Genomic DNA, 144,179 nt, shown 5'->3' with positions numbered 1-144,179 from the left:
ACCACTCTATCCAGCACTCTGTTCAATTCAGTTCAATTTTTATTGTACCAAAAGGGAAATCTGGTTTGTTAGAAGGTTTTAAAAAGAGACATCAATGTGTTATTAAAAACCAGTGGCGTAGCTAGGTGCGGAGGGGGCACATTTTTGGGGGCGGCATTACTGGCCACAAGGCTTAGTTCAATTTGTGTGTAAGCAGTAGGGTTTGGAAAAATGTCACTCATGTATGAAAAAAGTCAAATTCTCTGATTTTCTAACCACAAATGCTTGAAAAATAATGTTCAGACTGTCCTTCTGCATCAGACACAGCGGTTGAAATGTATGAGGCAATGACAAAAATAAACATTAAAATTACACAGATAATAATTTATAGGAAGATAAACAACTAATTTACAATTTATAATTTCGTTATTAATCCAAATGTGTTCTTGCTCTGCGCAGAAAACATCTCCACCTATCACTTGTACCCTACTTTGGTTGTGGTTTTCGTAGCGTAATTATATTAAACTAATAATTAGAACATGGCTTATCAGTGCGTCTATACTATATTCTTGTCTAGTTGATGCTTATAAATGTATATAAAAAATATTGCTGTTTCTTTATATATGAATTAATCTATGCAAAATGTATCTTAATTTTTCTCTATACGTCATTTTATTTTCTATTTAAATAGTTTAACATATTCAGATATGTTGGAGGGCAGCAAATTTAAGCACCGCCCCTCCCCAAGCTGCACGAACTTGAGCTGCGCCACTGTTAAAAACACATCAACAAAGAACACATCCATCAAAACATAAACATAGTGCAAATAAATAAAATACAGCAGTGAGCATAATACTTATACATTAGATCAGACATATTAGACATAACAATTAAACCAACATTGAGACATGACTGATGATTGATGTAAATGCTAACTGTTCAATCATGATTTAAGCTTGTGGAGGTTTATTAAAATTGAACTTATTTAGAAGATTAATAGCAGTTGGAATGAAGGAACAGGTGGCTTTTTATCCTTGGAACCTTGAACCTCTGATCTGTTTGTAACAACTGGAATTGGAATTGTAGTGGGTGAGTGGTGTCAGGCAGAATACACTTTGCTTTCCATAATGCTCCATTTTACATTTTGGTTTATTCTGTTTTTGTTGCTGATGTTAAGATTTCAAACCAGGTCAGCAGAACATAAGCAAAGACAGATTCATGTTTATGGCAGTTGTTCGGAATTAAAACAAAATACTGGGATAACCTTTCCAGAATGTAAAAAAGAACAAAAATGTGGCTTTATACATGATATAATTTGTAACCTTGAAGGAGTCTCATAGACTGAGATTGCAGTGTATCAACCACTGTGATCGACAAGAATTTAACCTTATTACTGTGAGGATCCTCTATCTCTGGCTAAGATTTGAATTCTTTTAATACATTTAATCTATAAGAAATGAATGACATGCATGTATATCTTGGACAGTTATGTCACATAAAATAGACCTGTTCACTACTAAACACTTATGTACAGAAGTATACAAGAAGTTAAGAGCTGGTGTTCCAAAGCATGCTAAATCTAAGTGCTGTTCCTAATACTTCCACTAGATGACAACCAAGATCAGTCCACTTTAAGCTTATTTCATTTATTAATGTAGTACTAGGGTGTTGTACTGTGTTAGCCATTATGAATGTAGTGAGAAGTCAAGCAAAATGACCCATTTTATTGGCTAACTAAAAAGATTGCAATATGCAAGCTTCTGAGGCAACTCAGGCCCCTTCTTCAGACAAGATGAAAATCATTTACATCTTGCCTGAAGAAGGGGCCTTAGTTGCCTCAAAAGCTTGCATATTGTAATATTTTTAGTTAGCCAATAAAAGGTGTCATTTATCAAGAAAACAAGCTCTAAAATTAGCATTTGTGTCCCATTAAAGATTTAAAGATGAGCCAATCCTACATATCGTCACTTGTGTATTTCTTCTTGTACACCTGGCAAGTATTTGTAACGGAAGAATTATCTTGAGCATTGCATTCACATTCTACTATTACAGAGTAATTCACTCTAGTTATCATAAAAGGGTGAAAGAAGACTTGGGTAATCCCCCTATCTTTTTACTGAACCCACTTAACATATTTTAGAGTCTGAACCAATCCCTGAAATGTCTGGCTCAAGAAAGTCCATTTCTGAATTGTATACACACTTGATCTGTTGGTGAGTCTGTGGCTTGGTAGAACAGGTGGATATTATAAAATATACAGGCATTGTGTGTGTGTATATATATATTTTGTATTATATACAGTATACTGGATATATTCTGGGTCATGAGATGCCAGAGCTTATCTAAGCAACACTGGGCACAAGATAGCACACACACATGCACACATTCCAGGCCCATCTGGAGTTGTCTACTAACCTAACACATCTTTGGGGATGTGAAGGGAAAACCATTAGCTAACTGCTTTTATATTTGGATTTGGAGCTAACATCTTTGTAAATACTTAGTTTGGTTTATATATATATTTTTATGAAGGAAAAATTGATGGAAAAAAAGCATTATTTATCGATTTATTTAACATAAACACATCTGTAATTAATATAAAAATACTGTTAAGTTGTAAGTGCCATGGAGGACAGACAAGAATTCTGGCTGGATGAAAGACTTGTTGCCTGGCCGGAAGAATATAAGGGATGGATCAACAGAAACTTAGGATGGCAGTGGTCCTCTTGAGGTATCCCAGTTTGAACACCCACTGGGGTGCATGGGAGTTGAAGTCAAGAAGTGTATATCTGTTGCAGTTCCTGGTGCCATTAGAGGATGCTATCAGTGTAGGACCCCCTGGTTATATGCTTGCAGTAGGACACACCATGGTATCAGAAGCATTCCCTGGGACCTGCTTAAAAGGGGCCCAAAACCTCACCTCGGGGAGTCGGAGTTGTGAGGAAGTGAACGAAAACTCACCAGGAGGGTGGAAGGAGAGAAAAGAGTCTTCCTATCATGTGGCTGTGTGCACTTTGGCACCCCCTACTAGTTACACTGTATAAAACAATTATCAGCAAATGGGGACAGCCCAGGAGAAGAGCAAACTTAGTGGTGCTCCACAGAGAGAGTGGTAGTAGAATTCAGGGATGTTGTCAGGAATTTTCGGTAGCAGAATACTGAAAAAGAGAAACCAGACAAAATGATTGCTCCCCATGAGCACAGCAGTAAGGGGCAAACCAAAATATGAGAGAACATCTAAAACTTTCAGTGGTGTTGCTATCCAATGTGTACTTCAGCTGAATTGGCACACCACAAGTATTATAAATAAATAAATAAAATAAAGGCAGTATTTACATTTGAGGAGTACATTAGCCGATCATAATGAGAATATTATAAGTGCTGCCACTGAATATACTGTATAACACTGATCCTTCTGCGCTCACTCATTTGCCGCCACGTCTTATGACTAATTCTGTATCCCAGCCACATATGCATGCATAAATAGCCACACAGCTTACATGTGAAAACACACCTTAAAGGAGCCCTCCACGTCACCATCCCTGAGTGAGAAAACACAGGAGACCCTGTAAAATAATGATAATAACGAAAGATTAATTACTATTTACAAGGTATTTCTGTCTTAGTGATAGAAGAAAGAAGGTGTGAAAAAAAGTACCAGCTGCACCTGGAGTCTCAGCTTTCAGCAACTGAACAAGTCAGTCCCATACTGTCGCATCATGGTACAACCAATCAGTGCCCTAAAGATTGGAACTCTGTGGGCACAATGATATACAGTATATATTTTTTAATTATTGCTAGTTTATAGTGTGACCTCCAGGGGGCATAGCCGCCCCCCAAAACCCACGATACAACTGACACAACAGTCACAGATCCAAATACAATAATTTGTATTCTTTCCAGTACTTTTACAGGCCTAACTAGAATATCCTGCACAGCACCCCATAACAGAGTAAAACTCCTCCTCCTTTTCTGCCATACTCCTTTTACTCCAAGCAAGTGTAGCCCTCTGTCTCCCAACTTCAACTGCCTGAGATGACTCCTTTTATCTAGGACTTCTGGTGTTTGGGTATGGTCCATTAGGAGCACTTCTGGGTCATGCAGAAGTCCCACAAGGTAGGTTTGCAGATCTTTGTGGCACCCCATGGAACCCAACAAAGCCACCCTGCCAGACTATAGATCCCATTATGCAGTGCAGGTGTCTGCACATGTGCCATAGAATGTATCTCCCCTTGTCCTTCTGGTATAATGGACTCCTGGCTGGGTAAGGGTCCTTGACTGAGCCCTTCTGGGACATCAGCATCTCCTCTTCTGCACTGGCACCTTCTTCCCATCTCCTGGTCTTCGTTCCTATCCCAGTATTGGTTTGGCTCATGCTTGCCATCCTTTACAGTTGACATGTTTTTTGTATTTTATTTGCAGTTATTGTTTCCTCAGTGTCACAGTGGTGAGTTTCCAGCTCAGGTAACGCTTTTGGCCACATAGCTGCCAGACACTTCCCTAGCCCAGGAAGTATAGACCACTTCACCATTGTAAACTACTTGAAATTAGTCAAGTTCCTCCTTCTCTACTGACTTCAACACATTTCTCTGAGTTTGGCAAAGTTCCCAAACATTTCTGCGATTTCCTGAACTCATAGCAAAAGCAAACTCTGCGGGGTTCACTCATCACTAATCACTAGTTTTCATGTGGATGAATCCAGAAAGAAGCAAACAAAGTAGCCCTTCAATTTTTAAATGACACTCTCATCTGTAACAAAACTCCCATAACACCTGCTCAGTTTAGCTTCTTCTTGTGGTGTTCTAGTATTAACAGTCATTGCTAGAGTATTATAATGAAAGTCACCATTTTCAAGCAGAATAATTCCAGATTTCTGATGATGCCAATGAAATGTGCTGGACTGTGATATTCAGTTCAGGCCACGGAGGGCCGCCTAGGTAACAAGTTTAAACCAATACTAGGGTGTTCCCCACTGCTAGTTTTGCTCGCCAACTTCCAAAACATCCCCCAACCCCTAAGGCCTGCACTATGCGCCAGCCACTTAATGTCTCTACCCCAAGTGTTGTGAAGAGGGAGGCTGAACACACCCCAAGCAGATGTTGTCACCCCTCTGAAACCCCCTCTTAAACGGTGATACAATGGGAAACAAATACATGTACAACTTTTTTACTTCCTCTTTGCTCGATCAGTGGCTGACTTGCTGCTGCCGTGCCGTGTGATCTGCATCTCACACGGTGCTTCAAACATTTAAAAGCCTGTACAGCAACTGTCCTACTGTTTGTCTTTTGTCATGCCCGGGCATGGTTAAATCTTTTGACACAAACTCTTGTCTTGCGGAATATGAGTTCTTGATATTTTTTAGTTTATAAATTGAAAATGGAATAAGAATCTGAAAATCTAACAACATCACATTAACATTCGATAAATTCTGAAAAGAATGATGCCAAACATATATATGTAGGTTTTAAAATAAGCCTGATTTAAAGTGTGACAAAAAATGTGACATAAAAAGTCACATAAAATCGTTGCACAAAAACGTTGCACTTTTAGGCTTAGGATTTTATATATAGATTGAGATATGACAGATGATTGATGTAAATGCTAACTGTTCATCCTATGATTTAGTCTTTGGCGTGTCTTGATTCTTGTTTTAATGTTTCTGAATGAACATTAATTTAAAATTAATCATTGGCATGAGACTTGGCAAAAATAGACCTCAATATTATGACAAGTTGATCCACAAAGGAGTATTTACTATCTACTGAACAAATTTCTTTTTCCAAATTTTATAAGGTTTCAAAAAAACAGGTTGTATTAGAATGATAATAAATACGTGGCTCTTCTGCTGGGCTCATTACAAGCCATCATATCATTTATTGAAATTGAATTTCCTTGTTTAGACTGATTGTATAGGAAAAACACAAGATAGACAGAACACAGTCCTATGAACTTCAAAATGTCACAGAAGATCAAACACACGGACTAGGAGCTCTTTTGGATTCCTGCGTCATAATTCCTAATAAGAAGGCTAATTAAGTAAATGGTTCAAAAAGACCTACAAAGTAGCAACGGATTAAGATGCAGGATACAGGAAAACCAGCCTCTACTGTCACCCTTCCATGAATGGAGTCAAGGAGCCAGGATGTCCAGTGAATATTTTAATTATTTATTAGCATGGCCTCTTTGAAGCATTGTGTAGAATGTGATGCCTGTTTCTAACAATTGATCTCAATCATGACTTCTTCAAACTTGCTTATCCAGTACAGGAAGATGAAGGAGAAATGTTTTACATTAACAGAGTTCTACATTAGATTAAAATGTTGACTCTTCAGTACAATTCAGCAAGATTAAGAGAATTATTTACCCAGCACAGACTGATATAACAAAAGAAGTGCCCTTATCTAACAGTTACATACCGATTAACCCGAGTGCCATATGATATCTAAGAGTTATAAGTTCTCATGTGTTCAGCCTGAAACCTGCTTATGGAACTGTGGTGGCCTCCCTTGGCATGCTGGTTGTGACCTGTGGGAGTGTTGCAGACCCTTAAACCCCAGACACAATTACACCCCATAAGTCCCAGGTTTACATAAAAGTAATTGATTTACTCAAAATCCCCCGTTTTTATTATTTTCTTTCTTCATTAATTCTTTGACTTTTTCTTTGTTTCTAGGTGAGCTTTTTCCGACTCCACTCCCAAATAAGACTCACCTAAAGGAGTCGGAGCAGCTCCTTATCATCCCAGACCCAGGAGTACCTCTGGTGCAACAGTACTGTCACCAAGAAACACTTCTGAGTCAGGCAGGATACCCCTAGGATAGAGGAGTGTGTCATTTTGGCAGCTCTCCCTGGCAGTACCCCATTTGGGCTGCCCATTGGGAATTAAGATGGTGCACAAACGGGAAGTCCACCAGAGGGAATTCATGTCTCTGGGAGGACATCTCCCAGTGTATTTTATAAAGGCCTCCCAGCAGGGAAAGGTACCAACAACCAGCCCAGCCAGGATGGCCATCCATCCAGTTCCTCCATTCTAAAGGCTTACCAGCTGAATAAGGATCCTTCTATCTCTGCTGGGATGCCAGCCAACCATGTTGTGAATGACATGGTACAAGTTAAAAAAACCATTGAATCATCCAGAGCTTCAACTGATTATTTAATAAAAAGAAAATCCCTCACAAGGTAACACTAGTAGAATTGGGCACAAGTAATAAGCTGTGAAAAGGCCACCAGTCCATCACAGGGCCTACTCACACATACACACACACACGCACTCTCCAATGAACTACATCTCTGGGGATGTGGGAGAAAATCCCCCAAAAAATGGTGGGCTCCACATAGACAAAGCAGGATTTGAATCCAGGACACTGGATCTGTAAGGAAACAGCACTACCCACTACATTGCCATGCAGTTCTGAAGTCCCAGTCATGAGGACCAAATTATTTTAAGGTTTTTCCCTCCTTTAGTCTTTATATTGTATATGGCTTTGATAGTTGTTATCATTACTAACACTGCAATGTTTAAAATATATTCTTAGTAGGTAATGTCAGGTAGCTCAAATAAACTCCTCTGAGTTAGAGAGCCTTCTGGACTGCAGTTCACATTTTAGCCACCAGGCTGTGCTATGGTCACTTTATTTACTTTCACAAGGGTACGGAGGATTTGAGGGGGAGGCCCTGTGGCTGCTTTAAATAAATTCACTTTTGCCACAGGGCCTATCTTGTGTAGCAATGGTAGAGATAAATGCTAGAAAAAACAAAGCTGCTTAGCTGTAAATGCAGTTAAACTGAAACTGAATTCAGGGATGCAGTTCTTTATAAACATAATATTAAAAATGTACCTTTGACGCAGTTAAGCCAGCCAGGCTCTAATCAAACAGCAGAGCTGTGAAGGGCGTGCTCAAGATGTGGTTTCCTCTGAAGTGGTAGTGGCAGATCAACCCAGAGTGGAACTAGAGGTAAGGGGGTGGCGCCTTTGCAGCTTGGCTTGTGGTCTACAGCTTCTGTTGGTGTGATACAGCATGAAACAGGATTTTTTTTCTGCTTTTTTTGGAGGTTTAATATGGGGGTTCAGAAATTCAAAAAGGTTATGACCTATAATTAACACACAAACAAAAAAAGAAATTGAGCACTTCTGGGTTACAGGTTGACACTTACATATCTAAAATTAACTTAAATTTGATGTGAAATGAGCAAAGCACAGGAAGTCAGCTAGGTGGCAAACAGGGTATGTAGATATCTCACTGACAGTAATAAAATAGACTGATGGAACGCCTTAAGCATTCCTCTTGGTCATCAGGGGGTGGTGGGCATATGGGTGATATCTTCAAGAAGCACGACCCAGACTATTCTTTTTTCTACATGTTATATTACTTTTTGCTTTCTTCTTCTTCTTCCTTTGCGCTGCTCCCATTAGGGGTTGCCACAATGGATCATATTTTTCCATATCTTCCTTTCCTCTGCATCTTGCGCTGTCACACCCATTACCTTCATGTCCTCTCTCACCACATCTATGAACCTCCTCCTATATCTTCCTTTTTTCATTTTACATGGCAGCCCCATCCTTAACATCCATCCATCCATTATCCAACCTGCTATATCCTAACTACAGGGTCATGGGGGTCTGCTGGAGCCAATCCCACCCAACACAGGGTGCAAAGCAGGAAACAAACCCCGGGCAGGCCACCGCAGTCCTTAACATCTTCTTTGTTAAAATAATAAATAGCTAATCACACACACAAGAAAATGTAGCAACGCAGATTGAGATTTGCAGTGGTTTACTTTGAAAGCCACAGCCATCTCTTGAAAACAAACACGGCAGTTAGGGCAAAGACACCAAGCCCAAACTGCTCTGTTTCAGTTTCAGCTGTTTCAGATAACACATTTAGGAGGAGTAGTAGTAGTAATACTGTCATGTATATAAAGTTACTTTATAGAAAGGCTTGAATATGTATAATCCTCTGGGTTTAAGGTGATATTAAATTAAAGAAATCCAAAGGCATTCACGTCTATTTTTTAAATAAGTGATTGGTGTCTCAGCTTGCTTTAGGAGAAATAATTTGTTTACAAGGACATCAGGTGTGGAAGCAATGTAGACAGAAGTGTGTAACAAAAAGGGGCCCAGTAATTAACCCTACAGAAAGAAAGAATGAAATTTTATTTTATATAATGGTGAATAAAGGAAATATCTACTTCTTCTCTGGTCTCTTGTCTTCTCGATTTCACTGCTTGACCCTCTCATGAACTATAGGGTTCCTTAGCACAGAGTCCCAGAAACTATAACAAAAGCCCCACAAGTGGAAGGATTTGTCAAGCTTTGGCTTGTAAAACATACAGGGAAGACAAAGAATCTTTGTAAAATGGGAGACTTACTGAAAAAAGAATGCTCCGCTGCACAAGAAGCTCTGAGGAGCACAACGTGCCTAAAAACAGTTGCCTTAAACAACAAAGGCAATCCAAGGCAAGCAAGTCCTAAAAACAAACATCAACATCAAAAACAGAGCAAATAGGTCAATAATTCCACACAGTACTGTAATAATTATAAGAGAAACTTCCAAAACTAGCATATTCAATGGACTGTAAGGGACTGTGTGTTTCTTCAGCTTTTATAGGGCTAAGGGCAGTCCCTTGATGGAGATGGATAGGTGGCCCTGCCTCATTGGGAACCACCCAAAAAATACATGGAATATAACAGAACAAGAATAGACACATAGAAATTAAATAATACAAAAAATTAAAAATAAAAGCCACAGAATAATGCAAATAAATAATCAAAATAACAAAATTAACATTAACAAATTAATCCAAAATAAATTAAAAAGTCATAAATTGGAATTTGAACACATTGAAGGGGAGGAATCCTGGATGAAACATAACAGTCCTATTCTGACCCCTACTCGCTCTTCTGTTTCTTTTTCCGGTTTCTTTGTGGTGGTGGCCTGCGCCACCTCCACCTACTCAAAGCATCATGATGCTCCAACAATGATGGATTAATTAAAAGGCAGGTCTACGTGACCATCATTTTCAAGTTCTTCCGTGAGAATCCAAAGAGGACTGTTTCATTTATGTTAGGTAGAATGCCCAGAGGGGACTGGGCAGTCTAATGGTCTGGAATCCATACAGATTTTATTTTTTCTCCAGCCGTCTGGAGTTTTTTTTTGTTTTTTCTGTCCACCCTGGCCATTGGACCTTACTCTTATTCTATGTTAATTAATGTTGACTTAAGATTTTATTTTCTTATTATGTCTTTTATTTTTCTATTCTTTATTATGTAAAGCACTTTGAGCTATTGTTTGTATGAAAATGTGCTATATAAATAAATGTTGTTGTTGTTGTATTCTATCTATACTCCTCAAGTTCTGAATTACAGGTGACTTTGTATTACTTCCAGTCCTGTCCTGCACCGTTTCCTGGACAAGAACAGCTCTGTACTGTACATACATCAGGGAAACCAGGTTATAGCTCCAACTATTGGCCACTGGTGTCACTGCAATCCAGAGTGCTCAAAAGGGCAAACCAGAGGTCTTATTTACAAAGTATAATGCTGTGTGTAGAATTCAAACTAAAACATGGAAACTGGAAATGTGCAAATGCATATAATAATTAAGATGCATAAAACTGTGCATAAGCAAAGTTACATATGCTTTCCCTTTATAAATCCCATTCAACATAAACTTTAATGCACATGCATGTGCTTAGAGCCCCACCTCAAATCCTTCATGAATTTTGCTTTCTTCAATATGCAAATTTGCAGGAGGATCTCCAAGTCCAGCTCAAGGTGGTGAAGGAGCAGTACAGGAGAAAGCTAGAGCAGAAGCTGCAGAATAACAGCATGAAGGTGGAATGGGATGAAGATCCTCACTGGCTGCAGCTCAAAGCAGGATGCCACCATCGAGAGACGTGGAGAGCAAACCAGATGAACAACTTCTTTAACAGTTTTGACCACCCTAACCCACTTTTACCTCGGAGTATTGCACCCTCCACCCATCCTTGTGCTGATACCAGCATAGGAGAGACATCCCCACCCACAATTGCAGCAGCCCAGGCAAGCAGAGAGCTGAGGAGACTTCATGCCAGCAAAGCAGCGGGTCCAGATTGAGTATCGCCACGACAGCTGAAGGCCTATGCGTTGGAGCTGGGGAGTCCTCTACAGCATATCTTCAACCTGAGCCTGGAACAGGGGAGAGTCCCGAGGCTTTGGAAAACATCTTGCATCACCCCAATCCCAAAGGTATTATGTCCTAGTGAGCTGAACGACTTCCGGCCTGTCACTCTGACGTCACATGTGATGAAGACCATGGAGCGGCTGCTGCTTCACCACTTGAGGCAACAGGTCCACCGCGCCCTCAACCCTCTGCAGTTCTCATACCAGGAGAAGATGTGAGCGGAGGGTGCCATCATCTATATGCAACACCGATCCCTCTCCCACTTGGACAGAGGCAGTGGTGCTGTAAGAATTATGTTTTTGGACTTCTCTAGTGCCTTCAACACCATCCAACCTCTGTTACTTAAGAACAAGCTGACAGAGATGGGAGTAGATTCATACCTGGTGGCATGGATCGTGGACTGTCTTACAGACAGACCTCAGTATGTGCGTCTCGGGAACTGCAGGTCTGACATTGTGGCCAGCAAAACAGGAGCGCCGCAGGGGACTGTACTTTTTCTGGTCCTCTTCAGCCTATATACATCGGACTTCCAATACAACTCGGAGTCCTGCCACGTGCAAACGTTCGCTGATGACACTGCTATCGTAGGCTGCATCAGAAGTCGGCAGGAGGAGGAGTATAGGAACCTAATCAAATACTTAGTTAAATGGTGTGACTCAAACCACCTACAACTGAACACTAGCAAAACCAAGGAGCTGGTGGTGGATTTTAGGAGGACCAGGCCCCTTCCGGACCCTGTGATCATCAGAGGTGACTGTGTGCAGAGAGTGCAGACCTATAAATACCTGGGAGTACAGCTGGATGATAAATTGGACTGGACTGCCAATACTGATGCTCTGTGCAAGAGAGGACAGAGCCGACTATACTTCCTTAAAAGGCTGGCATCCTTCAACATCTGCAATAAGATGCTGCAGATGTTCTATCAGACGGTTGTGGCGAGCGCCCTCTTCTACGCGTTGGTGTACTGTCAAGGCAACATAAAGAAAAGGGACACCTTACACCTGGACAAACTGGTGAGGAAGGCAGGCTCTATTGTATGCATGGAGCTGGACAGTCTAACATCCGTGGCATAGCGATTGGCGCTGAGAAGGCTCCTGTCAATCATGGAGAATCCACTGCATCCACTGAACAGGATCATCTCCAGACAGAGGAGCAGCTTCAGCGACAGACTGTTGTCAATGTACTTCTCCGCTGACAGACTGAGATGGTTCCTCCCCCACACTATGCAACTCTTCAATTCCACCTGGGGGGGTAAACTTTAACATTATACAAAGTTATATTTCTGTTATACCTGCATTTTTATCACTCTTTAATTTAATATTTTTTTTATCAGTATGCTGCTGCTGGAGTATGTGAATTTCCCCTTGGGATTAATAAAGTATCTATCTATCTATCTATCTATCTATCTATCTATCTATCTATCTATCTATCTATCTATCTATCTATCTAAATAGCCCTTTCCATTTAGTGCTTTGTTAAAAGACAATGGGAAAAGCAGACGGAAAAAAGAATCATTTCAGCGAATGTGAAGTGGAGGCAAGGTAAAATGTACTATTTGTTGGTCTAAGCAATGATATATGCAAGACAAGGAAACTGATGGAGTAATAGTGTGGCAGAGACACTCAAAAGTTCAAGTTCAGAAAGACACACAATGCCCAAAATAAAAAAAAGAAGTGATCAGATATAAAAGTTGATGTGAAAAGGTGAGTTGCAACCCACCATGTCTTTATTCTGTTTCAGGCAAAATTACAAAAGCTGACCCCCATGCCAAGGACGCCACTCCCAGCGGTGATGAAGCTGCTGTGCCCAGCACATCTTATGGCACTTGTTGCAGACACACCTCTACCTCAGAAACTGCTGGACAGCCATCTGGCTGACCAATGAGCTAAGGAATTTAAGGGCTGTACTACGTAATACTGACCACAAATTAAATGAATTGGTTGGAAAATAAATGCTGCATCTGATTATCTGTTTTTACATTTGCTAATTACATTCAAACGAAATTGTAACGCTGTCCAATCTGGCTGATCATTTGGTAGGTCAGGGTCAGGTGTATTTAATAAATCCAGTGTCATGGATGCTAACCTAAAAAAGAAAGAGAATTATAGTCATGGGTCCAAAATGTAGTGCTTCTAGTGGTTCTGAAAGTGCTCCCAAGCAACAGAAAACAGTTATGATCCTACAAGAAAAGGTTGTATTATTGGGTATGCTTTGTTTGGTGAAGTCAGCTGCTGCGGTTACCAATACGGCATTAACATGTCAACACTAAGGTATAACAAGAAAAAGAGCAGAAAATCTGTGATGCCATTGTAGCAGCTACTCCAGCGGGTGTGAAGACTTAGTATATTGTGCAAGATCCTTATATCTCTTGTGTAGAAAATGATACTTTTGTCTGGGTGCAAGATTTCTGTTAGTAAGAAGATATGAAATTAGGTTTTAGGACATTTAGTTAACATGCTATTGAATTTAGCTAAAAGTAGCTTTACTGACAGGTGACCAGGCAATTGGAAATTATCAGTTGTCCAGATTCAACTGATGCAAGTTTTGCTACTTCTTGTATACAGTCACTGTATAAAGAAGAGCATCTGCAAGCACTTCTTCAACATCTTTGTCAGGCTGTCCACCTACAATATCATCTCAATTTTTGTAAGCATTACAACTGACCTAAAAGGAAGAAGATGATGCAATGGTACGCATTTTAAAAAAGCATCTTAGCTGGATTAGGAAGATAAAATAAAGGCTGTAATAGTAAAAAAAGTCAAAGAAATATCAGATGTGAATTTTGCTGTATGGACCATTCTGGTCATATGTTTTCTTCTGTTTTAACTTTTAGTATTTCATATGTCCAGTTTCTCTGCAAATAAAATTAATTTTGTTGTTATCTCTCTGAAACTGCCTTGTTGTTACTGAAATTAGCAATCATGAGGGCTTGAGGGTTCTATTAAATGAGGAACTGTTATACTTATCCAGATGCTGTAGGATCTAAACTCCCAGGTCAAAGAGGTCAAGTAGGTTCTGTAGGATTAGGGACTGAGATAGTAATCCACATCCTTCAGGGCCAATTATATAACAGGGAGATACTCCTTCAGGTTGAATCCTTGCAGTAGTACAAAACTGGGAGCAGGTTGTGACCTGTGGCCTCAGCAGCATGCAGCCTGCCCTTGTTTAGGATTAAAGGGGTTATTATTGTGGGATGTACAGGTTAAGGAAGGTTAGTAAACTAAGGAACAGTATAAGGGTGTTTCTTCTTCTCCTTTGGAGGCTAAAGTGTCTTTTGTGGGCAATTTCAAAATAAAACAGACAGCTTAAGGCAAGGCCTATTTCTGGGCAGACCAGGGAAGGCAGCCTGGTTTATGGTCCTTTTTCAAGACCTCACACCCTTTCACTAATTCAGTGCACTGAATGAAACCAATAATGAGAAAAAAGCAGAACAAAATACTAAATATAAAATACCAAAATCCAAAAGGATAACAAAAGATTACATTCAAAATATTTCCAAGGAAATAACAGACCTCTAACGTGCCTCTATTGTTGAGGCGGCTGACTGGAGTTGTGGCCATAAGTTGGTCGGTGTCTATCGTGACGGCAATCCCCAAACCCGTTGGTGGACACCGGCGGTGAGGGATGCCGTCAAGCTGAAGGAGTCCTACCGGACCCTTTTGTCCTAATCGACTCTGGAGGCAGCTAATAGGTATTGATAGGCCAAGCGGAATGTTGCTTCAGTGGTTCCTGAGGCAAAAACTCGGGCATGGGAGGAGTTTGGGGAGACCATGGAGAACAACTTTCGGACAGCTTTGAGGAGATTCTGGTCCACCGTCCGGCATTTCAGGAGGGGCAAGCAGTGAAGTGTCAACACCGTATATGGTGGGGATGGTGCGCTGCTGACCTCGACTCGGGACGTTGTGGGTCGGTGGGGGGAGTACTTCAAAGACCTCCTCAATCCCACCAACATGCCTTCCAATGAGGAAGCAGAGCCTGGGGACTCGGAGGTGGGCTCCCCCATCTCTGGGACTAAGGTCACAGAGGTGGTCAAAAAACTCCTTGGTGGCAGGGCCCCGGGGGTGGATGAGATACTCCCTGAGCTCCTCAAGGCTCTGGATGTTGTAGGACTGTCTTGGTTGACACATCTCTGCAACATCGCATGGACATTGGGGACAGTGCCTCTGGATTGACAGACCGGGGTGGTGGTCCCCCTCTTTAAGAAGGGGGACCGGAGGGTGTGTTCCAACTACAGAGGGATCACACTCCTCAGCCTCCCTGGAAAAGTCTAATCAGGGATTCTGGAGAGGAGGGTCCGTCAGAGAGTCGAACCTCAGATTCAGGAGGAACAGTGTGGTTTTTGTCCTGGTCGCGGAACAGTGGACCAGCTCTACACCCTTAGCAGAGTCCTGGAGAGTGCATGGGAGTTTGCCCAACCAGTCTACATGTGTTTTGTGGACTTGGCAAAGGCGTTTGACCGTGTCCCTTGGGGAATCCTGTGGGGGTTGCTCCAGGAGTATCGGGTACTGGACTCAATGATAAGGACTGTTCAGGTCCCTGTACAACCGGTGTCAGAGCTTGGTCCACAATGCTGGCAGTAAGTTGAACCCGTTTCCAGTGAGAGTTGGAATCCGCCAGGGCTGCCCTTTGTCACCAATTCTGTTCATAACTTTTATGAACAGAATTTCTAGGCGCAGCCAGGGTGTTGAGAGGGTCCAGTTTGGTGGACTCAGGATTGGGTCACTGCTTTTTGCAGATGAGGTTGTCCCATTTGCTTCATCAGGCCGTGATCTTCAGCGCTCTCTGAATCGGTTCGCAGCTGAGTGTGAAGCGACTGGGTTGGGAATCAGCACCTCCAAATCCGAGACCATGGTCCTGAGCTGGAAAAGGGTGGTGTGCCCTCTTAGGGTTAGAGGCGAGATCCTGCCCCAAGTGGAGGAGTTCAAGTATCTTGGGGTCTTGTTCACGAGTGAGGGAAGAATGGAGCGTGAGATTGACAGGCAGATCGGTGCGGCATCCGCAGTGATGCGGGCTCTGCATTGGTCTGTCGTGGTAAAAAAAAGGAGCTGAGCCGTAAGGCAAAGCTCTCAATTTACCAGTCGATCTACATTCCTACCCTCACCTATGGTCATGAGTTATGGATAGTGACTGAAGCAACAAGATCGCGAATACAAGCAGCTATAATGAGTTTCCTCCGCAGGGTGTTTGGGCTTTCCCTTAAAAAAAAGGGTGAGAAGCTCAGTCATCCGGGAGGGGCTCAGAGTAGAGCCGCTGCTCCTCCGCATCAAGAGGAGTCAGATGAGGTGGCTCGGGCATCTGATCAGGATGCCCCCGGACGCCTCCCTGGTGAGGTGTTCTGGGCACGTCCAACCGGGAGGAGGCCCTGGGGAAGACCCAGGATACGCTGGAGGGACTATGTCTCCCAGCTGGCCTGGGAACGCCTTGGGATTCTCCTGGAAAAGCTAGAAGAAGTGGCCGGGGAGAAGGAAGTCTGGGCCTCTCTGCTGAAGCTGCCGCCCCCGCGACCCGACCTCGGATAAGCGGAAGAAGATGGATGGATGATTGGATAACAGAGAAAGGAAAGAGCCATAGGACAGGGACAACACTAAAAAGAAATTAACATAACCATGAATCCAAAATCCAAATAGCAAATGGCAGAAACCATATAACCTAATCAGAAGGTCAAAATAAATCATTTTTAAAGCAAATATTGAATAGAAGTAAACACACAGACAGAAGTTAATGTAACTGTAACCTGCACTGCAACAGGTGCTTCCTGCAGAACCCAGGTACTACTGAAGAATCCTGAGAGCAGCAAGCAGTAGACAATCACCGTCAATGTTCCCTCTAAGGCTGACTGGTGCTTGTGCAAAGGCATACACGCGTGTGCAAAATTTTTCTCTGTAATTTTTTTTTTGTGCAAAATATTGGGGTGAAAATAAAACATGCAGAGAAAGAAAAATTCACACTAGAAGAAAATATTCGAGAAACTAGTTTTTATTATTGATTAATTTCAAATATAATTTTTCAAAATTCACATATCAGCTCATTCAGCTGTAGAAACAATTTGTCGTCCTTTGCTGCTCTTCCAGAAAGAAAAAACTTCATTCAAATTAATTGTATGTCCTGATAAGTAAAGTTTGGTCCTTATAAGGTTATCCAGATGGTCGACTTGTAAGTGATTTCTTGACTTTGTTTTAATCTGATTCATCAAACTAAACCCTCTCTCGCAATCAGTGCTGGACGCCTGGAAGGTAGCACAAATGTCCAGCAGCTGAGACAAGTCAGTTAACTGCTCCTGTTGCCTAGTGTAAGCAACCATGTCATCAAAATTCTTAAGGGCACCTGTTGCCTGCTTCTGACTAATAATCAATTTAAAGTCTACATACTGAGCAATCAAGTTCTTCTTAAAATCTGTTTCTTGCTTGTTTAGTAAGATGCTATATCTTGCTGCCAACTTTTCAAATTTGTCTGATCCAAATAAAAAATTATTCAAATTTTCAGAAGCAGTGAAAGCATCTTTATCAAAAACAGACCAATCACCGAGTTCATTGTCAGGAAATCTACTGTTAAAGTGATCACAAACTCTCTCTATAAAACGGACAATGGCAGTGGTGTCGACCGGAAGCGCATATGATGTCATTAAGTTATCAACTTCTGCTGAGAAATGAATGTTTTCACCAAGATACTGTGATCGAAGTTTCTTAATTCTGGCTTTGGTAAACTGGAATGCTTCTATAGTTGTCAGGTTACTTCTCTGAAGAAGTCGACATAACTCTGCCAGTTCTGTTAGTACTTCATTCAAAATAGTTATAGCAACACGATACTCTGGTTTGGTCAACTTTTCAAAGCAGTACTTGTGGATAGGGTCATTGCTTTCTTCAACTTGTTCCCTGCAATATTGAATCAACATATCATAGTTCTTGACCATGGCTCTCACGGCAAAATGTCTAGAAAGCCATCTGACTTCATGTAGTGGTCTGAATGCAACTGAATCATGTTCTGCAGCCTGGCAGAGTTCCTCAAAATGGGATTTCTTCACAAATGAACGATTAAAAATAGTATAGACTGTTCGTATTAGGGTTTCAATGTCTTTCATTGCGTCATCAAGTCCTAAATCCTCTCTATGTGCTACGCAATGCTGCTCAAGTAAATTTGGAATAGATTGTCTAAGTTTTGCAGCAACACCGTTATGTTTTCCTAACATTACGGAAGCCCCGTCTGACGTAAACATTATCATTTTCATCAAATCCAGATTGTTTTCTTTGTAAAATTGCGTAATGGCTTCTACTATAGCTTGACTTGTACATTCTGTAAGCTTCAGAATCCCAGCAAACATAGTACAGTAAGATGTCTCCTCTGCTTTTCTAAATTTTACATAAAGAATTAACATTTTGCTCACAGAAATGTCTGTACTTTCATCTATAATGAGAGTGTGAAAAGATGAACTACGCCAATCACTGAACATTTCCTTTTGTATCACATAATTTATGCATTCCAGAAATTCGAAAGCGTAATTTTTACTTCTCCAAGTCTCCGGAATTTTAACATATTTTGCCATGTGATTATGGATCTCCTGAACAGACAGCATTGAGGAATTTAATTTTATTGCAAGAAGGACATTATTAATAAGAATTTTTACTTCTTCAACGTGGGCTGATTTTCTTTCAGACAATTCAATTCTGTTCTCTCTGTCTTCTCGGGTTTCGCTCAACAAGGTTCTAATTGTTCCTCGACGCTGACTTCGTAATGTATTAACAGATTTTTCATGAACTTTCTGAAGCAAATGACGTTTTAAATAGTCAAGTTTCCATTCATCCCATCGCTTCCCGTAAGCTAAATCGCACTGGGCATTCGTTCGCAGATGATACAGACAACTTCAGATGTCACTGGATTATATTTAAAAAATTTTCTCAGAAATGTGCGTCACTTACCGGTTGAATCTGGCATGTCGGCTTGTACATATTCTTGCAACCATTCTTCCTTAAATTTTAAGCAGACTTTCTTTTTCGTCCCCTTATCGCTTTCGCTTTCTTCAAAACTGCGTTTCAACATTTTACTAGCTTTAAATAACAATTTATTAACTAAAGATCGGATCTTCCAGAAATAAACAGAACATGGGAAACGGAAGTCAACAGACTCAACACTGACATGTAAATGACGTAAAAAACACGCAACCCATAGATATCTTATGTTATATAAATTATGTACCGATAGAGCAAAAAACATAGGTTTTGCGGTTTGAATATAGACTTTAAAACTTTATTAGCAGAATGTGAGTAACATTAACTAAATATATAAAAATATGTTTAATATATTAATGATTTTTGCGCGGCAGATAAAAACTTTTGCGCAACCTGAGTTTTTCTTTTTCGCGGCCGCGCAATCGCGCAGCTTAGAGGGAACAGTGATCACTGTCCCAACTTATTAATTAAAAATGTATCTAAATCAGTAAGACACAGACGGGAGGACATTAAACTAATAAAAGAAACAAGTAAAACATTTCTAATGATTAAGCTCTTTTGTACATTTTAATGTTTCTCATTGCTATTCTGGGCAGTATTCTGTATTTTTGATTATGTAGATGTAAAAAGTGTTTTATGTGTTTATTTATAAATTTTGTGTTGTTAAGAAAAAAATTGTTTAGGTTTATTTTGGAAATCATTCTACTGATCATCATTCAACTATTTTGTCATTGTTATTGTAGGACAAAGTGGACTTTGCCCAATCTGCTAGGCTTTAGTGGCACACCAGGGGCCTCATGTATAAACGGATATTTAAAATGGTATAAAATGTTGCGTACTCCCATTTCCACACTCAAATCGCGATGTATAAAAACTAAACTTGAAGTAAATCCATGCATATTTTCACACTAGCTCAAACCCTGGCGTACGCAAGTTCTCTGCTCGGTTTTGCAAACTGGCAGCACCCAGCGTCAGAGCAGAGCTTTTGTTCCGGTCTGGTTTCCCTTTCTTTTTGAGATCTACATCCCAGACATGGCTTTATCATATACGCTGAAATTAACCGCATATTGTTTATTAGTTTAAGGCATCTGATTATAACTAACCTGTAACAATATAATGGTCCACGGAATGGCCAAACTATTCCAAATACCATAGCTGCTTTAGTGTTGTTACTCTAACTGCACCTTCTTCTTCTTCTTTCAGCTGCTCCCGTTAGGAGTTGCCACAGCGGATCATCTTTTTCCATATTACTCTCACTGCACCACTCTGAGTATTTATATCACTGTATCTGAGTGGGGAATCACAGATCTACAGCAGCTGATCAGAAAGAGAATTATCGGTATACAGCATCAAGCACACACTACCTCAGCCATGCTGTCTATTGAACTGCTCTCATACAGCAAACGCTTCAAAGCCTTTCCTATACAGACCTCGTGGTTCAGAGACAGTTTCATCCCAAGAGCTCTAAACGCACTCTATCAGTCCATCAAGTGCTCCTTGTAGTACTGTTTGTACTTGTAAGTTGTGGCATCAGGCTGGGGCAGGAGCCCGGCTGGGACACCCAGGAGGACCGGAGGAGGGCTTGTGCCTCCTCCAGACCGCGAGGGGGCGTCCGCTCTGGTTATGTTGGGGGCCTCGGGTAAAGGGCTTGGAAGCCCAGCCCTGTAGGGACCCGTGGCCACCGCCAGGCGGCGCCCCGGTGCCTGAATATCCTGGGAGTCCAGCATTTCCGCCACACCAGGAAGTGCTGGGGGGAAGACGACAGGGGACACCCGGACGGCTGCCGGATGCGCAGCCGGCACTTCCACCACACTGGGGCATGTCTGCGGAGGAGTGCCAGGAAGCAGCTGGAGCCCATCTGGGTTCCTATTTAAGGGGCTGCCTCCCTTCAGTCGATAGCGGAAGTTGGGTGGAAGAGAGACAGAGCTGGAGAGAGGACTGGAGGCGGCCAGAAAGGCAGTTGGACTGTGTGCCCTGGACTTTGGGGGAACGGTGCTGGAGGCACTGGGAAGTGCACTAATTTGTAAATATTTGTAAATAAACAGTGTGTGGTGGATTCAACGATGTCCGTCTGTGTGTGTCCGGGTTCAAGTCCACAAAGTATAATTACCTCACTGTAAACTTGCGATACATATATTATATTACACAACCTGCTCCACTTTATAAAGCCCGTATTTACATATGATGATGATATCATTTTTAAGATGAAATGCAGCAAAATATGTTTATTACATTATACAGATAAAATGTTAACATCATTTAAATAATCTATATTTTTAATAATTAAGCATTTGAGGACACGATGGTGCAGCACTAGCAAGGAGCAGAATAATTAAACATGTACTACAAAGATGTTTCAATGTTCCTTTAAAGTTTTGAAGAATTGGAGTTCTAAGCTTACAGATTGCTTAACGTCTATTACTGAGCTGATTGTGTTGCGATTGAGTACTTGGAGAAAGAAAAGGAAGGACAGGAATTGGGGGTCAGTATGTTTGAAAGAGAGAGTACTGCTGCAATAAATTATTTCATCCAAGGTCACGCACAGTGCAGCAAGCATCTAGCCTGAGGCAGGAACAATCTCTGGATGTGGCGCCAGGTCGCCTCAATTACTGCAGCACCGTGTTCCTATGTTTAATACATGCTTTAATTCCTATCATCATGAAAATGATATCAAGCATACATCTCAGTATTTAAATTGTTCAGAGAGCTCTAATGCCATGCCATGTAATGGATTCTGTGTCCTGTCGGTGGAAGAGAAGCACATAGTGATTCACACACATAAAGCACATAAAAAACACATAGAAAGAAGTATTTCACGATCTGAGAAACTAGCAAATTAAATGATTTTAAGATGAAGTTTATGATGATCTACTTTGATGACAAAATAAACTACGTGATTAAAGTGGAAATTTCGAGATTAAAGTTGACATTTGGACATTTTTTTCAACTGTGACCCTATTTTGTTTTTCTTTTGTCTGTACCCTAATACGCTTCCATATGACACTCAGATGGTGAGCTACGACTCGCCTTTTCATGTCGACTTTGATATCTGACCACTTATTATTATTTTCAAGCACTTTGTGACTTTCTGAACTTGAACTTTCGAGTTTCTCCGCCACTCTGTTACTTGATCAATTTCCTTTTTGTTGTTTATATCACTGCTTAAACTAAATAATTAAATAGTACATTTTTCCTTGCTTCCACTTGGTATTCCCTGAAATTCTTCTTTTTCCCCTCTGCTTTTTCCATTGCCTTTTTATATTGATTTGCATATTCAAAGAGGCATAATTCTGGGAGGAGTCTGGGAGGGCTGACAGGCGCATGCACGAGCGTTACTTTTCACGCAGTCCAGGATTTATGTAGCGGAAGAACGTGGAAATTGGAGTATGCGCACAGATTTATGCATCTGGATTTTTTGTGCTTACACACATTTCTGCTTTTGTGTGTATGCCATGTTTTAGTGTGAATTCTATGCACAGCATTATGCAATTGGCCCCTGGTCTGTTTCTTGCTGTCTACTGCAGTAAGTGCAGTAAGTTCATTATATGCAAATGTACCTATCAAGATATTGAGGCAACGATTTGTATTAAGTCTGACTAACTTGAACATTTTCACAAATGTGTGTATTATTGTTTATTTGTTTGCAATGTGAGTTGTTTCAAAAATGGCTAGAAATTGGAAAGGTACTGAAGTAAAGGAGCCTGCAATAATGGGCTATTCAGCAGTGACCTACCAACAACCAGTCTGAAACTAAGGAACACATAATGGTCCATGAAACCATTTTTGTGTCACCCTTTGCCACCTTATTGCGTCAAAGTTAAAATACATTCAGTCCCTTTTGTTAGCACTCTGGTAGGCATGATTTTCTGTATTCTTTTGTGTTTTTCACAGTGAATTCATTCATATCTTGTCCATAGCTTGTATTAGTAGTATATAAATAAAGTGTGATAGATAAAAATATCATCCAAGATTGAGCATCATTCTTGAAAAATATGTTATCACCCAGTGACCTAAGCTTAGAAAATGTTAAAGAATTAGATGTGCAGACTAAGCCTGTCTTTTTCAGGTAAGAATTTCAAATGTACAGTGAGGGGAAGGATTTAGCAGTGATATACCATTTTACCAATCTTCCTTTTCATCCTTAGCCAAGAAGACTCTAACCCAGAAGAAGAAATATGATGTCACTGCCCCAATCTTCCTTTCTGCCTTTGATATTATAAAAGACAACTGCATCAGAAAGTAGTCATCAGTTGAAGACTGGCTATATGAGAGCAGAGCTCAGCATGAGTGACAACTTTATCTTAGCCTGCTGGTGGCTAATAAACGGGGCTATAGTTTGTTATTCTAAATTTTTGTGATGTCTCACATGTTTTTTCATTTACAAAAGTATTATTCAGAGTCAGCTGTCTGAACACTTTGGTTAACATTCAGGTCAGTTCCACTCAATATGTTGTCAGCACAAAAGGCCTAAAGTCACACTGTTCCCCAATATCTGAAGACAACTCCTGGAAAAAGGTCTTAATATCTGGTACTGGAAAAGTTCTCTGTGGTTCCCCAAAACCACAGCCCAGGATCATCTTGACAGTAGTCTCACTGAAGCCACAATGGAGACAACCATGAGTGAGTTTTGCTTACAACTGAGTTGGAGCCATATTATGGGGTCTCTGAGTGTCACATTTTTAAACAAATCCAACACCTCATGAAGGCGGTGCTCAAAGTAGGGACAGTGCTTTTGAACTGCAAAGATCAGAGGTGCTCTCATTAACCTGGTCTGACAGCCAGCAAGATTCTGATTACAACGAACAGTCAAAAAGTCTCCTGAAAAGTATTACACATTGTGGTTCACTAGGGGGCTTACCCCCAAACCCTGGCACAGACAGACTGAGACACAAGTTCAAAGCAGCACACATTTATTCTTTAGTAGGGAAGTGTCTTTCTCTTGCTCTCCACTTCACAACACAGTACACAGAACCAAATACAAGTAAGCACAGTCCTTTCTTCTTCTTTTTCTCTCTCTCTTCTTTGCCTCCACTCCTCCTTGCAAGCTTTCTCCTCCACCACCCGACTCTGGCTGCCTGATTGGTGGTAAGATGGCTCCTTTTATAATACACTGGAAGTGTTCCAGGTGTTTCTCGACCTTCTTCTGGCTGCACTTCCAGGTGTGGCGGAAGAGGTTCCTCCAAGGACCCAGCAACACCTGCAGCACCCCCTGGTGGTACCCACAGAGCCCAACAGGGCTGTTCCAAACTACAAGACCCGACATGCCCTGTGAGGAACCGTGGTGCTGCAGCAATCCAGGAGGGCTGCCCTCTAGTGTCTTGGGGGAGATAATATCCTGAATATGGTCTTTCCCTCAGTCCTTCCACCCAGCCAGCGTCCTGGCCAGCTAATGCTCTTGGCCATCCATCACAACATATACGGTAAATGTGGATTACGTGTGCAGAGAGCATATTGCAGATTTTAAAAATAAACATAACCTACTTTAAAAATAAAAATAACCTGACGCAAGGGAAAAAACTTTCTGCAGCATCAGATTATGCATTGGAATTCGACAACATCAATGGAGAAATGGTAAATGTGAACGATACATTGTTGTAGATGGTGTCTGTGCACCCTGTTGTTCAGTGTTACGACAATAGCATAGGAGACGAGGTAAACCTGAAAGATTTGGCAGCTATATTCATGAAAATATGAACTATAAAATATGCATTTGAAGTAAACAGTGTGTCACACTGTCATTAAGAGATCTTATAAGAGTCACAGGAGACACATATTTCAGTACTCAAAACACCTGAATCAACAGAACTGCCTAATGACACCAGTAAAGCACAGACAAGGCTGCACAACATCCAACTTCTGACTGTACATCCAAAAAGGTAACTAAATTTAATATTACTTTTCAATTGTAAATGCACATATGCCATGACAAAATAGTTGCAGCATTTGTAATACATTTTATATCCACAGGCAACAATGCTTATCTAAATTCTGTTTGCTGTTGTTACGTCATATGCATGTAGTGATGTAATAGTTAAAATGATTAAAAGATAACATAAAAGACAGAGGCTCTTCTCAAACCTGTGGAGCCCAGTAGCTGCAATGGTCTACATGTCTGTGTGTCTGTCTATCTGTCTCCACTGTCGCAGTGCTCATTACTACAGGCAACTGAATTATTAAGCTTCAGTTACCTTGTGCTACTGAGCTCCTGAATGGGTAACAGCAATTTTAGGTTTTTATATTCTCTCAGCATTGAGTGTTTTCTCTTTTCCTCTCTCCCTGAAACCCTGGCGGTGGTTTAAAATGCACGGACTGGAGGAATTGGTGGTGGGAGTTTTAGGAAGAAGCCTTGTGGGTGTAGCCTTTGCATTGCAGGATTTCCTTCTGTTCACTGCACACTTTTTAATGGGTTGTCCCCAAACGAGACTATGCATCTGGCCCTGCGAGACTGCAGCATCTTGATAGTTGTCAGTCTTCCCAAAATTGTTCATCATGCCAAAATCTGTAGTAGAACAAAACATAAAACTTTCATTAGGACAGAATGAACCTAGAATAAGATTTAATGACCTACATGTCTCTCTCTTTTTGCTTAAAGTCAATTTTCATGATGCTAGAATGAAACAAATAAAATCTGTGGTAGAGCAGCAATATGGAAACCATTCCTCAGTAATATGAAAATGACTTGACTGCCATATTTTACTAAACGTACCTAAATATTCACCAATAGTCTTGTAAGAATGCCCTTGGATATACAGTATACACAAGTGAGGCCCACTATATTTAAAGAAATGTGAACACTGCATTTCATATACAAGAACCTCATACAAGAGGTGAACCACAGTGGTGGTGGTATCATCATTTTGGGATATTTTGTGGCATCAAACCCTAGATAATTTGCCACCACTGAAGCAACTATGAAATACACTCTCTATCACAGAAGTTTTCAACAAAATATCACATAATTTATCTGTGTATTAAAACACAAGACAATTTATTTGAAAAACACAGGTAGGTATACTGTATATGAAAATGGCAGAAAAAAGTAAATTTACTCTTTCAAGATGTCCACATCAAAGTGTATACTTAAGACATAAAAATACCATTCTGTTAAAGCAGCTTTACAAAGTGGCGTAAGCTAACGTCCATCCATGTCTAGTGAGAGTACCGGCTTCTTAACTTACATACATAGGCATCCTAGTTCCAGTAAAGGAGACAGCACTACCATCTGTTGACCGGCAGGTCTTGTGACTTCTTACCAGCACTCCAGGATTTGATATTTCTATAAGTAGAGGATTTGGTTCCCTGGCTTTTAATGACTTCCCTACCCTTTAGCAAGTTCCCACCCATGCCAACACCCTTCTTCTTACATATGTGCCCCTGTTTTCAGGGTAGTCTGCTTGAAAGGATCTGACATTCCCTTTCCTTAGTGACATGATAAAATGTGTAATCCAGATGAAGCTAATAATGCTTGGGTTCAGCCAGTACTTGGATATGTGACCAACAAGGAAAGCTTGGGTTGCTGCAGGAATAGTTGATGGCAAGTCCATCAAGAGTGTTTTCTCTGTGGTTTGTGTGTGGATCCCAATGTCCCAGTGAATTGACAGGAACCACTGTGCTGTAAAAAGTGATGCTGTCCCTCAGATGAGACATAAAACCAAGATCCTGACTATCTGTGGATATAAAAGTCCAAGGACTTCTTTCGAAAATAGTAGGGTGTTCCTAATGTCCTGGATGAATTGCTCACCACAGGCATGACCTAATTCATGCCTCCTAATCATCCCCTGTCCCTTATTGGATATTTCTCTCAACCCTTCATCACTTAAAACCAAAGTTTGTGGTGAACATACTAGTGCAATAATGGCTGCCATTACATCATCTAGGGGAATGCTACACATTGATGGTGGTTGAAGTGATTTCCCACTGTCTGTGTAAAGTGCTTTGAGTAAGATAGAAAAGTGCCATTTAAATGTAATTAATTATTAGTACTATTATTATTATCAGGTAACAAACCTACTGCACTTGAGCCCTGTTACCTTCTCACTTACTGAGGTCATAAATCCATGTCAGTGTACCAATGTGACAGAGATCACTTCAAAGGGATGATACCTTTGGCATATACTGTATTCGCTCCTGTTCTCTGAGACACAAAATTCTGTCTCCTTTTGCTCAAATAGTTATTCAGACTTCAGAGCCCTAATATGCTCAAGTTCTTTAAACTTCACCCTTTTCTTATATTGCTGATATGATTCACTGATGCTGTGATTATCTGCCACCCAAAATACCATAATAAGGCTTATCCTCATGAAATCTGGGACCAGACTTGCTCAGGCCTAATGTTCAAAACAAGCTTCCCTCTCTAAACTTTAAGTAAGCTGCAGCCGATTCAAACACAAAAAGGAGAAAACCCAGCAACAAAACAATCCTTATAATCTTCAGTACCAAAAATGAACAGCAGAAGAAAACATGAAAAATTCTGCCTTTTAAAATTAGTGCAAATTTATTACAAGGATAATGGAAATATACTGTGAGGAAATGACACAGAATAAACAGATTAAAGGTTAGGGAACCGTCCTTGTATAATGTGGTGGAGTCGAGCTTTCTATCACGACTGCTCCCACAGTCAAAAAGTTCAAAATAAAATAGTTGAAAAAATGAAACAATTTTGATGGGTCTTTTATACATCATTAGGCAATATAAACAAACAAAGGAAATTGAAGTAACGACGGGAGTAAGAGATGGAGATGACGTAATTCTGTTGAGAACGGGGATGAGGAAAACGGAAGAGGACCGGAAGTGAAGTTATCTCGGGAGGACGGAAGAGACATCCCAGTCTGTATGCAGAAGTGGGGCCCTCTCTGGACAGTGTTTTCAGACCCAATGCAGGTTTTTATTCTCTTGTTTACTGATGAAGAAGAGAGAAAGGCATTACTACTTTGTTGTATTCCCCCGTCTCGTTTTCTTACGCGCTTCGCATTCCCTAATTGCGCATGTGTGACAATACAAAATGTCAAAAAAGAGTAAAAGAGGTGTGCCTAAAAGTCAACCCTGAATAAAATAAATGAAATCCAAAATCCAGAAATTATGATCAAGAAGGCAGCATATAAGAATAAAAAAGAAATATTAATACATAAGGAACTTTGTTAAACAATCCTCAATGCCAATCAAAAGGACCTAACCTTCTGCCTGAAAAATAAAGGCTGAGAGCTGTCTTGCAGCTGTATGTCATGGGGGCCCTGCCACTGAAACTCTGTCTTAAGGGGACAGGGCACATAAATAAACACAGAATTGGAAATGCATAAATATAAAAATAATAAATAGAACAATACTCAAGAAAGAACAAAAAAATATATAAATTAAATAATTTAAATGGCTAAAAAAGTTACAATATAAATGAAGCTATGTTCAAATTGGCACCAATGGGTTCATTTGCACAGCATTCAAAAACAACTGCCAAACTAAAATTAAACAAGTTAAAGGAACACTCTGCTTTTTTAATTATTAATTTATTTGGCAAATCTAAGCAGACAAAAATCCACTTTATAGTTTTAATAGAGATGTGATGCAAACATAGTGAAAGGATGTAAGGCTTCCAAAAAATCTGACAAAACAGGCCAGCACTTAAACTAGTCTGCCCAGATATGATCTTTCCCCCTGCAGCCAACCCTTAAGCACCATAGGCAAGCTTTGGCCTGCAAATGCCTAAAATGAGATCCTGGGCTTTTAAAAGTCAAAATGTACTTTTAATGTCCTAAAATACACCAAAATACAACACAAGGGAGAGGAACCATAAAACCTCTGCCTTGGAATTATATCAAGCACAACATTTTTATAAATGAAAATGTATTTATTTAAAAGCAAAGAAGCAAAAATAAGGCAAAAAGGCAATTCAAGGTGAGCAAGTCTGGAAATCATAAAAACCCATATCAATAGAATCTAGAATGAGAAAATCAATACTTACAATAGCACTATGCTGCACAGACCATCTATTTCACCTTTATATAAAGGCGGAGGGTGGTCTCATCAGCAGTGATGTCATGGTAGGCTCCAACTCTTGGGGGTGGCTCCCACAAAACACAACAAATGTAAATACACTTTAATACATAAATACTAAACAATAAATAAACATAATCATATTGACAAAATATGCACAATACTTTAAAAACAGCAATCAAAATGAAAACAAACACAATCCATGGAATAAACCCTGGCTGTGACACAACATAGAAGCAGCCTACTTAAACAATTGTGGGCTTTTGTCCTCTTATTTTTGGGATGTGTTGCCACCTACCTGGAAACTCTCGATGTATGTGCCTTCCTCTAGGTTTTATCAGATCAGTCTTAAAGGGGTTGGTTCAGAGGCGGGGTTAAAGGTGGCATCATGGGTTGGTCAGCTTCTTCTCTGCTGAGGGTAGAAGAGAAAAGTGAATATGTTTCTGTGTAACCTTCAAATCCTTTGTATCAATTACATAGGTGCCTGGAAGAGGCAAATGTCACAAATATGACAACAGATATGTGGATTTGTGGGTACTTATTGGCATGCACATTGCATTCAGTATAGAATTAATCTAAGCACTATTAAAGCTGTTTGGTTAAGAGGAATATATAAACAAATAAGTCACGGAAGGCAATTTTTCTGAATTCTTAAAGAATTTACCCTGAATGGCTTCTAATACTGGGAGATGTGTATTGATGATGATCCCACCAACTAAATCAGTTGGCTGGGATTGTTTAGTACCTACAGAATATACATGTAAGAGACTAGTAGACATCCCTTCTTTTTCATTTTTGTAATTTTATTGAAACAACAAAAAGAAGAAGAGAACAAAATCCCATTTGGAACCAACCAATACAAGATATTAGAAAAAAACATTTCAAAACAGTGTTCAGCTCAGAGATACAGTCAAAGCACAATGATAAACAGTTCTCCCAGTCTTTTTATCAGAGTATCAATTATTGAATGCTAAAGGTTTAGAGTCTTTAGACATTAATTCAAGCAGAGGACAGCTCTAGGCCATAGAGTTTGTTATGACAGCGTCCAAGAGTTAACTGTTCCAGTAACTTAAACTGCCACTGCATAATAACTTTGCATCCAAAACTACTAAGCTTTTTTCTCGCAAAGCAGGGAAAAATAACTTGGTCTCTAACATTAAGAACATACAAGGGATGCAAGAGAGATTAGATTAGTAAGGCTGAGGAGATCTCAGATCAAAAGAAGAAATCAGGGTGTGGGGGCAACGCTAAAACATACTGTATGCAAGAAGCTGACTAAGGTATCTAAAGAGCAATATGGACAATGAGAGTCAGACAACAAATTCATTGCTAAGCATCTCCAAGGTACTGGATGCAGTCAATGTGAAATAGTGATTGGAGTTTCAGGAGTATAATGATGCATTCTTCAAAATTGTGTCACAACAACATAATTATGAATCTCTGCCTTCAGATTGTGTGTCCAGTACTGAGGTAGTTTTACTTCATTATAGTAATTAGTGAGAAATATTGTATAACAATGTAAGACCAGAACTTTGCTAACTAGTAAGTGGAAATTAATGAATGAAAAAGGATAAACAGGTAGAGTAGATCTCAAAGTGTCACCATAAAACATGCAAGGCAGCCCTACACTATAGATAAAAAATAAAGGAAGAAGAAACAATATTCAATCTTTTTTTTTTCCTGGAACAAGTGTGACTGATGATTTGATCACTGATAGTTCACAAACATGGGGAACTCCTAATCTTATCAATGAGAAAATCTGCAGGGATAATCTCCAATCTGCATCGTTAGAAACTGGAAGTATGGAATCCCATTTACAGGAATAACCCAGCTTTCTTTCAACTTTGCACGAAATCTAAAGGGTATAGACATCCCTGTAATATGTCTGTGTCTCTTAGAGTAGACCTCCATCCATTTTCGCACAATACAGGAAATCTAGACAACACAAGCAATGATTTGGCAAAGGTTTTAGGACATAACAGTAAAATTATCTATAATTTGCACAGGTAGGCTATTTAAGATTTAAATATATACATTTAATTGGTATACACCTGAAAATAATAAATTAAATGATGAGACTGCGATAGAACACAATAGGTTCGAGGACACCTTAACTCACTCTCTCTTAACCAATCCCCAGTTAATATGGGTGATAATGAAAATAACACGAAGCAGAAATATAACCCGGTAAGGGGATCAGCATATCCTCACTCATCCCCAGATTTCATAGCACAAATAGCTACATTAACATGTAAAACAGTCCACAACCACACTCATATGAAATACAACTGAATACAAAGAGTTACTAACATACCTATCCGCTACTTCATAAAAAAAGATAAGAAGTTATTAGGTGAATGTGTAATGTAAAGATGGTCATCAGGAAATAGTGACAGCGCCAGTGCTGCAAAAATCATTGTCGCAACACAGAGCAGCTTCAGGGGAGACAAAAATGCCATACAACACCTTACGTTGTGTTGTTGGGATCAAGAAACCTAACTGCTTTAGTTATTTTAAAGACTGGGCTGAAACCTTTCACAATGGTGTCAACATACAATGGCTCACAAAACAGACATTGATGGAGAAATTAATCTTCTGAGAAGCTGCTTTCAGCGCCAATTGCCTGTTGGTGGAAGCTGATAACTAAAATATGAGGCCTTGACAGCAGAGTGGACTTGGCAGGATATATACAGTGTGCGCACATGGATGCCAGTCTTTCCGCATTCCAGTTCAGGAAACCACTTTGGGATGCTGTAGTAGTCCAGAGCCAGCCTGATGTCTCACACACAGAGAAACACGCTGCTGCAACTTAGAAGTTGTCTCAGTTGTCCGCAGAGCATATATCTCCCTTTTATTATTCAACGAGATGAGAGAAATTCTTTGTAAGCAAAAAGTCTCTAGTAACTGACTGGTGGGAAGCACCACAAAATGAATGAAATGAATTCCCAGACTTGTCATGTGTTGATCAATCGTATCCTTAATAATTCCTTTCATTAAGTTATCTGTGGTGCAAGTTAAGCTTACTGGCCTATAGTTACTTGGTTCTGCCTGGTCACACTTATTATTTAATGGGATAATATTCACCATTTTCCAGTCCTATAGGTGCACAGTGACTTCCTAAAAATATGTGTCAGGAGTTAATATGTGAACTCACAAACCTCCTTAAGAGCTTGTGGAGAAATATTATGTGATCCTGTTGATTTGTTTATGTAAGGATGTAATTTTTATTTTTCTCATCTTGAACTATAATTCATTATTCTATTGGTTGTGGATCACCTGAATTGTGCATCAATGAATGACACAGCTATCTTTAAGAACTAATATAAATGTCAGCCCACGTTGATCACTGCAAAATGTGAACTGCATGAATGTCCTAACATGGGCTTGGAACTTCTTTGATACTGGAAAATCAGTGTGCTTCCAGTGTTTTAATTTATTTGAAATCAGGGTCATAGTGATTTATCCATTTAATGTACAGTTAAGAAATGCTTGTTAAATTTATTCTACTCTGAGTTCTTTAGATCAACTTTGTTCTTACAACATGGTGTTGCTTCATTTCAGAAGTCAACATTCTGAAATAATAAACGGCACATGCTGGAAGAATGTAATTCACATGTCTAGTATACTGCAATTAAACTTTGGCCCCTTACACAATTGGCTCCATGAAATATCCCTTTTCAGACTCAAGACCCATTTTGATCACCCCTTGTAATTACTTTGCTACTAAGATTCCATTTTCTGTGTTTCAGGAAATGATTGGGAGGTTTGAATCAGCCTTGGTTCCTCTGCAAGTTGAGAGACTAATGTAAAGATACAAAAGTAATTCTAACTTCAGCTATAGTGTCATCCTGAAGGTAAATAAAGAAGACAGCGATAATCCAAAATGTCATTTTACTTCAAAAGTGTAAAGTGAATTGTTAGAGATGGCTATCATTGCTCTGATTAAGATCAGTCCTTTTCACACCTCTCTTGCTACAGTATTAACACCTGTGCAGAAAGAAGTGCAGTGCTTACTACAGAAAGTCTAAAGTGAAAATAAAAGCCTCATGTCAGTTACTTATGTGCATATTTTCTGGTTACTTGAGGTTAACAAAGGACCCAATGGCTGACTACTTGTAAGAGTTCCTGTAGGGCTGATCTCATCCTGCTACATAATACAATACACATGCGGGTGTGAAGAGAACTTGCAAATTAAAAAAAAAAGAAAAAAGAAAAAAAAAAATGAAATATGTTTGCTTTGTGAAACCGGATATCTTGCTGTTGAGCAGATGAAGATAGTGAAGTGCTATCTTGGAAATGTGTGATTGCTGACATACATACATCTCTTTAGTAATCATTTTTAAAATGCTTCCTTAATACTAGAATAAAATAAAAAAAATGAAACAAGTGAGTTTGATTCGTATTTAGAGGAGCATAATTGTGATATTATAGCAATAACAGAAACCTGCCTAAATAACAAAGATGGGGATGAGTGTAACATAGAGGGATACACATTTTTTAGGAAGCTTAAGACAGAACAGTAAAGGAGGTGGGGTTGCTGTTTATGTCAAACAGAATTTAAATGCAAATCCTCTTCAGTTGGACAATAAGCCCCATCTTAGTGAGGACGTGTGGCTTCACCTGGCAGCATTAGCGAAAGAGACTTTATTTTAGGAATGTGTTATCAACCAACAAATGCATAAAGTAATTTCATGTGCATCTTTTTAGTAATATTAAAAAGGCAAGTTTATAGCGGGATATTATTGTCATGGGGGACTTTAACTACCCAAATATTAACTGAAATAGCCTTGCAGATAGCAGAGAAGTAATCAGTATGTTAAAGCGAGGGGGAAACCTTTGTAATTTAGAATTTTGTAATGACCAGAATAGAATTGAGGGGGGTAAAGGTGATGGAACCTCTAGGGTCAAGTGACCATAATATAATACAATAGCTGTGTAAGCCCGTGCTGTAAAAAGGAGAGCTACTAGAAACCATGGATTCTGGCACTTCAATCAAACAATCAATCAATCAATCGCATTGGTTGTGCATTAGCAGCTAAGCAAGGTTCTCTTTTCTCTGAAGTTTCGTTTTGCCGACCTGCTCGCCTCCATTGTCTATCAGTGGCTAAGCGAGGTTCTCTTTCCTTTGGAGGTTTTGTTTTGCCAATGTGCTCGCCTCGCTTGTGTATTTGTGGCTAAGTGAGTTTCTCTTTTTTCTGCGGTTTCACTTTGGCAACAGAGTTGCTTTCTTTGAGCATTATGCTGTAGCCACACACTTCCAGGGCTGGAAAGAGAGACACACACACTTCCACTAGTAGACATTTATATATGAGATTCTTAGTGTTTTGGAAGATTGAGGATGCAAAGACTAAAACAGTTAAGTTTAAATTTGGTAGAGCAAATTTTGAGCAGATGTGGCAAACTCTAAGGAGGATAGACTGGAATAAGCTTTTAAGTGTGGAGAAAGTCGAGGAGCAGTGGAACTGGCTTAAAAATGTTTAACATGTAATGCAGGACAAGTAAAAAACCTAAATTTAGAGTTAGTAGGAAATTTAAAAAAATTCTACAGTAGGTTAATAAAGAGTTAAAAAAGAAGCTGCAAGTAAAAAAAACAGCTGTATAAGGTGTATAAGATTAATAAGTGCAATGTCAATTGTAGGACTTTGAGAACACGAGGGCAGCTATTAAAAAGGGTATTAGGGAGGCTAAAAGACAGTTAGGAAGGATTATTGCAGATAAGGTGAAAGAATACCCTAAGAGATTTATTATTTAAGTAGTAAAAGAAAAATCGAAAAAGTGGTAAAGTGCATCAGGAATAGTAAAGGGGAATTAAAAAATCCAGACAGTGAAATAGCAGATGATCTAAAAAGCATTTTTCTGAGGTCTTCACATGTGAGGAAGTTGATGACCTCCCAGCAGTGAAAGGGCTACTAAGGAGGTACTGAATGATTTCGAAATTGTACAGGGTCAGATACTGCTTAGATTAAATAGGCTGAAATCAAACAAAATTTCCAGGACCTAATAATATTTACCCTTGAGTTCTTATGGAGGTTAGTGAGTACATATACAAACCATTGCTGCATATTTTTCAGAAGTCATTGTGCACTGCGCAAATCCAAAGAAAATGGCTAATTTTATCCCATTATATAAAAATGCAACAATAGGCCAGTAAGTCTAATATGAATCACAGGAAAATTAATGAAAAGAATTATTAAGGGTAAGATTGAGCAAAATACAACAAGAGCAGGAGTTTTACTAAATATTAAGAATGGGTTTGGGAGAGGGAGCTCATGTTGGAATGAGGAAGAAGCAAACGGATATGATATTACTTATCTTGACTTTCAGAAAGCATTTGATAAGGTGCAATATAAGAGGTCGGACTTCAAATTAAAAGAAGTTGGAGTTCAGGGTGTTGTTTGTAGATCATACAAAATTGGCTCAGGCACAGGAAATAGAGGGTTATGGTGCATGGAACCCTATTAGAATTGGATGACATTAAGAGTGGTGTTAAACAGGGGGCAGTGCTAGGGCAGCAGATATTTTTAATATATATAAATGATTTGGATAAGAATATAACTAACAAGCTGGTTAAGTTTACAGATGTTACAAAGATAGGTGGATTGGCAGATAATCTGTAATCTGTTGAATCACTACAGAGGGATTTTGACGGTATACAGCTTGAGAAGATTTATGGCAAATAAAATTTAATGTCAGTAAATGTAAAGTAATACACATAGGAAGTAAAAATGTAAGTTTGACTACACAATGGGAGGTCTGAAAATCACCTTATGAAAAGGATTTAGGAGTCGTGGTGGTCTCTACTTTATCTACTTCCAGACTTTGTTCAGAAGCCATTAAGAAGGCTAACATAATGCTTGGTTTTATAGCACAGTGTGTGGAATACAAGTCCAAAGAGGTTATATTCAAGCTTTATAATTCACTGGTGAGGCCTCATCTCAAGTACTGTGTACAGTTTTGTTTTCAAGGCTACAAAAAGGACATAGCAGTGCTAGAAGAAAATCCAGAGAAGAGCAACTAGGCTAATCCCAGGGCTACAGGGGATGAATTATGAAGAAAGATTAATACAGCTGAGCCTTTTCAGTTTAAGCAAAAGAAAAGCAGTTCATTTACATAACCTTTTGTTATGTAAAACATGTGCGTTAAAAATGTATATAGAATATACAAAAATGTTTTTTAAGAACTCTTGCTTGGGGACAAACATACCGTATCTAGATTGGGGAAGCTGTCCCCTACAGGGACCTAAATGGAGGCGAGCATGGAAACATGTGTCCAAAGATTAACTGCAGTTTGAAGCAATGGTGACTTTTAATTCTAGAGTAAAAAATATATATATATTTCATACTCATAATTAATATAGTATCAATTGACAATTTTCGCCTTTTTTTATTTTTCCTTTTAATGGTGCTTGAGCACAATATTCTTAGAAATTGCCTTAGTCAATGGGTGGGTCTTTCTGGCAGTGTCTTAAATTGGTTTGAGTCCTACTTGGCAGGTAGAAAATTCTTTGTTAGCTGTGGTAATTATACTTCAAAGACACACAATATTCTATATGGTGATACAGAAGGCTCTATCCTGGGTCCGCTGCTCTTTTCGATCTACATACTTCCGTTAGGTCAGATTATCTTGGGGCATAACGTGAGCTACCACAGCTATGCTGATGACACACAGCTGTATTTATCAATAGCACCTGACGACCCCGACTTTCTTGATTCACTGACACAATGTCTTATTTGTGTTTCTGAATGGATCAGTAGTAATTTTCTTAAACTAAATAAGGAGAAAACACAGATTTTAGTGATTGGCAAATATGTATATAATAAGGGTATTGGAAATAAACTTGATCCATTAGGATTAAAATTCAAGACTGAAGGGTGAATATTGACTCTGACCTGAATTTTAAATTACATATTAATCAGATTACTAGGACAGCATTTTTTCTCTTAAGAAATATAGCAAATGTTAGACCTTTTATAATATTGCAAGATGCTGAGAAATTAGTTCGTGCTTTTGTTTTCAGTCGACTAGATTACTGTAACACATTCCTCTCAGGACTACTCAAAAAAGACCTCAATCGATTGCAACTAGTGCAGAATGCAGCTGCTAGAATCTGAACACATCTCTCCAATTTTTATGTCAATACATTGGTTACCTGTGCCATTTAGAATTGACTTTAAAATACTGCTTATGGCTTACAAAACCTTAAATAATCTCGCTCCATCCTATTTTTCAGAATAGCTCTCACCTTACACTCCTAATCGTAACCTTAGATTTTCAAATGACTGTCTGCTTATAATCCCAAGAGTTAAACTTAAAAGAATTGGTGAGGCAGCCTTCTGCTGTTATGCACCTAAAATCTGGAATAGCTTACCGGTAGAAATTCGCCAGACTAATACAGTGGAGAACTTTAAAAACTGCTAAAAACACATTATTTTAACATGGCTTTCTCATACCTTCATTTTAGCTTAATCCTGATATTCTATATACTGTATGCATTTAATTATCATTATCATTCATGGTGGCTCCGAAATCTGTAGTTCTTTTTCCAGTTTTCTGTGGTGGCGATCTGCACCACCACAACCTGATCAAAGCAACGTGCTGTCCCTATATTGATGGATTAAAGGCCAGAAGTCCACATGACCGTCATCATCAAGTTCTTCCATGTGAAGCCTGAAAACCATGAGGACTGATTAAGATCATTCATGTTAGGTGCAATGCCTAGAGGGGGATGGGTGGTCTCAGGGCCTTGGAACCCCTGCAGATTTTATTTTTTTTTCTCCACCCGTCTGGAGTTTTTTTTTCTGTCCTCCCTGGCCATTGGACCTTATTTTTATTCTATGTTAATTAATTTTGTCTAATTTTATTTTTTTAATATATTTTGTCTTTTTTTCTCTTTCTTCATCCTGTAAAGCATTTTGAGCTACATCATTTGTATGAAAATGTGCTGTATAAATAAATGTTGTTGAAGAATCAATCGCCTATGTAAATATTTATAATGTCTTTTCTTCTATATTTGTTTTACACTATCTTTGAGTGTGCAAGCACACTGTATAAATACAATTCTGCTGCTATTGTGAGTGCCAGAAAACTGAAAGCCTGATCATGCTAAGAGTATTGCTATTTCTATTAATCTTCTGTATTGCTGTGGAATCTTTTCTTAATATAGCTGCTTTATAGTGCCCCTCGTGTACAGCCTTATCTGCATATGGACAGCTGTAAGAAGCAAAGAGACTGCACAAGCAGACCTCAGCTATTCCTGTGCCAATCACCAAAGGAAGTACCCATTCACTGTGCTGCTCTCTTTTGAAGATGTCTCTTCTCAGCTGCTAACCTCTTGGGTGATTTGTACAGGCGTAGTTCAGGTATGAAGACAATTGTTTAGTCTATTTCTGCAGAGCTAGTAAGTTTGTTTCCTTGAGGCAGCTGTCCACATGCAGGTAAGTATGTAGATGTAGGCCACTATAAAGTAGATAACTAACAATCATATAAATAGTATAGATAACATTAAGTATAGCATAGGCAAACCAAAATGATGAAAATGATAATATATTCAAGGTATAGAGCACTTGGTATGGGTAATTGTTATATTCCCACAAGGGTTACAAACTGAGGGCAGATGCCTCAGATAATTAAAAGCACTGTGGTGAATGGGCACCTGCTTTTGGTGATTGGCACATGGGAAACCTTAACCATCTGGTCTGCTTATGCTGAGCAACTAAGGCTGTAGATGTAGGACGCTATGAAGTAGATACCTAACACTCATATAAACAGGATAGTTAATAGTAACTGTAGTGTAGGCAAACTAAACTAATAAATGTAGGAGTTTTCATGGTAATAATTTAAACATATAGTGATAAGAGCACCTGGTGTGGGTGATTGTCATATTTCCTTAGGGGTTAGCAGCTGAGATGGGATGCCTTCAATAATAAAAGGCAATGCGGTGATCAGGCACCTGCTAAGGTGCAGCTTAACATTTTGTTCTGCTTATGCTCAGCTAGTAAGTCTCTTTGCTTAATGCAGCTGTCCATGTGCAGATAAGATGTACATGTGGGGTGCTATAAAGCAGCTATACGAAGGTAAATTCCATAACAAAACACAGTGATCTGAGTTTGTAGCAACAGCTGCACTCCAGAACTTCTGCACGTGGTGTCTTCTACTGAACAGATCAGAGACTACTTCTAGAAGAGATGATTCAGATAAACAATGTTTGGTAACAGCAAAGGCTCACACGAAGGAAAAGAGGAACTAAAATTCCACAGAAAATCAGGTAAAAGATCAAAAGCTGTAAAGCTGATACACCACAAGATAAGCTGGTTAAACCTACACTCAAGTTGTGGTATCAGCTAGAAATGATACGTTTCCCTTTATGCCAATGGTGTAGTTAGATAAGGGCTCTGGCTTGAAGTGACTACAAGTATGGAACAGCAACAGGACATTTGCAATCGAGTGTGAGATACTGGTCCTTGATGTGATTATTAGACTTAAATGGGAGCTGGAAATAGAGGATACAAACCAAGCAGTTCACTAGCTGGTCCTCAAGACCAATTTTCTTGATTATGTCACCAGATATTGAAGCTGACCTCTCTTTCAGTGAGGTTTCAACAATTTGCACATCCTCACACTCTTGGTTAAGTATCCAATCTAAACAGGAGGAACGGAACATCATTGGAGACAAAGAATATAGCACCACTAGTTTAAAAAGGGACTATAAAAAAGGAGAAAAGAATGGCAGAGGAACCAGAAAGTAGCAGACGACAGATGGCAGAAGAAGAGTAGAGGTGACATGTAATTCTAGTGAAGTTCAAGTAACCTTACAGAATGTTTACTGAAATAATCCTTTAGACATACAGGTACATATATGTGTATATATATATGTATGTGTCTATATGTGTGTGTATAGCTTTGGTCACTGAGTGCAAGGGAAAAATAATAAAATATAGTCTATAAGTTATTAAACAGTAAAACATTTAATGTTTTAAGAAGTAAAGCTACATTGAGCACCAGTGGAGTGGTTTCGGGTAAGCTACATTTTAAAGCCGGTATAACATAACAGGAAAGTAGTACTAACACTAGCTAAAATGGATATGGATCATCTCTTGGTAGTTGATCCCTTTTGAAAGGCGCCACACGACGGCTGTGGTATAGAAATTACATTTTCTATGTGAACGTCCAAATTTCTGCCTCTGGTAATGTGCCTTACCGGCATTACCAGCAATTAAAAGAAAATCATTTTTGTGTCATCTGCAGTGCTAAGAGAGAAAGGCTTTGGTTGGGGATAAAAGGAAAAAAGGTGTAAAGAAAGGAAACTTGCCTTTTCCTTTTATATAGTGTAGAGAGAGGTCTTCGCTGACAATATGAGCGTCGCGGTGGGTAACATGTAGACTGGAGAGACGGCCCTGCCATTAACTGGCCGGGATGGCACTGTCGGTCCTCCACTCCTGTGCGTGTCTTCATAATCCGACCTGACGACCTCATAATCGTATACGTGTAAAAGAAAGTGCGAAGCGCCTTAATATTAGTTTAGGGTTAGGGTCTAGAAATGGGATCCCGTGTTTACAGTTGTCTGGGCTATAGCTCATGGGAAGGAGGAAAAAAATTAAAAGTGTTTATTTTCACTTAAGGCAGAAGCGCAGTCAAGGTCTCAAAGGCTGGCACAGCTACGCACACGCGCGCGCCGGCTGCCCGACTTTTGTAGTATTTTTAAAGTGCAGGAAACACCACTTTTTGCAGACACGTTCACGTGAGCAAAACTGTCCGCGCTCTTTAGAGGTCTTGTTTTCTCTGCGTACTGCGTTCATAGTCAGTTCACGTGAGCCGCTCGGAGTACATGCATCGAAGCTTCTGAGCTATGCCTGTGCTATCTCATGCGATCTCGCGATGTCCACGGTTTTATTTAATGTTAGCTAAGAAAAGGTTCTTAAAAGTTTCTCGCTACAGCAATTTTAACTCCATTACAAAGTGATCCAAAGTCTCGTTTATACCTCGTGTCTTCTCATTAAACTTGTATCTCGCGAATAAAATATTCAGCGTTTTTCTTCAGCGCTCTTTGGGAGCTCTTCCTTCTTTTCTACATACTGCGGTCACAGTCAGTTCACATGATTACGTGGGAGGCGTGATGATGTCACACGCAGCTCCGCCCCCCACGGCCATTGCGCTAACGTCCATTACAGTATATGGAGAAAAATAGGTTCCAGTTATTTCGAAATGAAGCCTGCCCAACTTTTGTAAGGAATGAGCCTGCCAAATTTCAGCCTTCTACCTACATGGGAAGTTGGAGTCAGTGAGTGAGTCAGTGAGTGAGTCAGTGAATGAGTGAGTCAGTGAATGAGTGAGTCAGTGAGGGCTTTGCCTTTTATTAGTATAGATACCGGATCAATTCAGGGTCACAGGGTGCTGGAAACATTGGGCACAAGACAAGAACCAGTCTTGACTGGGCACCAGTATATCAAAAGGTATTCTCTCATGCACATGCACTCAACTCAAACAATCTATGCACATTTTGGCACTCTCAGAAGAAAACCATCTGACTATCCTTAGAAAATCAATCCAAAGAAATGGAAGACCAGCATAGACCATATAGACAAGGACTGGACTGATATTCGAACCCATTCACATTCACATTTGACAGCAAATCCATCCATCGTTCTGTGTTCTGAATCTGACTAATTTAATTTAAAGCAAACATGGCAGATATTTTCTAAATCTTGGTTAATACTTCAAGTTTAATCACTGAATTTGGGATAAACACTTGTAATAAGATGGATAAACATCTTAGCAGCATAAGTTAAACCTCTCCAAAGTAAAAATAAAGTGTGAATATCTATCACAAATGATTTTAAATATGATACCACAGAGATGAAAATTAAACCACACAAAGACTAATGGTAGAAAGTGAAAGTGGCATCAGTAAGACACAGATGTTTTCTTCAGGAAATTTCTTAAAGATAATACCAGCATACTTAATACCGCAAAGTCCATTGTTCAAACAAAATTGAATAGCTCTTATCTATAGTGGCATATCAGTGACAAGTTCCATAGAGATGCTAGACCAAGACCTTTTGGATAAAAGTACAGGCTGAAGAAAGACCTAGAGATACTCTGTGAGAAACTTTCATTTGTTACTACGTTTACATGCTTTTACATTAGTCAGCATTATTGTGTTCTTATTAAACCACTAAGTAAAACATTCAGTATTTGTTATATCCATTCAAGTCCTGGATTCTCAGCAATTAGTAAATTATGAGACCTTTGGAGAAGGAAAAAAAGCTGAAGAAGTTAGAGAGACGCCCAAAAGAGGATGTTCAGCTTGATATGCTTCTATAACACATTTCTCTAGCGAATCAAAACAAGAACTGAAATTTCTTAAGAACAGATGATTTTTTCAGATATCATTTTAGAAGAAGTAGAATCATCTAACAAGAATCAGGGTTGGATTCAACATTCTTTTGAATTATCCAGCCTAGAAATTAAATCAATGCACCAACTGAAGACAAACTAACATACATAATGTGAATTAAACTGTTTAGTTGTCTATAAGTAGGAGACAGATTTAGGATTAGTATATATAACAAGGGGCTCACTTCTCACTAAAGCAAGTGACTCCATTGCACTAAAAGGGCTGTTTTCATCACAGCTTTCTCTTTTCCAACGTCGTAAGTTCTCTTAGTGGAATAAGGTTTATAGGGAGCGGATTGGGCAAAGATTAATTCTGTGTACACATGGTGAAAATAAGACTCATCAGCATCAGCATCATCTTCAAATTAAATAGTCAAACCTTGATAGTTTAATAATTGATGTAATATGTAAGTAAATTCTAAAGATTCAAAGTATCGTTGTGCTTGAGGAGGTCATACAAAATGATGCATTGGATTTTTATTGAAAACTTTGAAAATAATAATAACACTGAAATTATTATTTTTCTTCAAATTGTCAAAATCCTGATCTAAAATATTGGTGTGGGCACAAATTGTGTGGAGTGTGGTTTGTTCTTCCTTTGATTTATGGGTTTTTCTTTGCTACTCAGGTTTTCAACCCATATTCCAAAGTATATTTTATGTTAGCTAAATTAGGTACTGTTGCGATTTGCCTATTTACAAAACTCAAGAAGACACTGGGCCGCAGTTCAAAAGTCTGATCTGTTCTCTCACACAGGCCTGAACAAACAATGTAGGCCCCATCAGCACAAAACAGCCTGACCCCAAACGCAAGAATAATGTCTTGGTTTGGCGGCTGTTTTTTCTGGCTCTATTTTCAGTTCTTTTGGAGCCTTCTTTTTTAGTAAATATTTTTATTATTAGTCTTTTGGGATTCTGTTGTTTTATAAGCCATTATATCTATACCGTTCCCCCGTCTCAGCTCGTACTGTGGGCTCAGTACTCGTCCCCCGATCTACTGTCGGAACCCCTGCTACTTGGATCCCTTCCGTTACATCCGGGTTCTTTTCTCTAGGGTTTCCATTATTATGTCCGGTAATAATGACCCAGGCATCGGACTGGCTCGAGAATCCCACGTCGCCGCCTCAACCACCCCAGTACGGCTCTCAGGGGTGCATCCGCAGTCTCCTCCAGTGTCTTGATTAGGCCCTTTAAATCGCTCAAGATCTGTAAAAGAGGCTGTACAGGACGAAAGACTTTCTCCAACTCCTGTACAGCCAACAACAAGTCACTTAAGCCAGTCGTCGGTGAATTCATACTTTTTTCACATTCACCTGCCGGCCGGGACCCATGGAGCTCCTGCGCATGCTCTGTTGGGTCTTTGAGCATCCCAGGATTGACGTTCATTGGTCCCACCTTCAAGCACTCACCAGCGGGTACACAACACACTCCGTCCAATCCTGTGCCTGTCTCTGGGAGGAACTTCCGGTCTTCTGACGCTCCCTCCACCCTATGAGCGGACTTGGTCGGGGAAGAGTCTTTGGGGCAGCTTCCGCCCCTCAGTCCTTCTGCAGTCAGAGGCATCTCCTCTTCATTGTGGCCATTGTAAAAAGCATACCCCCGGACACAGACAGACCGACACCAGAATGTCCAAAACACACTTCTTTATTTGCTCTTTCTGCACCACAGTGCCTTCAATCACCAACTCTCTTCCTTTTCCTCTTCTTCTTCTTTCTCTTTCTTGACCTCCTGTCCCCTCCTCACAAGCTTTGTCTTCTTCCTCCCAACTCTGGCTCGTCTACTGGAGGGAGGCAGCCCCTTTTATCATGACTCGGATGAGCCCCAGGTGCTCCCCCTGACGTCACTTCCTGGTGTGGCAGAAGTGTCAGGAAAGCACCTGGAAGCACTCCGGGTGTCCTTGGGATTGCTTCCGGCAGCACTTCCTGGTGTGGCGGAAGTGCTGCCATCCAGGATTCCCAAACTGTCCAGGCGCCCCCTGGCGGTGGCCACTTCCTCTAATAATGATGAGCATCCCAGCTCCGTTCCTGTGTCCCCCAAACAGACCTGGGCGGCTGCCCTCTCGTGGCTGAGGAGAAGTATCGTCCAACTCGGGGACAATCCAGACGTCCCGGCCAGGTAGTGTCATCTGTGACTATAAATATATATATATACTAGCAAAATACCCGTGCTTCGAGGTGGCGAAGTACTGCCTTAAAATTTTTATTTAGAAGAAAATGAAACCTTTTTAAAGTGAGGGAAAATATACCAATAATTATTTGTTAAGGAACTCTTTGTATACCTCATTGTCAGTTCGGCCCACCGCTTCTAATATGACCAAGCTGTGAGCTGAGCTTACTCTTGAGCATGCAACGTACAGTTGGCCATGTGAACAGTAATCTTGTCTCAGATCTCACAGCTTGGATTGCTGCTGTCATAATCGGTTTGAGTTTCATGGTTTGTTTCAATTACTACAATATTTGTAGGACTTGTGTTGAAGAGACATTCGGCAACTGTCAAGCATTGTAAGCATACAACCGGTTTCATCGATAACTTCGCATCCAGCCTTTGAGAGTTTAAACATTTATAAACATCAAAGTGTCCACTACTCAAATGTGAACTCACCTGTGAATCTAAGATGTTTAAGAGGCATTAGCAGTTGTCCAAAGGTGTAAAATATTTGGCCATTTTGGTACACTTGAAAGCGACAACCGAACAATTCAGCGGCAGCCATCAACTCACATGCAGATGCATAGGTGAAGGGCTTAAGCATTTCACTCTTATAGTGCTCCTGTGTAGTATAATTATACCCTGTACCGTCATCAGTCCACACCTTGAACCTGTCCCAGTCATTCAATACATAAGACACAATGTTCCTCTGGATATCAAGAGTGAGCCTGATATGGCCGTGCAATATGTAACAAAGAGAATGGAAAAGGCAGGTGCCATCTCCGGGCATGGAAACCACTTCGTAAGTGACAGTTCTTTGATCGATGGTGATCACCTCGATAGAAATGTTAATGGGGGTACGGTTGGAACGATAAAGGAAATGGGTACCTGAACAATGTAAAGTAAGTCTAAAATACCTACACAATAACTATAATCGTAATAAACAAACAATAAAATAGCAGAGAAGCCGTGGATTAAATAAAAAGGCTGTAGTTATCAGCAGGGAGACGTGAATCCTGTGGTGAAGCAAGGAAGGGAATGTAGAGACCGGATCAACGGACGGCCTTATATAGGCAGGCAGCCAGCCAACAACGCGGGAGGCGTTGGGATGGGGGACCCAACGCCACCTCACACGGTGAGCGAGCTGCAGGCTATGGACGTATATATGTACGTAAGTAGGATTCAGTTAGCGTTGGGAACCTGCATACCAAATTTCTTGAAGTTGGGCCCATAAGTAACAAAGGCCGTTGGAAAGTTCAATATGGCGGCCGACAGTGGTGTCATACCACCAAAATAAGTATGTACATTGGTTTCGGTTAGCGCAGGGAAGCCGCCTACCCAATTTCATGAAGATGGGACCATAAATAAGAAAGTTCAACATGGCGGATGTTGTCGACCATTATGACCGTTATGCGTAGAATTTCGAAGTGAAACCTGCTTAAGTTTTGTAAGTAAGCTGTAAGGAATAAGCCTGCCAAATTTCAGCCTTCTACCTACTTGGGAAGTTGGAGAATTAGTGATGAGTGAGTGAGTGAGTGAGTCAGTCAGTGAGGGTTTTGCCTTTTATTACTATAGATTGTCACAGATAACACTCTTGTCCACCTCTTGAACCCTCAGGTACCAGTCCAGACACCAGATAAAAGTCCAAGACTTCTTTATTAAATAACAATAACGCGCACAAAGCACCCTCCACACTACTCATAAACTAAATTAACACGACAATAATACTCTTTCCTCCTCGCCCAGACACTTCACCCCTCTACCTCCCAGCTCAGCTCAGTCTCAGGGCTTTCCCACAGTCCTTTTATACACCCTGACCCGGAGGTGTTCCTGCCCAATCAGTCCACAGTTCCTTATTCCTTCCGGGTCAGGGTAAACAGTCCTTTTCTTCAACCCAGGAGCACGTTGTTCCTTCCTGTCACGTGACCGTGACATACTCCTGGGTTATAGGGCATATAAGAGCCCATGAGCCCCCCTACAGTGACTTCCGGTGGCCCCCAAGGTATCCAGCAGGGCTGTGTATAAACACTACATAGTCCATGAGGCCCTCCTGGAACTTGGGGCACGGTCATGCTGTCAAGAGAGCTCCTCCTGGCGGCCTGTGGGTGAGGGCTGGAGTAAGAAGCCGGCAATCCTCCACAAGATATATATATCATCATCATCCTGGCCAATACCCCCAGGCCACCGGGTGGAGCCATACCTGCATCATGGAGGTGCCCCAAATTTCAGCAGGGACTCATGGGGCTTGGAGTCTTCCGATACAACCATGCTGGATAAGATGGGGACCACCAAGAGACGCTGCAGGGAGGCCCAGAGACAGTGGTTTTCACTACAACCCGGAAGTACGTCATAGTCACGGGGACGGATGAAAGGAAAGAGAACTTTTCATCTAAGCTGGTCTGAGCTGAGCTGGGTGGCAGGGTCGCAATGTGTCTGGGAGAGAGAGGGATTATTGATTATTGTGGTATTATTAGAGTATTGTGGAGTAGTGGTGCTTTGTGCACATTATTATTATAATAAATAATAATTCTGGACTTTTACCTGGTGTCTGACGAGTGGTCTGAGGGTTCAAGGAGTCAAGAAAGCTCTAAACTGTCACTATATATATATACTAGCAGAATACCCGCGCTTCGCAGTGGAGAAGTAGTGTGTTAAAGAAGTTATGAAAAAGTAAAGGAAAAATTTTAAAAATAACGTAACATGATTGTTAATGTAATTGTTTTGTCATTGATATGAGTGTTGCTGTCATATCTCTCTCTATATATATATCTATATACATATATATATATATATATCTATATATATATAGCAAAATACCAGCTATATATACCTGTATATATATATATATATATATATATATACATACATGTGTACATATATACACACACATATACTATGGGGTGCCAAACAGGCAAATTCATTGATTTTCTGAATATATAAAGTCGGCGTCAGAATATATAAAGTCAATGTCGGAATATATAAAGTCAAAACTAGAATATATAAAGTCATTCCCGAATATATAAAGTCAAAACTTGAATATATAAAGTCAGCGTCGGTATATATAAAGTCAAACTTGTTTCTGAATATATAAAGTCAAAGTTGAATATATAAGGTCAAAACCTAAATATATAAAGTCAGCATCGGAATATAAAGTCATTCCTGATTATATAAAGTCAACATTGGAGTATATAAACTCACTCCTGAATATATAAGTTCAAAGTCAAAATCTATTGATTGAAAAGACCCTGAACTGAACTAAGTTAACAAAAACGTATTGAGAAAAATAAATTAAAAAAAACTGTTCAGTTAATGTTTTGAAAAATGAAGTTGCCCTGCCCAGGATTGGTTCCTGCCTTGCGCCCAATGTTGGCTGGGATTGGCTCCAGCAGACCCCCGTGACCCTGTGGTCGGATTCAACGTGTTGGGAAATGGATGGATATTCCAGCGCTGACCTTGTATATTGAAGTTTTGACTTTATATATTCCAGTGCTTACTTTATATATTCCGACGCTGACTTTATATATTCAAGTTTTGACTTTATAGAGTTAAATTTAGTCATCATTGCATAACTTTTTCTTTACCATAGAAATTTAAAGACTAAATTCAACTTCCATTCCTACCAAAGATATTTCTGGCGACTAAATAGAACCTACTCATATCCAAATTCAAGCTATTGAGCTGTCGCCTGCCTGCCTGAATAAGTCACCCTCGCTTCGCTCTTACTTTTTTACCGTTCATTTAATCATGGCTAGTGGCGGAAAAATTATAAAATGGAAGGAGGATAACACTGAGTATGGCTTTACCAAAACAATTATTGATGGCGAATCGATTATTCATAAAGCTTGAATTGGTGATCTGTTTTTCTGTGTTAACCTCATATTTTTTCATACTTCTTCTCAAACCAAGGGGGTGCGAGGCTAAAATGAATCGGGAAGCGTTGATCAATGTAATCGGTGTACCAGGAAATCATGCATTGAGAGAAGTTCCTCTTTGCTTGTATTACAAAGTGTGATTAAATGCGTGATTTTTTAACGCGTTATAGTGAAAATGCATCGAAGCTTCTCAGCTGTGCTTGTGCTAAGAAAAGGAAACATTTTAAAAATAACGTAACACGATTGTCAATGTAACCTTTTGTAAGTAGTGCCCGGAGGATTCAGTGTGGAGAAACTGTAGAGACAGCGTGTGTATTAACTTGTGGATTTTTCTGTGAGTATTTGGTGGCAGCGTCACAAAGTCACTTCAGTAAGACAGCGTTAGCTGCGGAGCTCAGCTCAGCGCGAAATGAGATGAATGGGAGGGGAGATGATGACGTGACTCCTCCACCCGCCTTAACTGTCAATCCCCCACAAACACAGTCTCTCGGAATTTGCATAAGCACAGCCCCTCACCTGCAATTTTAACTTAGTTACAAAATGATCAAAACTGTCGTTTATACCCTGCGTCCTCTCATTAAACTTGTATCCCGCATTAGCCGTGGGCATGACAAACGCCAGCGGCAGCCTGTCTATGAACTTAATTTAAACTTTAGTTTTACACTGTGCTTAGTTTCCGAAGTAGCAGCACTCATGAATATGGTTGTATGTGTCACTCGCTCGCTTCTTATTGTTTCGCTGCCTTCTCAATTATATAATGCATGTTTTCTTCAGCACTTTTTGGAGCTCTTCCTTGTTTTCTACGTAATGCGTTGACAGTCAGTTCACGTGATTACGTGGGAGGCGTGATGATGTCACACGAAACTCCGCCCCCACGGCCATCGAGCTCAACTCCATTACATTATATGGAGAAAAATAGGTTCCAGTTATGACCATTACGCATAGAATTTCGAAATGAAACCTGCCCAACATTTGTAAGTAATCTGTAAGGAATGGGCCTGCCAAATTTCAGCCTTCCACCCACACGGGAAGTTGGAGAATTAGTGATGAGTGAGTGAGTGAGTCAGTGAGGGCTTTGCCTTTTATTAATATATATATATATATATATATATAAATATTGTCATGGGCGGCTGCGGGTGGAGCCCAGCTGGGATGCCCGAGGGTACCGGAGGAAGGCTGGTGCCTCCTCCCGACCACGAGGGGGCAACCGCCTTCGTTTTGTTGGTGGCCTCGAGTAAGGGGCTTGGAAGCCCAACCCTGTAGGGGCCTGTCGCCACCGCCAGGCGGCGCCCCGGTGCTTGAAGAAACCTGGAGCCCAGCACTTTCGCCACACTAGGAAGTGCTGGGGGGAAGAGGAGCAGGAACACCCGGAGGACTTCCGGCTACACAGTTGGTGCTTCTGCCACACGGGGGTGTGTCGGCGGAAGCTCCTCAGGAAGTACCTGGAGCCCATCCAGGCGTACATAAAAGGGGCCACCTCCCTCTAGTCGACAGCAAGAGTCGGGTGGAAGTGGACGGAGCTCGGAGGAGAGGAGTGGAGGCGGTCTGAGGACTGAGCAAGGCATTGTCGTGCGGCCAGGACTTGAAGGGGTGATTGGTGCTGCGGCACTGGGTTTGTGCACTTTATTTGTAAATTAGGATTGTAAATAAACATGTGTGTGGAGAAAGAACATGTCTACCTGTCTGTGTCTGGGCTGTACCCCACATTATATATATTATATATATATATATATATATATATATATATATATACTAGCAAAATACCCGCTTCACAGCGGAGAAGTAGTGTGTTGAAGAAGCAATGAAAAAGAAAAGGAAACATTTTGAAAATAACGTAACATGATTGTCAATGTAATTGTTTTGTCACTGTTGTGAGTGATGAGTGTTGCTGTCATATATATATATTTACACACACACACATAAACATATATATATACATATCTATACATATACACATATATACACATACACATATATAAACATATATATACATATACATACATATCTACATATATACACACACAGCTATTTCAGTATCAGTGCAATACGCTGCTTGTTAAAACGGATAACTCCCGCTCTTACGTGCAAGTCTGCGTGGATATTATGAACTATCGTATTTGTTCAAGTTCTATTTAAATTTTAAATAGAAGGAATTTTTATTTAGTCGACAGAAATATCTTTGGTAGGAATGGTAAAAACAGACAGGAATATTATTCGTGAATAAATCAACTCAAACCTTAAATAACTTAAAAGAACAAACATTCAAATTTCTTTACTCTTATGTAAATTTATATAAAAATAAACTTAGATTTTAAATATCCCAAAAGATTTTGCTCTCCATAAAAATATATCCTTTCAAAATTATACAAATTCAAATATGAACATGCTGCATAACAAAACCTGGAAATATAAATAAAATGTGTTCCTTTCAGCAATAACAAATCAAATCATTAAGTTGTCTTTGCTCATATGTCATTTTAGAGCTGGACGCCTGGCATCTTTTTTTGGCAACAGGTTCGTTTCTGTTTGGTGTGAGGTTCTGTGTTGTGGAGATTCTCAGGATGGATTGCAGGTGCTCATCAGTGAGGCGACTCCTGTGTGCTGTTTTGTTAGTCTTTATCACTGAGAAGAGCTTCTCACACAGATATGTGCTACCAAACATGCACAAGGTTCGAGCCGCATGTAGACGGACTTTTTGTTCTTCAAAGTCACCAAAGCGCCGTGCAAACTCAGTGCGCCGGTTTATCAGCAAAGTGCGATTTGGGAACACCGTAGTGACGACTTGGTTTAACATTACTTGGCAACAGGGAAAGTTGCACTGGTGCATTTGTGTCTCCCATAAAAGCAACTTCACTTGAAATCACTTTGTGATTGTGCACGGGTAAAACGTCCGCTGAAGTGTCAGATTCTTATTTAATTCTTCTGCTTTCTGTATCTTCTGCATTGCATTCAGGTCTTTCAGCCTCACTGATGAGCACCTGCAATCCATCCTGAGAATCTCCACAACACAGAACTCCCTGATGTTTTGTCTCATAGTGCCGTCTTAGATTAAATTCTGTAATTACAGCCACATTAGCTCCACAAATGAGACACACGGGTTCAGTAAACATATACTCAGCCTCCCATCGGTTTTTAAAGGCTCTATTTTCAGAATCAACTTTTCTCTTCAGCATCGTGTGAGCTAGCTTCGCAATAACTTGCAGCATCATAAGCTAGACTTGATTAACGCGTAAGTGTTGGCAAGGCAGCTGAAGCGCTGCATTATGGGATCTGTAGTTTATTGTGTTACCAGCGCTTCATATACCCGGCCATTAATAACAATAATACAGTATATAAAATGATCTCGCGGGCGGATATAATTACACGCCGGGCGGATGTGGCCCGGCCCTTGAGTTTGACACATATGGACTAAATAGAACTTGAAAAGATATATTTTTCAAATGTGATCGCGCAATTCAGATAGAGTTGACGCGCACTACAGCCTGCATGCCTCAATAAGTCATCCTCCCTCGCTCTTACTTTTTACCGTTCATCTAATGAATACACTGAGTATGGCTTTACCAAAACAATCATTGATGGCGAATAAAGTATCCATTATTCGAGTATGTAGATCGGGATATATATATACATATATATATACCCGCGTATCGCAGCGAGAAGTAGTGTGTTAAAAAGCTAGAAAAGAAAAGGGAACATTTTAAAAATAACGTAACATGACTGTCAATATACAGTATTTGTTTTGTGAGTGTTACTGAGTGTTGCTGTCATCAAGGATTTGATTATCATTATTTCTTTCAATCAGGTTGTATTTGTAGGATGTGTTGTGTTCAAGTTACATTCCGTGTTTGTCAATCGTTGTAAAGATGACAGGTTTCATTCATCGATTCGTTTCTTACTGCATCAATAAACAGCTCGTCTTCTTCTTTATCTGAGACCTGACACACTGCATGCACGGGTTTTTTACACTGTCTTCCTTTAGCGGGACATTGACTTTTTCCACGTGTGCTTTGTTTCCACAGTAGCAGCATTTATGAATATGCTTGTATGTATCAGACGCTTCATATTTTTTGCTGCCTTTTCAATTGTGTAATTCGGTTTTGTTCAGCTCTTTGGAACTGTTGCTTTTATCTGTGCACTGCGCCAGTTCACGTGAGCCGCTCGGTGTACATGCATCGAAGGTTCCCAGCTGTGCTGGTGCCATCTCGCTATGTCCATGGCTGTATTTAATGTTACCTTAGTCCTGGCACTTAAAACTTTCTCTCGCAGTTTCGCTGAGTTTGTGCCAAACACCACCCTGACCATCTCATCTTCCTCTGCATAAGCACAGTCCTTCACCCGTGAATATTTAGTGGCAGTTTGCTATTGGATTGCCGCTGACGGACGGCCTTATATGGGCAGGCACTAAATTACAAACGCCAGCGGCAGCTTGTCTATGAACTTAATTTAAAGTGTAGGTTTACATCGTGCTTTGTTTCAAGTAGCAGAACTCATGAATATGGTTGTATATGTCACTCGCCGCTTCTTATTGTTTCGCTGCCTTCTCAATTATATAATGCATGTTTTCTTGAGCGCTTTTTTGAGGTCTTCCTGGTTTTCTATGTACTGCGTGATTACGTGGGAGGCGTGATGATGTCACACGAAACTCCGCCCCCACGGCGTTGAAGCTCATCTCCATTACAGTAAATGGAGAAAAACTGCTTCCAGTTATGACCATTACGCGTAGAATTTCGATATAAAACCTGCCCAACTTTTGTAAGGAAGCTGTAAGGAATGAACCTGCCAAATTTCAGCCTTCCACCCACACGGGAAGTTGGAGAATTAGTGATGAGTCAGTGAGTGAGTGAGTGAGTCAGTGAGTCAGTGAGTGAGTGAGTCAGTGAGTGAGTGAGTGAGTGAGTGAGTGAGTGAGTGAGGGCTTTGCCTTTTATTAGTATAGATATATATACACATACACACTCACATATAAACATATATATGCATATACATATCTACATATATACATATATATATATATTAGGGGTGGGACTTGATTTAAAAAATTAATCTAATTAATTAGAGGCTGTGTAATTAAATAATCTTGATTAATCATATGTAATCGTACATGAAAATTTGCCCTAAATCGCAAATCTTTTTTTTAATTTAAAAGGGTTTTAGTGGGCGACAGAATCAAATAATAGACATGGACATGAATATTGTAAACTCAAGCTGTTTTAATTTCTGAAAAAAAAAAATGCTTTTAAACTGCATTTCAATTCAAAACAGAAACAAAAATATCATCCCTGGTTAAAATTGGGCAGACTTAAAAATAAAGTGGTATTTTAAGTACTTTAAGTACATTTTCAGAATGGTATTGTCTTTAAATAATAATAATAAAAATGTCAACATAAAGTGCAGTTTTTCTTCTTAAAAAAATAAGGCAGAAACATAAAAGGTAATTTGACCAGCTTCACCTTTAAACTCTGAGTAACCTTAAGCAAAATTATTTTGTACATTAGGCTAAAACAGTGTGATCATTGAACATTTTGTAATTAGATGTAATTAGAATTACTAACGGTCACGGAAGTCCAATGATCCCCAGTAAGTCCGATTTCTGTAATGCATCTAATTTTGCTTGCTTTTCAGTGTCATAAAGCTGTTGAATTTTACTTGAAATAGTCTCTCAGCACAGCAGTTGAAAAGTTGGATCTCCTGACGCTAACTGTAGCACATTTTCTAACCCCCTATCTTCCACCATTGTTAGTGGTCTACAGTCCAAAGCAATCCATTTTGCAAGAGAATTTGTAAGTTTGACCGATGTTGAATTACTAATTTGGGTCCTGAAGCCAGTCATTTCATCAGGTTTGGGCTGCCGACACCTTTTGTTGGTACTCGAACTGCTAGTGCAGTTTCTGTGCTCGCTGTAACATGTTTTGCATTTAGATGGAACTGTAAGGTTGAAGTGCGTCGGTGGTATGCAAACACATTTTTGCGCAGTTTGCACAAAACCACGTTTTTATCAAGGCTTCCGTCGGGTAGTCTTTTGGAATTAAATTTGCCTCCGATCAGTCCTAGCAACGCGCTTTCTTCCGACTCTTACATTTTTGTAGCTCTGATGTGTGCATCAATGTAATCGATGTACCAGGAAATCATGCATTGACAAAAGTTCGCCTTTGCTTGGAATGCAAAGTGTGATTAAATGCGTTATTTTTTTTAACGCGTTATGGAGTACATGCATCGAAGCTTCTCAGCTGTGCTTGTGCGAAGAAAAGGAAACATTTTAAAAATAACGTAACATGATTGTCAAAGTAATAGTTTTGTGACCGTTACGAGTGTTGATGTCATCAAGGATTTGGTTATCATTATTTCTTTCAATCAGGTTCGTATTTGGAGGATGTGTTGTGTTCAAGTTATATTCCGTGTTTGTCAACCGTTGTAAAGATAACAGGTTTCATTCATCAAAGTGTTCACTACCCAAATCGCTACTCGTATTAAGATTTGCCTGCGAATATTTAGCGGTAGCGAGTCTATGAACTTAATTTAACCTTTCCCAGTCCTGCAAAGTCAATTCACATGAGCCGTTCGGAGTACATGCATCGAAGCTTCTCAAGTGCGCTTGTGCTATCTTGTGCGATCTCGCAATGTCCACAGGTTTATTTAATGTTAGCTCAGACCCAGCACTTAAAAGTTGTATCTCGCAAATATCGCATTCGTCTTATACATGGCAAACGCCAGTGGCAGCGTGTCCATGAACCTAATTTAAAGTTAAGCTTTACACCCTGCCTTCCTATTCGTTTGCATAAGCACAGTCCTTCACCAGCAATTTTAACTCCGTTACAGCAATTTTAACTCTATTACAAAGTGATCAAAAGTCTTTTTTATACCCTGCGTCTTCTCATAAACTTGTATCTTGTGAATATTGTATTCGTCTTAGGCATCACAAACGCTAGCGAGAGCCTGTCCATGAACTTAATTTAAACTTTAGGTTTACACCGTGCTTTGTTTACGAAGTAGCTGCACTTATGAGTATGCTTGTATGCGTCACTTGTTTCTTATTCTTTTGCTGCCTTCTCAATTGTGTAATGCGTTTTTTGAACAGGTTTCATTCATCGAAGTGATCACTACCCAAATCGGTACTCATGAATTTAAGATGTTTAACAGGCATTCCCGGTATTAAGTTGTGGATCTGCCTGTGAATATTTAGCGGGAGCGTGTCTATGAACGTGATTTAAACTTAAGCTTTACACCATGCTTTCCTATTGATATGTCTACAAAGGCTTGTTCAGCGTCAGAGGGTTTCCGCAGTAGCTGCACTTATGAATATGCTAAGCACAGTCCTTCACCCGCGAATATTTACCTTATATGGGCCTTATATGAGCTGCAGGCTATGGCTGTATACAGTATATGGATGAAAGTAGGTTCCAGTTATGACCGTTACGCGTAGAATTTTGAAATGAAACCTACCTAACTTTTGTAAGTAAGCTGTAAGGAATGAGCCTGCCAAATTTCAGCCTTCCACTTACACGGGAAGTTGGAGAATTAGTGATAAGTGAGTCAGTCAGTGAGTCAGTCAGTCAGTCAGTGAGGGCTTTGCCTTTTATTAGTATAGATTTCAGTTTTCTTTAAACAAATTTGGAAGCTTTTCAAAGCATAGAGAACCTACTTCATATTCAATGAAACCTTCCCAAAATAAAATGGTACTTTGCTAAGCAAAGGTTCAAAAAGGAACCACACAACCCAATAAAGAACCATTAAGTGTCATTAAAAAAACAGAATTTTTAAGAGTGTACCACCAAATGGTATGAAAACTGCTGATAAAAATCAAAAAGTGGATAAAATTCTACCTGTAGCATGTATACTTGTGTAGTTCGTACAAGAAAGGTTTTCAGGGTCAAACCTGTGGGGGCACTATGAAGATGAAATTTAAATATTCAAGTCCTCTGGGACAGTGGTTGTTTCTTTTCTAAAGAGGTGATGAAGTGGCAAATTATAGCTGCAATGTTAGAATTTGTTTCTTCCTGTGTGCCCTTGGAGACAATAAAGATGGTCAATGTTCACATACATGACAGCAGTTTCAATTTAAGGATTATATATAGGAAACTTACTTTTTTTGTAAATAGATCTGTGATGAGTGGAGCATAACTCGTTTTTGTCACGTAATATGAGACAAAAATAAATGTGTAAGTGCAGCTAAAATTACTTCCTTTTAAAAAGCCTCTCGACATTTACTCATTCCATACTGTAGGGTGACTTGAGTTGAAGCAAGTGACAAACAGATTTATCAGTTTCAAAAAACATATCAGCTTATGTTTACTTTCCGAACCTTTAACAAACAGGAAATGTGTACTAATGTGTTGCTGTTGAAAACATATAGAAACCATATTAGGAAAAAAGTACTGTCTAAACAAAGGAAATGCTTTCAATATCAAATACCTCCTGAAGTATATTAAAATTGCAGAAGAAAGTTTAACTGAATTATACACTAACTTTAAAATGTATCTCCCCTTCATGATATGTAACTTGAATGTGTAATTTACAGTTGTGCTTGAAAGTTTGTGAACCCTTTAGAATTTTCTATATTTCTGCATCTGTTAACGGTGAAAAAAACATCTGAATAATAAAAAAGACTTTCAACGCCTTCCGAACCCCACTTTACTAAATCATCCCCCATCCACTTACATCCTCTGCCTTCATCCCCACCCTTCACCAGCTTCATAAAGCCTTTAATTTCTGTATGTCTAATCATTTTCCTTTGATAATCACACCTAGCAGGTTGTTGAAAGTTTAGGAATTTAAAACTATTTTAAGATATGTGACTTGTTTTCTCTGTTTGTGGATCTCTAGCTACAAATAGATAGATAGATAGATAGATAGATAGATAGATAGATAGATAGATAGATAGATAGATAGATAGATAGATAGATAGATAGATACTTTATTAATCCCCAAGGGGAAATTCACATACTCCAGCAGTAGCATACTGATAAAAACAATATTAAATAGTGATAAAAGTGCAGTGCAAGTTAAAAAATGCAAGGTGGAGCATGCAAGGCAGGTATAACAGACAATAACAACAACAACAACAACATTTATTTATATAGCACATTTTCATAGAAAAAATTTAGCTCAAAGTGCTTTACATAATGAAGAATAGAAAAATAAAAGACACAATAAGAAAATAAAATAAGTCTACATTAATTAATATAGAATAGCAGTAAGGTCCAAGGGCCAGGGAGGACAGAAAAAACAAAACAAACTCCAGACGGCTGGAGAAAAAAATAAAATGTGCAGGGATTCCAGGCCATGAGACCGCCCAGTCTCCTCTGGGCATTCTACCTAATATAAATGAAACAGTCCTCTTTGGATTTAGGGTTCTCACGGAAGGACTTGATGATGATGGTCATGTAGACTTCTGGCTTTTAATCCATCAATGCAGGAACATCACGGTGCTTTGATTTGCAGATCGCCACCACAGAAAACCAGGAAAGAAACAGAAGAGAGAGTAGGGGTTAGTACAGAATTTAGAGCCACCATGAATAGTTATTATAATGAATTGAACATACAAAGTATCAGGATTAAATTAAAGTGAGGTTATGAGAAGGCCATGTTAAAGTAATGTGTTTTCAGCAGTTTTTTAAAGTGCTCCACTGTATTAGCCTGGCAAGTTCCTATTGGCAGGCTATTCCAGATTTTAGGTGCATAGCAGCAGAAGGCCGCCTCACCACTTCTTTTAAGTTTTGCTTTAGGAATTCTAAGGAGACACTCATTTGATGATCTAAGGTTACGATTTGGAATATAACGTGTCAGACATTCCGATATATAAGATGGGGAGAGATTATTTAAGGCTTTATAAACCATAAGCAGAATTTTAAAGTCAATCCTGAATGACACAGGTAACCAGTGTAGTGACATCAAAACTGGAGCAATGTGTTCGGATTTTCTTTTCCTAGTTAGGATTCTAGCAGCTGCATTCTGCACTAGTTGCAAACGATTTATGTTTTTTTTGGGTAGTCCTGAGAGGAGTGCGTTACAGTAATCTACTCGACTGAAAACAAAAGCGTGAATTAATTTCTCAGCATCTTTCAATGATATAAGAGGTCTAACTTTTGCTATGTTTCTTAAGTGAAAAAATGCTGTCCTAGTGGTCTGATGAATATGCAATTTAAAATTCAGGTTACAGTCAATAGTTACCCCTAAGTTTTTTACTTCTGTCTTGACTTTTAATCCTAATGTATCAAGTTTATTTCTGATAACCTCATTGTATCCCTTATTGCCAATCACTAAAATTTCAGTTTTCTCTTTATTTAGCTTGAGAAAGTTACTATTCATCCATTCAGAAATACCAGTAAGACATTGTGTTAGTGAATCGAGAGAGTCTGAGTCATCAGGTGCTATTGATAAGTACAGCTGTGTGTCATCAGCATAGCTGTGGTAGCTCACGTTGTGCCCTGAGATAATCTGACCTAACGGAAGCATGTAGATTGAGAATAGCAGCGGACCCAGGATAGAGCCTTGTGGAACACCATATAGGATATCATGTGTCTTTGAGTTGTAATTACCACAACTAACAAAGAATTTTCTCCCTGTCAGGTAGGATTCAAACCAATTTAAGACACTGCCAGAGAGGCCCACCCATTGACTAAGGCGATTTCTAAGAATATTGTGATCAATGGTGTCAAATGCAGCACTCAGATCTAAGAGGATGAGAACAGATAAATGGCCTCTGTCTGCATTTACCGCAAGTCATTTACTACTTTAACGAGTGCAGTTTCTGTGCTGTGATTTGTTCTAAAACCTGACTGAAATTTATCAAGAATAGCATGTTTATTTAGGTGGTCATTTAACTGTATAATGACTGCCTTCTCTAGAATTTTACTTAAGAAGGGCAGGTTAGAGATGCGTCTAAAATTTTCAAAAGCAGAAGGGTCAAAATTATTTTTCTTGAGTAGGGGTTTAACTACAGCAGTCTTAAGACAGTCTGGGAAGACTCCCGTATCTAATGAGGAGTTTACAATGTCAAGAATATTATCAATTAGTACGCCTGATACTTCCTTGCAAAACCTTGTTGGTATTGGGTCAAGGATGCAGCTGGAGGGTTTCAGTTGAGAGATTATTTTATATAAATCTGGTTAATCTATCCTGGTTAAAGAATTTAATTTGTTTATAACGGAGTACTGGGGCTTAGGAGGACAGTATTTCACCGCTGCGAAGCACGAGTATTTTGCTAGTATACTAATAAAAGGCAAAGCCCTCACTGACCTACTCACTCACTCACTCACTCACTCATCACTAATTCTCCAACTTCCCGTGTAGGTGGAAGGATGAAATTTCGGAGGCTCATTCCTTACATCTTACTTACAAAAGGTGGGCAGGTTTCATTTCGAAATTCTACGTGTAATGGTCATAACTGGAAGCTATTTTTCTACATATACTGTAATGGAGTTGAGCTCGAAAGCCGTGGGGGGCGGAGTTTCATGTGACATCATCACGCCTCCCACGTAATGACGTGAACTGACTGTCAACGCAGTACGTAGAAAACCAGGAAGAGCTCCAAAAAGCGCTGAAGAAAACATGCAATATACAATTCAGAAGGCAGCGAAACAATAAGAAGCGAGCGAGTGACATATATAACCATATTCATGAGTGCTGCTACTTCGTAAACAAAGCATGGTGTAAACCTAAACTTTAAATTAAGTTCATAGACAGGCTGCCGGAGGCGTTTGTCATGCCCACAGGTAATGCGGGATACAAGTTTAATGAGAGGACGCAGGATATAAACAAGAGTTTTGATCACTTTGTAACTAAGTTAAAATTGTAGGTGAAGGGGTGTGCTTATGCAAATTCCGAGAGACTGTGTTTGTGGGGGATTGACAGTTAAGGCGGGTGGGGGAGTCACGTCATCATCTCCCCTCCCATTCAACAACAACAACAACAACATTTATTTATATAGCACATTTTCATACAAACAGTAGCTCAAAGTGCTTTACATATTAAAGAATAGAAAAATGAAAGACACAATTATAAAACAAAATAAATCAACATTAACATCGAATAAGAGTAAGGTTCAATGGCCAGGGGACAGAAAAACAAAAAACTCCAGGCGGCTGGAGAAAAAATAAAATCTGTAGGGATTCCAGACCATGAGACCGCCCAGTCCCCTCTGGGCATTCTACCTAATATAAATGAAACAGTCCTCTTTGGATTTAGGATTCTCACGGAAGGACTTGATGATGATGATGGTCACGTAGACTTCTGCCTTTTAATCCGTCCATCATTGTTGGAGCATCATGAAGCTTTGAGTAGGTGGTGGTGGCGCAGGCCACCACCACAAAAACGGAAAAAGAAACAGAAAGAGAGTAGGGGTCAGTACCGATTTTAGAGCCACCATGAATAGTTGTTTTGATGAATTGAACATACAGAGTATCAGGATTAAGTTAAATTACGATTAAAATGAAGTTATAAAAAGGCCATGTTAAAGTAATGTGTTTTCAGCAGTGTTTTAAAGTGCTCTACTGTATCAGCCTGGCGAATTCCTATTGGCAGGCTATTCCAGATTTTAGGTGCATAGCAGCAGAAGGCCGCCTCACCACTTCTTTTAAGTTTTGTTCTTGGAATTCTAAGGAGACACTCATTTGAGGATCTGAGGTTACGATTTGGAATATAAGGTGTCAGACATTCCGATATATAAGATGGGGTGAGATTATTTAAGGCTTTATAAACCATAAGCAGAATTTTAAAGTCAATCCTGAATGACACAGGTAACCAGTGTAGTGACATTAAAACTGGAGAAATGTGTTTGGATTTTCTTTTCCTAGTTAGGATTCTAGCAGCTGCATTCTGCACTAGTTGCAAACGATTTATGTCTTTTTTGGGTAGTCCTGAGAGGAGTGCGTTACAGTAATCTAGTCGACTGAAAACAAAGCGTGAACTAATTTCTCAGCATCTTTCAGTGATATAAGAGGTCTAACTTTACTTATGTTTCTTAAGTGAAAAATGCTGTCCTAATGATCTGATTAATATGTGATTTAAAATTCAGATTACAGTCAACAATCACCCCTAAGCTTTTTACCTCCGTCTTGACTTTTAATCCTAATGTATCCAGTTTATTTCTAATAGCCTCATTGTATCCATTATTGCTGATCACTAAAATTTCAGTTTTCTCTTTATTTAACTTGAGAAAGTTACTATTCATCCATTCTGAGATACTAGTCAGACATTCTGTTAGTGAATCAATAGAATCAGGGTCATCAGGAGCTATTGATAAGTACAGCTGTGTGTCATCAGCATAGCTGTGGTAGCTCACGTTGTGCCCTGAGATAATCTGACCTAACGGAAGCATGTAGATTGAGAATAACAGCGGACCCAGGATAGAGCCTTGTGGAACACCATATCGGATATCATGTGTCTTCGAGTTGTAATTCCCACAACTAACAAAAAATTTTCTCCCTGTCAGGTAGGATTCAAACCAATTTAAGACACTGCCAGAGAGGCCCACCCATTGACTAAGGCGATTTCTAAGAATGTTGTGATCAATGGTGTCAAATGCAGCACTCAGATCTAAGAGGATGAGAACAGATAAATGGCCTCTGTCTGCATTTACCCGCAAGTCATTTACTACTTTAACGAGTGCAGTTTCTGTGCTGTGATTTGTTCTAAAACCCGACTGAAATTTATCAAGAATAGCATGAGGTGGTCATTTAACTGCATAATGACTGCCTTCTCCAGAACTTTACTTAAGAAAGGCAGGTTAGAGATGGGTCTAAAATTTTCAAGAGCTGAGGGGTCGAGATTATGTTTCTTAAGTAGGGGTTTAACTACAGCAGTCTTAAGACAGTCTGGGAAGACCCCAGTATCTAGTGACAAATTTACTATTCACCTCATTTCGCTCTGAACTGCGCTCCGCAGTTACGACTTTGTGACGCTGCCATAAAATACTCACAGAAAAATCCACAAGTTAATACACACGCTGTCTCTAGAGTTTCTCCACACTGAATCCTCCAGTCACTACTTACAAAAGGTTACATTGACAATCGTGTTATTTTTAAAATAGTTCCTTTTCTTAGCACAAGCACAGCTGAGAAGCTTCAAAGCATGTGCTCCATAACGCGTTAAAAATCACGCATTTAATCACAAGCAAAGGGGAACTTCTGTCAATGCATGATTTCCTGGTACACCGATTACATTGATCAAAGCTTCCCGATTAATTTTAGCCTCGCACCCCCTTGGTTTGAGAAGAAGTATGAAAAAAATATGAGGTTAACACAGAAAAACAGATCACCAATTCAAGCTTTATGAATAATCAATTCACCATCAATAATTGTTTTGGTAAAGCCATACTCAGTGTAATCCTCCTTCCATTTTATAATTTTTCCGCCACTAGCCATGATTAAATGAACGGTAAAAAAGTAAGAGCGAAGCGAGGGTGATTTATTCAGGCAGGCAGGCGACAGCTCAATAGCTCAATTTGGATATAAGTAGGTTCTATTTAGTAAGCCAGAAATATCTTTGTTAGGAATGGAAGTTGAATTTAGTCTTTAAATTTCTATGGTAAAGAAAAAGTTATGCAATGATGACTACATATAACTAAATAAAGTCATTTGCGAATATATAAAGTCAAAACTTGATTTAATAAAGTCACTGTCGGAATAAATAAAGTCAAAACTTTAATATATAAAGTCAGCATCGGTATATATAAAGTCAATACTTGTTTCTGAATATATAAAGTCAAAACTTGAATATATAAAGTCAGCGCTGGAATGTATAAAGTCAAAACTTGAATATATAAAGTCATTCCCAAATATATAAAGTCAAAACCTGAGTATATAAAGACGGCGTTGGAATATTTCGGAATATATGTATATATAAGTAAGCTGGAATCTATAAAGTCAAATCTTGAATATATAAAGTCAACATTGAAATATATAAAGTCAGTGCTGGAATCTTTAAAGTCAAAACTTCAATATATAAAGTCAGCGCTGGAATATCCATCCATTTCCCAACCCGTTGAATCCGACCAAAGGGTCACGGGGGTCTGCTGGAGCCAATCCCAGCCAACACTGGGTGCAAGGCAGGAACCAATCCTGGGCAGGGCACATGCATCATTTTCAAAACATTAACCGAACAGTGTTTTTTAAATTTATTTTTCTGAATACGTTTTTGTTAACTTAGTTCAGTTCAGAGTCGTTTCAATCAATAGATTTTGACTTTCACTTTATATATTCAGGAGTGAGTTTATATACAGTACTCCGATGTTGACTTTATATAATCAGAATGACTTTATAAATTATATTCAGGTTTTGACTTTATATATTCCAGCGATGACTTTATATATTCTGACGCTGACTTTATATATTCAAGTTTTGACTTTATTTATTCCGGCCTTGACTTTATATATTCACAAAATCAATTTATTTGCCTGTTTGGCACCCCATAGTATATGTGTGTGTGTATATATGTACACATGTATGCATGTATATATATATATATATATATATATATATATATATATATACATATGCCAGCAACACTCATGAAAATGACAAAACAATTACATTGTCAATCATGTTACATTATTATTAAAATGTTTCCTTTTCTTTTTACTTCTCCGCTGCCAAGCGGGTATTTTGATATATATATATATATATATATATATATATATATATATATATATATATATATATATATATATAGATATATGGATATGACAACAACACTCATATCAAAGACAAAACAATTACATTAACAATCATGTTATGTTATTTTTAAAATTTTTCCTTTTCTTTTTCATAACTTCTTTAACACACTACTTCTCTGCTGCGAAGCGCGGGTATTCTGCTAGTACATTAAATAATTCCAAATAGTCTGTCCGTTTCCTTTCATAGCTTTTCCGATGGTTGTGCTGCTTCCAGACATGTATTTCGTATTAAAGCATTTAACCAATAAACATTTCATCCATCATTTGTTGCCAGGCGGAGAGGCCTTCACAATCTTTTCTGCAGGCCCTCTAACACAGAATAAATGTTGATTAAACTGTTGCTTCAACCAATCAGATTTTGAGTTGGTGTCAGTAGGGCCCTCTAGCAGGCGTACGGCAACGTCACCATATTCAGACCCATTGATTGGATAGAAGCCGATATGAGGAACTCTACGAGGCCATTGAACGCACCGCAGGCGCTCCGAGCGCAAGATCCTCACGCGCACTATGGCCAACTCCTTAGCAGGATTCAGGACAATATTATTTGCCAGACACAGACCAGATTTCAAGACCATGAAAAACTGATGTTTGTCACGCTCCTCAAGCCCCAGAAGTTTCGGGAATACAAGAAAAATTTCCCGCATGCAGCCTTCTCCGGTTTAACACAAGAGCCACAGAGCGGTTTTTGATTTGTCTCGGCTAAAAACAGAACTGACAGTAATGTATGCCATGATGATTTTACAGGAAAATCTCCCACTGATCTCCTTGACTTCCTTCATCAGAAAAATCTGAATGAGAGCATAGGGCAGCTGTACACATTGGTATGTTTGGCGATGACCATTCCCGTGTACACTGCTTCTGTCGAGTGGACATTTTCAGCCCTAAAGCGAATTAAAACTTATGCCAGAAATATGACAGGGCAGGTTCGACTTTCAGCATTAGCTTCGATGATGATAGAAAAGGACTTTTTGATGGAACTGAAGCGCACGGATAATCTGTACAACAGAGTAATTGAACTGTTTTTGAGGAAAGAGAGGAGGATGGATTTTGTTTACAAATAATCTGAATTTTTGGCAAGTAAAATGTTGTGATTTTCCGTACAATAATATTGTAAGTTTATGAGTTATTATTGGTGTTTTTTATGTGTGTCATGGCTGTAGCTGCAGTAGAAAGAAACTTGATTACCCTTGGTTTGTCTATTCAATAAAGGCATTTATTGTGGCTACAGGAGTTATCTATCTGTGATGCAGTGGCTCTTTATATTGTATTTCTGCATATTAAGATGGGTTTTATAACCATAAATTAGTTTTTGAGGGGCGGGATGATTCAGACAGAGCACTACTGAAGGCCTAGGTGTGAAATGCATGGTCCGCCACTAGACCAGATGATACGTAAATTTGATGAACATTACAACCCGAAAATAAACGAAACTGTAGAGAGGTTCAGATTATACTTCTCCCAGTGTGTCTCTCTAAATCCTCTGTGCAGGAACATTATTATAAGGCTTAACAATCTTATTGTTACACCTTCTACGTGCACTGAACCGTCCTTATTACGAAGTCTTCCTTGCTTTACTGCTGGCTGCTTCTTTCCATTCACCTTCCTAGCTCTTTATTTAAACAGTTTTCCTTCTCACTTTTTCACTCCTTTGCTGTCTTCTCCCTTTTCGTTCATAATACGCGCCTCCTTGCCTTTTTACAGTCAGCTCCCCTTACGTCACACCATGGTAGGTTTAGCACAAGTTAATACCGGGAATGCCTGTTAAACATCTTACATTCACGAGTAGCGATTTGTGTAGTGAACACTTCGATGAATGAAACCTGTTATCTTTACAACGGTTGACAAACACGGGATGTAACTTGAACACAACACATCCTACAAATACGAACCTGATTGAAAGAAATAATGATAATCAAATCCTTGATGACAGCAACACTCATAACAGTGACAAAACAATTACATTGACAATCAGGTTATGTTATTTTTAAAATGTTTCTTTTTCTTTTTCATAACTTCTTTAACACCTTACTTCTCCGCTGCAAAGCGCGGGTATGTTGCTAGTATATCTCTCTCTCTATATATATATATTGTAAAGGCGCTATATAGCGCCCGACCCGGCACAGACTACGCAGAGGCACGTGTACAAAACACACAGGCTTTTATTTTTTCTTCACCCGTAGGCGCACGCCTTCCTCGTGACCCACAGGCAATACACAGTCCCAAAGCACTAAACAGACTTTACACAACCCTTCCTGGCACCACCACTCCTCCCAGGCAACCTCATCCTCTTCCTCCCGATTCTGTCCAAGAATGAAGGGAGGTTGGCCCGCTTTATAGTCCACCCGGAAGTGCTCCAGGTGCCTGACCAGCTGGTCTTAATTGCACCTCCGGGTGGGGCTGGTAAGTCGTCCAATGTGGCCAACCGGGCTGTGGTGGACTCCATGTCCCATGGAGCCACGGGGGAGACTGAGGAAGGACCCACGGCCAGGGAGGCTGCCCCCAGGGAGGCATTGCACTGTCCATGGTGGCTTCCCTGGGACGTATGCAGCAGAGGCGTCCCAGCCGGGCATGGGACCCGGCTGTCCGTCACAATATATATATATATATATATATACACACTCACCTAAAGGATTATTAGGAACACCTGTTCAATTTCTCATTAATGCAATTATCTAATCAACCAATCACATGGCAGTTGCTTCAATGCATTTAGGGGTGTGGTCCTGGTCAAGACAATCTCCTGAACTCCAAACTGAATGTCAGAATGGGAAAGAAAGGTGATTTAAGCAATTTTGAGCGTGGCATGGTTGTTGGTGCCAGACGGGCCGGTCTGAGTATTTCACAATCTGCTCAGTTACTGGGATTTTCACGCACAACCATTTCTAGGGTTTACAAAGAATGGTGTGAAAAGGGAAAAACATCCAGTATGCGGCAGTCCTGTGGGCGAAAATGCCTTGTTGATGCTAGAGGTCAGAGGAGAATGGGCCGACTGATTCAAGCTGATACAAGAGCAACTTTGACTGAAATAACCACTCGTTACAACCGAGGTATGCAGCAAAGCATTTGTGAAGCCACAACACGCACAAGCTTGAGGCGGATGGGCTACAACAGCAGAAGACCCCACCGGGTACCACTCATCTCCACTACAAATAGGAAAAAGAGGCTACAATTTGCATGAGCTCACCAAAATTGGACAGTTGAAGACTGGAAAAATGTTGCCTGGTCTGATGAGTCTCGATTTCTGCTGAGACATTCAAATGGTAGAGTCAGAATTTGGCGTAAACAGAATGAGAACATGGATCCATCATGCCTTGTTACCACTGTGCAGGCTGGTGGTGATGGTGTAATGGTGTGGGGGATGTTTTCTTGGAACACTTTAGGCCCCTTAGTGCCAATTGGGCATCGTTTAAATGCCACAGGCTACCTGAGTATTGTTTCTGACCATGTCCATCCCTTCATTACCACCATGTACCCATCCTCTGATGGCTACTTTCAGCAGGATAATGCACCATGTCACAAAGCTCGAATCATTTCAAATTTGTTTCTTGAACATGACAATGAGTTCACTGTACTAAAATGGCCCCCACAGTCACCAGATCTCAACCCAATAGAGCATCTTTGGTATGTGGTGGAACGGGAGCTTCGTGCCCTGGATGTGCATCCCACAAATCTCCATTAACTGCAAGATGCTATCCTATCAATATGGGCCAACATTTCTAAAGAATGCTTTCAGCACCTTGTTGAATCAATGCCACGTAGAATTAAGGCAGTTCTGAAGGCGAAAGGGGGTCAAACACCGTATTAGTATGGTGTTCTTAATAATCCTTTAGGTGAGTGTATATATATATACATTTATACACATATACAGTCGTTTTGATTGTTTAGTTTTACTTTGACCCATTTGTGTTTAGTATACATGCCAATTCAAGCATTAACACAAGATTGTTTTGTTATTTTTGCAGGTGCCTATAATATATTGACCTCATTTTCTTATTGCCTTATTTACAGCTTGCTTTTCGGGAAGGCATTCAAACTCAGGTTGTACTTGCTCAAGTAGTATTTTGTTAAAAGTGCAGGTTATGGTTCATTGTTTAAGTTTAAGCTATACCATTAAATGTTTTAAAATTCATTAGTGTTTATTCTACATATTGTTTGTACTTCAGTGTGTATTTACTTCATGATTTTTGTAAATATTTAATAATTACATGTTTTACACATGCGGTTAGTCGTGATTAAGTACATACAAAGATGCAATTTACAGTATTAGTTAATTTTTTTAATTGATTCCCAGCTCTAATATACAGCATACACACACAATATACACGTATATATAGCAGAGAGAGAGACATTTAATATAGATTTAAATTGAGGTGTTTGTGAAGTTACTGTACTCACCTAGGGAGCTTCAAAAAATGTTCCTAATAGTGTACATCTAAAAAGTAGAAAGAGATATTCACAATATGTGTTCGTATTAGTCCAAAAAACAATCAAACAATATAGTGTACTGTCAGTCAATTAAACAAATAAAAAAATGTGAAATATAAACAATAATATTAAACATTAAATTAAAGCGCCAGGATAAGCTACCACATTGTCATCATAATTTTTAGAAAATTCAATTTTAGGTGTTTAAAACTGAGTTGCAGAGCAGTATGACAGTGAAGTACTTACGATGGTTACCTCACAGATCAGTCACAGAGCTCACTCATGCACACTGACTCACATCTCTAGAGTCTGACATTCAATCCCCTGGCTTTGTGGAGTCTGCACATCATCGTGCCTGTGTGGGTTTTTTCCAGGTTTCCTGCTTTATTTAATTGGCTGTGTTTAATTAGCTGTGTTAGTTAGTTTGTGTGATGGGGTGAGTCAGCATGTAGTATGATGGCATGACATTCTGTCTTATCTGTACAGCCCTATGTTTCAAGCCCCCACAACCCTGTATGTGAAAAATTCAGACGTGAGCGTCAGTAGGCTTTGCACCCTACAAGCCAAGTTACCCAAACTATTCTATAACATTTCAGTAATTATTTGATGCTATGATGCTGATGTTTCTGATCATAAAATAGGTCATTATGATAGTAGTTTGTGAGAAGAATTCATAATTAATTGCCAAATTACGGTATTTGCAATAATTCTTGAGATATTATCAAAAACTCATTTGAGGGTTCCTCTAGAGTGCCTCTTTCTCTTGCACAATTTGGCTCAAAAACTAATCAGCACATTGTCCTTTCGTAACTGGCTTAAGTTTCGAGTTTGGTACTTTTCCGTCTTTTTAGCTCTAGACCGTCCTCAAGAAACTGTGACACATAGACACACACACACACACCTATCAGCAAGATAACAATGTTTTCAGTATCAGGGGATCCAAAAACGTCGAGATCCGTTGAAAACCGGTGATCGAAATTTTTGATGAATCTAAATCTTTCACTCCTCCCCAACAGACGGTTATGGTGGGGAAGGCGCAAAGCAAAAAAAGCTTTTGGCAGTTAAATGAATTCTAAAAGCATTAGGTTATATCACTAAATGTGTTATCTAGTTTCATAGCTAACCGTATGAGTTGCGGATGGAGATTAATGTACTGTACATTGTACACTCAGTTGTTCTGTAGTAAACTTATTTTAATATATTCTTATAAAATGAATGAAGGGCAGACAGGAAAAGAATATCATAAGATACAGAAACATATAGGATAATTCTGACAAAAGAAAAGTCTGTTAAGATGAGACATTCTGCCTATTTGTAGTATCTATGAACTACTGAAAATGCTTCCTTTAAATCTTTCATGTTTTGCCACTTGCACAGATGAGTGGTTTGTTCAGTAAATGTTGAGTGCAGCATTACATTCTACGTAGAAAGAATCTACTTTGGTTTCTGACTTTTAAGAGCAGAACATACCATATATCTTCTCATTCTAACACCTTCGCTAACATAAAACACTTCTCTCCTTCAGTTGAACTTCTCACTACAACTTCCTCTTTGCATCACAACATGTGGAGAAGAACAGGAGCAAAGCCCGAACCTGAACTTGTCCCAGATCAGAAATTAATATTTATGGAAGCAAAGAAGGAAACAACAATAATGTAGATCAGCAGAAGATCAACAATCCGACACAAACTAAATAGGTAAAACTATTCAAGCTAAGTATTCATGAGATGGTATTTGCATTATTCAAAATGAGTGCGGTCAAAAAAAGGTAAAAGCCGATAACAAAGCATTTTGTGACAGTGAGAGGATTATGGGGTGTGTAAAGCACTAGCCATAACTGTACAAGACACAAGAAGCAGAAATATTTTGTGTCTTTATAATTTGGTAAATAGAAGTGACCGAGGTTTGTTGAAAAATATGAAGGAGCTCCCTGAAAAAGCGTGCACATTAAGAGATGTTTAGGTTAGTGAAAGGAAGAAAAAGAAGTGGAAGTATGTGTTCTTGCAAATGGAGTGAAAGTTGAATAGGGTGTGAGAAAAGGAAATTTCTTGTAACACTGGTATCAAGATTGAGTGAAGTTTCTGAAGAATCTGTTGCAAACATGTAAGTGAGAAGAAATGGAGAATGTGTGGCTGAAAACACTGAAGACATTTTTGGTTTGACAGCTGGGATGTGGTGTTGGAAGGCAGTGGTAGAGACAGTAAATGAGGAGAAGAGGGGGATCATTCAAGGAACAGCAAAAATAAACATGGAAGAAAACAAGAGAGCTACAAGAAGGTAAAGTGATATGCTTCAACAAAAGAGGCAAAGTCAGAAATGAAAGAGTTTTTAAAGTGCAGCTGCAAAATAAGGAAGGAAAGAACACTCTGTTTAGAATTGCAAATCAGATAACAAAAGGAAGTATTTTAATGCCAGCAAATTTCTTAGAAAATGTCAAAGGGAATGTTATGATTCACTGTAAAGGGACTGAGTGTCAGAAAAGCAGAAAGACCCAGAAATAATTTCTTGCAGGAGGACTCTGAAAGACCTGGAGATGAAAAGGAAGGTAGGCCATTGTAAGAATGGAAAGCAAGTACACTCTTTCAGCGTGAAAAACCTGGTGGTCAGTGTGTTAGAGAACAGTTAGGTTTGGAGAAAGCAATGGGGTTCCTTGAATAATGCTAGACAAAGACATTTAAGGGTAGGTGAGAGCTGGCTGAGCTGAGTTAAGGGGAGACAGGTTCAGATGTGGTGATAGTGCAAGAAAGCATCACAGGAAGGTGAAGAATTTGTGTTAGGCTTTTATAGAATAAAGGAATGAAATAGGTAGTGTGGAGGTCATTTTGATGTACTTCAGTACTTAGTGACTGAGGTGCAAAAGGAAGCATGGATGATTGCTACAATGCTTTGTGAGCACAGTATATATTTTGTGGTTAAGATGAGATTTCACAGAAAGAACCCTTTTGAAAACACTTGGCAGACTATTAATCTCTTACATGTCACATTACAAGTCAGGAAAGTATTAGAAATAATTACTGATATTTCTTTTTTTTAAAATCATTTTATTATAATCATTCCATACAAATCAATCAATTTTTTCAAAAAATAGGATTGAGATTGAAAAACAAGTCGACCCCCAGCCCTGAGAGAGAGCTTGGTCAACGGGGTAAAACTTAAGGCTTGTAAACATACCTAAATTTAAATGGGCAGTACAGATGAATGGAGAAGAAAAAGAAATGTGGAGATAATTGCTTCCTCTGTGCTTTAAGAGCTTATTCTAAAATATTACTGATTAGATCCTGCTAGGTTTTGAAAAAATTCTGTACAGATCCTCTAACTGAATATTTGATTTTTTCCAATTTCAAATAGTATAAAACATTGGTTTTCCACTGACTTAAAAGAGGAGAGTTACGATTCTTCCAATTTAGCAAAATAACTCGGTGTGCCAAAAGTGTAGTGAATGCAATCACAGTTTGTTTGTCCTTCTCCACTTTAAACTCATCTGGAAGAACACCAAACACAGCTGTTAATGGGTTAGGAGGGATTGTGACACCAAGGCTGTCTGAAAGGCACTTAAAAATTTTGGTCCAGAATAATGTTAATTTGGTGAAGGCCCAAAACATGTGACCCAGTGAGGTTGGGACTTGATTGCAGCATTCGTAGGTTGGATCTTGACCTGGAAACATTTTGGAGAGTTTTAGACGAGACAGATGTCCTCGATATAATTTTAAGTTGAATAATTGTATGCTTTGCACATATGGAGCTCAAGTGAAGTCTCTGTATTGCTACTTTCCACTCCTTTTCTGATATATTGATTAAGATATCTTTTTCTCAGTGTCCTCTTGGATCTTTAAACAGGAGGGATTTCTAAAATTGATAAAAAATAAGCAAAATTACCAGCTAGCATTGAAAACAAAATTCAACTTACTGACGTCAAGAGAAATAGAGCAACCGATATGTGAGTCAAGACAATCTTATTAACTTGGGAAAATGGCTAAATAGGTATTGGCTGAGCAAATACATATGATATTTATATTTTAGATACAGTATAATCATTAATTTCAATAACATATATGGAATTAAAGTTAAGTGATTAAGTTCTGAGTGGCGCAGTGGGTAGCGCTGCCACCTCGCAGTTAGGAGACTCGGGTTTGCTTCCTGGGTCCTCCCTGCATGGAGTTTGCATGTTCTCCCCGTGGATGCTCTGATTTCCTCCCACAGTTCAAAGACATGCTGGTAAGGTGGATTGGCGATTCTAAACTGTGCTTGGTGTGTGTGTGTGCCTTGCGGTGGGCTGGCACCCTGACTGGGGTTTGTTTCCTGCCTTGCGCCCTGTGTTGGCTGGGATTGGCTCCAGCAGACCCCCGTGACCCTGTAGTTAGGTTATAGCGGGTTGGATAATGGATGGATGGTTATGTTCTGGTTGGTGCTCCACTCTGGGGTTTTGTTGTTTGTCTCTTTTGCACTTTTTCTTTTTTATTTTTATTACTTTTAGTTAATCATTATTTTTTAGTGCTCTGTATTAGGTTACTTATGCTGCATGCCATTTGAAGTGAGAAGTCAGAATTTCCGAGTTCCTAGTTGGAATTTCCAACTGGAACACCTCCTTAAGTTGGAATTCCAATTCGGTATCTCGGTGTTGGTCTGTCAAGTCTTAGTTTATCTGACTTCAGATCATGTTGTCAATCCAAAATGGCAACATACGTTGTAAACTTTAGTGAAAGCTGAGTATTATTATAATGTTTATTAGCACTTCTGTCAGTCAACTTGTGTCTCATTAAAGTAATCCTACACATAGTACTATCTAAGTTCTATCTGTGGACATGTTTCTACAAGGTTTAGATGCGTAAATTACAGAGTACTGCTTTGCTATCAACTACTATTCATTTATTTATAAATTTATTCTGATACAGCATGTCCATTTTGGTTTTCCAAATGTTTTCACGGAACACAGTTAACTTGGGTGTGATGTCATTCCCAATTCCGGCATCCAAATTCTGAGGTAAATAGAACACAGCATTATACTCTTGCAGTCCTTTGCTTGCTTTAATAACTCTTAGTGATGTGCAAGAACGAATGAATTACTAAACTTAACTTAAACTTAAACTTTAACTAAACTTAAGAACTGAATTAATTCTTTTATACTTGTCTTGGTCTCTGAACTAGCGTACTGGTACAATGACATTAAACAATTAATCTTTTTGTAGCATGCGCAGTGTGTGCTACATTTTATGCTGCATTCTGCAACAGTTCAGAGCTATCATCCTAATTTCAATTAAATGCCTGCTGTCTTCGGGAAATAACCTATCAGTAAACTGTTTCAGAAAAACAGTCTTGATGACAACTAGCCAATGGCTGACTTGGTAAATGATACAAATCACCTCCCGTTAATTGCTTCCCTCTGACTGAGTGACTATGAATATGTCAGTACACACTGACTGATTGAATAAAGCAGTACTGATTTGATCTGATCCTACTGATCGGGAGAATCATTGCAAGTTCTTTCATGAACTGCAGACAGGAGACTTGCAGTACAGTGAATCTGAGTTCAGTTCACTGATGATATATGTATGGGAGATTGCATCAGAAAGGATGGGATGTAAAAGAAGGAAATTTAGGGAGATTAATCCAAAACTGAAATCAATTATATTTAGTCATAAAAGATATAAGCACTCACATGTGTTTTTTCGACATCTAGGCTAAAAAAATGTTTGCTTATTTGATTATTATTATGTGTATTTATTTTGTTGCTTGATGTTTCTCTTGTTTGGTGGTTAAAGTTGTTACAAACTTGTAGATTGTAAACTAGAATATAGCTTGTTATTTTTTCGAAGTGAATGAATCAGTGAGTCAAAGATTTAAGTAATTTTGGTGAACTGAACAAAATGAATCAAATCACTAAAAAAGATAATTTTGCACATCACTAGTAAGTGTTTTAGTGATCTGATGGTTTTCTAGCTGCACAGAAAGCTTCTGAGGAGAATATGCTTCAATTTAGTAGCATTGATCTTAGCTTGTATGCTTCTGCTCCTCGTTATTTTCTTGCATTAATTTAGTCGGTAGAGTTTTGACCCTTTGTTTGGCATTTAGTAGTTGTGGTATTTTCTTTTGCTGCTGTTTTTGCTTTTTGACTTCAGGATTAAGGATTTTAGCTTTGTTTACTTGGTTAACTTTTTTTTTCCATGTGTTCTTTAATTTTCTTTATTCATTGTGTGTATTGTGATTTCTCAATTTAGCATTTTTGAAATTTTATATTTTTTGGATTTTGAATTTAGACATTTTGTTGTTGATTTTCTCAGAATTTTTATTTTACATTTTCATATTTCTCAATTAATGGTCTTCCTGAATTTTTATGATTTTTCTTTTAAATTTAGTATATTGGACTTTTTTATTTAGATTTTACTTTTGTTTTCCTTCATTACATTTAATAAATTCAATAACTAAATGTTTTGTTTGTGGCCAGTATGTTATTTGGTGGTTTTTCTTCCCTTTCACCATCTATTTTTGTGGTAAATCATAAAAAACATGAATAGTTAAGTGATATATTTAAGAAAAATAATACAATTTTACATTGAAAGTGAGACCCAAACAGATATTCAAGAGAATTTAATTAAAAAAATAAATAACAAGTATATCTTGAGCCAAAATGTTGGATATTACAGTTTGTCCAAAGAAAATTAAAAACCAGTTAAACCCATCAGAATACAGAACACAGAATTAATTATTGAACAATTAGGTTGGGATGACATGGTGGTGCAGTTGTAGAGCAGTAAGGTGATCAGGGTCCATGTCCTGGGTCCTCCCTGTGAGGAGTTTGCATGTTCTCCCCATGACTGCATGGGTTTCCACCCACAGTCCAAAGACATGCAGGTTAGGTGGATGGGTGATACTAAACTGACCGTAGTGTGTAGTTTGTGTGTGTGTGTGTGTGTGTGTGTTTGCCCTAAGATGGATTAGAGCTCTGTCCAGGGAATTGTTCCTGCCTTGTGCTAGCTGGGATTGGGTTCAACAATCACTGCCCACAAGAATAAGTGGGTTAGAAAATGACTGACAGACAATTATGTAAAGATATTGCCAAGGGCCATAACTAAAAGTATGGAAAATGTCCTGCTACCTGAAACTTTGTGAGGTAAATGTACGGATTTGTTAAAAGAAGACAAATACTATCAAACATTTCACGAATATTCAATGCAACATATACATTCTTGAGATTAAATTAATATGAATGATTATCACAATACAAATGATACTGTGTATTATTAATTACAGATTAATATCTACAAAAAATAAAAAAAACATATTCATTATCTATTTTGAGAGAATATTTTGAGGTCAAACATAGAGTCTGGCATGTAGATTAGACAAATTGGAAACTACATCTGTCTTGTAGAATTATGTATATCTGTGTGTGTGTGTGTGTGGTGGCACAGTGGCGCAGTGGGTAGCGCTGCTGCCTCGCAGTTAGGAGACCTTCCCGGGTCCTCACTGCGTGGAGTTTGCATGTTCTCCTCGTTTCTGCGTGAGTTTCCTCCCATGGTACAAAGACATGCAGGTTAAGTGTATTGACGATCCTAAATTGTCCCTGGTGTGTGTGTGTGCCCTGCCCAGGGTTTGTTTCCTGCCTTGCGCCCTGTGTTGGCTGGGATTGGCTCCAGCAGACCCCCGTGACCCTGTAGTTAGGATATAGCGGGTTGGATAATGGATGGATGGATGGCTCTGTGTGTGTGTGAACATGCTCTGTAATGGATTGGTGCACCAACACAGGATTGCCAGGATAGTCTGTAGGCCATCTCAAGGTAAAGATCTTTTTATTGTCACATTTAAAATATATAATGAAATTCTTACTTGTGTCATTTTCCTTGCAGACACAATAATTCATCTGAAAAATAGCTCCACAGAAGATGTGGCACTTAATTTGGCCACTTGATTATAGACAATTTATCACACATGACAGTTGAGCAACCTTGTTACCTGTGGGTAGAAACTGTTCTTAAATGTCACAGTTCAGGTGTTAATAGTTCTTTAGTACCTTCCTGATATGAGAATGTATAAAAAATGTCTCTACAGGGTGACTGGGGTCCTTTATGATTTGCCTTTCCCAGACAGCACTTGGTAAATATGTTCTGTAGAGATGTTATCCATGTGCCAATGATGATCTGCACAGTTTTCACTACCTTCTGTAATTCCCTGTGGTCCTTAACTGAACTGCTGCCATAACAGCACACCATGCAGCTTGCCAGGATGGATTCTGCACCACATTTATAAAAGTTAGTGAGGGCTGCTGGAGGCATTTGGGCCTTTCACAGGTGCCTGAAGAGTCACTGATGGATGACCTTGGTGACCACTGAAGTGTGTTCTGTTCACCTAAGATCATTGCTGATGGTGACCCTTAGGAATTTAAGACTGTTGACTGTTCCCATAGCCTCATGCCCAAATGTAAATGGGGCTATGATTTACTGGCTGTTCCCTAAAATCAATGATCATCTCCTTAGTCTTGCTGATATTCAGAGAGAGGTTATTGTTCTGACACCACTCTCACTGAAGCCTGATCTATTCAGTGTAGGCTTATCATTGTCTGTGATCAAGCCTATAATGGTGGAATTGACAGCAAACTTTATGTTGGTATTGTAGCTACATCTGGCCATACAGTCATGGGTGAGCAGAAGTTACAGACGGGTGCCAGTGTTCCTGATCAGTGTGGAGGAGGTGTATCTACCAGTCAGTATGTGCTGGGATCTGCTACTCAGGAAATCCAAGATCCATTTGTACAAGGAGTCACTGAGACCCAGGTCAAGGAGCTTGGTGATCAGTCTGGATGGAATTACAGTGTTGAAGGCAGAGCTGAAATCTACAAATGACAGTCTAATATAAGAGCTCTTCTTATCCATATTTTCCAAGGATAAGCAAACTGCAGAGGGTGCAAATTGTCTGGGATAATGCTCTTAATGTGTCCCACCACCAGTCTCTCAAAGGACTACAAAATAACTGGAGTCACAGCGACTGAACGGTACTCAAAAAAATAATTTCATGTTGTTTTTCTTGAGCACTGCATTGATAGTTGTATTTTGAAAGCACACTATAACCATTGCTTCACTTAGGGAAAGGTTAAATTTGTCCTGTAAAACAACATCTTAACTGTGGCCCTTATTATGTAGATTTAACAGGAAGCCTTCCTCCCATCTTGTGCAGTGACAGTGAAGCTACAGTCATGGTGCTCTGTAGAAATTTGCATAAGAGGCTCTCTGTTGCTTTACTCAAAGCAGGAATAAAATGTGTTGAACTCGTCTGGATGAAAAGCATCTCTAGTGGCAACTGGTGTCTTATAATCAGACAATACCTGAACACCCTTCCAAAATAGTGAGACATTTCAAGTGTTGCTAAACTGTAGTCATAAATGCCTGCCACTTCACCCATGTAATTGCTTTTCGGTGAACAGACCTGTATTTCTACTATGTCATCAGACAGAATGTAATGGTGCGAATGTCAATTTCACCATTAAACCATGGCTTCTGATTTGAAAATGACTGGACTGTTTTCCTGGGAGCACAATCTTCCCCAGATTTCTTAATGAGGTCCGTGGTGACAGTGGTAAATTTGTACAGATCAGAAGAGAATTTTTGTAACCTTTCATCTGCCTCTGAAGTCCAGTTCTTTTGCCAGTGACCCTGTGGCCTGAAACCTTTAGTTGTGAGTGTAAACTGGATTAAATAGGACCAGAAATAAATACATGAATGGATGACAATAATAATAATAAGAAGAAGAAGATGAAGAACATCCCCAAGGCATCCAGACTATCATTGCTTTCTGATAGCTATAAAGACTTGGCTTCAAATTCTAACCTGTTGTGAGAAGTTCACTCTCCATTTGAAAGTGCTGTTTATTTCTACATCCCAAACTATAACCAGAAGGGAGTGTTATCACACTCAAAATTCAGTTTAAAAACAGTATTTAGATAATAAGCAGTAAAATATCCCTTCCACATCCTTAGTTAAAATATATATACCTAAAAACCGGAGCCCCACTCACCTTCTTTTCTTTTAACTGTTAATCGCTTACTACCAGAGTCGGGCTAGTTACTAGCCCAAAGAAGAAAGTACTAGTACAAAGAAAGTACAAATTAATAATTACTTCTCTCAACTTAAAATGGTATTACTTTTCTTATTACGTACATCCTTGAGAAAAGTAATAACATACATTGCTTTGTAAACCCACTGAGATACTGTATCTATCAATGGGAAAGTACAAGGATGGCACCCTTTTGCTGTTCAGTTTTGCGATAATAACTAATAATGGTCAACATGAATTTAGCAGTTAAAAAACTACACTACATGACTTAAATTAGCACTGTGTCATTTCATATATTTGAACAATTAATAGAGTTCTTTAGTTCATAAAAATAAAACCGACTTGCAATCATAGAATTATTAAATGGTAAAATAATTGCTAGTTTAGCAGCCAGCAGACAAGAGCTCTTATGATTGTGCTGAGCCAGCCATCTGCAGTGTTTCTTGTGTAATACAATCAATATGTCTGTGTCTGTGTCTCTCCTCTTTATTCTATCAAAAAGTAAGTGAGGATCAAAACAAAGCTTTTACATTTTGTAAAGACTGAGATAGCCTAGTTGTATACAGAATTCTATTTTTTTGCAAGAAATTTAAAAAGATGTGATGAGAAAACTGAAATGCATATCTGGGATACAGCATTAAATAACACTTATTGAATATTCATTTGATAGGGTATCAAAAACTTTTTTGCCTCTGTAAATATACTTTCATATAGGCTCTTTGATTAAGAGACTGCACATGATAATGCTCAAAAATATTAACAAAGATATAATACGCTTAATTTAAATGCTCCTGGACATATACTGTGGCTCATTTTATTCCATCTTCCTTAAACTAGAATTCTCTCCATTATTCTTTCAATGCATTGCAAAAGTGAAAAGCTGCTAACTTCTAAAGTAAAAATACAAATCTTTCCATCTTAATTAAACAAAATCAACCTTAACACAATCCAGAAGTAATGTCATAAAATAATATACATCTGTGAAACAAATCTGACAGTATAATAAAATGCAACCTCTACATGTGTATGCAAGTGCAGGGCAAATGAGGCAGATGATATGAATTGGGTAGCATGATAGGAAGTGGAATGCCTGTCTTTTAAGATAATTATGACATTTACATATAATATGTTTAGAAACATGTATAACACAAGTAAAGAAATTCTAGTTAAGTTAGTAACTATAATGTAATTACAAATATGTTATATGTGATGCATGGCACTACTTTTATTATTTGCAAATGTGATTAGATTACATTAGGGTATTATTTCCTACTTTGTTGCCCCCAAATATACTTATAATCAGTTCAGGGAAGTCTATCTAGAGAAAAAAAAAACAGATTGTTTCTTTTGAAAGTCTATTTTTACTCTTCATCTGAATTATACTGGAGCAGATGCTGCAAGCAGAGGGCTGGACTGAGCGCAGAGAAGAAACAGCAAAGCAACTGTTCCTTTATAAAATGATCATCTTCTTTATTTGCTGGTGGTACAGTTTTCTTCCACATGTTGGAGCGTATTTCTCTTCCTCAAACATACTCTATGTCTTATACTGTTTTTCAGTGCAGTTCAAGATAAACATAAACAATCAGGTGGAAATAAATGTTGCTTTTTCATAGTCACAACATATACAAATTAACTTCACCCCAGCACACAATAATTATTATGTTTACATTTCCATATAGGGTAGCAAGGTGTCACAAGGGTAGCACTGCTGCCTTGCAGTAAGGAGACCAGAGTTTGCATCCCGGGTCCTCCCTGCGTGGAGTTTGCATGTTCTCCCTGTTTATTGGTGGGTTTCATCCATGTGCTCCGTTTTCCTCCCATTGTCCAAAGACATGGAGGTTAGGTGAATTGGTGATACAAAATTTTCACTTGTGCATGTTTGGTGTGGGTGTGTGTTCCTGCCTTATACCTTATGCTAGCTGAGATAGGCTCTAAACCCCCGGGCCCTGGTCTGGATTAAGTGTGTTAGAAAATGTCATGATATGACGTTTCCAAACCTCACTAATATTTCAAAACTTCACCACTGTAAACCTGATCATGGGAGCAAAGCCTCCACTTCCATATATACTCACTCAGCAAATTATTAGGGTTCAAACTGTCAGAAAGGCTACAGTAACTCAGATAACCACTCTGTGGTAAGCAGAAAATCATCTTCAAAGGCACAACATTTCAAACCTTGCAGTAGATGGGTTAGAACAACAGAAGATCATGTTGGGTTTCATTCTTGTTAGCCAAGAACAGAAATATGAAGCTACAGTAGGCACAGGCTCATCAAAACTCAACAGATGAAGGCTGGAAAACCATAGCCTTGTCTGATGTATCTTGATTTCTGTCGAGGCACACAGATGGTAGGGTCAGAATTTCTTACAAACAGCATGAATCCTTGCATCCAACCAGCCCTGTGTCAACAGTCTATGCTGGTCGTGGTGGTGTAATAGTATCAACCATGTTTTCTTGGCACACTTTGGGCCTGTTAATATCAATCAATCATCAACTGAATACTACGGCCTAACTGAGTATTGTTGCTGACCATGTACATCCCTTCATGGCCAAAATTTAACCATCTTCTAATGGTAATTTCCAGCATGACAATATACCATATCACAAAGCAAAAGTCATCTCAAATTGAACGTGACAAAGAGTTCAGTGTTTTTTAATGGCTTTCCCTGTCACCAGATCAGAATCCAATTAAACACCTCTGGGATGTGGTAGAATGGGAGATAATGAATGGGCAACTGACAAATCTGCAGAAATTGTGTGATGCAATCATGTCAACATGAACCCGAATCCTAAAAGGAATGTTTCCAAAATCTTGTGAAATCCATGCCATGAAGAATTAAGGCAATTTTTGAGAGCTATATGAGGCCCTACCCAGTATTAGTAAAGCGTTTCTAAGAATTTGCTCAATGAATGAACTTTGGTAATACTTACAGAACAACCAAAAATACATCATCTGCCACAAAAACGGCCAAGCCCACAGACCATACCAACAGCCCAATCATTGTACCAGTATGTTGATAGACTACAATGCAAACACAACCAATTTAGGTCATTTCTTGACTCTAAATTGATTTATACAAATGAATGTGAGCAAATGAGTTAGTGTACCATAAATGAACTGACTCCATTCAAAGTTTGCTTCTAATTTATAATGAAACTACCTGTCCACCTAGGTTCCGCCCGCGTAGTAGTGAAACAGGACAGTGAGGAGGGCCCTGCCCGGCTCCCTACTCCTGACGTCACGTTTCCCCTTCCCCTCGGCCCGCAGCCTCTGTCTCTGATTAGCGTGAATATATCACTCCTACAAGCGAACTATGATTCTTAGATCAGTGACAGTAGTTGCAAAATCAACCAGAATGTTCAAGCAAATTATAGAAAAAAAAAACCGATCTAAATCCGTTAAGTAGTTCTCTCGTTTGCTAACTAAGCGAGTTAAAGTCATGCCCCGAGGCTGGCAGGTGAGTGAGGAGGTCCCCATCCACAGCATCTGTCTCAGATTAGTGCAAATAAATCAGTACATTTTATAAATTATAGAAAAAAACTAAATCTAAATCCATTAAGTAGTTCTCTCATGAAAAGCGGACAGGCATACAGACAGACAGACAGATGTTTGATTTTATATATAGAGAGAAGATGAGAGAATAGGATCATGGAATACAAGGGAGAGATTACCACATGAAGTAATCATGAAGAAGGTATAATCAAATACTCATGTCTAAATCTCCGATTACACTTTCTGTCTGCCAGTAAGCTTTTGCCCTGACTCTCTGACTTCACATTTAATGGCTTTCATTGCCAACTATCCATTTCTTCCTCATTTTTGAAGTAATTTTGGGGAAATTACTAAAGTCAATTCTGACACGCACTACACATTTCTGGGAAAACCTAAGTAAAGTTCCATAGAATCTCTGAGTGTCAGTCTATACATTTACAAAACCAGATACCAAAAATAATTACTGATTTGCCCACCACTTCAAGAAGGAGACGTCTATTTCCAACCTTTGTGCTCAAGAAGTTGAGCTCTATCCCTGCTATGTTCCCAAAAATCTTCCCTTACTTTGGTACCCTGCCAAGAATTTACTCATTAAGTAGCAGTTTGTTTGTTTCTGTGTGTTTCTTACCATGATGGGGTTTCCTTAAATGTGTTTGCTTAGCTGGTTCTTGTTTTATTCTTGTTAGGGGACATACCGGTATCTGAGAACAGTGGCTTTCCTGAAATGATTTTAATGTAAGGTCTTCATTTTGACAAAGTTCAGTCTTGATATTTTTAAAGATGTGCCTGCTGATAAGTTTAAAGCCAAAGTGAAGCAGAACTAAAATTGTGGAACAAGCTAACTATCTGTGGTTATTCCTTGCATCATACTGTAGGATGCAATATGTTGTTTCTTCACTATTAACTGGGCTGGTTCTCGTTCACAAATGGTGACAGCTAGAAGTGAGGAGTGCCGGAGAGGAAAACTGATGTTAAAATAAACCTTTTAAACTCTTTGTTAGTGACGCAGAAGGAAGTATTCTGTTGACTATAGAAATAAAACACATGAAGTATACTTTTTATACAACATACCATCACAAATAAATAAAACAATCAATGTAAATAACTAAAGTGACCAGTCTTAATTATCTTAATAAAGAACGCATGGCAAGTGATAGTGGTTTGCTACCATTCAAAAAAGGAAATACTTGAGATGAACTTGAGATGAAAGTAAGGGCTTAACTGCATTATTACAGTCTCACATAATTTTATTTGTAATTACATTGCTCTTTTTAATGACAATGTATGAAACTAAAAGTACTCATACAGTATTTATATTATTTTAGGCTGATTTCATGAAATATATATTACTGCACAGCTGGTGTGAAGGGAAAGATGTGGAACATGTTATTCTTCCCTGAAGCAAAAGAGCAATAAATCACCTCTGCCGTAATGCATGTTGTCAGAATAATGAATTCTATCAGTCAAGGGTTCCTAGAGCTGCAGTGTAAATGAATCTGCCTTAGATACTGCCTAACTAACAGGAGCAGGTGAACGACTTTCCTGGACTATATAAAAGAATTATTACTTTAGAAGACATACTGTATCTAGATTAAACAGTATCCATCACTTCATTTATCCATTTCTGATTTTCTCACAGAATTGCAAAGAGCTAAAGCCTATACCTGCGGTGGGTTGGCACCCTGCCCGGGATTGGTTCCTGCCTTGTGCCCTGTGTTGGCTGGGATTGGCTCCAGCAGACCCCCGTGACCCTATTCGGATTCAGCGGGTTAGACAATGGTTGGTTGGTTGGTTGGTAATTACAATACATGTCATGTACAATTATCTGGGGTGAATGCAGAAGTGTAGGCCTCAGTGGGGCCTCTTTTGGAAATATTGGATGTTTACTTTGTTCATCTGCTCACTTCACTACTCTTGCATTTTTTTGTCATGGTCTTTGGACATTTTTGTTTTGATATTTTGGCTTGTTTTGATCTAGGATTTTATATTTGCATTTATTTATTTGGGTGGCACCTTTATCCAAGGCAACTTACAACACTTGTGATACAATTGGTTGCATTTCTTTTCTTTTTCCTACTGGAGCACAGGCGGGTGAAGTAACTTGCTCAGGGTCGCACATTGTCAGTAGCAGGATATGAACTCACAACCTCAGGGTTTTAAGTCCAGAGCCTTAACCACTACACCGTATTTTGGGTTTAATTTTGCTTTGATTTGGGATTTTTTTAAACTCTGTATGTTTTGTTATTTTGGACTTTTTCTTTATTCTTGTCTGTTTTTTAAACTTCTTTATATTCTGTCATTGTGCATTTGTTGGGTATTTTGCTTGTTCTTCTTTAACTTACCAAACTAATTAAAAAATTGATAGGTTGGTCTTTTAGGCCAGGCTCTGATGGGTTCCCTTTCAGTTTTTGGGCATTACCTGTTCAGGCCTTAGGGTTGAATCCTAATACTGACAGGCTGTTTGAATTTGATATTCTTCTATTTGGGTTTTTGGTTTGTTTTGCTTTCAGTTACATTCTTTCTTGGGATTAGAGTTTTTCTGAGTATTTCTCATGAGTTACTGCTACTTTTTAAATAACTGGACATGCTGCTAAAGCTAAAACTAACAGTGATGATGGCTGAACTCCATCATCCTGATTGTTAGAGTAGCAAGGATTTGTTTAAATAGCAGAAATATAAATGTTGTATCACCATCCTACTTCCCAGAAGCAGGCCTGTTCCTTTTTAAAACTCGCTAAGCTATGTGTAAGCATTTGACATTTAACTCTGTGAAACCATAAGTGAAAATAACAGAGCTGTTGTACTGTTGCATGGGCTCTTTTCTCTGCATGGATTTTGAACATTTATTTCTTAGAAGGCTTTTTCCTCCATATTGCTATTTCTCACAATGGACTTAGTGGATGTCTTGTCTGGTTTTGTTGTGCACAATGAAATGTTTACCAAATAGAAATACAATATCTCTCAATAAAGTATGAGTCCTTGCTACCTTACTATTCTGTCCAAAGGTAATCTTTTAGAGAATCAGGGCAACATTAGGCAGAAAAGGATTAGAATCAGAGTGTGAGACAAAACTGAGATCAGATATGAGGCAGAAAGTGAAAAATGAGAAAATGTTTTAACAAAAGGTTTGAAAGAGGATTTTCAATTTGCAGATTGGATCAGGAAGTGCACTTAAAGCTGACCTGTTAACCTATCATGCCAGGGCATGACCCCTAAGGCCATGTCTCAGTCAAAATGGGATGTGGACCTAACGACGTGTTAGGAAAATAGTGGCGATTGTTAAGAAATCAAAATTGCAGACCAAATGATCCAAAAAATAATCTAACTCCTAAAATATTCGGAGAATCCAAAACAAATGCCAGGATTGAATTCCCCACAAAATGAGTCCAAAATCAACCCTTACCATGCAAAAAAAGTCATAAAGCTGAGAGAGGACGTGCAATATTGTTATTTTTTTAAAATTGTCTCCTTGAGAAAGCAGACCAATTTTATTGAGATGTCGAGAAAACAAAAATTTGTTTTCTTGAGATAACAGAATAATTGTATCGTGATCTTGAGAAAATTAAACTTAACCTTTGCTTCAGGCATCAGGCTTGCTTAGTCTGTGACGCCTATACAGCTGAAGCCTTGCTAACCGTCTTCTTAAATGACGGACACTAACGTTATTATTTTCTAAACTAAAGCATAAACATATTTCATCCTGCATCAGCCCTTGATTGAACAAAAATGTGGCACTCTGATCAATACAGTTCTGCTCTTCTGCCATTCTAAACAGCACGTGGCTTCAATAAGCTAAACATTAAACATTAGATACAATTATTTTATAATTTCGAGAAAACAAGATCTTTTGTTTTATCGAGATCTCGATAAAATTAGTCCATTATCTTGAGGAAACAATTTAAAAAAATAACGACATTGCACGTCCTCTCTCGGCTTCCATACAAAAACGCAAATTATCAATAAGACTAGTGGTTACACAGAGTCATGATCATGTGGCTTTATTGTGATTTATTGCATGGATCTTTGTCACATAGGGGTATGAAATCAGGGCAGAGACTACAAAAAAAGCACTCTGAGGCCTTTGCCGACATTGTATTGTTCACTTTATTTGCAACATATACCACTTCTGTACTGAAGTATTGATTTAATTACTGAATATAAATATAGGTTTTAAAATTTGATGATCAGTAATTGTAGTCATATTTTTACCACTTATGGAATGGGAAACTGACAAAAAGCCCTAGCCACAAAATTAATTGTTTATTAATCAGATCCACTATAATTATTTAAGTAAATTAGCAAACAAATAAATAATGTTTAGAAAACTATCAAAACAAAAATGATTCAAAATAAAATAATTTAAAGCAGCAAGGTCAAAAACAAAATTCCAAATTTTCTAAATACAGAGAAAAGAACTAAAGAAATGTATGAAGCCGGAGTTGACATACTGTTAATAAAAGTTTTTGGATTCTAGAATTAATCTTTTTGCATTTTTTTAATCTAGATTTTTGTTATATTTTATAATTTTCTTGGACAGGTCACCGCCACCTTGCCTTTCTTTCCCCCTCACTGTTTGTTTAATTGCTGCCTGTGATGCTGTTGTTGGTCTCATGGTTGACACCAGTGTTGGTTGAGATATCATCACCCTTTCAACTATGTAACTAGTATCGCTAGTGTTCATAAGTTTGTGTTAAAACAACACAAAAAAATTATTAGTTTCTTAGAAAACGTCCTTGCAGATAGCAAGGAAACTTTGGCAGCATCAATTTTTTTTAAATATTTTGCGCTCTGACAAACAGCTCCCTGTCTACTGGTTAAAACTCAGCCCGTTTTTCCAAGTTCTGTTTTGTCTTTCTCACTCAGTAATTAATTTCCTAGGCCCTTTTTCTTTCTTACAAAACCTTTGAGAGGAGTATATCCTCTGCTGACAATAATAACAAAGCCAGAATTTTGATAATTCAAACAATGTTAATAACAGGTGTAAACCACCCGGGCACATACAGCCACCCTAACCCAACACAGACAGGCAGACACAAGTTTGCCACACAACACATGCTTTTATTTACAGCTGGGAGCACTTTCTCTTCTCCCCACAGCACAGTACATAGCCACAGCAGTATAACAAAGAAAACACAGTTCCTTCTCTTTGCTAGTCCTTCCGCCTGCACACCTCGTCAGTGAGCTTCATTCACCTCCTCTCGACTCTGGCTCCTCGAATGGAGTGAGGCAACTCCTTTTATTCAGCACCTGAGAGTGCTCCAGTGGCTCATCATGATTTGCTGGAACCACTCCCAGGTGTGGTGGAAGTCGAGTATAGGGCACTTTAGCACCCCCTGGCGGCCCCCACACAACCCAACAGGGCTGGACCAAACTCCAGATCCCAGCATGCTCTGTCGGGATCCATGGTGCCACAGCATCCCAGGTGAGGTAGTGCCTCGTAGGTGCTCTCTCCTCCGGTCCTTCCATCTAGTTGGTGTCCGGGTTGGGTAATGGCCAAGGCCGCCCATCACACAGGCCAAAAAATCACAAAACTTGTATATCAAAATCTATGTAAATGATCAAAAGGTCAAAGGACAAAACAAAAATGAAGAGAGCAAAAAGGAGCAGAAGAACATAAAACAAAGGTTAATGCCACAGCACTTAAGCAGTAGCAGTAGGTGCATAACACAGCCATCTGGTGCTGCTGTTTAGGTTATTGACAGCACCTGAGGTCAACCAGCAAAGCTGGGGGCACACTCCACAATTTAAGAACATAGATAAGTAAAAACCAAAGAGCGTTTTTTAGAGATCTATCTGTTTTTAAAACAGAATTTTTATCACTTTCCCACGATAACATTTTGGATTGCTCATAGGCACTGTTATTTTGTGGTAGGTGTGTCAGCTGTTAAGCAACTCTCCCAGAGTTCTGCAGGAGGGCCTTATGTGTGTAATCATCAGCATGACCTTCGGGTTCCGGTGTATGCAATTCTAACTTATTCATGCTTTAGATAAAAATACATTACATGCAAATTCTATGTGTCTTTCTGACCTTGGTATTCTGACTGTCTTTTCACTGAATCATTTCAAATTCTTGTCTTGGCAAAATATTGGTTTGTTTTTTTGGTATTGATCTCTGCTCACATTTATATTTACATTTCTTTGTTTAGAAGATGCTTTATCCAAAGTTAATTACAAAGGAGGTCAACACCCATCAGTCTAGTAGACTGCTTGGGAAATAAGTGTTACGTGACAAGGGTACAACATTGATCATCACAAATGAAGAGCTCAGATTACTGTATAAAATTTAATGGCTAACATCAGTTAGATAGAAACTTGCCAAACAAGAGAGTCTTCAAATGCTTCTTAAACACTGAGTTTGGTTGAAGGTGGACAGCCAGAAGCTACACTTGAAAAGGTTCTGGACTGAGATTTGATACCACACAGTGGTGGCATCATCAGAGTGTAATCACCAGACCACCTGAGTGGTCAAAAAGGAGCACAGGACATCAAAAGGGTCTCCATATATAAAGGTGCAAACCCATAGACTACTCTCCTGGTGAGCATCCAGGATTTGAACTTAATACATGGCACTGCATGAAGTTAGCGAGGCAATCTAAAGAGATGTTATACTTTTTGACCACATTTCATTAAATGATCCTAAACTTAAAATCATTTTTACTGTCTGTTGTTGAGAATGAATACAAACAAGAGGAAAACAGAAACAATTAACAATAACAAAATGAAATGCAGAAATAGAACTAATGCAAAACATCTCAGAAATGCAGAAAAAATCATTATTATTATTAATATTATTATAAGTAGTAGTAGTAGTATTAAAAACATTTATTAAAGAATTTGTTAGGATGTGCATAAACATATTCTTGCCAGGGCCTCACAGCACAAAGACAGAAGCCAGTGGAGAGGAGTGTTGAACCCCTCCAGATTTTGAGACAATTGAACTGGTTCAGCCTTTGTAAATGCTGGACTGGTGAATGGAATCAGGCTGGAGCCAAAGTATAACCACTTTTGGACTATGGAAAAAATGTTTTTGCTTTAACCTGTCATGCAAGGGTGTCTGAGGATCACCTTACAGACTCAACTGAAGTACAATCCCAGGACAATAGGATGTTCTGTTGCCTAGGTATTGTCTCTTCCTCCACTGCTCCAAGAAGATGCTGAATTAGGGCAACTGACCCCACACTGATTGCCCAGTTAAGGCCCCCCTTTATGGTCGTACCTGAAAGGAGGTTGTCAGTTTTGGACCTACCACAGCACAGAGCTCCCAAGCCAGACAGACTCTGCAGAACAACTTCAGTTTTGAAAGTCTAAATACAACTTCCTTGAGGCAGTTTTTAACTCTTTTATTTTATGTCTGTTTCTTTTCAACATGCTTTTTTTTGTTTATTTGGTTTGCCTTGCATTAGAGTATGAGTGACCCGTCTGACCTGGTGAAAATGGTCCAGAAGCTGGGCGATCAAGTGAACCAGCTGTGGGTACAGGTTTCAACTCAACAAGTCGACCTTGATGAAGCAGAAGCATGCCGCTAGGCAGCTGATGCACACCACATGGGAAGAGGCCTAGGCCCGGTTCAACTGCTAGTTCCCATGTACCTGTGAGACAATGTAGACACTGTAATGGATGGCCAGGTCCCATGCCCGCCCCTTCTGCTTATGTTACGGGGGAGCAGCCATGGACTCCTCAGTACCTCCCCTGGGACGCTTGGTGGCAGCCTCCCTGGTTGACGATGATGCCTCAGTTTCCCGCATTGTGTCATTGGAGACGGAGTTCTCCACAACTCTGTGGGAACCTGGGATGGCTGCCAGGGGGCGTGGCAGAGATCGTTGAGTGCAGCTGCTCTAATTATTGGCCCCACCCGGGAGTGCGATGGGGAACAGGTGAGCAAGCACCAGGAGCAATTCCAGGATGGCCATAAAAGGTGCCAGCAACCACCACTCAGAGCCAGAATCGGGAGGAAGAGGATGAGGTTGCCTGAAGAGGAGTGGTAGTGCCAGTGGAAGGATTGCTGTGTTGGTATTTAGGTGCTTTTGGACTGTGTTATACCTGTGGGGTTCACGGGGTAGACGTGCCCCACAGGAGAAGAGTGTTTGGACTGTGTTTAAGTGTTTGGGACTGTGTAATGCCTGAGAGGTTCACGGGGAAGATGTGCCCCACAGGTGAAGAAAAATAAAAAGCCTTGTAATTTGCCCACATGCCTCAGTGTGAATCTGTGCCAGGTCGGGCGCCTATACAGTGTCTTATTCACAAGACGTACCTGTTAATTTTTGAGCACACTGGACGGGCTGCCCTGCAATTGGATGCTTAGCCCCTTTTTCTAGTGCAGTGTGTATATTATGATATGGAAGCACACACTGCTGCAGACTGCCCAACTTTAAAACAGGAAATACTGGCATGCTATGGGCTAAGGCCTATCTTACAGGCTCAGTGTTGATGGGGCCATGAGCCTGAGCAGACAGCATGAGCACAGGCATTCAACTTGTAATGGAGATGTTGGCTGCTTATTTTCTGGTCCTTGTACACTTGGAGCAGCTAGTCTGCCCGGTGTGGAGACAATCCTGATTGGACATAAAAGTCTTGATGAAAATAATAGAACACCACCACAGTGTGCTGCAGTAGGAGAATCCAGAGGATAGAAGGTGCTCATGACAGTCTGAGTGCAAGAGCCAAACTCCTCACTGAAGGAGACAGAGCCCTCACCCCAAAGAAGGCAGCACTTCCCAGCTACAGATCACTGCTACTGGTGTGTGTAACTGGGGCATGTCTTAACCAATTGCCCAAGACTTAACAACCCCATGGACTGTGAATGGGCGTATGGAGACAAGTATTGTTGTGTGGCCATGCCTAAACCTCTCACTCTTCCCTTTTCAGGCAAAGCTCATTTGATTTGAACCCACTTAAATATATTTTATGACAATCCCAACTGATTATCAGCAAAATGATGTATGAATTCAAAATTATGATGCTCACATTCACTCACTCATGCTACACTCTTAAAAATACTGATTCTTTAATGGCACTTTCTGGTTCTTCACTGTGTTACGTGGTCACTTGTAGAGCCATTGCTTGACCTAACACCATTTCATTCTGGGAAGGGCTCTTTGCATATGAAGTTGGTTCTTTGTGCTTTGAAAAACTTTGTAATATGTATAAAGGAAAAAAAAAATCTTTAATGTTTGGTAGGTTACCTAGCAAGGCATTAACAAACCTGAACTTAGCCTGTGTTATTGCAGGCAGTAAGAGTCCTTTTAAAATCATGAGCCATCAGTACTTCACACATCTGTTACCATCTATTCAGGGTTATTTACTATATGGACCCTGTTATGAACCTAAATAAATAAATGTTCTTTCTGAAATTTCCATGTGCATGTGTCTTTAAGGAACTAAACATGTTTCCCCTATGGCATCACTCTGAACAACCACTCTGGCACCAGAGTATTCAGAGAAAACCAGCATTAGACAAGAGGATGCATTCAAAATTCAGCTGTGTGGCTGAAATATACCTACTGCTTCTTTTTTTATCAGTTTTCTTACTTATAGTGCCTTTCACATCCAAGCTGTATTGCTTGTTTAATTACAGGTCACACAAAAGCATGAATTCTACCTCATCTAAGTTATCATATTCTAGAAGTGCCTGTTCCTTAATTTCTGTAAAAAATTACACAGCCAGCTTTTGATGTTAAACACCAGATGCGCTTGAAAAGACATATACTGTACATTAATTTCTCTTCAAAAACTGCCTAAATTAAGAAAATTATTGTGGAGAATACAACAAACCAAAAAAGACTGTATGCAATTTAGCTTGTAAATGTATACATTAAATGTTTGACTTTAAGCTCTTTGCTTATTGTCAGTTCTTGCATTCCATTTATTAAATGTCTCAGTAGTAATTTCTATATAAACGTAATTCATTGTTTTAGTGATAGTTTTACTTGAGTTATGGGATAATGTGTTTAGAAGGTAACCATTGTTCATTATTTACATGGTTTATAAGTTACACTGGATAAAAAACCTTGGATAAGTGAATAATTGTAAATACATTGATGATTGGCATTCTTGCATTTGTAAAAATAAATGGAATAAAATTAAAAACAGAATTTCATATGAAACATCAGAGCATTAGAAAAAAAAGTGACATAAACAGGCCCCAGCACAGAAGTGACCTAATGACAGAGTGAGAGATCACACGGAAAGTGAATAGCTGCATACAAAGCTGCCCTTCAAGAATGGCACACTGGCGGCCCTGGGTTGGCATATAAGGACTACAGTGTTGTCAGTTTCTGAATTTCTTTCAGTTTGTGGCCAGCAATGTTGTCTTTGTGTTGTAACACATTCTGCTTCCAGATGCTGCATTAGCTACAAACCTCATGTTAATATTGAAACCATGAGCAAAAAGGGCACCTCCATAAGCTGAAAAAGGATTTCAAGAAAAATTCACAAGCACATACCAGCATACTTGTTTCTAATGCCATATTTCATTATGAAATCACTTAATATTTTCTTGCAGCCAGCTGGAAAGACTGATGAATGCATTTCTTGCAAGCAGTGTTGTATTTTTTTTTTATAGAATCATTGGGTTAAGCAATTTAAAATGTAACATAGTAACCCCTACTGTAGACATGAATTAAAATGATGGATAGATAGATAGATAGATAGATAGATAGATAGATAGATAGATAGATAGATAGATAGATAGATAGATAGATAGATAGATAGATATTTGAAAAGGCAGTATGCAAGACAGACCGACAGAGAGAATGGCAGATAGATATGTTAGCTATCTCTTACAGGCTGTAGTTTTTTTTTCGATTTGAGATGAAGACGTTAGCTGTGTGACACTTCAGCTATTTTGACAGTTCATGTGACTGAGCTTCCGCTGTTTGCAGCTTCCGCAAAATGATAATTTAATCTTAGAAGAAAGAAAAAGCGCAAAGAACAGCGAACTCGAGCAGAGCCTTGTCTTGCCAGAGAGCTCCTCAATTCATTGCACCTGCCGCCGGCTTCAGAGACACGATGGTCCCCGGCGGGCTCGCCGACGCCTCGCAGTCGACCCCCGTAAGTGCACTAGACGTTCGCCGGCACGACTCGGCACCGAGCGAGTGCGCGCGCGCGTTTTGCCTTTTGTCCGCTAATTGCATGGGCGCACTTGTCGTGTACTCCACGCGTCTCCCTAAACTGCACGGTGTGCTTTCAAAGGATCGAGCAGCGGGCGCAGTCATCAAAAACGCAGTCCACCATGGAGCGTTGTGGCTTATTGGATAACGAGCGAGTGGACCAGGAGGCGGCGCCACGGTGGCCTCGTTCGGCGACGGCCCGCCCCGCGGTTCTCTGGAGCAGAGCCGCAGCTCAGTGAATGAAGCAGCACGTTTGTTTAAAAGGCTTGTGGCTACGGCACTGTGCGGTTAAAACGGTTAAAACAGGAAAGCAGATAAGGATCTTCTTCATGCGAGTGTTTAGAGGTTTCTCTCTCGTTTCGCCGCGTTCATCTGAGACGTTTTTTCATGGGTAGGAGCTAGAGTGACACTTTTGTTTTGCTCAACACTTTCTAAATTGTTAACAGCCCGCTTTTCTTCTCGTAATACGTTGAGCTGTTGTCTAAAAACACATGCTAAAGGAGAGAAAGAGAGAGAAAATCCGCTGAAACTCCTAAAATCATAAGTTGCAAAGGAAACGAGACTTTCGGTTTACCTTTTCTTTACTGGAACTACTTGCCGAATAGTCATTTGATGCAAATATCTCGTCAATTAAACTGCCTCACAATGACTATTCGGGTTGGACAGACAGAAGTCTTTCTGTTTAGCAGCCCAGCTTATGAGATCACCGCAGGTGTTAGAAACACCAGATCACGGTGCCACAAGGCGCACTTATTTTGCTAATTGTGATAGTTAAAATGAAAAAGCTTAACAATGAATTAGGAAAAATTACCAGCTTCAAGTGTAATGCAGTGATATTCCAGGGTAATTTTTGTGGATTCTCATCCTGGTCACTATCAGTGTGAAAGTTGCATGTTTTCACCATGTGCTAAGCTTTTCCTCCCATGTCGTGAACGTCTGCAGGTTAGGTTGATTGGTAACTCTGAGCACGACCTGTGTGAGTGAGGGTGGCCAGTGATGGACTGCCATTCTGTTCTTGGTTGGTTCTTGCATTGCACCCATGGCTCAAGCCTTTTTGACAAAAGAGTGGATGGATTATAAGGCATAAACATCTTTTGATATTTGTTTTTAAAAAATGAATATGTAAAGAATAAGGAGAGATAGATGAGGTACTTGATAGGTGTTAAGTAATAAGTGTACAATTCCAGTTTAGTGACTTTCACTGCAACTTTATGGCATTTTATAAATTATTAAACAAATTCAATGTTTAATAAGACTTTATATAATAATGGTCATTTGTGCTGCAGAAAATTTCACCTTTTTATGTAAAAATTAAACTGGAGTTGTTGATCTCCCTGAGCAAGAGATGACTATTTCATGAAGAACTTTCAGGGGATTTTGTGTCCCTGCAGCATGTGAAGATTTTTTTTACTCAAACTTAATATTTCAACCAGTTCTGAAACGGTCAGTGCTGGGCTACCCCGTTTGAACAAAACTGTATTCTATCACCTACTGTACGTTTCTTGTATCCTAACAGTTGCAAACACTTTCTCCCCAGATTCGCTGAGAGTTCTGCATGATTAACCAACAGTAAAACTACATGAACGTGCAAAGGGATATGCAAGTGTTGCTTGTGGTCAAAGTGGAGTTCATTTAATTACCTTGGTAAATTGTTATGAGAAGTGCATCTCTTTAATTGACCAATAGTGTTCAGAATGAAACAACTATTTCAATAAAAAGAGAATTGTAGCACTGCTTGTGTAGAATGTGGTCCCGGTTCCTGTTACTGCAATGGCAGCCAAGTACACAAAAACTTTAGGTGGACATTTTTAAAAGAGTCGACAAATAAGGAGCTTACTGTCACTAGACTACTAGGATAGTATTCTTTATCATAAGTAAAAAGAGATAAAGGTTGTTCCCATGTGAATAACCTTTACCTTTTTCCTTTTGCAGATAAAATTTTAATGAACCCCTTTTGCTGACTCAATTTTTTATCATATATGATCAGTTTCCATATTTTATGAAGTACTGATCAGCGGTCAGTCTTTATTTTATGTTGCATGTTTTATGGTTCCTGCTTTGCACCCTGTGTTGGCTGGGATTGACTCCAGCAGACCCCCGTGACCCTGTAGTTAGGATATAGCGGGTTGGATAATGGATGGATGTTTTATGGTTGCCTTGCATGACACTGTTATGATTCTGGTTTCTTTTAATTTTTTTCTAGCTTACAAGTTGATAGTATGCCCATTTTCTGTACCATTAAGTGTTTTCTAGCATTAGGTTTTTTTTTTTATTATTATTTTGGCTTAATTTTAGTAACGTTTATTTTCATTACTGTTTTGGCATTGCCATTTTTTTCAATCAGCTGAGGTGAGCCCATGTCACTCCTTTAGATCACTGAATTGGTTCCCTGCCATGGCACATATTAAGTTTATATCCTTGATCTTGGTCTACAGAGTAGACAACAGCTCAGGACCTATACAAGTATGTGCTATTTAATGTTCACTCTACGGTCTTAAATAGGGTGTTAGACAATTTGGACATTGTGTGAATACCAGATTATATACAGTATTTAGCAAAGCTATATGGGATACTGTAAGTGTACCTGTTTTGACTAAGTACAAAGAGATCTGCTCCAACGCTCCAGAGATGCATGACACACAAGATTGAGGGATGCTGCCTGCAAGTCGAAGCATACACTGTTAATACACTAATTATTTTATTTGTAAGTAGGGAAGTTGACATTAAAATAGCAATAGAATGTACAGTACTGTACTGGCAGCGCAATCACTTTGTACTATATACAAAAGACATACGAGAAGCTGTTGTATTCATTACGTCCAGTTATGTCTGGTATATTCCATTCTTCAATCAGGATTTCTGAATTCTGTTGTAGCCGTATGGAGCCATGGATGTATATGTGGGCAGACATTGCCAAAACAGATGTTATGCGGTGTATAACTGTTTATATGCATACAATTGTGAGGTCCTATGCTCCAGCGTACCCACACAGCCCTTCTGGTGAATGGCATCTGGTGATGGCTCCTCTATGCAGCATCTCAGTTCAGGCTGTTTTCATGGACAGTTCCTTACTGGTGGAACAATTTGCTCACTGCCAATATTCTGACTCCTTCAATGTGTTAAAGAAGTGTTTGAAGACTCTTTTGTTTAGTGAATTTCTGTCTAATAGTTTTGTAACCAAAGAATTGTAACTCGCTTGTATTTTGTTCTGAGTTCTTCACTTGTGATGATCAATTTAGTAACCTTGTCTTGGAACATTTGTTCCCAAACAGTCAGCCAGACTGATGTTTATTCAATTATATGGACCTCTTTTGTATTTCTCTTTGGAAAAAAGCATCTGCTAAACAAATAATGTAAATGTAAATTTTGGTTCCTGTCACATGACTGCAGTCACTGCCTCCAAATATGCTCAATATAAAAATAACAGGATTGCAAAAAGTCTGCCATATTTACTTAGCTTGAGTGAATTAATCTGAGACACCAGCCACTGATCAATTGATCATTCACTCAGTTAGTTTTCATTCTGTATAACAGCTTTAACAGAATACATCACAGCAACGTGCAGTAGTGTATAAGTGCAAAATTGTAAAATACTGTATGGACAATAGTGCAAAAGTGCATAAGAGTAAGTTTCAAATGAAATAATTTGAGCAAAACAACAAACACAGTAGAGCCTACTTACATATGATGTACAAGAAATGGTAGTACATGGGTGGAGATTAGTTGTATTAGAGGACAAAACAGATGAATCAGAATCAGAAGCCATCATACAGAGGAGCCAGATAAGGAATAGCATTGCAAATAAAAGTTTTTGACTTGACTTTGTTTTTACAAGACCTTTCCCTCATTTTCTCCTTAAAAAACTTGTCATTTTGACTAGTAATAGGGTTGGCATGGAAAGAGTTCTAAGGGGTCTGTATTATTTAAGATCTCTCATAATGTGTCAGTACCGCCAGTCTTGAGAAGACTTTGCACATTCACTTTTGAAAAGGGGTTGAACAAAGTCAATCAGGCTGTCTGAATCCTCTCCTGGCTTTTAAAGGTAGACAATGAATAGCAAACCAACTTGCTATATTGCAGTTTGATATGGAAACTACACTGTGGTAAGCCACAAGGCCCCACAACCAGTGGTTAAAATGTTTAAATTCCCCCAATAAGTGGAAACAATGTAAAGTTAAAGAAGAAAATTGTGTTTAAAGCACAGGTGAGGGTGAATAGGCAAAGTAAAGACAGTAAAATACAATCGCCAAATGAAAAGCACAACACCGGAGTTGTAGTCAATGATAAGGCTATGACTAGAAAGTTGTAATGCTGTCTTGGTCACAATATTCATAACTTTAATAACCTGGAATTTAGGAGGAAATGCACTTAGTACTGAATCTAATGCACATTTCTTTACAGAAAGAGTTGTTGCACTTTGGAACAAACGGCCGAGATATGCAGTTGAAACAGGAATCTTGACAACCTTTTAGAAGTCTCTGGATGAAATGTTGATTCAGATAATCAGATGAGCTGGATGGACTGAATGGTCTCTTCTCGTTTGTCAAATGTCTTGTATTCTAACTGATGCAAACAAAGTCTTTTTGAGAGGAGAGGTCTAAAGCTAGGCTACAGTTGTGTTTTTGAGGTGTTCTCTTTAGAATTCCAATGTGCTTTTTTTCATTCTTTAATCATTTGAGCATTATGATCATGTTTTTCTTTATTTTTGTAAAACTTGCACAATCCATTATGGTTTCAAACTTCAATTAAGGGCACAATCATGTTGCTATTGTTTACTGTAGTCATCTCATAACAACCAGAAGTTGCCTCAAGTAACATCAGCATTTTAAACTATTTAAGATGGTGTTTTGTTATTTGATGCATCCAAGTTTTATTGGAAAGAACTGTGTGCAGTTAAGACTTTTGGGTGATTATTTTTTGGCATAGACTAGGCATTACATCAGTTTTCTTCTGACCTTTTGTTTTTTGCCTCTGACTTATTTTCATTTTTTTCCCTTTCATCTCTTGGCCCAGCACCTTGCTAGGATGCTCACTAGAATATCAGACGCAGCATGCTAGCTAGCATCCTAAATAGTGAGAACATGAAGACATGATATACACTGCGACTGTGACTCCAGTGTCATGTTTCCAGCAAAAGGCAAAGGAACAATATGGACACAGCCATTAAAACAAGCGCATAATTGCAGTGCCCACAGAAAACAAAGTTCTAAGCTGGCACCAAAACAGTGCCATTATCAAAATGATAAAACATGTTTCAAAAAACAAATTGTATTAACTCTAAATAGACAAAAATAAGTAAAAGATTTTCATAAAGCCCAGGTTTATAATACCGATCCAGACTTCAATATGTACACACCAGCACTACCAATCCGTTTACACTTCTAGATTAATATTATTGTCCATTCTGCTGTTCAAGGAAATTTATTGTCTGGTTTTTGCTTTTTCTGTCTCATTTATTTTATATGTTTGTATTTGGTATGCTGTATATTTATTTATGATACTGTTGTACGTTTATTGATATTTCCGTAGTGATTTGTATGCTGTTGCATCTTGTGCTGTAATGTCACTACTTTTTAGATGTTTCTGTACCAGTGGGGCTAGCTAGCAACAAATATTCTCATTGCACTTCAGTATATAATGATAATAGTTTGACTTGAATATGCAGCACACTTACTAGTAAAATGTGTAGTCAGAGCTTACTTTAAGTCCAGAACAAGGAAAAAGCCTGGAAGAAGCCATTTACTTGAGAGAAACTGATATACATGCAGCTGGAAACCTCCTCTGTAAGTGTGTCTAGAGGAGTGTTCTAATTCATGAAAATATCTTGCAAATGTAAATGGCCACCTGGACAAGAATTCTCTAAGGTCACTGTGGTGAGAGAAATGTTACACGCATACATAGCCTGCATTTCAACAAGGTGCTTATAGAAGGGAGCTGGCTGCTGAGGAACAACTACATGTTGGCAAGGGCAAACATCTTGAAGAAATCTTGGGTGCCTTGCTCTCTTAGTAAATATCAAGGTTCAGAGGTGCAGGGAAACCTTGGGCCACATCTGAGGACTACCTTATGACAGTCCAGGTATTGTTTAGCACATCAAAAAAGATTTTTTGGGATAGATCTTGTGGTAAACTGAGTTTAAGAGTTCAAATGGCTGCTTCCTGTTAGTATATGAGTCTGTAGCTGGGTGATGAATTTGGTGGAGAGGCTAACTTGGTGCAGCCTAGCTCCATGCTACCAGGTCCTTCCGGGAGGCTCTCAAACCTGCTACCACCTGAGGGATGAACCTGGCAAATGAGGACATTCACTCAAAGCAAGGGGAAGGTGCATAAAGCGCAACAGTGCTTTTATTAAAACAATCCAAAAACAAAAAGTGTTCAAAAGTGCAGTGCTCAAAACTCTTCAATAAATAATCCTTTAAAATGGTAATTGTCCATGAGTGAAAAATCAAGACTTCAAATGAGAATGAAAACCAACAACACAATCATTGGGGCAACGTTCTTTTAACTCTTGGACGTGCCCTGTATATCTCTCTCATGATCTATTCAGTTCACCCATTGCTTGCTCAGCCAGCGGAGACACTAACAGCCATTAGTGACTTGTTAACTTGACTTGACAAGTTAACTTGACCTCCATCTTAGCTGCTTCGAATGGCGTCGACCAGACTGCTTGGGGTTGGTTGTCTTCTCGTAATCCTTCTCGCTTCCCTGGTGTTCCTCGGATTCTTGGAGAGGATTCCAACTCAATCACACCCACTTCTCTAAACCATCAGTAGGGATGATCCACCCCTAGAGCGCTGATCCTGCACTCTGTCACAGGGACTACAATCATGCTGCCTCTCACACACTGGATGGCTCATTCTGCCTCTCCTTCCAATGCTGTTCTCATGGTTTTGTTCTCTCTTTTCTTTCACTTTCTTTAACTCTCTGTTTTTGCTCTCTGATTCTTCTCCTTCTGTCTCATGCAGACTTCTTTATTCTCTGCTCCCTAATTGGTTCCGGGAGCGAGGAGCCTCACCCTTCATGCCATTATTGAGGTGCTTGACTGATCTGCCCGCTTCTGCATGTGTATGTGGTACGGTCAGCCAGCTCCCCAATTAACTGCAGAGAAAAACACACTTGCACACACCTATACCCAGATGGAGTCTGCCCCTTCTAGGGGCGTAATTATTTGTTTAAAATTGGTCACTGATTTCCAGGCCAAGGACTTGCTATACCACGGTGTCATGGAAAATAATATTTCAATTTCATAGCAGTTGTACAAAGGAAAATCCTGCCAGCTTGAGCCTGGCTGGCCACATAGCCTTCTTTGGGGTAAAAAGTGATCATCATATTCCAATCAGAAGGTTGCCAGTTTAAATCCTGTAAGTGTCAGAAATGACTCTACTCCATTGGGGCCTTGAACAAAGCCTTTAACCTGCAATTACTTCATGACATTAACCTGCATCTAGCCCTGCAAGCATGTCCTCCAACTTACAGGGAAAACTTGGATGTTGTTGGCACTCCAGCCACCATAAAAACTGTTCCAGTGTGGTGCTGAGATGTCACTTGCTGCACTCGATTGCCAATCCAGCAGGTTCGGCATGTGGTGAGTGTGGCAACACACTGTAAAATCAGCGCATGCTCCCAACCTCTCTCTCTAACCTGTGCGACAATAAAACATCTATTGTGCAAAATTCTTAATCAGAAACAATATCTCGTATTGGGGGTGAGGAGCATTTTGGTCGCAATACTTAATAGATGTGAATCTGTATGGACCTGTCTTTTCCTCTCCCACTTTTTTAGCATTGATTTTTAACCTGACAAATAACCTGCTAGCTTTTTTTCACAAAATTGTACCATATTGATACCTTCGGAAAAGAAGGAGCATCAGAATTTGCTTTGGTCCCATATGAGAGAAAACCAAAAAATTGTGAGGAACTGGATTATGGCCTGTTATCTTATCATAGAATTACCTGATTGTATCGTCCTTATTTAAAATTTATGGGCATTAGAAGTGTTTATGCAATATAGAGTATATATTCATAACAATATACTGCATATATATATATATATATATATATATATATATATATGTGAAATATAGCGACCTGGACACACACAGGCGGACACCATTTGCTCCATCACCATATGTTTATTAACACAAAGTCACAAATGTTAAGTGCACTGACAACAAACACAGTCCTCTTCACACAACACTCGGGCCTCTCCTCGTCTCCTCCTCTGCCTCGACCTTGTCCTCCTCCTCACCCGACTCCAGCCTTGATTGTAAAGCGGCGGCTCCTTAAATAGGTGGCTGATTGCCGACCACACCCAGCCACCTATGACATATATATATATATATATATATATATATATATATATATATATATATATATATATATATATATATATATACAGTATATATATATACAGTATATAAACAACAGGATTCTAGAATCAATGCATTAACTATTTTGGTTGACTAAATTAAACTGAGACAACATCTACAGATCAATGACTCAATCAGTCAGTTAGTCTTCATTCTGTATAGCAACATTAACAGAATAAATCACCACAACATGCTTCATAAAGTGTTTAAGTGTACATTTGAAACAAAATAATTAGAGCAAGACAACAAACACAGTAGAGTCTTCTTACATATGATGTACATGAAAATGAGAAAATCAGAAGAAATCATACAGAAGAGCCAGTTACAGAATCGTGTCACAGATAAAAGTGATTAAAATGGCATAAATCAATAGTGAGTTTTTAATTGTGAGTTGATAATGATCACTGATGGGTGTGACAGTCAAAGAGAGATGTCCAGCAAGGTGCCAAAAAGCTAAATGTTCATTTTCTGGGAGTTGTAAAAGAAGACTATGGAAAAACAAGAGAGCAGGTTACAGGGTTTTTCAGATTTTTATGAGGCATGAAAAAATGATAGGTAATCTGTGTGTTATTATTAGCAGTTCTGTACATTGGTGAGAGAGTTCAGAGAATAAGCCCAATATACTCGAGACAGCTGAGAAGTGTTCAGTTTATTGTTGATGGTGTTTAATATGACTTTAGAAGTATCATTTGGTACTTGTAATCTGTTGTTACGAAGCATTATGTTCAATAATGACCTTATAAACCTATGCTCGAGTGATATTAAATGTCACAGTATCAAAATGCATCAAAAAGTAAATTTCCCTTGCACATCAAAATCTGTACAAAAAACTGTCACAAGAGGACATTTTAGTTAAAATTGATAGTATCATTTGAACAAGGTCATTAGGGTTGCATCAGAAATCATACAGAAACAGAAAAGGGGAACACAGTTCACTGGTTTAGTCATGATTGGAAGTTCAAAAAGGAGTTGCTCCAGTTGCAGTTTTGAAGCTTTTTCCTGTGTATGAAAGTTACATTTTTGGGTTCTGCACATTACATATTATGTAACTAAGACACACACATATTTTAAAACAAGATTACATTTTATTTCTAAGCCATTTGGACATACTGAACTGCTAGTGTGCATCATGGCACTGTAAAGTTATAAATCCACCTTAATTTATAAAACAATATAAAAGATCACAGAAGACGCTATATATCTCACTCTGTTGAGTTTTGCTGAAAACAGAGATCATTACAGTGATGATTAATTCCTTTAAAAGTGGACAAAATTCTGAATAGATACAAGATTAAATATGGATGCAAATGTTATCTTTTATGTTAATATTGTATAACTTTCATATAATATTTCATATTCAAATTGAATTCATTCATTATTGGGGCACCAGAGGGTGATCTATCTATCTATCCATGGTGTAAAAAGCCAGGTCCAAAAGAAATGTTGGGACACCAACTGTGTCACCCTGCTTGATTTGTTTAACAGAAAGTAACCAAAATAAACCCGCAATGGCACGACAAAACTTAAACACTGTATGTACCATTCTGTTTAACTTAATACTGCTGTTCGGTTGAGCAGGTCCTGACTTTGCTGGGAGTTCCTTCCTTTTGTGCAGCTCAATTCAAAATGAGACGCCTCTTTCCATGTGTGCCTAGCTTAATGGTAATTGGCCCAGAAGGAGCGGAGTCAGTTGCCCAAATTGGGCATCTTTTCTGAGCTGTGGAGGAAGAAACAGGTGACAAAGTTAGTGCCTGGAAGGTGACCCTCTCACACTTATGCATAATTATATATATATTTAATTTTAATAAGTAATAAATGTTTCTGTCTTTCTAAAAAAAGATGGTGCATCACAAACATTTGTAATAAAGCATTTTATTACCACAAATGTTTGTGATGTGTCATCTGTTGGAATGGAAAATATAATGCATTTACTAAATACATTACAAAATATATTCCAGTAGACAATGCACTGCAAATGTTAACTCTGAGGTCTACATTGACTACTAACATTTCAACCCGTCTTAGAATTGTAACGCCCTCATAGTAGTAAAACAGGACAAACTTTAAAAATCAATAAACAAAAAGTTAGCTTTTTTTTTAGCTAAGCGGAGGCAAAATTCACTCCAAAACACAGAGGTAGACCGATTCCCCACTCCTGATGTCATGCTTCCCCCTCCCATGGGGCCACAGCCACTGTTTCAGATTAGCACGAATATATCGCTACTGCAAGCAAATGATGATTCTTAGTGTGATGAGAGAAGTCACAAAATCAATCAGAATGTTCAAGCAAATTCTAAATCCATTAAGTAGTTCTCTTGTTTGCTAGGCAGATGTAAGGTTCACCCCGAGGCTGGCGAGTGAGTGAGGAGGGCTTCGCCCCCCCCACACTCCCTTTGGCCCGCTGCTTCTCTCTCAGATTTGCGCAAATAAATTGGCGAAACAAGCGAACTATGATACATAGCAAAATGAAAGAAGTCACAAAATCAACCAGAATGTTCAAGCAAATTATAGAAAAAAATCCTATCTAAATCCATTAAGTAGTTCTCTTGTGAAAAGCGACAGACAGACAGATGTGGGATTTTATATATATAGATGTGTGTGTGTATATATATATATTAGTTTGTGTGTATGTTTTTGTGTGTATATAAACAGTTTTTTACATATGTATTGCCATATATATTACTATTATAGAACAATGGGGTTCCTTCAGCCTCACCTAAAATATGGCATAGTTTGAGTCATATGATAAGTTGTGTCTGGTAACTTGGTAACTTTCCACAATCAACAGAAGAATTTAGTACTTTTTTAATACTGTCTTATTTATCTAGCCTAGAAATGCCTCTGTTTATTTAGAGTAAGTTTAAAACATTTATTTAAAAGAAATCCACATTAGTCTGTATACTTCAATTCGGAGTCACTAGTACACAGAGTCCTTTACAGCAGCATTGGATGCAAGAAGAAGTCACGATCCACTCATAAACCATTGAGTTACAGACAGACAGACAGATAGATAGACAGACAGATCATGTTACACTGCTCTCATAATAACTGTTTTGCATCCAAACTGTCCATATCATTGTCACCAGTCCTGTGTCCTGTCCTTTGTGCCTCTTCTTTCCATGTACACAACACGAACACAGATACATTTGCTCAAACCAGCTGTGATCTTTTGTTATTAGATCCTTACTTGCCATCATGAGCTGACAAATTTGCACACTTCCTTCACTGTAATAATGTGAAGCAGAGCAACTACCAGCATCTTATAATTTATCTGACAAAATCATTATTCATTTTGTTCATGCGGGACACATCATTCAAAATAGACAGAATTGGATCAGCTGAAAAATTTATCTGAGCAGTCAAAAGAAAAAAAGAAGCTTACTTATGTCAACCACAGCATCCAAAACAGGATAAATGTGTGTAAATGCTAAACAAAGGAACATTAACTTAGGGTTTTATTGAAAATTCTTCAGTTAGCGCAAGCATTCCCTCTCATCCAATAGAGGTGTTTCAGGGAAGGGGCCTCCACAAATTGTGCACAATGCCACAAGTAAGCACCCATATATATGCTTATATGTTTCCTTTGTGACAGTAGGGGACGCTACCGTGCCCTTGAACCCTCAGGTACCATGCCAAACACCAGGTAAAAGTCCAATAATTATTATTTTTATTATAATAATTACGTGCACCAAGCACCCTCTCTTCCACAGTACTCATTAATCAAACACAATACTCCAATAATAAACACTCCTCTGACTCCCAGACGCATTGCCCTCCTACCACCCAGCTCAGTTCGTCGTCTGGGAGTTCCCAAAGTTCTTATATAGTCCCTGACCCAGAAGTGTTTCTCATCCTTTAGTCCATGAATCCTTATCTTCCTAACCCCGGAAGTACGTCATTCCTTCCATCCATGTGACTCGGACATACTTCCAGAGCGTTGGGCAAATAGCAGTCCCTGGTTCTCCCTGGAGTGACCCCCGGTGGTCCTGATGTTATCCAGCAGGGCTTTACAGGAAAACTCCATAGTCCATGATGCCCTGCTGGAATCTGAAGCATCTCCATGTTGTAGGGATGGCTCCCTCTGGGGGTCTTGGCCGGGATAAAAAGCCGGCCATGGACCACACCTTTCACCACAAAAACTTAAAAATAAAAGATTAAAAAAATGTGCAATACCATAAAAAGACATCTGGAAATCTATAATGTGAATTATTTCTATTTGTTTAGTTCAAGATTTAAAGTGGATCACTCAAACTTTGTGATGATGATTCTGATATAGTCTGCTTCACAAGAGGCACAATATACCATTGTAATATGCTGTACTTCTATTGTTCTTTACTGCACAATATATTGGGTTGTCTTTATGCCATATTGCATGGGTTTCAAAAAACTGTTCTTGGAGGGCTGCAGTGTCTGCTGCCTTCTTAACGAGTAGCCAGTTACAAACTCCAATGGAACATATTTTGTACAAACAACCACGTACTTAAATGAAGGCACACTGTTGCTGGCAGTAAAAACTGGCTTCTAATTGAAAAATTGGTTACATGAACCAGGTTTCCATCCAAGGAGTTTTTGCGAAAAAATATTTAGCGCTTCAAATTTTAGCTGATGGAAATGCTAATTATCGATAAAATGTTGTACATGTCGACATAATATTTTTCCGTTTAACTTTAGCGCATAAATTCCATATCGATACTTCAGATGTCGCAAAAACTACTGTACATTGGAAACACTTTTTGTCAGAAAAAAAGGGCTTTAACGCAAATAAACGTGTCACATGATACATTTTCATCACGTGCAATCAAAACGAGAATAGCGGAGCGGTTCGCATGGTCTGATGAAGAGACTCGTTATTTCTCGTGATGAGCCAATGCAGTAGCGGATAGGCTGGGTCTCCTGCTACTTAAAGGGGTACCTGAACTCCCTCCACATCAACTGTAGCCTGGGGCTGTCTCTCAGGATGTCTAAATAATACAAAAACCGCAAAGGTAATTTACTGTGTCAGTCAAAATATTTAATAAACCATGTGTTTCATTATCTAAACATTTTTTTTCTTATTATTAAATGGCAGATGTTTTAGCATATATGAGAAATTCTCTCATTGATATTAACGTTTTTTTTGATTAAACGTCATTATTTTGTATTAATTCAAATTTCAGTTTTAATTAAAAACCTTAAGGGAAGCAGGTTACAGTACTAATTCAGTTGTTCTCGCACTAAGAAGGGATGTTGAAAGGTAGGCTCACCTGTACAGATCCGATGCTGCAAACACAGCTACATCATGGGCACTTCTAGGAGTGCCAATGCAAATGTCTCGTTTCATGCACATGTCATCAACAAGGGCCTGGAGAACAATAGATGGCCACCTTTTGCGATTAATGTAATCGTGGTAGCCTTCCGTCGGGGGAAAAATAGGCACATGCGTGCCATCCAGCGCACCGTAAATCTGTGGCACAAGATGCACCAAGGAATTGCGGTATGCAATTTCATTGGCCTCCGCTACAGTCAGAAGTGTGATATAACGCCGCATTCATTTTTCTTTGATAGCGGTGCACACAGCATATACACATCGATGAACGGTAGTTTTACTAACCCCAAAAGTTTCTCCAACTACTCTATACTCGGTGCAGGTTGCCAGCTTGTAAAGGGCGATGGCAATCCGCTTTTGGGTTGGAACCGTGGTCGGTGACAACCTGTGATGGGCGCAACATCAGGACTGATGAATCCACACAACATCTCAAACATCGGCCGTGTCATTCTAAAATGTTGCAGCCAGAGATTTTCCGTGAAGTGTCTCCCCACCACCTCCTCCCAGAAGATCTTATTCCGTCGTCTCTCCCATACCCGTAGGTTTCGTCGCACTGGGGTACTTTCTTCGAGCTCTAGAGCTATCAGACAAGCAACTGCTTCATTCTGCTGTCTTCTTCAGATATTATGTACAATTCCAATTAGTTGTGAAACTGAAATAACAGTAAGCTGGCAAATTTCAAAAAACTGTCTGATTAATCTCTCCATTTCTTTGTTTCTTTGTTTAGTGGAGGGGGTGTAATGTGGAAAACAAAAGGTAGATAATTTGCGACATACACAAAATTATGTATGGAAACAGCTCAAGGGCAGATTTTTTTTTGCGATAGCCTACAACAAAACTTATGCAACAGTTCGTTTTGGAGGGGATGACGTCATCATACACACCATTTTATCGATAAAAAGCCAGTTGGATGGAAACAGGCTGGAGACAGCAAATTTCACACATTTTTTTACGTATATTCTGTTTGTCGATAACAAAACGTCGCAAAAAACTGGATGGAAACTTGGCTAATGCTATCTTGAATCCATAGCACTTGCCTTTGCATTACTGCAGTGGTTCTCAAACTCAGGCTTGGGAACCCTCTTTGTCTACAGGGTTTTATTCTAACCAACGTCTCTTTTTAATTTAACTCCTATCCTGCTTTAGGGTCAAGGGAGAAATTACAAATATAACTTTGGTCAATTTTCATTAGAATGTACTGTACTAATCATATGATACATGTGTGACTGGGTGAATAGACCAGTGGATGTCAGAAGGAATGCTTTGGCACCAACAGAGCAACCTCATTTAATTGACACAAACAACAACAGAATAATGGTGCTCTTGGCACATAATAATACTTCTAATAAAGATTCCTTGGTGGGAGTTCAACCCTTGTTGAGGGTCTGGTCCAAAAGAACACTGCCTTCTGGGGATCTTCTGTTTTTATGGTACTCGAGGCAGAAAGGGTAGAAGCATCTCTGGGTACTGAGGGTGGGGCTAGGCCACCTCTTTAGGGGTCTCCTCAAAACAGAAGTAGAAAGAAAACATACAGTTAGTACCAGCATTCCCTCTCGTCCAAGAGTGGTGTCACTTACCTTATCAGAGGCAGGAATGAGGGCCCCATTTTTTTTATAACTTGGTTTTTAAGATTTTCATCATTATCAATTTCATTCTTTTTTCCAGGTGTTCTGGTTATTTAATCCATTAATTAACTCAATAATGTGTGAGTGGGTCTGATGCTGTGTAGTCGCAGCCTTTAGCATTTGGTGTTATTTGTCAAGGTGTCAGCTCTGCTTATTATTAATTGTCATTATTAGGGTAGAAATAATTGAGCAAAATTAAATTGAAGCTATAGCAAAAATGTAAGTAATGTAAAAATCACAATGCCACACTGTTCTCAATACAGAATAAGAGAGGAGACAAAAGCCCAGCTAAATAAATTAGATCAGTCAAAAGTAAAATGAGCGACTGATTGGGAAGCTGTTGGAACAAAAGCCTTCAGCCACGATGGGGTCCCCAAAACTGGGTTTAAGGACCACTGCACTAGCAGAAGAAGCTGAAGCAGTTCAGTGCTCATTGTTAACTGGCCACAGATTAAGGGGAAAACAAGAAATGTAGTTTCAGAATCTTCAGAAGTGATGTGATTTACTTGAAGGCAACAAAATGTGTTCTAGTAACAGCAGTAATTTGGCAGCTAATTAAAAAAATGGCAGCCACTGCAGGCCTCCAAGAACTGAGTTTGAGGCTCCTATTATATTTACATGTCATTGGACGTGTGCATTTCTCTGCCCTTTTAATTGCCACATATATTCCATGTATCTTTTTATTTAACCTTTTAAATTCAGCCTTATCTTGTCCATTTTCTACTACTTTGATTTTACTGGCCATAACCTCATCATCCTTCACTCTATATTCATGTTTTATCCAAAAGGAAGGTTAAACATCTCTCTTTCAGGAATTCTAAACCTGGAGAATTAGGTTTGTTTCACACGTATGTTGCAGCAGAATAAGTTGCAAAATACAGTGATATTTTTGCGAAAAGACAAAAAGCACCTTGAATGCTATTCTTGTCTGCGGTGGGCTGGCACCCTGCCCAGGCTTTGTTTCCTGCCTTGCGCCCTGTGTTGGCTGGGATTGGCTCCAGTAGACCCCCATGACCCTGTAATTAGAATATAGCGGGTTATACAATGAATTGATGGATGGAAGCTATTCTTGTTTCTGTAGGTGTCTGGAATAAGATTTCAAAAACCATAAAAGTGTCAGCGAATATGTCAGGAACACCCAGAAAAAACATTGTAATGAAACATCTGCAATAATATGTCTAGTTTTGCTGTTTTCAAGCAGTACAAAAACAAGATTCATTTTGTCCATTTTTGAAAACCCCTGGTGCAGATCTTAGTCTTTTAGAATATATACATTATAGCTAGTGTCACAAAAAGACTCCAGACAGTCAAAAAGGTTTGGGGACGGCCACCTGTATATTATGATCCTGGCTGCAAAAGGTTGAAAAATGATAGAGTAGTTTACAAGACTGAGTCCAAAACAGAACTGAATACATGGAGGTAAGATGGCGGTTTTAAGGGCTGGTGGAGGAAATTATGTCATCTATGCTGGGATCGAGAGTGACGTCATCAGAGGCGGCAGACACGGTAGTGACGTCATCAGAGGTGCCAGAACCTGGCGGGATTTCCTGGGAATGGTCTACAAGGAACTGAGAGAGACCGTCAGCACATTCAGCCACACCATGGTCTAACGTAGTATTACAATTACTCAAGCCCTTTAGCTGCTTCCTAATTGTATGTGTGTGACACTAGTAAAGAAATCATACTGTGTGTATCCAAATTACAACACCAACAGTTGCACAATTTAAAAATGTCTTTACACAATAATAATAATAATAATTATGAAATATAGAAAGTGGAATGTGGAGTCATTTGAAAGTTGAAACACCCTCTCATTTGGCAGATAATTGTCCGTCCATTAGATTGTACAAAATGAAATCAGGATGTTCAAGAAAGCCACGGAAGAGAGGTTGGAAGCTGGTGTTGCTGTGTTACAAAAATCTGACCATGTTTGAAGAACAAATAAAAAGAGCATTACAATGTGCTATCATGGTATCCAATATGGCATTTCAATGGGAACACAATTTACGTGAATTATAAAAATGAGGAAATGAGTAATCTTATGTAGGTTTTTAAAAATTTAGCATTATGATTCATTTCCGCTGGTGGGCCCAAAACAATAGGACTGAGTTTAAAGGGTTAATGTAGCTAAGTGGTCTATCGGTACTTGTTGCTAATGGTAATAAATGGAAGCTAAGCTGACTAAAACTATTGTGATTTATTTTAAGAGTTGATTTAAGATTTCATCTTGCTTTTACATCTACTTGCCCTCACATGTACCAAAGCAATTGTTATACATTTCAGCTAGCCAACTAGAAAACCATCGATCTTTATCATGATGACAGCTTGCACGGAAAAAGTTCTCTAAATATGAGTTATCTCCCTTTCCACTTTGCTATTTTTAAAAGTACAATCAGTTGAAAGATTCCAGTGGCCAATATGTTGTCATAGTGCCCAGCATGCAAGCCTCTTGAAGTCTAGCAGTGGCATCTCCTTCGTAGATTAACAGCAATGGTAAACCCACAGGGGCTACAGAAGGTCTTTTTTAACGAAGTGTAAGTCATGTGTGTGTCCACTCTGTGGGTAACCTCTACAGATGCATATGTGTAAATATAAATAGCTATACATGACATATGTTATTTGATATACGCAAATGTGTTTTATTTTTTCCACAACTTCATCAATTAAGGACTGGCTAAATTTATTCACCCAGTCACCCATTTCTGAACTTTTTTTATTCTTTATTATAGGGTCTTGGGCAGCCAAAGCATATTAGGTACAGGGCAGGAGTTAATCCTGAATTGGCCAATAGTCTTAGAGCAGACTCTTAACAAAAATCACATCAATAATGGTGGGCTGGTTTAGTGATTCCAGTCACCCAGAGTCTTGGGACAGCAGGAGGAAACATAACTAAATGCATTTATGAATAAAGTTATTAATATTGAATGATGTGGCAAGCAAAAAAAGATTTTTTTTCAGTAACTGACATGATGCCCCTCTTCTCCCTCAGGAAAAGTGTTAAGATGCAGCTGCAGTCTGGTGCTTTCTCTGTCTTGCTCATCGTTGTGAATTATACCTGGACCAGGGTTTCTGCTACACCACCCATCAATCCCAAATGCAAAGTGGTAAGACCTCCATTCTTTGTGCACCTCTCTTCTCTTAGCCGGTTTAGTTTGCATACTGAGTGAGCCAGATTTGCATATTCTGAGTGAGTCAGTATTTTATGTATGCATTTTTAAAAAAATGTTTTGAGTAAGAAAATATTTTACATTAACCTATTAAATGTTTGGTATATTATATAAAACTTTGGAATGACAGAGCAGACAACACTTCCTTTCTTGAGACTTTCAAACTTAATTGTTTAAAAGAAATGTTCAGCTTGATGAGGTGATTTTAGGTTTTGCATGTTTTTTGTTGTTGAAAGAAACTGTTCCTTTTTTTAGTGATGATCAGCTTTTAAATGTGCTGAATCCTTTTTAATCACTCTTTCAATCTGTTAGTTAACTTGCTATCTTTAAAGTAATAATAAATAGTGTTAATTTTTTTGTGGGCAGAGTGGTTAGCACTGCTGCTTCAAACCTCCATGGTCCTGGGTTCAAGTTCTATTCCCGGTCACTATCTGCCTCTTAGTTTAGTTGGCATCTCTAAATCTGCCCTATATGAGTAAGCTGCAAGGGTGTGACTGGGTGTGAGTACACCCTGCTGTTGGTTACTGCCATTATTTTTTTCTGCCTTGCAACCAACGTTACTAGATAAACTGAGGTAACCTGTCACCCTAAGCCTGGATTAAATGGGATTTGCTATTAATTCATGAAGAAGTTCTACAAAGTGATGAAACACTCAAACCTTCAGCACCCTCAAAAGACTTGTGCGATCCATGATAACTCTCCAGTTGCTTATCCTCTTAAGGTGCAGTTTGGTCCATATTCTCCAGGACTGGGATCATATGTTGCCATTTTTTGGCCAAGGTATCTTTTAGTCTCCCTGTAAAAACTCTTTTTGGAGAGACTCAGAAACCCTTAGTTAAGGATGAGTTTTGTGCTCTTTAAGATTCAAGCAGAGTATTGGCATCATTTTCACTCTTTACTATTCCGGTGCCTTCAAAAAAAAGCATTTCCAGAGAACTCAGTATATTTAGAGACCTTACGACATCCTGGCCTGTGCAAGGCTTCTTTTCTGCTTTAGGACCTTTTTTCACCACATTGGTGCCAGCTTTGAGCCTCATGACCCTTTATAATGTCCAAAATTCTAAACAGATATAGTGAAGAAGAATGCAAGACAAAGCAAGTACAGTGTGCACCATGTATGCATGTGCATGGCCCTTAAATATAGCAGAGAAAGTCGAGGTTGAGTGTAAAACATAAGCAAGCCATTATATAAAAATTTTAAAAATCTAAATCTAATCTAAATATATAAATAAAATGTCAGACAAAGGCTTTGGATGGTCACCCAATAACAATCCACATTTGGACTTAAGATAATTTGTTGTTTTGCTTTGCATTTTGCAAAACATCACCAACACACAAAAAAAATCTTTTTCTTAAAATGCTTTTTTGGTAATGTGCAAATAAAAACAGCATATTGTAGTATCTCTACTTCTTAGGCCACATACATTAACCTCAATTAAAACCAACTTCCTTCTTTTGGCTTACCCACTCATATGAAATACATTTTAAAAAAGACACTTCTTCCATGATTTTAATAAAAGTAGGAAATGTAATGAATATTAGCTCCCATTTAAGTAAGCCAGATAGCCCAAGCTGCAGATGTAAAGCTTTCATCTTCCACTTGGAGTGGCACAGTAGTTAAGGTTTTCACTTGATAGCTCCAGGGTCCCAGATTTGATTATCAAAATGGTCAACATTTGTGTTTTAGGTCTGGTTTAATTCCATATAACAAACACGTGGGTGTCAAGTTAATTGGCCCATTGGGATTGTGCTTTGTAAGGAACTGTCATCTATTCTGGGGATGGTTTCTTTGTTCCACCCAGTGGAACAAGGACAGGCTCTGACCATCTAAAACCTTGGTCTGGACTAAGCAGGTTAAGAAAATTAAAGCTTTATTTGGGGGAAGTATACTGACTTGTGAAGAGGTATTAAACTTTAATGAAAATGACTGGAAGATTCAAGTACTCGATGTGCAAGATAAAGCCTGAACCATAATTCAGACCAATCTTTTGTTAAAGTTAGAATGTTAACCAGAAGTTAAAAACCAGAAATGAGAGGAAGAATTCTTAAATGGGAAGTCAAAATCTTTTTTAGAAGGCACGAATGCAAGAATTTATCCATGTCACAGATGGCACGTGTCCCATGGATTTCTGGGAGAATTACCATGACAGTAATTACCAATGAAAACAAAGATGGTGTAATAGTATAACATTAAAAATATTCAACTGGTTCAGTTCACTTTCAGTTCACAAGTCCAAAACTAACATTACATTCATAATTATTGAGTCTCAAAACCTCCAAAATCAATGCATAGTTTGTAAAAAAAAAATACATTCAGGATTTTTCACAAAAAACTAATAAAAGCTCCTGATCAGAACATTAACAATGCATCAACTCTCTGAAGGTTAAGAGGCCTAGTATTTTCCAAGACTTAAGTGCTATGTAATTAAGGAAGGGCGCAAATGTAAAGTAACCTGGTAATAGAGCAGCAGACAGCAGCGTCTTTTCCTTACGGTGTTGCTTACATTGGTTTCATATTTTGAGTGAGTGAAACACAATTTACTAATTGCTAGTAAATTAAAAATAATTATTAATGACCAGAACTCAGAGAAGAGCACGCAAAGAGGACTTCTTACAAAATTTTTATTCCTGATCTAACTAAACAGGTACATATTTAGCACTGTCTTCTTGTTTTCCATGTCTCAAATTGCAAATATGAACCTACCTGGTGGTGTAGTTGAAAGTCAAGTAATTTATGGCCACACCAACGTGAAAGCTTCTAATGTTGGAAGCTAAAGAACTCAGCCTCAGTGAGCAGTTGGATGGAGACCACCTCCTGAATGTGAAGCAGAGGTTGTTTCCTCTTTTCATAGTGGCTCTAAGAGAAGCTTTTCTCTCTTCCTGTCCCTTCATTTTTTTTCTTCCTTTTTCTGTGAAAGCACTATGAGGTATTAACAGATGATGACAAAGATTTCACATGACGATTGTTACAAAAAAGACAATATGTTCCACTGGGTTCACTGAGTAATGATTTCTTAGACTCTGGGCCAGATATGTAGTTATGGGGCATCATCCACAGCATCAGTTACAGTGTCAGTCATTCCATCTGGACTGGTATTCATATTGAGCAGCTTTAAATTGAGTGTACCATCACTGGGGCACCTTCAGAGATACCTTCAGCCTCTCCAGTGAGGATGACGGTAATCAGATAGGTAGATCAAAAATTTCCCAGTGATGCATTCCTCTGTCGCATAAATAATTGAATGAGTTTGATGGGGATGAGATCTTTGGCATTTACAAACCCCAAAGCTTTCGCATCACAGATAGTTAATCTTAGGCAGGCACTCACTCTGTCCAGGTAGGCACAACAGAGTGAAGCAAATGTTAGCTAATTTGTCCATAAGGTCTTTATAATGTAACTGCTTTTTTCAGTGTAGGTTATTAAGTTCCTGCTAGGATTCTTATATCACATGCTGAGCTTTTGTTTAGTTCCTTGTTGTTACTTGAAATTTAGTAACTCAGCAGCATATATTTTGTGACCTCTGCAACACTTTGTTTGTGCCAGCTTAGTCGTGGCAACAGCAAATAATTTTTCTACTTCCCGAATCCATGGCTAGAGGCTCAGAGCATTACATTTTTTTTTAAAAGGATAACTTTTGAATAATTGTTTTGTGTCTTGTTTTTGTTGTTCTCATCTTAACTGGATTAAATGTTTCTTAGTCTTTAGAAGATTCATCTCTCAGTCAGAATGTAGAAGAAGGAGTGAGACGGTGGCGTTTTATTAAGTTGCTTACAAAAACTATGTTTTGCTTATACCGAGGAGAAGCTGTAAAAAGATGTTTCTGTCCACCTAGTTTACTTGTAAATTTTGTAGACCATATGTGCAGGAGAAGTAGAAGTACAGAGTTACTTTTCATCCTAGGATGTACTTAGGAAAAGAGAGAGCGAGAGACACTGCAGGGGAAATAGGAAGAACAACTTTGTTTCCTGTGTAATTCATCAAATGTTTTTCTGCATCATCTCTAGCCTCATAAATATGAAATTAAAATAAACCTATTATACAGTATATCAAATTACCAAAAGGTCCTCAGTATTGTATGAAGATAGAGAATGCCAGGCTAAAAAGGTTACAAGGTACAGGACCAGAGGATGAAAAAGGAATTATCAAACCAAGTTTTAAAGCTAGAAGTCTCAAAACTTCAAATCATCAAAGCCCAATATGTAAACTAAAAATCAAAGTAAAAAACAAACAAGAGAATTCAAACTCCCTATAAAGATTTTCACACTTGCTATCACATGAAGGTTTTAAGCACAAAGAACTTGGGCAGAAAAGATTCCACACTGCCGTCATAAATAGCGTCGGCTCAATGATGTCACATGGAGCAACTTCTAAGCTGTGATGTATTAGCAATGGGACAACGTTGCTGACAACAAAAATTCATAAAAAGGTGAAGTCTATGAATGAAAACCTTATACAAAGCATTGTTGTAGAATTGTAATAAAAATAATGGTAAAAAAAAATCATTTGATCAGAATGACTTCAAAACAACATAATTTTCTCAATATTGAAAAAAAATGTGTTTCAGAACCAAAAAATTAAAAAACTCAGCATCAGACTGTGCTCACCTGAACAAAATCCACAAGCTGGGCTAAATAAATAAAAGAACCTTTAGAGTGATCAGTCATAGTCCTCCAGTACCTGTATAAAATGAGAAGCTAAGTCAGTGGAGGCCCCAGTTTGATCATGTGAGATCACACCATCCTCGTGTGCCACACTGAAGCAATCTTTCTTGGTGACATCTCATTACTGAATCAAACTCATCCAATTTTAATATTACTAGGAGATGTAACACCTCCTGATAGTACAGGCTCCAAGACAGGAACTAACACTTGACAGGGTGTTGACATATCATCGGAAATACTCATATTGGATCAACGTAGTGGTGCCAATTGACTTAACATGTAAATCTTCGAGAAAACAACAGTGGCTGGAACAGTCCATACAGACAGCAATTAGACCTGTTCCGAGACGATTGCTGTCCATACTCAAAGAATGTGAAGTTTCAGAGGTTGGCTAAGGAGCATTTCGCATATTTGGTACATGGGTCCTATGTCCCAATTAATGACATGTCAGGTATCAAGCAATTTTATTTAAATAAATATTGTTTAATCGTCATTCTTTTGTACTTCCTTATACAGTAAATGCAACTGATGCCCTGAAGTTCATTGTTAATGCTTCTTTTTCTTAACTTTAGGTCCAGAAGACTGCACAATATAGTGGTTGTGAGCTGAGGTCTGTACCATCAGAGCTACCAGAAGAAATTGAGGAACTTTTTCTTAACAACAATCTTATTGAGTTAATGACATGTGTGTTTTCTAAAACTTCTCAACTGCACACTCTTAATCTTGGAAACAACCTCCTTTATACACACTACAAGAAGACCGCTCAGGCATTGAGTGCTCTGACATCTTTAAGAAACCTAGATGTTTCTGGGAATGTGTTGACTGAAGACATGGCAGCACTGTTTGTCCAGAATCTCACTAACTTGGAGGTCCTGTCTCTCTCCCACAATATTCTCATGAGGCTTGATGAATCAATCTTCAGCAAGCTGCACAGCCTACGTGAATTGAACTTAGAGAGGAATCTTCTATATGAGATTGAAGAAGATGCTTTTCGTGGCTTGGCCAAACTCCAAGTACTCAACATAGCTTTTAATCAGCTTCCGTGCATTGTAGACTTTCATCTCACCTCAGTGGTTCATCTTAATTTGAGTCATAATGTCATTGAATGGTTTCTTTCATCCCAAAATCAAGAAGAGGCTTTCCAACTGGAAACATTGGATTTATCAGTCAACCGACTCCTTTTCTTCCCACTATTGCCATATCATAGCCACATTAAGAATTTGCTGTTATCTGGAAACCAAGTGGCATTTCATGAAACTACAGGAAATGGCAGCTCTTCCAAATCCTCCAGCATGCTGCAGTTTGTCTTTTTGAATGGGACTGTTATTAATATTTCTTCCACGTATCTGTGGGAGGAGACTCTTCAAAGAGACATCTCGTCTTTGAACATTCTAGACATGACCTACAATTGCTTGACTCATCTGCCAAAGGGTTTCATAAAGAAAATGACAGCCTTGACAGGGCTACTTTTAGGACATAACACTTTAGAATCACTGGACTTCATGCCTTCAGAAATCCCAGTTTCACTTCAGGATTTAGATTTGAGTGACAATGAACTTTCAAATCTTAAGCAAAGTTTTCCTGATTTGCCTCCCCATCTTCAGGTTTTCAACCTGAGTTTGAATGGGCTACAACATTTCCCTCGCCAGATATTTTCAGGATTGTCCAAAATCAAATTAGTGGACTTGAGTTTCAACCATCTTGGAATCTGCTCTTTCCATGATAAGAACTCCACCAACTGTGTGGCATGGAATGACATTAACTCTCTTCAGTTTCTTTATCTAAGAGGCTGCGATCTTAAAGAGATTCCCACAAATTCATTTTCTGGGTCTCCTATTGCCCATCTCGAACTCTCAGATAATCAAGGGATCCTCCTGCCAAAGTCCTCTTTACAAGGGCTTACTCGGACTCTAGTCTATTTAGGCCTCAGGAACACTAGTTTTACAGATGTTGATTTCTCTATGTTCCAAAAACTGAAATTTCTGGATATTTCAGCAAATTGGTTGACCAAAATCCCCAACTCTGCCTTGCGGCTTGACCTAAGCCAGCTGAATTTGAGAGACAACAAGTTAACAGCCATCGATTTGACACAGACCAAGGGGTTGAGCAGGAAAGTGAATGCTATTTTGCTTGGGGGAAATCCATTCAACTGCTGTAGTCTAGACTGGTGGCACTTCCTCCAAAGACAAAATTCAACATGCATTTTAGATAGGACTGATGTAAAGTGCATTCATTCAACGCTGAACCAAGGAGACATTCACATGGATTTGTTCCTCAGTAGTCTCTGCAACAAAAGGGATGGAGAATCTATCTGGTTATATGTCCTGCTGTTCTTGCCCATTTGTCTTACCTTTGTCTGTGCCGGTGTGGTGTTTATTCTGTCATTTAATCCAAGGCTGTTACCTCGGTTTATTAAGAGAAGATGCAGGAGTTCTGTACCTTACTAGCGTTAAATTATTTTAGGTATACAAATTGCAATTGCAAACAGAATATTTCAGAATTGGATGGATGACAAAATACACACATATAACATCCCAGCATCTTAAAATTATTTATTGATAATGTGACTAAAAAGTTGTCCAGGATTTTGACAATCCGGAAGGCTAATCTTTGATGTAGTTTGTATTGACCAATGACAGTAGTGATGTGTGAGTTTTCTGATTGGCTATTGTTGTACAAATCTTTACAAGCAGCCAGTGTTTAGGCACCTGGGTGATGTGTAGTATGTGAGAAAGAAGAATGTGAAGCCAAAAGAAAATAAGTGGACTTTCAGCCATTGTATGCCCAAACTCTCAAGTGTCCTGTATAATTCTGGATATACTGTAAGGATACCCTAAATAACACAATTTCGAAATTAGATTTTTTTCTGTCACGAGGTATAGCAACCTTAATTGGATTTCACTAAGTTTTTTATCTTTCTGTCTTCCAACAAGAAATGCGATATATCTGCGAATATGGAATAGAAAATATTTTCTGCATTTTGTATATTTTTACCGCTGTTTCAGTGTATATGAGAAATAAATGTTTACAAAAATGTATTTTCATTGTGACTTCTAGTATATGGTGATAATTATGTTTGTTCAGTTTATATTATTTTAATTGACAATATGGTAAATATTCATATAACAAAATTGTAAGTGCATCAGATCTGGAAAAAAAAGTCTAAGATAAAGAAACACTTATGTGGCACAGCTACGGAAATTAAAACTGTTGTTTCTCACCCACGTTGCCCCATGAATAATGCGTAAAAGCACTGAGCAAAGCTTTACCACAAGACAAATGGAGAAGTAAAAAAGGAAAAGCAAATGAACACTGACAGCATATTCACATGTACAAAAGCCTTGTTTTGGAAATTGCTCAAAAGCTTCACTTATGTGACCACATACTGCACGACAGGCGGCTCACTACAATGAAGTAATGCAGAGAATGGATGCGAACACTGGTGTGTAGAAAAAGCACTTTAATTGGTACATGAAAAAGTTCCTTATGTTTATAACAATAATTCTTCACATTTATATAACATTTTTCTCACTACTCAAAGTGCTTTTAATTCATAGCCACTTCAACCACCACTAATGTATAACACTCACCAGTATGATGAAACAGCAGCTGTTTTGCACCAGCACAAGTGGTGAGTGAGATAGGGGATGATTAGGGGGGCAGAATGATTAGGCCATGGAGGGCAATTTAGCCTGAACACTGCGGTACACCCTGCTCTTTACAGAGGATACCCAGATATCTTTTACAACCACAGAGACTCAGGACCTCTCATTCATAGGACATCACTATTTTTACAGCACGTGTGTTTCCTCACTACTGCACTTGGGATCCACACTCAGACCACAGAGTGAGCGCCCCCTGCTGGCCTCACCAACAACCCAAGTTTTTGCTGGTTGGTTTCCCATCCAAGTACTGCCTAGGCCAGAACATGCTTAGTTTCAGGTGGATGAGCTCTTCTGAAGTGCATGTGGTATGGCTGCTCTTACAGTTTTTCTCAATTGCTTTGATGCAGTTCTAACATCAGGAACATCATTCTTGTTACTCTTAACACAATTCTCAAATCAGTAGCACATTTCCCAGCCACATTAGCATTTCTCATTGTGTTTGTACAAACAGCCTTTGTGTCTACACACATTTCACTACTAAAGACGTTTTGTCACTGTGTTGCTGAATTTCTCATCTGACTCTGACAACTCATCAAAACAGTTTGTACTTTTGTCAGTCAGAAATCCACATCTCTCACTCACCTCAATATTGTCCAGCATTGCATTAGTGTTTTCAATCAAATGTCTTTAAACATTTTTAAAATATGTATGAAAGAGAAAAGCCAATAACATACTGCCACTGTTAGTAGTACTGTAAATTGCCCTTCAATTGAAAGCAAATAGAAACACATGATCTCAGAAGATGTTTAGTTGAAACAAATAAAAACAGCTGCTCTCAGTCTTGTATCACAGGTGCATGTCATCGCACTGCAGTACTTGCACACTTGCAGATATGATGCTCGTGTTTCACCCAGTCAGTAGTGCTGAAAATGGAGCAGGAAGAAGGTGTCATGCAGGTACAAGAACCCGGATGTGTGAGAGGACATAATGACCGAATGCGTGGTATGGCAAGGAGGACAGGAGCACACACAGGACAACAGGTAGGTGTACAGGAAGAGGAGTGAATCAATACCATAGGGTGTCCAATGAAATAAGGGCAAAAACTGTGGACCATGTTATCAACCATGGCCTAAGTTTGGCTGAAGCTGGTTGACGGGTGCAGCCTCAGGTGCCATGGTCTACAGTGGCTTCTGTAATATGGACATTCAGGAATGAGAAAAGGTATCTGATCCCACATTTACTGTATTTCTGTATCATATGCAACATTAAATTTCTGCAGTTTACTGTAAATAGTAGAACCTTTGGCCTCTGCATAACAATAGGTAAATTGATGACCTTTGTATTGTCAGAATACTATCACTGTCTCATTGTGGTGGGAGAAGGCAACTTTTGACACACAAGCAGCAGATGGCAATTGTGGCCATGGTGAGAGTGAGCAATGCCATTAGGCTTAAAGAGATCCGGCGAACTGTTCTGGAGAACAATGACATTTTTCACAACATTGGCTCTGTCAGTCTCTCTACCTTAGACATGGTCCTGAAAAGACATGGTGTCTCTACGAAACAGCTGTACCAGGTTCCATTTGAATGGAATATTGAGAGTTTAAAAGAGCTTAGACACCTGTACGTATGTACAAGTAAGGATATAGAGATGTTTTCCCCTTTTTTCTCAGCTACACTACGTCAAACACGTGTAATGTGAACACTCTTTTTGGATTTTACAGAGAATACTTGAGTTGGAGGGTGATGAGACACCACACAATTATTAGTATCTCAATGAAGTAGGATTTGACTTACTGCTGCTTTGCAGTAAGGAGATTGTGGGTTTGCTTCCTGGGTCCTCCCTGTGTGGAGAGAGCTTTGCGTAGTGAGAAAAGTGCTATATAAATGTAAATAATTACTAATGGTAGTTTTATTAAAGTAAGGATCCGTGGCTGGAGCTTCATAGGTCAGGGGGCCACAGAAGGATGTGCTTGGTCAGCGTGGGTGTGCTGCTATTGCTGAGCATGGGGTAATTCAGCATGCTGCAGCCATTGGGCCCTGCAGCACAGACCGGTTTTTTCAGTTCTTAGATAGGCTCTACAATGCCCTCAATCCCGAAAAAGAAAGGGTGATTGAGAGAGCCAACATGCCACTTCATGGGTTAATTTGGGACAATGTATTTTTTCACCACTCCAACTTTTTAAGGAAATGGTGGTGAAACCCACCAACAAATGATGATGGTGTTGCAGCCGCCATATTCACCTTTCCTCAACCCAATTGATGAATTCTTCTCTGCTTGGAGGTGGAAGGTGTAATATTGACAGCCTCATAATCAGATATCTGTACTGGAAGCAATGGATGCTGGCTGTGAGGATGTCATACCCGAGGCTTGTCGAGGCTGGGTGCGGCCTGTAAAAAGATTTTACCCTCTGTGTCTCATAAGGGAAGACATCAGGCGTGATGTGGACACAATCTTCTTCTTCCTCTTCTTCTTTTTGTTGTTCCAGTTAGGGGGTGCCACAGCGGATCATCTTCTTCCATATCTTCCTGTCCTCTTCATCTTTCTCTGTTAAACCCATCACCTGCATGTCCTCTCTCGCCACATCCATCTTTTCCTCTTGCCTGGCAGCTCTATCCTTAGCTTCATTTTCCCAATATACCCACAATGATGTGACCTAATAGAGAGGAGATACAGGATGTTCCTTACATTTCATAATTTATACTTTATAGTAATTTTAGATTTATATATATATATATATATATATATATATATATACTGCAAAAAGAATTAAAGGAACACTTTTTAATCAGAGGATGAAATCCTTGGACCCATTGTCAGACCCTATGCTGGTACAGTGGCTCCTGGTGCACGACAATTCCTGGCCTCATGTGGTGAGAGTATGCAGGCAGTTCCTGGAGGATGAAGGAATTGATACCATTGACTGGCCACCACACTTTCCTGACCTAAATCCAACAGAACACCTCTGGGACATTATGTTTTGGTCCATCCAATGCCACCAGGTTGCACCTCAGACTGTCCAGGAGCTCAGTGATGCCCTGGTCCAGATCTGGGAGGAGATCCCCACAACACCATCTGTCATCTCATTAGAAGCATGCACCGATGTTGTCAGGCATGTATACAAGAACACAGGGGCCATACAAAGTGCTGTGTACAATTTTGAGTTGCTGCAATTAACTTTTGGCAAAATTTTGGCCTGCCACATAATTTTTTCACTCTGATTTTTGGGGCGTCTTTGAATTCAGGGCTCTGTAGGTTGATCATTTTCATTTCCATCAAACGATGTGGCATCCTTTCGTTCCTAACACATTACCCAGTCTATATCAGTATGATATCCAGGAGGATTTCTTTTTCCCATTGAGATCAGATGGGTTTTCAAAGTGTTCCTTTAATTTTTTTGAGCAGTTTATATATATATGTAGTATGACTTTACTGTACTATACAGTAGTTGGTGCTATGTTCTAAGTTTGTAAATTTCTTTATCTGTTTTCTTATCCTTACAGTTCCATGTGTTTCATTTTGCTTTTCTAAGTTTAAGCATTAAATAACGTTTCAAAAAAATCCTTCACATTTCATTTTTGTGGTTGAACATTTTTTTACTCTACATTAGGCCTACACTTTTTTTGCAGTACTCTTTTCAAAGACAGTAACGTTGTGATAAAAGTATAAAAACATTTGGTGTCTAAATCTTAAAACAACGGTGAAAGGTTTTTAATTGCTGGTCACAGAGCTGGAGTTATTGACACATTTAAAAAAAGGTTTTGATTATTTTAGTGTCTTTTGTATACGTGAGTCTGTTTTATGAGAAATGCCTGAACTGTTTTGAGAACTGCATTAAGAGTGGTAAGAATGAAGTCCCTGATTTGAGAATTGCACCAAAGCGACTGAGAAAATGACACCTACTTCTGAGTTTACCCATTTATATGTAGGCTACAATGTGTATTATATTAATTGTGCAAAAAAACTCTCATTATTATAGGAAACTGTTTTGGAGGAAAACACTCCCTGCTACTTGCTTGTGTATTGGGCTACACTATTTAAGAAAAGAAACTGGTGGAGAGATTACAAGAATTAAAAACTAATGGAAATATGGAAGAAAAATAAGAATAAAGCAAAACAATCAATTCTTTTCTATTTATTTAGTTTTTCTTATTGAAAAAAAAAATCTTGGTAAGACACTTCTAACTTTCTGTTTTATTACAAGAATTTCTAATTTAACTCACAGTGAAGAATTTGATGTTCACTACAATGGATAGGAACCATTCAGTCAGGCTTACCAATTCACACTCTACTCTGGGTTTCTCACTTTTTGTCCCCCAAAAGAGTTACAGGTCAATTCAATTTTGAAAGTCCCTTCCGTAAGCAGTAAATGCAGTGGTGCCCTCAGGAATGGCACACTGTTTGTAGGGAAGTGCACTCTGTCTTTTTACCATCATTTTCTCTGCGTTTGGAGGATGACAAGTTTGAAGGCACATCTGTAATCAAGTGTGTGTGTGTTCTGTTGGGCGAAGCAGCAGGCGTCACACTTGCATGGCAAAGGTCTCTCTTGTGTGTCCTCTGTCATACTTATACGTATATAATATCTGTATTTTATTACCTTCAAGAGAGTGAGGATGGAGATTGAGAGTTGACATGATTGCAGTGTTTGAAATTATGGGCAACACTTTAGGTACTGCAAAAATGCATCTATTAGTAATTTAGTCTTATGTAACAAGACCTTCACAAAGGCTTATTTTGGTGTTAATAACACTTACAGAGCAGCAGCCGAGTGGTTATTCATTAGGGTAATGTGGCCTACTAAAATAACTTCACAGTGGAATGGTTAAAGATGCTTTAGGTGAGACATATTTCTCTTGATGTTGCATACTTAACTATAAGACCTGTGAATCATTTATGTTCATAAATAGTTTTACCAGCATTTCAAGTGCCACACTGCACAGATGAATAAACATTTTACTGATGTTTTATAACCGTAATTAAGGCCAAAAGAAGCCTTTGTTAAGGTCTTGTTAATGAATGATAAATGCATTTTTTGCAGAACCTAAACTAAAGTCCCCTCCTCAAACCACCACCTTATCATGGTAAAGGGGTTTGCGTGTCCCAATGATTCTAAGAGCTCTGTTGTCCGGGGCTTTATGACCCTGGTAGGGCCATCCAAGGAAAACTGGTCCTAGGTGAGGGATGAGACAAAGAGTGGTTCAATAGACCTTCTGTGATGAGTAAAAAATTTGGACGCCGTTTTCCTGGACGCAGGCCCCCTCTGGAGCCAGGCCTGGAGGTGGGGCTCGATGGAGAGCGCCTGGTGGCCGGGCTTGCACCCATGGGGCTTGGCCGGGCACAGCCCAAAGAGGCAACTTGGGTCCCCCTTCCCATGGGCACACCACCAAGGAGGTCAGGTCCAGTGTGAGTTGAGTGGTGGCCGAAGGCGGGGACCTTGGTGGTCCAATCCTCGGCTACAGAAGCTGGCTCTTCGGACATGGAATGTCACCTCTCTGAAGGGGAAGGAACCTGAGCTAGTGCGCGAGGTCGAGAGATTCCAGCTAGACATAGTCAGGCTCATCTCAACGCATTGCTTGGACTCTGGAACCAATCTTCTTGAGAGGGGCTGGACTCTCTACTACTCTGGAGTTGCCCCCAGTGAGAGGCGCCGAGCAGGTGTGGGCATACTTATTGCTCCCCGACTTGCAGCCTGTTCATTGGGGTTTACCCCGGTGGACGAGAGGGCAGCGTCCCTCTGTCTTCAGGTGGGGGGACGGGTCCTAACTGTTGTTTGTGCGTATGCGCCGAACAGCAGTTTGGCGTATCCACCCTTTTTGGAGTCTCTGGAGGGAGTGCTAGAGGGCATACCTTCTGGGGACTCCCTCGTACTGCTGGGAGACTTCAATGCTCACATGGGCAATGACAGTGAGACCTGGAAGGGCATGATTGGGAGGAATGGCCCCCCGATCTAAACCCGAGTGGTGTTTTCTTATTGGACTTCTGTGCTCGTCACGGAGTGTCCATAACGAACACCATGTTCAAGCATAGGGGTGTTCATATGTGCACTTGGCACCAGGATGCCCTAGGCCTCAGTTCGATGATCGACTTTGTGGTCGTGTCGTCAGACTTGCGGCCACATGTCTTGGACACTCAGGTGAAGAGAGGGGAGGAGTTGTCAACTGATCACCACCTGGTGGTGAGTTGGCTTCGATGCTGGGGGAAGATGCTGGTCAGGCCCGGTAGGCCCATACATGTTGTGAGGGTCTGCTGGGAACGTCTGGGACAGTCCCCTGTCAGAAGTAGCTTCAACTCCCACCTTCGGCAAACACTTCTAATGTGAACACTCTTTTTGGATTTTACAGAGAATACTTGACTTGGAGGGTGATGAGACACCACACAATTATTAGTATCTCAATGAAGTAGGATTTGACTTACTGCTGCTTTGCAGTAAGGAGATTGTGGGTTTGCTTCCTGGGTCCTCCCTGTGTGGAGAGAGCTTTGCGTAGTGAGAAAAGTGTTATATAAGTCCCTGGAGGGGGTCTTCTTCCCCCCAGCACTTCCTGGTGTGGTGGAAGTGCTGAGGTCCAGGGCTCTTCAGGCACCGGGGTGCCCCCTGGCGGTGACCATGGGCCCCTACAGGGTTGAGCTTCCATGGTCCCCCGTGCAACCAGGGCCGTCGCCTCGTCGTGTTCTGGAGAAGGCGCAAGCCCTCCTCCGGTCCTCCTAGGCGTCCTGGCTGGATACCACCCCCAGCCGTCCGCCTAGATAGATAGATAGATAGATAGATAGATAGATAGATAGATAGATAGATAGATAGATAGAATTTGTTCCCAAGTTAGTACTCAAATTCTGGACAGCCATCATAAGCTGATGTGAATGTTAATACCAAAGAAATTTTCCTTTGCCCTTTATTTTGAAATCTAAGATTTCTCCCAAACACAACCTAAACTTTAATAGCACTACACAGACAAAGTCCACACATATTGGTGAAGATTCCAACATACATTTATCAGTGGAGTTATCATATCTTATCTTGCTGTTAAAGTATAAGTCCTCTCAGTCTGCTGCTGCACTCCAACTAATGACAGTTTTATTTGACAGAATTTTTTTTTCATATTTTTTACACTGCCTTTTCCTACAGTTGGAGGAGATACATTATTAACAACAACAACAACAACATTTATTTATATAGCACATTTTCATACAAACAGTAGCTCAAAGTGCTTTACATAATAAAGAATAGAAAAATAAAAGACACAATAAGAAAACAAAATAAATCAACATTAATTAACATCGAATAAGAGTAAGGTTCAATGGCCAGGGGACAGAAAAACAAAAACTCCAGACGGCTGGAGAAAAAATAAAATCTGTAGGGATTCCAGACCATGAGACCGCCCAGTCCCCTCTGGGCATTCTACCTAACATAAATGAAACAGTCCTCTTTGGATTTAGGATTCTCACGGAAGGACTTGATGATGATGGTCACGTAGACTTCTGCCTTTTAATCCATCCATCATTGTTGGAGCATCATGAAGCTTTGAGTAGGTGGAGGTGGCGCAGGCCACCACCACAAAGAAACCGGAAAAAGAAACAGAAAGAGAGTAGGGGTCAGTACGATTTTAGAGCCACCATGAATAGTTATTATAAAGAATTGAACATACAGAGTATCAGGATTAAGTTAAATTACGATTAAAATGAAGTTATAAAAGGCCATGTTAAAGTAATGTGTTTTCAGCAGTGTTTTAAAGTGCTCTACTGTATCAGCCTGGCGAATTCCTATTGGCAGGCTATTCCAGATTTTAGGTGCATAGCAGCAGAAGGGCACCTCACCACTTCTTTTAAGTTTTGTTCTTGGAATTCTAAGGAGACACTCATTTGAGGATCTGAGATTACGATTTGGAATATAAGGTGTCAGACATTCCGATATATAAGATGGGGAGATTATTTAAGGCTTTATAAACCATAAGCAGAATTTTAAAGTCAATCCTGAATGACACAGGTAACCAGTGTAGTGACATCAAAACTGGAGAAATGTGTTCGATTTTCTTTTCCTAGTTAGGATTCTAGCAGCTGCATTCTGCACTAGTTGCAAACGATTTATATCTTTTTGGGTAGTCCTGAGAGGAGTGCGTTACAGTAATCTAGTCGACTGAAAACAAAGCGTGAACTAATTTCTCAGCATCTTTCAGTGATATAAGAGGTCTAACTTTACTTATGTTTCTTAAGTGAAAAATGCTGTCCTAATGATCTGATTAATATGTGATTTAAAATTCAGATTACAGTCAACAATCACCCCTAAGCTTTTTACCTCCGTCTTGACTTTTAATCCTAATGTATCCAGTTTATTTCTAATAGCCTCATTGTATCCATTATTGCTGATCACTAAAATTTCAGTTTTCTTTATTTAACTTGAGAAAATTACTATTCATCCATTCTGAGATACAAGTCAGACATTGTGTTAGTGAATCAATAGAATCGGTGTCATCAGGTGCTATTGATAAGTACAGCTGTGTGTCATCAGCATAGCTGTGGTAGCTCACGTTGTGCCCTGAGATAATCTGACCTAACGGAAGCATGTAGATTGAGAATAACAGCGGACCCAGGATAGAGCCTTGTGGAACACCATATTGGATATCATGTGTCTTGAGTTGTAATTCCCACAACTAACAAAAATTTTCTCCCTGTCAGGTAGGATTCAAACCAATTTAAGACACTGCCAGAGAGGCCCACCCATTGACTAAGGCGATTTCTAAGAATGTTGTGATCAATGGTGTCAAATGCAGCACTCAGATCTAAGAGGATGAGAACAGATAAATGGCCTCTGTCTGCATTTACGCAAGTCATTTACTACTTTAACGAGTGCAGTTTCTGTGCTGTGATTTGTTCTAAAACCGACTGAAATTTATCAAGAATAGCATGTTTATTTAGGTGGTCATTTAACTGCATAATGACTGCCTTCTCCAGAACTTTACTTAAGAAGGCAGGTTAGAGATGGGTCTAAAATTTTCAAGAGCTGAGGGTCAAGATTATGTTTCTTAAGTAGGGGTTTAACTACAGCAGTCTTAAGACAGTCTGGGAAGACCCCCGTATCTAATGACGAATTTACTATGTCCAGAACATTATCAATTAGCACGCCTGATACTTCTTTGAAAAACCTTGTTGGTATCGGGTCAAGGACGCAGGTGGAGGGTTTTAATTGAGAGATTATTTTTTGTAAATCAGGTAAATCTATCCTAGTGAAAGAGTTTAATTTGTTTATAACAGGATGCTGGGGTTTAGGAGGATCCTTAGTGTTGGGGGATATACTATGTTATTTCTAATATCATTAATTTTTGATTGAAAATACAGCGATAGCCTCACAGGTTTCACTGGAAGCACTTAGGAGGCATTCCTTTGAGTTACCTGGTTTAGTAGGCGATCAATTGTAGAAAATAAGACTCTGGGATTACTAGCATTGTTATTTATAATCTTGAGAAATAGCAGCGTCTCTCAAGACGGACAGTGTTATTGTATTCTGTTATTTTGACTTTTAATATTTCATGGTGGATAGTAAGTTTAGTCTTCCTCCATTGACGCTCAGCTCTACGGCATGTTCTCTTTAAATCAGACACTCTTTGGGTCTTCCATGGTATAACAATGCTAGAAGATTTTTTCACTGTCTTTTCAGGTGCAACTATGTCAACAGCAGCTCTCACTTTAGTATTAAATCTTTCCACCTTACTATTTACATTATCCTCGCTATTATAGCTGGCACTATAAACGGACTGATTGCTTAAAATGTTTGTAAGTTTTAAAGCTGCTGCTGAGTCAAAGAAGCGTTTTTTAACAATATGCTTCTCATGAGTGTTTTTTATCATTATTTCTATATTAAAAAGTAGAAGAAAATGGTCTGATAGACCAATATCAATGATCTGTTTTATATCAACTTTCAGTCCTTTAGTAATCACTAAGTCTAACGTATGACCTGCTTTATGTGTAGGCTGATTTATGAGTTGTCTCAAATCAAAAGAATCCAGGAGGTTCATAAATTCTTTTACTTTTAGATCACACTGATTATCTATATGAAAATTAAAGTCGCCAACTATTAGGAGTGTGTCATAGTTAGTAATTAAAATTGACATTAAGTCAGAGAATTCCTCAAAAAGACACGTTATATTTAGGAGGTCTATACACGGATAGTACTAGAACTTGAGAATCTCCATGATAACAACGGCGAGATACTCAAAGGACTTGAACTTACCAAAACTGACATCTTTACATTTTAATGGCTCGAGTAAATGTTAGCCAATCCGCCCCCTTTTCCCTGGCGGTCTGCACGAGTAAAACTGTAATCCGGAGGCAGATTCGATTAAAACAGCTGCGCATCTGAATTAAGCCATTTCATTTAGTGCAATAAAATCTATTTTTTTATCACTAATAAGATCGTTGATAAAAAACGTTTTGTTAGTTAAAGCTCTAACATTTAATAGTGCCATATTTAATGTTTCGAGGTGCAGAGATGAATACTATGTGCGTTATTGATATTTGGAATAGGAACTAAATTATTTTATTAGCCGCTCTGTGTGTATTTTTGTTTAATCTGTGATCTGTTTTATAGTTTTAATACATTGTTCCTCTAAAATAGTGATTTTAATTAGATTATTGGAGTTTATGCCGTATTTCCTAGATTTTCTACATGCATTGAGATTGCTTATTACAGTATTAATGGTGTGCACTTTAACGGAAGATTCTATTAAACACTTATCATGTCCTGGCACAACAGTATCATTTCGGAAGGGGTTAAGAGCAGAGATAGATAGTCAAGATAAACAAATTACCTTCGATATGTTTTTGGAGAGGACCCGGGCACCGAAACTGTTCGGATGCAGGCCATCACGCTTGAAGAGACGCGGCCTTTCCAAAAAGAAAACCGACGTCTTTCCTCGTGCAGAAACCCTGTAGCCAGTTGTTCAGTCCTAGCAGACGACTCTAACTGCACTGGCCCAGATGAACATTTTCTTTCCTTTGCATTGTGTGCAGTGCTCAAACACTGTAATGTTATATTTTCAACTAATTCATTTAATTTTCAATGGCCCCTGTTGACCCAATGATGGAATCCCTTGGAATACACAGAATAAAAAATAAAAAAGCATTTGTAAAAAGGTCATCAAGCTCAATGTAACCCTGAATTCTTCTGATTCCGTACAAAACGGTTCAGTACAGATGTTTTGTTTATGTCTTCAGATGGTCTGGTGTCCTACACAGTTTGGATCCTTGCCTTGTGATGCTGACTAAGACAAGTGAGCATATAAAATAATGGGTGACTAAATAATACAAGAGAAGCACAAACTGAGATATTTTACTAACAGTTGTAATCTCTAATTCTGATAGTGAGTGTACCAAACCATAGGCTTCACGGCTCTACATTTTGAGTCGTGTCACATCTGCTTATCAAAGTGTTATGCCTTGGGCACCGTAGCTTTGTACCTTTACAGTGTCTACATTCAATAACACTGCTGACAACAGCGAATACATATGAGGCTCTTCTTGTTTCTTGAATTAGTTAACTGGTAGACCCATAACTTTGTGCAGCAGCTTAAAACAACACACACACACAAAGAGCATTTCAAAATTATAGTTGTCCAATATAATACTTTACAAAGGGGTATCCTTGTATATAACCGAAGCTAAGATCCAAACAACAGAAAATTAAGAGTCATTAAAATCAGATTTGAAACCACATATTTAATAACTCTACTGAGGAACGGTGCACCATCTACTCAAAGAGAGAAGGATTAATAGAAAAAGAGGTTCTGAATGAACCTGTTCATGTGAGAAAAAGAGACAGAACAAGCAAGCTTCTACTGAATGTGAGGTCTCCAAGTCCCCACAGACCTGACATACTGTACAGTGTACCCTTCCTTAACTATTTTCGTTTTATTAGATGACAACATTGCATTTCCACAAGCACACTAGGCTTACTTTAACATTATGGATTTATAGTGTAATTATTGTCATGTTGTACAAAGTACAGTAAAACTCTGCTAATCTACGTGCAATATATCTCCACTCTCCAGTGCCTACCTTGAAACTTCATTTAACATAACAAAGAGCTGGGTTTTTCAACCAAATATGAAATAACAGAAGAAACAAAATTGTATGATGAGTATCTGCATTTTTAGCTCACCATTCCTTAATAAAAATGTAACTGGTCAACCTGTCCAGATCCATCCAAATTGGCTGGCCTGTCTTTCCTTTATCTTTCCATTATCTCAGAAATGCAAGTCTTGGAGAAAGATGACATGCTTGTGAAGATTTTTACTCTTGCCTTTTTTCATTATGCTTGTTTATTAACTTATTAAATTGTTTACTTAAAATTATAAGTACCTGCCAAGCCTACCAGGGTAAACTGTTCTTCCTGGTGGCCCAAGGATCAACTGAACCTGAGTGATGAGTTCTAGAATAGATGTGGTCTTTGCTAAAAGTTTGAGTTCTATTGTTAGGGCTGCATTTTTCAATGAATTTTAATATAGCTATAGTCTTATTATGTAAAAGTAATATCAATTGAAAAAGGCCATTTGTTTTTTAGTGATTACTGTAAAGTCATGAAAGCATTTTTCCTATTACAGCCAACAATAACATTAACTGATTAGCTAATCACAGATCAAAAATAAAAGTCATCCAGTTCTGCTCATTGGCTGACCAACAGATGCATCGATAAATAATACCCATGAATACAAATGGCTGTCAAAGTGTAGACGTGCTAACGTCAAAAGATTGAAAAAGTGTCACAGCTTATACACCAGGAGCATCATTCACTTTTAACCAATCAGCTTTAAACTAAATCTCAGGCATCAGAAACGGGGAAGTACATGACAAGGAAATCCCTATTTTTAGAAATAAAAAGACCATTCCTTTCTCATTTATAAAAGTCTGTGGAAAATCCTCAGAGCACACTTAAATTAAAATGGTAAAATACATCTGGAATCCAAAAATCATAAAAGCACTACTGTGCTGAACACAAGAACACTTCTCACTCGCTAGCACATTCACGATGAGCTACCAGGAACTGTGGGAAACACTCATCTTTTTAGGGCTGCATAGCTTTGATGGGCAGGTGGTCCCACTTCTGGAAACGAAAGACACAAAACATAGGCGTTGAGACAAAATCGAATACAAAGAAAAATGCAAATTAACATAAATAAAATTAATACAAACAAAAGAATCAAAAATAAACAAATAAGACATAAAAAAGATCTGAATCCCAGCTGATGGTGAACCTTAAAACATTATTATTATTATTATTATTATTATTATTATTATCATATGAGTAATCTTTGTTTAGGTGATGTGTACTGACCTATCTGCCAACTAGGATGCAGGCAAAGGGAAACAATCTTACTACATGAAATGTTAAACCTAGAATGGCTTGAAATTGCATGTTAGCTATAAAGATTGTTGCAAAAGTTGAAAAAAGAATTAAACATGGCCAATCAGACATTATATTACGTTGTCATCAAATAGTACATAAAACCAGGAGCCACTTACAGCAGCTGTGCAGGATTTTTAAAGGTTCTGGCATAGAATAATAGCAGGTGATGCTTGGAAAACAGCCCATCACATGGCTTTATCAGCAGCAAATCTAGTCATGTGAAGCTTGCAGGAAGTCCCTGTGCATGTTTCTTTTCATTTTGTTAGTTCTGTTATCTGTGCATGTGCTTGAGAGAAGATATGCTGCATTCATTGGAATGTCATATGTCAATTTTGGACAGGTATATTGTTACATGCTCCATCAAGTTGATACATAAGGAATGAGTAGAACAATGTCCCATTGTGAGAGCTCCTGTATAACACACAATTCAGGACCTGGTTAGAAAGTAGTGTACTATTGGTTCTGTAATCAATTAACTAAAAGCAAGAAATCCTTCTGTCCATATGTCAAAAGTGGTCACCAATATTGAAGATCATAGATTTTCTCGTAAATCAAAGTGATGATTATTACAATTGACAGTCATGCATACTCCATGATTTGCTTGCTGCTTTTTCTTGTGCCATGCAGTACCCTGCTGCAATCACTACCCCGGTGATTAACATGGAAAAAGACAGATGCTGGTACTGGGAAAGGTACAAGCAGCAACTTTACAGTACTGCCTCTCCAAATGCCTTGGATCTAGTAGGTAAGGATAAAGGCCTCTACTCACATAATTGTAAGGCCAACAAAGTTATAATCAGGCATTGAACTGGTTTCATGTGGAGAAAATAGTTTACAAATAAAATAAGTCTGCTGTTAATAAGTCCATGAAATTATGGAAAGCACAGTGTCCATCATTGACCTCACTTCTTGGATAGATCCATTTTCATGTAAGTAATAAGTGTGGAACAGCTAGCTTTGTTGGAGATCCAGATAAGAGTAGAGACCCAAACACAGAGCCATTGAGGAACATCAAACACAGAGATAATTATTCACCTCCAGAGAAAACGGACTAAAAAGTAGATGTTGCACATTGTGGAAAAGCAGGTTCAATCAATCAACTATGAATCACTTCAGGAGGATGCAGTTGTAAGTAGGCTTTATTAATGTGAAAGGAGAGATAACACAATAGTAACAGTAGTAGCAGTAGTAGTAGTAATCGCAGTAGTAATAGTAATAGTAGTAGTAGTAGCAAAAGTAGTAGTAGTTGTTGTAATAGTAGTACTAATAGCACAGTGTTTACTTGTACAGAGTATAGTGAAATTCTTACCTGCATGTCTGACCAACACGTGACACGTCTCCACCCTCCACCTCCATGATAATATTAATATTAAGAAAATATTAGAAAGGACATAGTCAGCCATTCTAAAGAGTGTTGGGAAAAAAAAGTCTTGGATTCCTGATCTATCAGTAATATAGGTGTGGAGCAGAAAGGGATGTGTCTTTCTTTTACTTAAATCAATCTAAGGTCTTATGTGATACAGTCAGAGAAACATTTGGTGTCGGCATCAAAAGAGGAGGGAGCAGAGCCAGACACAAGGTAGAGAAGAAGTTTATCTGACTTTGAAAGTTATGAGAGAAACTCTTTCCTTGGGTGCTTACTAATCTAAATGAGCCAAGAGTTGTTTGGCCAAGAAGATCAAAAAGGGTCTTACTTGACTTTCTTATAATCTCACAACCATTTAATAATTTTATTTTGGTTAGTATCATAAAGAACAATAGTATAAACATGGCAGAAAGGTAGGAACTGGTACTGGCTGGTTTATGAACTCAGATATTGTTAGGACTCTGCACCGGCTAAAAAGTCAGTAAATGCTAAGGTTTTGTTATCTTCATTTTCAACTATGGTGCTTGTCTTTTAGACGTGTAGAAGTAAAACACTGAGAACAAAAGGACCAAATCAGGCAATGGAGGAGAGTTTGAAAGTTGCTGGTGTGTAGCTGTCAGCATAACAAAGCTTGTTGCCTATATAAAGATTTGCAATATTCTTCATAAAAATCACTAAAAAGGGCTTATCTGAAATAAAGTAGCAGGTGCCGGAAGTAGAGCATAACAGAACAGTCCACAGTTTACTGTTTAAGACATGCGCCTCAGAGAGCAACCAGAGTGTAACCAGAATACCACAGTGGTGAATGTGCCGGGTCATGGTGGTTGAAACACTGAGAACCTCGAAGACAATTTGTATGGCAAAGTAGTTTTCTTTCTTTCTTTCTTTAAGTACTATGGTATTGTACCGTGTTAGCCATTATGATTATATCTAGCCTGAAGGGGCCTGAGTTGCCTCAAAAGCTTGCAAATTGTAATCTTTTTAGTTAGTCAATAAAAGGTGTCATTTTGCTTGACTTCTCATTTCTTTCTCAATAACTTCAGAGAGAGACCCACCAGATTTAGCATGGTAGATCCATTTATATCCTCCATGTTCCGGTTACTTTTATCCTCATAATCTATCTGAAACTCAATCAACGTAGCAGTGTCTGAGGTACAGAACAGATCGATATCAACTCACCAGTCTGTCTGACTTTATAAATACAACAGCACACATGCATTAGCTCTGTGAGGTGGTATGGCACCTGATATCCTCCTTGTTTTTATAAAGAGGTCTGCCCTACATGTCCATTCCTACAAGCTGTGGAGCCGACCCGGACACAGACAGGCGGAAATGTTGTTTTTTCACCACCACACGTTTTATTTACAATAGTTAATGGTCACTAAGACCCAGTCCAAAAGTGCACAAACCCCAACACTCACAGTCCTGGCCACAAATGTCTTCTTCTCGGGCCACCTCCACTCTCCTCTGTTGCCTCGTCCTTCTTCCACCCGACTCCAGCCCTAAATGAAGGGAGACGGCCCCTTTTGTACTCTCCCGGATGAGCTCCAGGTGGTTCCCGGTATTTCCCTCTTGGCCACGCCCCAGCGTGGCGGAAGTGCCGGCTGTCCTCCCGGCAGCTCTCCGGGTATCCTTCTAATTCTTCCACACAGCACTTCCTAGTGTGGTGGAAGTGCTGAGGCAACAGGTCCCCAAGGCATTGGGGCGCCTCCTGGTGGTGACCACGAGCTCCTGCAGGGTGGGGCTTCCATGCCCTCAACTCGTGGCCCCCAAAGCAACCAGGAAGGCGGCCCCCACGTGATCCAGTTTGGGCGCAGACCCACATCCGGTCCCTCACAGTGTCCCACAGCCAGCAAAGACCACTCGGGAAGAGCGACACATCCCGCGAGGGCAGCATATCCCTGAAGTGGGTCCTACTCCAGGACCACCAAGGTCCGGCCCCGTTCTCCAAACAGGGATAGGGGCGGAAATGCGGCCTGAGCACCTCCACTCGGTGCTTTCCTGTGCCTCGCACAGGTTGCGCTCCCCCCTTTTACCGGCATCCTGGGGCCCCCTCGTTCGGCACCCTCTCCGAGGCCTCCGCACCCCTTTGTTCGGAGCCACTCGCTCCCTTGCAGCCTCCTCCAGCCATGGTGGCACCCGCACGCCAGCAGAGAGATCCCTCAACAGACGGTCCGACATCTGAGGGCAGGTCCCCAACGAATGGGGTCCTACTGCTTGTCTGGGGTCCGTCCCTGCAATAGAGAGAAACACAGGGGCAGAACCGCTGCCTGGGCACCCTTCCTGTGCCACGCACTGGCAGCGTTCCCCCCTCCAATCGGCACCCCGGCAGTTGCCTGTTCGGCACCCTCTCCGCGGATTCCATGTCCCTCTTGATATTGAAAGCGCCGGAACTGCCTGCACTCTTTTCCTCTCCGCCAGCCTCAGGGATCCCCTCTGCCCCCACAGAGGGCGGCCAGCACCGCGTCCCAACATATCGGAGGAACGGGCACTCAGCCTCCAATTCCTCCCGTCACTCTGGGAGACCCTGACGGTCTGAGACTCCTTATTGGAAAGAAAGAGCCTCTTTCCCATCTGCATCCCTACAGAGCGGCGCGAGACCGCGGCCGACTCGGGGCGGAGGGCGCTAGGACCCGGGGCACTTAGCAGCCCGTGTCCAGTCAGCGTCCTCACGGACTCCCTCCTCGGCGCGCGCACAGCCCGCTGTGCCACACCTACTTTCGGAGGGCTGCTTACTTGAAACTAATCTTTGGAATCACAGCCGTGTTCAGCAGACCCTCCCTCATGCTGTACGGGGACGGCAAGACCTACCTTCCACGCCGTGCACCTCCGGCTGGAGAATCCAGCGATGCGCCGTTGGGTCGCCAACCGTAGCTCCTCTATGGACGCGACTGCCTTCCTCTCCAGTACCTGCATCTCTGCCCGGAGGGCACGTAGCACCTGGAATAAACGCTGCTCTGCGGGCTGAAGGCACGCCTCCAGCTCCGACAGCGCAGCCAGCAAAGACAGGAAATTAACCGTCACGGAGCCTACCTGTCTGTCAGCCTCCGATGCCGGCAACTTCCTGTGGGCCTCCTCCTCTGGCCCAATCAGGTCTCCCCCCTGCACATGATGAACATTCCTTGGTCCTGCCTCTATGCAGTCATTGGCGGGCACAGAAGACACACCATCCAATCGCGTGCCTGTCAGGGGGAGGAACTTCTGGTCCGCAGCCATCTTGCCTCCCCTTCTGCGGTGGCAACGTGCTTGCCTGCAGCCTTGCTGTTGCCAGTGCCTCTCGAGCTGCAGCGTCTCCTCCTCCGCAGCCCTCGCGGCTGCCGCCGTGCTGTCGGAGCCCCGCAGACCGGCATGAGCCCGCCACTGACGCGGATCCGGGAAGTCCCTGCCTGTAAAAGAAAAAACACGCCGAGCCCCCACGGGCCAGCTGCCGATAGGCAGGGAACTTACCTCCCCGGACTCATCTAACCGAGGAAACGTCCACGGCGTGGCCTCTCTTGGCGCCATGCCGTTCCCGGCGCCTCCGGTCACGGCGTGCATGGTGGAGACCGCTGCCCCCTTGTCATGCATGCCACCCGCCCGCATCAGGGAAAAACGGCCTTCTCGCGGACCCCTGGCTGTCCGTGGGGTTCCTTTACCCCGCGGGTGCTGCGTGCACACAGCCCCGTGGCACGTGGGTGGGGTCCCCTGCTGCACAGGGCCGTCCACAACAAGATTTTGTTTTTCAGGTCCCCGTCTTGAAACAGGCGGTGCATCCTGCCGACTACGTCAGATGTGGAGCCGACCCGGACACAGACAGGCGGACATGTTATTTTTTCACCACCACATGTTTTATTTACAATATTTACAATAGTTAATGGCCACTAAGACCCAGTCCAAAAGTGCACAAACCCCTACACTCACAGTCCTGGCCACAAATGCCTTTTTCTTGGGCCGCCTCCACTCTCCTCTCTCACATTGGGGCGCCTCCTGGCAGTGACCACAAGCCCCTGCAGGGTGGGGCTTCCATGCCCTCAACTCATGGCCCCCAAAGCAACCAGGAAGCGGCCCCCACGTGATCCAGGGTGGGCGCAGACCCACATCCGGTCCCTCACAGCGTCCCAGCTGGGTCGTTGCCCCTGGCATCCCTGACAAAGCATCAAAAGAAGAATCTACTGAGTACTCTGAAGGGCAGACTGTGAAAAAGAAAACAGTCTCGGATGCCAGGCCTATGAGTAATGTAGTAGTGGAGCAGAACTAGTTAGAAAAACACAGACTTGAGTCACCATAAGCTATCTTAAATTGACTCTTAAAGGACAGACCATACAAAAAACCCATTTGCGGCCTTAGAAAGAGCTGGCAAACAAGAATATATTGACGTAAGCAAGCAGCAGCAAGGGTAAGAAGAAGCAGCCATATCTTCCAATGGATCAATCAGCAGTGGGTTAAGAGCATGAAGCATTAGCATACAGTCCCATGGGTTTCCTCCAGGTGCTCTGATTTCCATCAACACAGTCCAAATACATCTCATTTAGGTGGATTGGTGTTCCAGAATTGGCCCCGGGTGTGTGTGGGTGGGGGTGTTTGTGTGTGTTCGCCCTATGATGGACTGACCCCCTGTTCCAGATTTGTTCATGCCTTGCACCTGATGTCCACTGGGTAGGCTTCAGCTTTTCAGTGACCCTGCTCTGGATAAGAAGTGGGTTTAGAAAATTAATGACTAGATGGGTGGATGGATACCGACTGAAGTACTGGAATTGATTTTAAAATCAAAAGCATGCTAAACTGAAGAAAAACATTCAATGTGACAAAACTAATGAGTGCAGAATGAAATTTGCTTTTGCTTTTACAAGCAACTAGCCATTTTTCACTGTTGACTTTGGAATCAGCTATGGCTTAAATGCACAGTCAAGGCTGTAGTGCATCACAGAACTACATTATCTGTGCTTGCCAAGTCTATTTTCTGAATTTTATAGTTCATGTTATTTAGAATGATTAGCCACCGTAGGTTATGGTAATTTGCCAGTAAGAGATAAGTCCACCATGAAGCAGTTCAGCTCAAGTGTCATGCAGCAGAGCTCATTGGACTTCACACTATGATTTCATTTGGCCAATGACTGGCAATGGTTTCTTTTCTTATTCTTCACACTGTGATGTGCTGTGTTCATATGGAAGTGCTCTCCCCTAAAGTAGGTGCTGGTCATCCTACTAGGGTAAAACAATAAAACTCTTTTAAAGTAGAAACAGAATGATAGAAGGTGTGAAATGTTAAAGAGATTATATTGATTTCATTGTCTTCCCCTTTGGCCATTGTAAGAAGTAGGGCTTTATAAAGTGTTCAGGAAATTATGAACTGATTGCTGTAAAATCATGTTTCACTGTATAGGAGATTTTTAGGCAGCAATCAATAGAACTGCAGATTTCACTTCCAAGTCTAGCTAACTTGAAAACCCAAAGAAAGTGGAGTCAAAAAATGTATTACATAAATACGATGAACAACAATCTAACTGACCATTTGAAAGAAATGCACCGGCCAGATACATGAGATGCACCACAGTACATAAATTCAGCAGTTGTGTTGCAAGAAATGTCAATCGATTCTCTTCTTGAGCTGCTACAGGAAGTGATGTGCTTCCTGCTCTCGAGTCTGCTTTTAGAAATCTGGGTGCACATTAATTTTAAGGAAGCACTTGGCGGAAAAGAAATCATCCGAAGATGAGTAATGGATGGCAGCAGGAAATGCTGGAGGAGAACTGGGTATTTTATGCTGTTGTTGCAATTAACCTTTTCATCACTAGATGTTAAGACACTTTACTAGACTGCCTGCTAACTTTAGCATAACCCAGTTTAGACATAAAGAATAATAAGTACTAAGTAGCAGTGGGATAGTAACGGCCTTTGGAAGTGTGCCAGCCCCTGGGGATATTGTTTTGTGCACTCTGACTGGTTATTTCATGAATGCATTATTCAGTAACTCCAGCAGTTCAGTTTGTAAGTACAGTATGCACAGTAAAAAACATGTAAGCAGGTGTTACAAATACTTCTGAAAAAAGATGGGGGTCAAATTTCAGATAGCGGTTTGGTTGACCACAAAAAATTATTTTTAATCTTATTTTCATTTCACTATTTGCTGTATTTGGTGCATTTTGTGTGTTTAGTTTCTGGCTGAGCACATCCTCTTTTTTAGTGCCCTTTTAAAAAACAGTCATTAGACAGGCGTCTCTTTTTCTGAAAAATGAAGTTGGTTGCTGTGCAAGTGTACTTAAACCACCACTCTTTTTATTACTTATTTCTGAAAGCTAACAGACAGACTGCGAAAAGGACAAATGTACCGACTGGCCAATGCAGGTCAAGGACAAGTCCCACATACGTTTTCCAGAAAAAAAGAGGAATAAGTCAGCATGCTTATTTAGGAAAATAGGAATAGGCAAGGTGACTAATGTAGGTAAAGGGAGAGGAGTAGATGCAATAGGCCCTCCAGGACACTAGAGGGCAGGTGTGCCTGAGCCATTATGACTCAGGCGCTGCTGCGAGTGGCAGCCTTTCCAGCAGCTCCGTGTATGACTTTATCTTTCTACCTTTATATCTATTTTTCTCTATTTCACTGATCACTCCTATCACTTCTTTTATGTGGACTCGTTCCCTGGACACTGTTTACTACTTTTTACTACTTGGGCATGGATCTTTACATGCCGTCAGGTAGTCAACTTCAAGTGCTGAGAAGAAAGGCCTGTGACGGTGTGGTTCCCTATTTACCCGACTAGGTAAGAAGGTTGTATCGTGGCAGCAGAGCCGGCGCTAAGCTAAAAGAGAAAGTGGTGATATAAGCCTTCAGTGCCTTCTGTGATCCTGGGAAATGTGAACTCACTACCAAATAAGATCGACGAACTGGCTGCGCTGGTGAAAAATGTCAGGACCTACAGAGAATGCAGTTTGTTGTGCTTTTGTGAACGTGGCTAACAACTAACATCCCAGATGCTAACGTGGAGCTACCCAGGTTTAGCACAGTTAGAGCGGACAGAAACGCAAATACCTGCAGGAAGCAGAAAGGAGGAGGACTCGCTCTCTATGTCAATACAAAGTGGTGCAAATCTGGACATGTAAACATCAAAATCTCCACTTGCTGCAGGGCATCGAACTGTTGGCCGTAAGTCATTGTTGTTATTGTTTACATCCCTCCTTGGGTGGACGTGGAGATAGCGGGTGACATCATCCATTCCGTTGTTGCTAAACTACAAACGCAGCACCCCGAGGCACTTGTGCTAATTGATGGAGATTTTAACCATGTGACGCTGGACAAAACATTACCTGCCTTCTCCCAGTATGTGGATTGTAACACCCAGTGAAATAGAACTATTGACCTACTGTATGCAAACATTACAGACGCATACAGCGCCAGCTCACTACCTGCGCTTGGGAAAGCAGATCTTAACCTGGTTCTGCTTCAGCCTCACTACAAACCAAGAGTGAGGGAGTTACCTACAACCACACACTCATTCAGGAAGTGGTCCCCTGAGGCAGAGCAGGCTCTGAGAGACTGCTTTGGAACTACGGACGGGATATCCTGCAGGGGTCATATAGTGAGAACATTGAGGAGGATGTTGACCGCACTACTGATTACATCAACTTCTATATGGACATTGTAGTTCCAGTAAGAACAGTACGCTGCTATGCTAACAACAAGCCATGGATTACAAGTGACATCAAGGGCCTTTTGAACCAAAAGAAAAGGACTTTTAAAGGCAGTGATCAGCATGAGCTTGAGCGCGTGCAGAAGGAACTCCGAGTCCAGCTCAGGGTGGCGAAAGAGCAGTACAGGAGAAAGCTGGAGCAGAAGTTGCCAAATAACAGCATGAAGGAAGTGTGGGCTGTGTTCAAGATCATCACTGGCTGCAGCATGAAGCAGGGTGCCACCATCGAGAGAGACGTGGAGAGAGCAAACCAGATGAACAACTTCTTTAACAGGTTTGGCCACCCTAACCCACTCTTACCTTGGAGTACTGCACCCTCCACCCATCCTTCTGCTGATACCAAAATAGGATAGACGTCCCCACCCACAATTACAGCAGCCCAGGTAAGCAGAGAGCTGAGGAGACTTCGTGCCAGCAAAGCAGTGGGTCCAGATGGAGTATCGCCATGACTGCTTAAGGCCTGTGCGCTGGAGCTGGGGAGTCCTCTACAGCGCATCTTCAACCTGAGCCTGGAACAAGGGAGAGTCCCGAAGCTTTGGAAAACATCTTGCATCACCCCAGTCCCAAAGGTATCACGTCCTAGTGAGCTGAGCGACTTCCGGCCTTTTGCTCTGACGTCACATGTGATGAAGACCATGGAGCGGCTGCAGCTTCACCACCTGAGGCTACAAGTCCGCCATGCCCTCAGCCCTCTGCAGTTCACATACCAGGAGAAGGTGGAAACGGAGGATGCCATCATCTACAGTATATGCTACACTGATCCCTCTCCCACTTGGACAGAGGCAGTGGTGCTATAAGAATTATGTTTCTAGACTTCTCTATCACCTTCAACACCATCCAATCTCTGCTCCTTAGGGACAAGCTGACAGAGATGGGAGTAGATTCATACCTGGCGGCATGGATACGTGGACTACCTTACAGACAGACCTCAGTATGTGTGTCTCTGGAACTGCAGGTCTGACATTGTGGTCAGCAACACAGGAGCGCCGCAGGGGACTGTACTTTCTCCAGTCCTGTTCAGTCTATATACATCGGACTTCCAATACAACTCGGAGTCCTGCCACATGCAAACGTTCGCTGATGACACTGCTGTCGTAGGCTGCATCAGGAGTGGGCAGGAGGAGGAGTATAGGAACCTATTCAAGGACTTTCTTAAATGGTGCGACTCAAACCACCTACAACTGAACACCAGCAAAACCAAGAAGCTGGTGGTGAATTTTAGGAGGACCAGGCCCCTCATGGACCCCATGATCATCAGAGGTGACTGTGTGCAGAGAGTGCAGACCTATAAATATCTGGGAGTGCAGCTGGATGATAAATTGGACTGGACTGCCAATACTGATGCTTTGTGCAAGAGAGGGCTGCCATCTTTCAACATCTGCAATAAGATGCTGCAGATGTTCTATCATTCCCGGGTCCTCCCTGCGTGGAGTTGCATGTTCTCTCCGTGTCTGCGTGGATTTCCTCCGGGTACTCCGGTTTCCTCCCATAGTCTAAAGATATGCAGGTTAGGTGGATTGGCGATTCTAAATTGTCCCTAGTGTGTGCTTGGTGTGTGGGTGTGGATGTGTGTGTCCTGCGGTGGGTTGGCTCTCTGCCCGGGATTAGTTCCTGCCTTGCGCCCTGTGTTGGCTGGGATTGGCTCCAGCAGACCCCCGTGACCCTGTGTTCGGATTCAACGGGTTGGAAAATGGATGGATGGATGTTCTATCAGATGGTTGTGGCGAGCACCCTCTTCTATGCGGTGGTGTGCTAGGGAGGCAGCATAAAGAAGAGGGACGCCTCACACCTGGACAAACTGGTGAG

General features: G+C 39.7%; 1 protein-coding gene and 1 long non-coding RNA gene across 3 annotated transcripts; one reads left to right on the top strand and one right to left on the bottom strand.

Moving 5' to 3' along the window:
* Positions 1 to 2,628: 2,628 nt before the first annotated feature.
* LOC120518623 lies at positions 2,629 to 7,892 on the bottom strand. The gene is made up of 3 exons (XR_005631264.1): positions 7,818 to 7,892; positions 3,494 to 3,545; positions 2,629 to 3,137 (listed from the first exon to the last, which is right to left on the bottom strand). It is a non-coding gene; the product is annotated as an uncharacterized LOC120518623 (long non-coding RNA).
* A 63,162-nt stretch (positions 7,893 to 71,054) lies between these two features.
* Positions 71,055 to 119,354, top strand: nrros (negative regulator of reactive oxygen species). Of its 2 annotated transcripts, none has more exons than XM_039762324.1 (3): positions 71,055 to 71,119; positions 111,506 to 111,620; positions 116,918 to 119,354. In XM_039762324.1, exons 2-3 carry the CDS (start codon positions 111,519 to 111,521, stop codon positions 118,790 to 118,792), a joined length of 1,977 nt encoding a protein of 658 aa, XP_039618258.1. In that variant the 5' UTR covers positions 71,055 to 71,119; positions 111,506 to 111,518; the 3' UTR covers positions 118,793 to 119,354. The 2 variants fall into 2 exon arrangements, with proteins under 2 accessions (XP_039618258.1, XP_039618251.1); XM_039762317.1 differs by lacking the exon at positions 71,055 to 71,119 and adding an exon at positions 92,977 to 93,160.
* The last annotated feature ends 24,825 nt before the right edge of the window (positions 119,355 to 144,179 follow it).

This window comes from Polypterus senegalus, chromosome 1 (genome assembly GCF_016835505.1).
Source record: "Polypterus senegalus isolate Bchr_013 chromosome 1, ASM1683550v1, whole genome shotgun sequence".
Taxonomy (NCBI): domain Eukaryota; kingdom Metazoa; phylum Chordata; class Cladistia; order Polypteriformes; family Polypteridae; genus Polypterus; species Polypterus senegalus.
The sequence above is the reverse complement of the archived record's forward strand: the minus strand, read 5'-3'. Positions and strand labels throughout refer to the sequence as shown.

Excerpts from the sequence above, each read along its gene's own strand:
- nrros (XM_039762324.1), top strand. The coding sequence starts at position 111,519 with ATGCAGCTGCAGTCTGGTGCTTTCTCTGTCTTGCTCATCGTTGTGAAT. Across the intron at positions 111,621-116,917 it reads TCAATCCCAAATGCAAAGTG|GTCCAGAAGACTGCACAATA; the intron begins GTAAGACCTCCA and ends TCTTAACTTTAG.